This window comes from Protomyctophum bolini (genome assembly GCF_963924005.1).
Source record: "Protomyctophum bolini genome assembly, chromosome: 4".
Lineage (NCBI taxonomy): Eukaryota > Metazoa > Chordata > Actinopteri > Myctophiformes > Myctophidae > Protomyctophum > Protomyctophum bolini.
Window position 1 is genome coordinate 34,475,130 of NC_137865.1, and position 141,450 is coordinate 34,616,579.

Genomic DNA, 141,450 nt, shown 5'->3' on the forward strand with positions numbered 1-141,450 from the left:
ATTATATAAATTAAAAAAATCTAGTGTTGCAAATTGCGGTGAGGACCCTGAGTACATTTACTCAACCACTATCCAAATGCACATTATTTTGGAATTCACGTCAAAACAAGATCATGTATTTAATTGATGTGATACTAGCCTAAAGTCACAACACAGCTGTATTGTTTTATTTATTTTAACATCTAAAGTGTGAATACATTAATACAAATTAACATAATGATGGTCTTGTCAAAGAATTACAGCACAGTTCACTTCTCTGGATACTTTTGACTGACACAACCTAACATACCACTAGGTATCAGTGCTGTACAACAAATAAAGTTCTCTTGAAACAGACATGGTCATGATGGGTTTGACAAATGTGCCTATTTGTTTTGTTCTTACTTAACAGTAATGTATCCTTGTGCTACAGTAATGTACTGTAACAACATGTATTATGCATGTTATATAGGACATAATCAATAATGATTAATCAATCATGCAACTATGTAAGGCAGTGGTTTTCAGCCCTTTTCAAATCAAGGATCATTATTTATTCAGCATTTGAGCCACGTACGGGTCACCATTTGATGAGATTTATCCCTCTCAGTCCCATGCAACATCATTTTGTTATCATTGGATAAGATTTCGTCCACAATTCCATGCTGTATTGATGTGGTACCATTAGGAGAGATAACAGGCAAATGTCGATCAAAATAACTAATTTGTGTAGACTTCTTGTAAATAATGCAGATGTTTAACAAGAATTTGTTAATGGTTAATTTGGTTACCAACTCTCCATCAATTAGCTGGGGACCACCTGGAAACCACTCAAACAGATGAAATCCACTGAAGCATTGCTACTTAGAGATTAATAAACACCAAACAACAGTTTGTCAATAGCAAAGTTTTGGTTTAATGCATTTCTTTGGGTTCTAATACATGTTTTCATTTAATCTGCTAGTCATTCATTTCATCGCTGATATCATTCTGCAGTTCATTAAAAAGAATAATATGTGCAGCCATGATGGAACCGTAAGCTCAACAAATGGCATATTATAAACGAACAAAAACTATTAGAATTAATAATGAAAATAAAAACGGATAGCTCGATTGGTAGAACATTTTCTCTGTTTAGCATATTAGAGCTACGAAATGGTTGATTACCAATACCGGTTGGATGCTTTGAAACATGTACTCACTCTCACTGTCATTTATAATGAAAACCTCCATAGTTAGGCGGGACATTGACGTGATATTTCAGTTGGTGATAAAAAGCATTTGGCACAGATGACCTTCATGTGACTCTAATTGAAAATCAACCTCGGGCCACGCAGAATTTGTCCATTTTCACGATGGTTTGCAGTTAATTGGACCTATACATTTTGTATCACTGTATATATCACTTTGCTAGGACTGTATATTTAATATTTTAGACTTCCCCCTCATTTTGATATAAGAGAATGTGTTCTGGAATGTTTTCCAATATGGCTGCCGATGCTCATGGTTAATCTTGGTGATACAAACTTGACATTTGGCACAGATCACCTTTATACACCCTAATTGATAATCAACCACGGACCACGCAGAATTCCTCAATTTTTCAAGATAGCCGCAAGTTTTCAAAATGGCTGCAACTGGGCCTATGTTTTGGACTATATCACTTTGCTGGGGCTGTACATTTTAGATTTCCCCCTCATTTTGATTACCTTAGAGTACGTACTGGAGGCCTTTCTACCAAGTAAGATCAAAAATATCAATTCAATATGGCAGCATATTGTCCAATATGGCTTCCTTCCGGGTGTTGAATGACACAACATTAATAAGCTAAATATGAGTGAGCCATCTAAAACGCTTTGCGCCAACCCGTAACGTCACTTATGTACATTTTATTTTTGGCGAAATGCTAAACACCTGATTATAGTGTGGGAGGGAGGAAAAGTATACCTTTTTACTGGTCCCACACCAAACGCATCGGAACCTCCTCTCGGAGTCTTAGCTTGCTTAGGATCCTTGGTGAATATAGTTTTCTGAAAAACCAGTTTCTATGTCAGTGGTGCTCAACCTTTTTCATGTCAAGGACCCCCAGAATTATCTGTATTTGGCCGCGGACCCCCATCTGAAAATATGTAGTTCCAGGGACCCCCAGAAGCAACAATTTGAGTTAAAAACTTTAGCTCTGAAAGAATATATATTCAAAGATTTGCACCACGTTTTCACGATAAACAAAATTAAGAAAAGCAAATCAATAGCTACAGTTAACATAATGCTTAAAACACCAAAAGGGTTCCCGTCCTGAATGGGTTAAGTGCCTAAATTGTAAATTGTGGAGCTAATAGCGGAAAGGGAGGTTCCAAACGGAGCTACTCCAGCCGAAAATAGTCACGCCAGGCTGACATATAGGTTAGAAATCCTACGTGACATATTGATATATTTGACATGAATAACCGACGTCAAACAATGTCCCGATAGATCGGCCAGGGCCGATACATCGTTCGGGCTCTATATAGTCCAAGACAGACACAGTATAGCCTATGTTAAACTATAGACAAATCCGCTATAGAGCAGCAGATGATCTTTCTAACGTCCATGTCTTCTCTAAGTCTCGTCGTTTTACTTCTTGCTGCGGTAGTTTGCAGTCACCACCAGGTAGCTGTCTCGGGTGAGGTCCTTGATGTTCGGGGTCTTGCCCCCAGCACAGGCGGGGGAGGAGGGGTTCTTGCCCCCAGCACAGGCGGGGGAGGAGGGGTTCTTGCCCCCAGCACAGGCGGGGGAGGAGGGGTTCTTGCCCCCAACACAGGCGGGGGAGGAGGGGTTCTTGCCCCCAACACAGGCGGGGGAGGAGGGGTTCTTGCCCCCAACACAGGAGGGGGAGGAGGGGGTCTTGCCCCCAACACAGGCGGGGGAGGAGGGTGTCTTGCCTACAGCACAGGCGGGGGAGGAGGGGGTTTTGCCCCCAGCACAGGCGGGGGAGGAGGTCGTCTTGCCCCCAACACAGGCGGGGGAGGAGGGGGTTTTGCCCCCAGCACAGGCGGGGGAGGAGGTCGTCTTGCCCCCAACACAGGCGGGGGAGGAGGGGGTTTTGCCCCCAGCACAGGCGGGGGAGGAGGGGGTTTTGCCCCCAGCACAGGTGGGGGAGGAGGGGGTCTTGCCCCCAACACAGACAGGGGAGGAGAAGGTGGTCTTGGAGATCTGTAGCATGCGACACGGGTCGTGTTTCAGCAGGTAGCTCTCGAACGTCTCCCATCCCCCACCCACACGCACCATCACGTGTTTGTTGTGCAACATCTGAATGGAAGACACAACGGACATGTGTTAAGACAATGAAATTCAACGCAACATGAACTATTACAATTTATCATTTATCAGTTTAGGCATTTGTCAAACACTCATCCAGAGTTACCTATAGATTATCACATCAGAGCTCTCCCCAGGTTGGCGGAGGGAGTGTAGAGCCCAGGATTACATTAGATAATTGACACTTGGTGAAAAAATGGGTTAAAAAATTGTGTAATTTTTTTTAAGTTAACAGTCCAAAGCCAAACAATAAAGTGAAGAAACCGTGAGATGTGAAAAAACTGTATACAAGATATATTTTAATTATGATCAGAGCTTCCGTTGCTCCAGACTGTGTGACAGAAGCATTTGTATTTTACTCATGATCAGAGCTTCCGTTGCTCCAGACTGCATGACGGAAGTATTTATATTTTACTCATGATCAGAGCTTCCGTTGCTCCAGACTGTATGACGGAAGCATTTATATTTTACTCATGATCAGAGCTTCCATTGCTCCAGACTGTATGATGGAAACATTTCTATTTTACTCATGATCAGAGACTGTATGACGGAAGCATTTATATTTTACTCATGATCAGAGCTTCCGTTGCTCCAGACTGTATGACGGAAGTATTTATATTTTACTCATGATCAGAGCTTCCGTTGCTCCAGACTGTATGAAAGAAGCAATTATATTTTACTCATGATCAGAGCTTCCGCTGCTCCAGAATGTATGAAAGAAGAAATTATATTTTACTCATGATCAGAGCTTCCATTGCTCCAGACTGTATGTAAGAAGCATATATATATTTTACTCAATCAGAGCTTCTGTTTCTCCAGACTGTATGACGGAAGCATTTTGAACATTGTAACAAACAGCCTCGCAACACGAGGCTATTTGGCTACGATCTACGATCCAAAGAATAGTCCCGCTGGATAAGGAGCGTGTGATAAATGTGAATCCGATTGTGTTGTGATTGTGATTGTGAATGTGATTGTGAATGTGATGTGATGTGATGTGATGTGATGTGATGTGTGATGTGATGTGATTTGATGTGATGTGATGTGATGTGATGTGATGTGATGTGATGTGATGTGATGTGATTGTGAATGTGATGTGATGTGATGTGATGTGATTGTGAATGTGATGTGATGTGATGTGATGTGATTTGATTTGATGTGATGTGATGTGATGTGATGTGATGTGATGTGATGTGATGTGATGTGATGTGATGTGATGTGATGTGATGTGATGTGATGTGAAGTGAATCCAGCATACAGTAATATGAAACATTCAGAAGGAATCAACCTAAAGGCCACAGGCAGGGCAAGGCATCCAATCAGAATCAATCTAGAGGCCACAGGCAGGGCAAGACGTCCAATCATCCGGCCCAGAGCCCCGGGCTCTGTGACTGAGGAACATAATGGCTCTCTGTGTCAGGGGGGAGAGAGAGAGAGAGAGAGAGAGAGAGAGAGAGAGAGGGCCCTGCTGCGCTGCTCCGCAATACATCCAATACAATACCTACTCAGCCAGCAATGCATGAAACATGCTATACAGACTCTATAGTGGGCACCACAGCTGCTCCAAACAAATTAACAGTGAGACTGTTGGACGTTCATAGGTGCGTTCATGCTAATATAATGTGTGAGTAAGGGTGTAACGATACAATTTAACAGCGATACGATACGTATCACGAATTCATGATGACATGGTTGACGGTGCGATACATGGACGATATTGGTTCATTATGGCGATACGACTATGATTCAATGATTTGAAATCGATACAGTATTAGCAGATACATTAAACATGTGTGAAACTTGTGGATAGTGCAGGTTTTTTAAGGGAAAGATTTATCTATTATGGATATAAATAAGTAAACACAGTGATTCTCTGGCAAATAGATGGACATTGTATTTGAACACATATGGACAAACCCACACCTTGACGTGAACAGAGAATACAAGCATTTATCGATGGACCAATTGTAGCTATTTGGAATGGAAAAGTAATCAAACCCATCTTTTTCTTTGTTCTTCTTAAAATTGCTACAATGCACAAATAATACAATAAAGGACCACTTCACCACTTTTCAAGGACACTTTGACACTAACTCAGGGGGAGCCCACAGGGATCTAACTTCGGTTCAAATCCGGCCACTCTACCCCTGATCCACTGCCTGCCTCATGTCTTTATGACAGGACAGTGAGTGGAGAAAGAATTGACCTTGTTCATCAAGCGAGCAGACAGAAATGTGTTCCGCATACGTTGGCTGCAGACGGACGGACATTGTTGGAATAGCATTAACAACAAATGAAAAGCCTCGCCGCGTCTCCACACACACAGAACAATGAAGAACCTCACAGTGTCTCCACAGAACAAAGCAGGACTTTCATCTCCAGCAGATCAGCAGCCAGTCAGCCTCACGCTGCCGAATGAGGCTCTGTGTGTGTGTCTGTGTGTGTGCGTGCGTGCGTGCGTGCGTGTGTGTGTAGGATCCACAGTTTCGACCGAGATGACAGACCTCATTGTTGTTGTTTCAACCCATTCAATGTGAACTGAATATAGAGTCAATAAGACACAGAGTGGGTGGAAGTGGGTCAGGAAAAGCGCACAGTCATCACGTTTCATCACCTGATGAGTCCCTGACTGTGTTGTACAAATTAATCCATGGCTTACATAACAAGAGGCTATTTCTCCTTTTAAATGTAGGGTAGCGTCGCAGTCCCGCTCCCGACCAGCGGCCCGGAAGAGAATTCCCCATACATTTTTCCCATAGACATTTTAGAAAGTATTTATTTAAAGACCCCTAAGCCTCGGACAAAGCCAACTCGGCTTCTTTCTAATTAATTGTTCGGCCCAAAAAAAATGCTTTATTGTCATGAGTTGTCACCATCCAAGTTGGCTTTGTCCGAGGCTTACAGGTCTTCAAATAAATACTTTCTGAAACGTCTATGAGAAAAATGAATGGTAAATTCACTTCTGGTGCCCTCGTGATTCTACACTACATGGCTCTCGAAGCACAGCAGCCACGTTAGAAATGGTAAATGGTGCATTTTAAAAAGCGCCTTTATCCAAGGCACTTTACATAGATTGTGCATTACATTCATCCATTCACACACACATTCCCATAACGATGCCGGAGGAAACCATGCAAGGCACCAACCTGCACATCAGGAGCAATTAGGGGTTCAGAGTCTTGCTCAAGGACACTAACTAACTCTGGGGGAGCCCGGATTCGAACTGGGAATCCGGTCACTCTACCCCTGAGCCACCGCCGCCAGAAAGACATTCACGGGTCCATTCTATGCATGTGTTTCCCTTTGCTTATTGTAAGTCACTCTGGATATATAGAGAGTGTCTGATGAATGTCTCCACTGTAGAATGTAATGAAGACATTCCCCACTGACCCTGATGAACAGCATCTTCTCTCCGACTCGATATCGACCTTGAGAATGTCTCTCCACGCAGAACCTGCTGGGACACCTGCACGGAGGCTCCTCAGTGATGTATCTCACCTGAAACACAAACACACACACACACACACACACACACACACACACACGCACACACACACACACACACACACACACACACACACACACACACACACACACACACACACACACACACACACACACACATGCATTTGTTGTATTACCATGTGTTGTTCTTGCATACTGTAAATCACTCTGAATTAAGAGGCATCTGCTAAATGCCTAAATTGTAAACTGTAAACACATTACACATCCATCTTCATCTTATAAACATATATAGATCCATTTATAGATCCATCTTATAGGATGTTGTTTCATTGACAAGGCCACAGCCAAGCTTGATATATACCTAAGTTGTGTGCCGCTGTTGTGGTATGATACTGTACATGTGAGCTTGTAGATCTGGTATTTATGATACATTGTGAGCTTGTAGATCTGTATATAAATATATCAAACATCAGTGTGTGTGTGACTCGGATGCCTATATTCGCCTATACAACTACAATTTAGAAACCCCACCTAGGGTACGGGCGCTGATGACACAGAGGAGAGAACCCGGGACCTTCTAGCTGTGAGGCGACATCGCTACCGTTGCATGTTGGAATTGTAACAGCTGAAATCAATACTATATCAGTATTACCATATTAACCATTAAGTGATGTATGCCCTAGGGCAGGTGTTCCCAAACTTTTTTGGACCAGGTACCCCTTTTGGGGTAGATATTTTTCCAGGTACCCCTGTATCACATATACAGACGTCTAAATGTAGACGTCTAAATGTAGGCGTCTAAATGTATACAGACGTCTAAATGTAGACGTCTAAATGTATACGTCTAAATGTAGACGTCTAAATGTAGGCGTCTGAATGTATACAGACGTCTAAATGAATGTGTACGTCTAAGTGTAGACGTCTAAATGTGTACGTCTTCTCTTATGGGGGTCCCTGGCATATCTTTTCAAATGGGGGTCCACGGGCTAAGTAGTGTCAATTTGGGGGTCCTTGACATGAAAAAGTTTGGGAACCACTGCTTTAAACACTTTAGCACTTTATGAACATGAACAAAATAGATGGGTCCCCCCTGGAACTCCCTCAGGTACCCCTGGGGGTCCCCGGACCCCACTTTGGGAACCACTGCCCTAGGGGGCACCACCACGCCCTCAACAAACAACAAGCGTAAAGGTTTGGTGAGACTCACGGCGTCGTCCAGAACGTTGCCGCTGGTCTTCTTGCTACATTTGGTCGGAGAGGGAGAGGAGGATGAGGAGGAGGACGATGAAGGTGGGGTTGGTGTAGAAACGGGGGAGGAGGAAGGTTTAGTGGGGGAAACAGCAGGAAGTGGGGAGGAGGAAGGTGGAGTGGGGGACACGGCAGGAAGTGGAGCTTTCTCCTCTTCCTGTTCGATCTCTTTCTCCAGTTGGATCAACCCTGGAGCCTCCACTCTGTACCTATAAACATACAACACAAATATACATCCGTCTTATAAACATTATAACGGTATGATACATTGTGAGCTTGTAGATCTGGTATTTTTATGATCTTTTGATCAACCCTGGAGGCTCCACTCCACTCACGCCGACCGCTCGGTGGGACGGTTCTTGTATTCTTGTATTTGTTTCACTGAGGATAATGTTAGAAATAAGTTTAGGGACAGGCATAGTTTTACTGAGGTTTAATATAAGTTTAGTTTTTTTTACATTTTGAGTGCACAGCACTTTGGTTCAACACTGGGGTTTTCATTAAACTTTATAAATAAAGTGGATTGATTGTCCTTAATCAAGTTTTGATTGGTTATAGAAAGGAAGGTATATAGATGAATTTATGTAATAAACACATCAACTGTAGCAGAATGCATATACATAATAAATGTAAAATATGAACGTAATAAACAGATCTTACTGAGACGCTATCCTCCCCAGCTGTAGCAGACACAGACACACCTCTCTGGGCTGTCTGTGGAGAACTGCACGGAGAGAAGAGACATACTGTACATGTTAATATACATCACAGAACATAATGTTCTACAATCTACATAATTGAGACAGAACATACATGTTCCATATGGCAGCTTCTACATGTCAACGTTTGTGATCAAAGACCACCATCATACATCACCACACATCACCACACATCACTGTACATCACCACACATCACCACACATCACTATACATCACCACACATCACCACACATCACCACACATCACCACACATCACTATACATCACCACACATCACCACACATCACTATACATCACCACACATCACCACACATCACTATACATCACCAGACATCACTATACATCACCACACATCACTATACATCACCACACATCACCACACATCACCACACATCACTATACATCACCAGACATCACTATACATCACCACACATCACTATACATCACCACACATCACCACACATCACCACACATCACCACACATCACTATACATCACCACACATCACCACACATCACTATACATCACCACACATCACCACACATCACTATACATCACCAGACATCACTATACATCACCACACATCACTATACATCACCACACATCACCACACATCACTATACATCACCAGACATCACTATACATCACCACACATCACTATACATCACCACACATCACTATACATCACCAGACATCACTATACATCACCACACATCACTATACATCACCACACATCACCACACATCACCACACATAACTATACATCACCACACATCACTATACATCACCACACATCACCACACATAACTATACATCACCACACATCACCACACATAACTATACATCACCACACATCACCACACATAACTATACATCACCACACATCACCACACATCACCACACATCACTATACATCACCACAGATCACCACACATCACCACACATAACTATACATCACCACACATCACTATACATCACCACACATCACCACACATCACCACACATAACTATACATCACCACACATCACTATACATCACCACACATCAGCACACATCACCACACATCAGCACACATCACCACACTTCACCACAGCACAGAATGAAGTGGGAATGACACATGTTGAACATTAAAACTGATGTGATTATATTAAGAGCCTAGTTAGTGAGTGAGTGAGTGAGTGAGTGAGTGAGTGATAGAGTTGTCAACAAGCCTGAAAATTAAGGCCCGGCCCCGCCCCTAACTGGGGCCTAATGGGCCAGCCCACCGCTCACGCATCCAACAAGCTTTGAACTGAGCAGATTGGACCTTCTGTTCAAGAGATAATGGCCAGAACATCTTGTAAAATGGCCACTTTCGCCGATTTTCAATCAACGTTTTTCTACTGAGTTTTGGCCATTGTCGGGTCAGGTAGGGTCGGGTTCGGGCAGAATTTGAGAATGAGGGAGTGAGTGATGGAGGTTATACAACACATAATAGAACTACATAACATCTACAGAACTCCACAGTGAGTGATGTATGTTACAACAACAGATCTCAAACATCTACATAACTCCACAGTGAATGATGTAGGTTCCAACATTACAACAACACATAATATATACATAACATAACGTCTACGTCACAACAACACACATGATGTGCATGAGAACCAACCTGCTGATGTGTATCTGCTGCTGACGTCCACACAGAGACACAAAGACAAAAAAGCAAAGTTTCTGTCACTGGGCTTATGTTCTGGTCAGTGGTGGGATGGGGACAACCCTATAGGCTATACTCTAACACACAGTGGTGGGATGGGGACAACCCTATAGGCTATACTCTAACACACAGTGGTGGGACGGGGACAACTAGGCTATACTCTAACACATAGTGGTACAAGCTCAAAACGTGTCGCAGTGCGACGCCTTTTGAGCTTGTAGTTTCGCTATTTTTCGTGTAAGGAGGTAAAAAGGGAAAAGAAACATTCAGCCTACAGTAAGGGGGAAAGGGGGTGGGGGGGATTCAGATTTTAAGGGGGCCAGTTTCGAATTACAGCCGTCCGTAGGTGCCCTTTGAAACTATACATCGGTGAGTGATGTAATGTTGTAGCTTACAAACCTTTATAAAACTACACTGTGGTGATAAGCTAACACCTCAAACTGGAGTACGAATAGGCCTTAACACTCACCTAAATCCTCTGACTCAAACAGGCAGGTTTCTCCAACGCCGACCTCTCGACACCAGCTCAGGAAGTTGGCCGTGTTGTCTCTGGCGAAGAACGACCCAGAGGGGGCGCTCTTTCTGCAGGGTATCCTACGATGGGGCAGGAGCTGCGCGTGCACACACACACACACACACACACACACACACACACACACACACACACACACACACACACACACGTTTGACACAGTGACACTGTGTCAAACGTAATAATACTGTGCCAAATGCCTTTCAAGAGATCTCTCGAGGTCACCTGAGAAAAATTTGATTTTAATATTGAATATTGTTTATGCCGTTTGCTTTGATTGAATAATTGATTGAACATATACTGTACGCCGAAATATAATTTCAATAGGGCGTGTTCTAAATAAAGTGTTGAAACATTATTGTAGTCTTATCCCTTGAGCTTTATCCTTTTTAGTATAATAGTATTAGTTTACTATAATTATATTAATACACGATAATCAACACAAACACTTTTTCAATCAAAGCGAACGGAATAAACAATATTAGTTTGCAATATAAGTTACAAGGCTGCATTCTGGAGCGTCATCTGTCGTGTGTGTGTGTGTGTGTGTGTGTGTGGTTTTATCATTGTACACTGTACAGAGACACCAAAACTGGTGAGCAGAAGAGAATTTGAGACGGTAGACAGCTTGACGGAGTGATGTTCCTTGGTGTTTAGTGCAGCACAGCACAGGTTTAAGGCTCACGCCAGCCAGCAGGCCGACGTACTCCACACACAAGGCTTACGCCCCAACTGAACAACCTTCATTCAATCCCAACTGGTTATAAAGAATCAGAATAAACATTTGCTCCAGACAGTGGCCTGCCACCCCCCTGGAGGGTATAATTTCCCCCAGATAGGTACGGGTAGACCCTTTGAACCACTGTTTATCTCTTAGCATGTAAATGTCCTTTGGGTGTGTCACTCAGGAACTGAACTCAAGACAAAAGGCACAGTATAAACAAGCCTTGCACCCTAGGGGTTCCGGCCAAGAACTTGAAGTGAAACAAGGTCTCAGGCAGACACCCCCAGATGACAGGATGCAGGATGAGCACATATTACTTATGAAATATGTAGAATTATGGAATTCCAGCCAAGCTGTCATTCTCTTGTATTATACCGTATTTGCACAATTATTTCCCACCACGGAGTAACCTCGCGTCAGACTATCCACCATCCACCTTGGAGGAAAGTCTGGTAAGATGGGCAGTGTCGGTAGGCCAATCAGAGGCAGGCGGGCGTTACCGTGTCTAGAAACGGACATAGATTGCAATCATGCACGCGCAGCACAGTGTTATTTAAGTTCAGAATGACATAAGATGCCATGTTTATAGCCTATTAATCCATTAATCCGCGCCGCGCTGATTATGATTGTGTTGTCGCCGCCTCGCCCCGCCCCGACTCTAGCTTTACACAACATTTTACAGGACTAATAACTTCCGGCATGGGCGGAAGTGACCTGTCTGCTATGCTTATTCAGCAGATTTATCTAGCACTACTGCCACGCTCTAGCCTGGAGGCCTGGGAGGGATTGTGTTCAAAGTAATAATATATAAATATTGTCGTGCTTAGGGCCTGAAGGCAGAGAAGCTGAGCCTCGGTGCCAAAATATTTTATTGCTTATAGAAATTCATGCTCGATAAATATTTAGATTTATGGGTAAAGACAAGTACAGCGGCAGACCAATCAGAGCTTCACGTGAACATGAAGCTCGACCAATCACAGAGCTTTGTGTGAATATATGTGTTCACCATCTGCTCAGGCTCGGGTTTCAGTTCACAATATTTCACACGTGCACAACTGCACACACACACAAACGCACACACACACACTGTTCTATGAGATTTATGTGTGTTGCTGAGGTGGTTTCATGCATACAGGATGTGTGTGTGTGTGCGTGCGTGCGTGTGTGCGTGTCTCTATGTCTATCTGTCTATGTCTTTCTCTCCCGCAGACATGGATGTATAAATCTAAATGTAATTGAAAGAATTTAGTGTGTAGGTACTGCGTGCGTGCGTGCGTGCATGCAACCTTCCTCCTCCGCTGAGAGGAGGAGGAAGGTACAGTGAGGTCATGGTGGAAGAATGCATGCAGTGTTTTTTGTGTTTTTTGGGGGATTTCTTCTCTTTCTGTCCAAAATGGAATGGAATGCTTTTCTACTGTGTGATCACCTGTCTACTGCCAGCATGTGTGTGTGTGTGTGTGTGTGTGTGTGTGTGTGTGTGTGTGTGTGTGTGTGTGTGTGTGTGTGGCTTCCATAACACCTCAACAGTGACAAAGGCTGATCACCTCCATGCCTCGCCCCATTGATTCAATAATTTGTTCAAAATTATATTAGGGAAAGCTGTATATATTGTATCATCCGGCAATATTGCAATTTATTGAATATCGTGATATCATATTGATTATAGTTAGTACTAGTAGTAGTACCCATTGTTGTGGACAGACAAGTTGTGGACAAGTTGCAAAGTTGCAGTCAGTGTTTTATTGTTTGGAGGAGGCTCCAGGTTCATTTTACTGGCCAGTTTGTGACACAAAAACCTCAACACAAAACACAAAAATACATATAATTCCAGTTTTTGCCTTTTATGGTTCTTTTTTTCATTTTCAGTTACAGATATCGTGATATATTGTTGATGAAATCTCTTGCAATATGTTGAATATCGCAATATATCGAATATCATGATATTATCATTATCGAGGGCCTAATGTCGCCACAGATATCGGGCAGTGGGCCAGTGATGTTTAGTCACTATTACAGTGCAGTGGGACAGTTCTATTAGCAGGAGTTGTATTCATCTGTCGGGGACTAGCATGCACGACACTAATTCATCTTTCACACTTGGTTTAGTGTGGAAATGCTTTAGTTAGTGGAACGGCTGCACCAGAAACACTGCATGACATTCATAACTAAAACACATCAACTATAATGTAATAAGTATATGGTAATCCATCTGTCTGTTGTCATTAGACCAGTTTAAATTAGATTAAAGATAGATTAAAGTTAGATTAAATATTATCTCTCTGCTTCCAAACCAACAGAACGAACAAAAAACATCAATCCATTTCCTGTGGGCTACTCTCTCTGCTTGAGTTATGTATGCTGTCTCTCTCTCTCTCTCTCTCTCTCTCTCTCTCTCTCTCTCTCTCTCTCTCCCTCTCTCTCGGGACGTCCACAATCAATAGGCCCCTTGTGTTAGAGCTGCTCTGTCCCACAGACAGACAGACAGACAGACAGACAGACAGACAGACAGACAGACAGACAGACAGACAGACAGAGTTTTACTCTTATTATGTACCCATCCTGTCACAGTCTCTGTCAGTGTGTGTGTGTGTGTGTTTGTCTATGTGTGTGTGTGTGTGTGTGTGTGTGTGTGTGTGTGTGTGTGTGTGTGTGTGTGTGTGTGTGTGTGTGTCTTTGTGAGTGGGCGTGTGTTTTGGGCGTTGGCTTGGCTCCAGCTCCCAGCTTGGCACACCTGGTTCCATTTCCCTAATCTCCCTCACCTGCCTGGCATCAGCTAATCATCCTCCAATCTATAAATGTTTGGTCTTCTCAACGCGCCTAAGCCAGATCGTTTCACAACCTCATGATATTCTGACCAGCTTCTTTGCCTTGCCTGCCTGCCACCAGCCTCAGCCTGCTCGACCACACCGAATATAGCAGATCTGACTACAAGCTCCTTTTTTTTCAATAAACACCCTTGGACTTTGACTTTGTTGTGTTCTGCTTTTGGGTCTGCCAGTTTTTACATATCGTGACAGTAACAATAAAGTATGAGTAATGTTCTCACAGTCACAGCCTAGGGTTGTCTCAGTCCCATTTAGGACTGAGACCAGATTCTAAAAATGTCCTCCAAATCATGTAGGCTAGTCTGGTAGCCAACAGGCTTCTTTTGTTTAAAGTGGGACATTTAAGATATAGTCTTTTTATTGTCCTAAAATATTGTCATACATTCATGAATCCACTTGCTGACCGCCGGCTGTCGGTATTGAGCAATTTGTTTTAAAATGGGTTTATATGTGATCCTACCTTAACATCCTATATGAGGCAAGATTTTCACATTTTCGCCTTTATATAGCATTGCCCAAATGTGCCCAAAATGTGATGACATTTAATCACATTAATTTTGTGATGACGGCTATGGCTGTTTTTAGCCCAAGGAGTGTTTTTGTGCAAAACTAATGCTTGGAATGGATTCAGAATCATGAAAACCCCCTAGTTTGACATGTCACATGCTACTTAAAGCATAATGAAATGTTGAAATGTTTTATTTCCCCCTGCACTTGCCTTGCTGCCCACCTGCAAATAGGTGTATCTCCTCCTGTCCTGTCTGTCTCTATCACTGTGGTCCGTCCATGACGCCGTGTCCATGCACGTTTATGACAGTCTATTTAGATTGCCTCGCTAGTCGCTGCAGTGGCTGGGCTGTCAACTGTCAATTATATGAATGTGCAGCCTAAACCTTAACGTAGCCTCATGTGGCACTGGCACTGGTGGTGGTCTGGCCGAGTTAGCCTACCTATCTCTAATGCAGTCCCCACTTGCGCTGGCACGGCACATTTGGCATTTGAGCGACGCGGCGGGTTTACGAGGAGGAGATTGCACATACCGTAACTCCATAAAGACATCGGCCTGCTGTAGATTAGGCTACAGTAGGCTACCCACGTTGGGAGACTTGACTCTCTGCAGCTGCAGCAGTTCACTCTGCAGTCTGCACTACTCTCCAACATCCCGTTATGAAAATATTCCAGGCAGCACAGGCAGCGCAAATCCTCACATGTATGCGCTCATGCAAAACACATTTGTTTAAATGGCTTAAGCTATCTAACTTGCAACATTGTTTTTTATTGCGCGATTTTAATTGCTTGTACACTTGTAACACTTATATCCTACCAATATCCTACCAATTTCATATGACATGCCTTTACAAAAAAAGATTTTTTCACATATAATATATATTAGTTTTATTTATTAGTTTTATATATATTTTAGGAGTGAATACATACACTATATGTTTAGATGCCTGTGACAGCCTGTCAGCTGGTCAGTCAATGCTGCTCCGCTTTTCTACGACAGAAAAACAGGTGAGGACAAAGCCCAACCTGATGTGATTTTTGTCCGGGCGCACGTTGAAGTTCAAGGTTTTGCGGAAATGATAAATGCCGAAAATTGCTGTAATTCCGGCGTGCACCCATTTTTGGCATACACCGCATTGATAAATGAGGGCCTAGGCTGAGTGTCTGTGACTGTGACCAGCTGATGGTCGTTGACGCTTAATTCATGCATCAAGGAAGGCAATTATGTTTCTGCACTGTCAACACAAACCACCTGGTAATAATAGTACGGTTTACATCTGATTAACACAATTCAATTCAATTTCAATTCAAAGGGCTTTATTGGCATGAGAAAACATACGTTTACATTGCCAAAGCAGAAAGAACAATACAACAATACAGCAATACAATCAAAACAAAAATTATGTACTTTGAAGGTCAGAATCTTCAATAGATCAACTTCTGTGTACCAAGATAACTCGATGCAGGTATAGTGCAGGAATATACACAATTATTAGTCTTTAGGGTGGTTGTGTTCCATTTGATATCCTTCTCCTATCACAGCAACTCACAAATCTTGCTGCTGTGTTTGCACATTGTTGTACTTCGCCCAGCAGATATGGGAGTTTTTTGTCATTGGTCATGTTTTCAAAATCTCCGTGTGTGGTTGTAATCTGTGGGAAGTATGTGTCTCTGATGTCTTGGTACAATGGGCAGATGGTTAGGAAGTGTAGCTCGGTTTCCACTTCGTTTAGTGTGCAGTGGGTGCATAGTCTGTCTTCTCTCGGGATACAGGTCTGCCTATGACGGCCTTTCTCGATCGCGAGACTGTGCTCACTGAGTCTGTACCTAGTTAAGATTTTTCTTTGTTTTGGGTCGGTCACGGTGCTCAGGTATTCTGCCACTGTGTATTCTCTGTTTAGGGCCAGATAGCATTCTAGTTTACTCTGCTTTTGTGTTGCTTCTTTCCAATGTGTCAGATAGTTTTCCCTTTGCTGTTTTATAATTTGGTTTAGTCCAATGGGTTTTCTATCTCGTGGCTCGGTTTGTGTTTGTGCCCGGAGTTCCAGGGCTAGCTGGCTGAGGGGGCATCTCTCTAGAGTTTCACTGTGTGTGAGTGCCTTGTTATGGAGTGCATCTAGGTCACTTTCTTTTAGGTGGTTGTAGAACTTAAGTGCTCTCTTTTTTATTTTGATTATGAGTGGGTATCGTCCTAATTCTGCCCTGCATGCATTATTTGGTGTTTTTCGCTGGGTACGGAGAATGGATTTGCAGAATTCTGTGTGTAGGGTCTCGGTTTGGTGTTTATCCCATTTTTCCAGGTCATGGTTTGCTAATGGTCCCCAGATCTCGCAACCATAGAGGGAAATTGGTTCTATCACCGAGTCCAGTATTTTAAGCCAGGTTTTAATTGGGATGTCTATTTTGATGTTTCTTTTGATGGCATAGAATGCCCTTCTTGCCTTGTCTCTCAGGTCCTTTACAGCTTGGTTGTAGTTCCCTGTGCTGCTGATGTTTAGGCCAAGGTAGGTATAGTTTTTAGTTTGTTCTAGTGGGATTGTATTTAGGAAAAATTGGTGGTTTTGGCGGCTGGGCCTTTTTTGAAATATCATGATTTTAGTCTTGGTTAGGTTCACTGTCAGGGCCCATGTCTGGGAGAATTTGTGTAGGAGATCAAGTTGCTGCTGTAGTCCTTCCTTGGTTGGGGACAGCAGCAGCAGGTCATCTGCGTAAAGTAAGCATTTGATTTCTGTGTTTGCCAAGGGGATGCCTGGAGCTGTAGACTGTTCTAACGTTTTTGCTAATTCGTTGATATATATGTTGAAGAGTGTTGGACTCAGGCTGCATCCCTGTCTAACACCACGGCTCTGGGGGAAAAAGTCTGTGTGCTTTTCGCCTATTCTAACTGCGCATTTGTTGTTGGTGTACATTGATTTTATGATGTCATAGGTTTTTCCCCCAATGCCACTTTCCAACAGTTTGTACATCAGACCCTCATGCCAAATTGAATCGAATGCTTTTTTGAAGTCGACAAAGCAGGAGAAAATTTTGCTTTTGTTTTTGTTTATTTGGTTGTCAATTAGGGTGTTGAGAGTGTAAATGTGGTCTGTTGTGCGATATTTTGGTAGAAAGCCAATTTGTGATTTGCTCAGGACGTTGCTTTCTGTGAGGAAATTTAGAATTCTGTGGTTGAGGATCATGCAGAGGATCTTTCCGAGGTTGCTGTTTACACAAATCCCGCGGTAGTTATTTGGGTCATATTTGTCTCCAGTTTTGTGGAGTGGCGTTATCAGCCCTTGATTCCATGTGCTGGGGAAAATCCCAGAACTGAGCACAATATTTAGGAGTTTTAATATGGCCAGTTGGAATTTGAGGTCGGTGAATTTTATCATTTCATTTAGAATTCCGTCTGCCCCACAGGCCTTCTTGGTTTTAAGTGTTTTTATTTTGTCTTGTAGTTCTTTTAGGTTGATTTGGGAATCTAGTGGATTCTGGTAGTCTTTTATGGCTGACTCTAGGTTTTGTAGTTTATCTTTTATTTGTTTTTGTTCTTTGTTCTTCTCGATTGGGCCGAAGAGGCTCGAAAAATGATTTACCCATACATCTCCATTTTGGATGGGTAATTCGTCCTGTTTTAGCTTATTAAGTCTGTTCCAGTTTTCCCAGAAGCTGTTTGTCTGTATGGAGTCCTCAATGTCTTGCAATTGGTTTCTAACGTGTTGGTCTCTTTTTTCTCTTACTGTGTTCTTGTATTGTTTCAGTGTTTCCCCATATTGGATACGTGTGTTGTGGTTGTCTGGGTCTCTGTGTTTTTGGTTTGATAGTTTCCTTAATTTTTTCCTGAGATTCTTGCAGTCATTATCGTACCATTTGTCATTCTCAACATTTTTTCTGGCTTTCTTGTTTGATACTTTTAGGTTTGCTAGTGAGGCTGTAAGTTCGAATATATAATTGAGGCCTTCTACTGCCCTGTTTACACTTTCACTGTTTTCTTCAAAGGTTTTTTCTAGGAACTGGTCCAGTTGTGATTGGACTTGTTTTTGTCTAATAGCATTTTGGAAGGCTTCTGCGCTATGTTCCTTCCATTTGTAACGTTTTCTTATATTGTGTAGTTTGTTTGGCGTTTGTTCTTTGTGTCTGTGTGTTGATCTGTTTAGATAGGCTGTGGTTCTGTTGTGGTCTGACAGGGGTGTTTGCGGGCTGACTGTGAAAGCTCTGAAAGATGCCAGGTTCATGTCAGTGATAAAGTAATCTACCGTGCTGTTTCCCAGGGATGAGCTGCATGTATATCTACCGAATGAGTCCCCTCGGAGTCTACCGTTAACGATGTACAGACCCAGTGAGCGACAGAGCTGTAGTAGTTGTGACCCATGTTTGTTTGTAGTTTTGTCGTGGTTGAATCTTGGGGGACATGTTGGGGAGCTGATGTTTTCCCCTCCTGGTAAGTGTTTGTTTCCCTGTGTGTTGAGGGTGTCAGGCCCATGTCCTGTTCTGGCATTTAGGTCTCCACAAACTACAATGTGACCTTGTGCCTGGAACACAAACACAAACCTGTTCCAATGTGTTTTGTTGTTGTTGTTGTTGCTGTTGTTCAAACCAATCTGATTCCAAATAGAATTAGGCCAAAACACTAATGAGATTTGTTCTCTTCCAGTGAACACAGCCTCTCAGTAAACAGAGCAGCACGCTCTCTGCTGAGTCAACTAATTACATCTCAGACATGAAAGGTCCGTTATTATCATGTTAGGGTCATGGCAAGGTCATGATTATCATGATTCTGCAGCAGAATCTGCCAGCAGCAGCTCCGATTAGCCTACTACCTGAAAACGAAGTGTGTGCCCGTTAGTGGACACACTAACACATCCACTCTCTACTAGAGTTAACAGACCACATCCACTCTCTACTAGAGTTAACAGACCACATCCACTCTCTACTAAGAGTTAACAGACCACATCCACTCTGGGTTAGAGTAGAATAGAGTATTGCCGTTTTGGCGTGCCTCTGGAGCCTCCTGGCTGTTATATATATGTATATTTAGGGTATAACTGTAGGGTACCTTGCCGTTGCAGCGTTATAAACAGGGTAACAGCGTATAACCAAGGTATAATTCGGGTATAGGGTACCTTGCCATTTGGGCGTGCCTCTGGCGCTTCCTGGCTGTTTTGTCGGAACTTGTCCTGCAGAGTCTCCGCCAGACGACACAACAGGAAGCCGTTGTCCAATTGGTCCATGAAGCTGTCAGCTGTGATGTCACTCAGCCCTGATTGGACAAAACATGAAGCTGTCAGCGGTGATGTCACTCAGTCCTGACTGGACAGATCAGCAACTTATTTCTTCTGTGCAACAGTATAAAAGTATTCAATCAATCAATCAATTAATCAATCATAGAGGGCACGGTGGCACAGTTGGTAGTGCTGTCGCCTCACAGCTAGAAGGACCTGGGTTCGATTCCCGCTCGGGACGCTATGGGTGCTGGCGGCGTGTTTCCTCCTCCGTGTCATCAGTGCCCGTACCCGAAGGCGGGGTTGGTGAAAGGGCCTTTCTGTGTGGAGTTTGCATGTTCTCCTCGTGTCCCCTAGGGTAGGTACCCTCACAAAAAACATGCAGTAATCCTGGTCACTAAACTGCCTCCCCCTGGCCAGCCGGGGCGCCTGATGGAGGGGAAAGGAACTGGTTGGAATAACGTGTTCCTTCCACGCGCTACGTCCAACCAGGGAAACTCCCCCCTGCAGTGTAAAGGAGCAACTTGGACACTCAGGCATGAAGGAAGCATGAGTTCAAGTCCGTTGCTCTCCCCTTGTCCCCCATATATGGGGACTAGGTTGGTGGAGGGTGTGTAGAGCCCAGGATCACATTAGATGATTGACACAGGGGTGAAAATGGGTTACAAAATCGTGGGATAAAAAAAATATATATATTAAAAAAAAACAATCATAGTTATCGTTGTTGTTTTCCAATTCAAATTGGACAAATTTGTTCTCAATCTGTATATTTTCAATCAATCAATCAATCAATCAATCAATCAATAATAAATAATAAATCAATCAATCATCAATCAATCAGTCAATATCGTTACAGTTATTATAGTTGTAGAGCATCTGTATTGTCGGGAAGGACAAGCTCACACGTTGTGAGCTTGTAGATCTGATATTGTTGTTCTATTTTATAGAGCACCTAAGTCTGACATCACTTTCAGTATAGAGGGTGCCAATACACAGGTTCATTTTATTTGCATTGTAATCCCCATAGGGCGATTTTAAGTCGCTTCATATAAGAACTGTGTTTGAAAAATAAACCGACCACCCCGGTCTTTCTGTCAGGGGAGTGGCTGTGTGTCGTTAATGATGTCCATTCATATTTGATACAGCCATGTTTCTGGAGAAAATTGAATTAATGTGGCCGCAAAAGCCTTGAAACTACATATGAAGGCAATGTCGCTGCTAATATACGTCACGCCCAGCTGTCAACACATTGCGTTCCTGAGATTCCTTGTTGACGTAAGCTCAGCTGGTGGTGACTCGACTCGTACTAACCACGAAACATTAAATATCAATAAAATAAAAATATTAAAATTAACGTAATTAACATTCAGTTTCTGTTGTGCGACGGGCAGATGCAGCAACCCCGCCTACCCGGAAAAGTAGTCTCTGGGTTGTTTGACTCGTTTATAACGCTTATTTTGTTACTCTTTGGGTATATTTGTACATTTCCACCTTCAGTCGATGCTTCATATCCATATGAGTGAAAAGGCCGGGGTGATCGGTTTATTTTTCAAACACAGTTCTTATATGAGGCGATCTAAAATCCCCCTACGGAGATTACAATGCAAATAAATGTACATGAACCTGGGGACTGACGCCCTCTACTGACAGTGACGTCAGGACTTCGGTGCTCTATAGGGAACTAGGCCAATACAGCTGGACACCAATACACGTGGCAAGTGGAGATCAGGGGGTCCTAAAGTTGTTGTCGGTGTTGTCGGTACAAACGTAACACTCAAACAGAAGTGAAGATAGTGAAGTGCTCACCCAGCAAGCTGTTGAGCCACTGCGCCAGGTCTTCCTTCATGGGCAGCAGACTGGCCTCGTGCCTGCTGGTCAGCCACTGGCTGTACTGCTGCATGTCAGTCAGTCCGGGAGAAGAGCTGCATTTCTGCTGCAGCATGTCTGGTTGACCTGGAGAGGGGCAGCATGTCTGCTGCTGCACGTCTCCTCCAGCACCAGGACACATGTGCTGTTCCATGTCCTCTCCAGCACCAGGACCCATGTCCTCTCCAGCACCAGGACACATGGGCTGTTGCATGTCTTCTCCAGCAGCAGGACTCATGGGCTGCTGTGTGTCCTCTCCAGCACAAGGACTGATGTGCTGCTGCATGTCCTCTCCAGCACCAGGACTCATGTCTCCTCCAGCACCAGGATCCATGTGCCGCTGTGTGTCCTCTCCAGCACCAGGACTCATGTCTCCTCCAGCACCCGGATCCATGTGCCGCTGTGTGTCCTTTCCAGCACCAGGACTCATGTCTCCTCCAGTACCAGGATCCATGTGCCGCTGTGTGTACTCTCCAGCACCAGGACTCATGTCTCCTCCAGCACCAGGATCCATGTGCCGCTGTGTGTACTCTCCAGCACCAGGACTCATGTCTCCTCCAGCACCAGGATCCATGTGCCGCTGTGTGTACTCTCCAGCACCAGGACTCATGTCTCCTCCAGCACCAGGATCCATGTGCCGCTGTGTGGGACTGGGAGAGCTGCACATGGTTCTGGTCCTGCTGCTGCCGGTCTCACTCTGTGTGGAGAGAGAAGAACAGAATGTCATAATAACATTTTAAAAAATGACAGTTTGACATGCATGCATTAGGCCCAACATACTGTCACACCCAACACAACATGCATGCATTAGGCCCAGCCGCCCAACATGCTACTGTCACTCCCAACACAACAGCCTACAGGGGTGCATGTGTTTGGTCCGACCTACTAACAGTTCCGACAGGCATTAGTCCGACACCCTAAACCCAACCCTAAACCTAACCTCACAGGAAGCCACAGGTTAGTTGTAAGTTGTAACCTGCCACAGGTTAGTTGTAACCAGAGTGTTGAGTATAGGAGAGTAGCGACACGCTTTGATCTCGCCGCAAAGCGGGCGCCTAATGGACATTTCTCCTATGGCTGGAACTATCCCATTGAGATGAGAATGAGCACTTCCGCATTCCATTGTTACAATGGGAGTCAACTCTTAGTGTCACCACTCTCTTACTATAACTGTAACTCTCACATGTCAGGAGCCACGGATTAGTTTTAACCTGCCACAGGTTAGTTATAACCGGCCACAGGTTAGTTTTAACCTGCCACACATGTCAGGAAGCCTTTGTAGGTTTTGTGACAATATATAATAGTTTAGTCTCATTTTGTTATAGCCCAATATCGCAAACAATGTGCCAATAAAGGCCTGTGCATAAAACACGACAATATTGAAGGAAGCATATCTGAAACCAAGGAGTGCAGTTCAAGTATATAACAGCACATGAGTTAAGTTAAAGTAAGTAAACGGTACGTATATGCATACATAAATGAGAATGTACTGTATGTGAGATTGTGAGAGTGCCAGAATGAATTATGTCCGTACGGCTCCTCATAAGCATGAATAAACATATTATCAATGGATGTATGAATGCATATTATTGTACAGTACAGTACAGACTAACACTTGTGATACCTAAGACGTCCACACACGTCCTATCAAATAAAACCGCACAGGGTGCCTGGGACGAAAACGGGATCACTAAAATCCATTTTTGACAGCGGCCGTTGCTAGGCAACACCTTAATGGCTGGTGTTGCAACTCTAGATTCAACCCCATTATAAAAAAATCTAGTGTTGCAAATTGTGGCTATGGGTATAGCCACAATTTGCCTTTGCCAATTTCCCTGATTACCAACTCCAATAAGCACCCTGCAAAACCTTCTTGATTCTTCTTTGGGTCTGTAACTCCGAGATTGTACATAATGTGGTTCCATTTGTACACTCTCTGAGTTAAATTATACACTGAGGAGTTCAAAACAGTGTTGACGGGGTCCCAGATTGATAATCAGAGTGGTAGACAGAGTATATAAAGGTCAGAGACAGAATGGTAAATGGTGCATTCGTGTCCGGGTAGCTCAGTCGATAGAGCTCTTGCCTTTGAACCTGCACAACTTCCTGGGTTCGATCCCGGGCACCGACGCTAACTCTGAGGGAGCCCACAGGGATCGAACTGGGAACCTCACGATTCCCATTCTCTCTACCGGCCACTCTATACTCCCAGATCCACTGCCTCCCGAGTCCCTAGAATGTCAGAGGAATCTGGAGGAACAGATTCACAGCGGTGTGGGTTACAGGCCAGTTCCTCCTGCCAACACTCATACAGTAGGACTATAGTCTGATTAAAGGACTGGAAGCCTGATCTGGATCAGCATTCTGTCACTCAGCCAGCACCCACTTAGCACGCTGCAACCAGCACCCACTCAGCAACCCTGCAGCCAGCACCCACTCAACACCCTGCAGCCAGCACCCACTCAGCACCCACTCAGCACCCTGCAGCCAGCACCCACTCAGCACCCTGCAGCCAGCACCCACTCAGCACCCTGCAGCCAGCACCCGCTCAGCACCCACTCAGCACCCACTCAGCACCCACTCAGCGCCCTGCAGCCAGCACCCGCTCAGCACCCACTCAGCACACACTCAGCACCCTGCAGCCAGCACCCGCTCAGCACCCACTCAGCACCCACTCAGCACCCTGCAGCCAGCACCCGCTCAGCACCCACTCAGCACCCTGCAGCCAGCACCCGCTCAGCACCCACTCAGCACCCTGCAGCCAGCACCCACTCAACACCCTGCAGCCAGCAGCCAGCCAGCACCCATACTCAGCACCCTGCAGCCATCACCCACTCAGCACCCTGCAGCCATCACCCAGCCAGCACCCACCAAGCACCCAGCCAGCACCAACCCTGCAGCCATCACCCACTCAGCACCCACCCAGCACCCAGCCAGCACCAACCCTGCAGCCATCACCCAGCCAGCACCCACTCAGCACCCACCCAGCACCCAGCCAGCACCAACCCTGCAGCCGTCACCCAGCCAGCACCCAGCCAGCACCCACCCAGCACCAACCCTGCAGCCACCAAGCACCCAGCCAGCACTCACCCAGCACCCACCCAGCACCCACCCAGCACCCAGCCAGCACTCACCCAGCACCCACCCAGCATCCAGCCAGAAACCAGCCAGAACCCACCCAGCACCCTGGCCTGCAACCAGCACCCAGCCAGTGTCAAAATGGAACTGTGTTCTGTGTTAAATCATCTGAGGATCAAGGATGCTCTTCACAGGCTTGAGGAGGTTCCAGGGGGTCCCACCCAGTCCCAGCACTATGAGCCCTATCTTTTCCCCCGGCTTATGCCTAAACATTTGTTAGTGCACAAGATAGGACTATTGTGAAATTGCTGATCTACTAGCTTGATCTGCTGGGAACTGTGAAACAGATTTGAATCATTCTTATGGGCGTCCCGGCTGGCATAAACATCTTTTCAGAAGGCTAGCTGGTCCGTGGCCAATAACAGATGTTGTGGGATTCCTTTACATGAAGAGGTTTGAGAGAACACAGCCTTATAGGTGAAAACAACATGTCCTGTGCGTGCGTGTGTGTGTGTGTGTGTGTGTGTGTGTGTGTGTGTGTGTGCGTGCGTGCGTGCGTGCGTGCGTGCGTGCGTGCGTGCGTGCGTGCATGCGTGTGTGCGTATTTGTATATACTTGGTCCACAGTGACACACAGGTGCTACATTCCCACATACAGAGTCCAGACAGGACAAACCTCTCTCTCTCTCTCTCAGACCAGAGGCCCATTCTGCCAAATTTCTTCTAACAGTTATCATAAGATGTATGTTTTTAAAAGACGTATGTTTCTGTGTCAGTGGTTAAAAGACATATGGTTCTGTGTCAGTGGTTAAAAGACATATGGCTCTGTGTCAGTGGTTCTCAAGCTATTTCATGTCAACGACCCCAGGAATTATGTATTTGGTCGCCGACTAAAAAAGAAATTCTGCCAGGCACCCCCCACTGCCCCAGAAGCAAATATTTGAGTTTAGAATGTTCGTTTAAAAAAAACATGTATGGATTTTGTAACAATGATGGTTAAAATGGATTTGTATTTTTCACTCATTCTGTTGAATTCTATTCAGCTGGGTAAAATATTTTTGATGATCCAAAATAATTCTGCGACCCCACCGTCAGTGTCCCACGACCCCATGTGGGAACCCCTTAAGTAAGTGTTAATTTTGTCGACAGAAAATATGACGAGAAATAGCTAACATTGGCTAACATTTATCACTGACTTAATCTAAACAAAAAATAAGTGAAAGTGTTAGGGAGGGACTAGTGGAGAAGAGATCCAGTAGAACTAAATGTTAGGGGGGGACTAGTGGAGAAGAGATCCAGTAGAACTAAATGTTAGGGAGGGACTAGTGGAGAAGAGATCCAGTAGAACTAAATGTTAGGGAGGGACTATAGTGGAGAAGAGATCCAGTAGAACTAAATGTTAGGGGGGACTAGTGGAGAAGAGATCCAGTAGAACTAAATGTTAGGGGGGACTAGTGGAGAAGTATTTCTATATTGCAGTATTGATACTTACTTAAGGTGAGACATGGTAGGTGAATAGGGAAAGAAGGTTAACTAATAGCTATCACAATGAAACTTCTCCAGTTGATTACTCATATTAAAACTAAGATTTTTTGTATTACAAGTTTTCTGAAATGATATGTTTAAATATGAAAATTAGGCATTATATGCGCTAATTTGCTTACATTTCGGGACGATAAATCTGAAGATCGGATATAGCCATGCAGGTTTATTTTGTTGACATGTTTTTAGGTATAAAATGTTATGTAAATCAGGCTGTGAATGATATATCAACAAACCCCTCTGTAAATTCCTGCAGAATATAGTTATGAATAAGACTGGAAAGTTTGGTGTATGTGAGTGCAACTGAAGTGGAGATTCTTTGTCCCAGGTATGAGGAAAATTCATTTTGAGAAAACAGCCTTTGATTTCTATTGGAAAATTCCAAAACGTTTTATTTGAAGACACTATTTTGAGACAAAGAATCTCATCCAAACCTTGGGAACAACATATAATGCCATATATCATTGGAAAGGTCTGGACCTCGAGCTGACTGTGGTTTGATCCAAATATGGTCACTTCCTTGTACCAACAACCAATCATGAAAATAGAGAGGGTGGTCATTGGCTAAAATAAACTACTAAAATAAACATCTAAATCTGTATTTTGAATGTTTATTTTGCTTTAGTTTGAAAGAAAACATAGCAAAATAGCAAAACGTTTTTATTTTTGAAAAATCATGATTTCACCTGCCATACTTTTCCCACCACTGCATACTGGACAAAATGTCAGGTCCAAATGTTCACAAAGGGATCTTCCATATCAGATATCAAAGAAGGTTTGTCTCGATGAAGGTCTAACGACTGAAATGTCAGTGTGGTTTATTTTCATTCTCTTTCATTGTTAACCGCTGCCTCCGACGCCTCCTAGGAGTCATGCATGATGTATATTGCATGACATCCCACAGTATTGGATTTTGCGTGTCTTAAGTACCAGGTCTTATTACTTAACTTAAGACCTGGAGGCGTGATCAATGCCATTTGGCTATTCTGAGTGTCCAAAGAGCATTGACCACGCCTCCAGGTCTTAAGTTAAGTAATAAGACCTGGTACTTAAGACACGCAAAATCCAATACTGTGGGACCTCACTACACAAGACACAATAGAAACACTGATCAGGAGGAGGAAATGGACATGGATAGGACACACACTGAGAAGACACATTAGATCAATCACAAAACATGCATTAACATGTATCACTGCCTTTGGTGCAAGAATGACACAGCTTGTCCCGTGTACTGGTGGCTTTATTTGCGCTCTCATTTGCAAACAATCTCCAACGTAAAACTGTATGAAATTAAGCATAAATACATGCACATAAACAAATTGAACAAAAAGCATAAACATTGTACAACATGACATAAACTTATAAAGGAATCATAAACAAAACACACCTCGCTGGCTGCACTTAACCAAAGGGAATGAGGAAGTCCATATTGGCCGACAAACAGAACACAACTGAAATAGAATCAAGACATCAGTCAACATATAAACCTGAAGAAGACATGAAACTTGAAGTAACGTATTCACATATTACATTAGTTAAACAACAAGTACCTTGTTCCATCCCGCCACACGCTCAAACAGTACGCTCCTTAGTGAGCGGAAGTGTATCAGTGTAACACGCTTGTGGCTTGCTGTGAAACGACACCTTATAAAGCATTCCGGCTTGACCAATTAGACCTTCCGGTACAGTACATATACATGACTAACTCAAGTTCATAAAAAGAGGGCACAAGACCGAAGGGGATGGAGGAACCTCATCAATGGCCTATGTTCCTCAGGGAACTTAAAGGCCTAAGTAAGTAAGTATTTCATTGATAACAATAAAGGTTCCGTTGTGTACCATCTCTACACCGAGAACATCCACAAGCTCTGAACATGTGACGCTTAATAGATATAACACACTGTAGGCTATAGCTATTAATGTTCATACAACATTTTGCATACAGTTCATACAGCATCTGCCTGCTAAGTGGTTGAACTGAAGTGATAGTCTAGAGGGGTCTAAGAAGTGGTTGAACTGAAGTGACATAGATAAATTCAAAATATTATCAAAGTATTCTGACTCTGAGGCAAAGCTGGACTTGTGTCATCCACTTTGAGAAACCCTGGAATAGAGCAGTATATTATGCCTAAATATAAATATAATTATGTGTGCAGGTCCTAGTAGTACAGCGGTGTGTCGATGGGAACTGTGCAGAGCTCCGTCACGTCAATTAGCGAACAACAAGGACCTCTCTGTGTGTGTATACCTTTCATTACACTGTAGCGCACACTGTACCAATCCTCAGTGAGAGACTACACATTAATGAACCCTAGCCTTAATTCCGGGTCTGTTTGTACACTCTTAGAGTTAAAAGAACACTCAGGGCTTGTTCTGTGTACGTAATGTGATCTGAGGAGCTGACGTGACTTGGCCTGAAATCCAACATGTTCCTACTGTTCATATAGCTCTGGTCCATAGCCGTAATGCTAATTCTGCCCTGCATTAAGGCTATGGGAACTATCGCGTCTAGCTCTCGCATGAAATGCAGACCAGCCTCTCTTCTGTAACGGGAATATAAAGAACGTTTTACCTACTCACCAATACAAAGACGGGTTGTCTAATTAGAAAGCCTACTTTCCTTAGTGGACGCACTCTGAGCCCCCCATGCCAAAGTGCCAGCGCTCGCCCAGCAGTCTGCCGTCAACGAGGCAGATGCGTGCACGCGACCTCGCCCTTTACTTAGTACAATATTATTTGCCTCTGTGATGTACCGTAGTGGAGTAGAAGTAAAAGCATTCATTGACATAATGGAAATACTCCAGTAAAGTAGAATGCCTCAAACTCGAAACTTGAGTTCATGTACTTAATTTAAACCACTGCATATACTGTATATGAATAGAGAGAAGTGTTCCAGAAGCTATGAAATGAAAGCTATAGCGTTCCTCCAATATGGAACTGATTCACAGCAGTTAGAAACTATGCAAGGTCTCCTATTACATTCCAATAACAATGAAAACAGCAGACAGAGAGTAGAATGATCTCATTGCATGGTGTGTGGAAGCGGTTGGACTGACTGGGGGAGCTTTCTCTATAAACCTTCTGTTACAATGTAGGCATTTAGCAGACGCTCTTTATGCAGAGTGACTTACAGTACCTAAGCAAGGTAAACAGCATCCGTCTAAATCTGTGGTTTTCAACCGTTGTCATATCAAGGTCCATTATTCATTTGGCATTTGAGCCACGGACCACGATTTGATGACATTTAGCCTCTCAGACCTAAGACTTGGAATATGTTGTTATCCATAATATTTTGTCCACAATTCCATGCTGTATTGATGTTGGTAGTGGTACCATAGGAGAGATAACAGGCAAACATTGATCAAAAAAAACAATTCTTCTACATTCTCAAATGTGTTCTTCTAAATTAAGTAATACAGATGTTTAACAATAATTGAACTCTTGACGTTACGCTCTCAAAAGTTAACGGTCTACAAGGGTCCATTGGGTTACCCTTACTTGGGTCCCCAGCCAATAATGTTGAGAACCCCTGGTCTAAATAACATACTAAATCTAAATTGTAACATTTAAACATTTAACATTTAACGCGATCGATTGATTGTCAAAGACATTATTTGACACTTTCATGATGAGGACCACCCAAATTGGTATGTATCAAGGCTGTTTATACGTAGACCCCAGAATTTGAAAGGTTTATGCACCCCCACATAAGAGAAGATTTGTGTTTTAAATTTCATTAGATTTATTTAGTACATAATTGTACAATTATCTAGTAGGCTGCTATAGGTAACAGAGCAGAGAGAAACATTCTTAAACATTCCCTCGGTGGGTAGCCTCGGTCCCAGCCTTACTCATCTGCGAAGACAAAAGCCTGCTCACAACCTAAGACAGAGAGAAAAGCCTGCTCACAACCTAAGACAGAGAGAAAAGCCTGCTCACAACCTAAGACAGAGAGAAAAGCCTGCTCACAACCTAAGACAGAGAGAAAAGCCTGTTTTCTGTGGTGGTACTTGGTATAGAAGGATTGAAAACCCCTGCTCTACTAAGTAGGTATTTCCCAGCGTGCTCAGTGGGTTATAACTTAATAGCTGGTGAAATAACAGGTGAAGTAACAGGAAGGAACTAATGTTAATTACGGTTGATTGATGTTTCTTTCTTCTTCTTTTTTCAATTCAGTGACCCCTGTGCAGGGAACCCCTTCAATTCAATGACCCCTGGGCAGGGAACCCCTTCAATTCAAGGACCCCTGGGCAGGGAATCCCTTCAATTCAAGGACCCCTGGGCAGGGAACCCCTTCAATTCAATGACCCCTGTCCCTGGGCAGGGAACCCCTTCAATTCAATGACCCCTGTCCCTGGGCCGGGAACCCCTTCAATTCAAGGACCCCGGACCCTACTTTGACAACCACAGCTCAAAACCAGAACTGCACTCTGTCGAGTGCAGTTCTGGTCGACTTGTTGTACTACTAGTGCTCAAGCAGAGCGTGCAAGTACTGTCGACCGCTACAAACTGTCAAATCTCAGCTTCACTGTGAAAGAAAGTTTGAAATATTGAATTATTAGGTTTATTACTTGGGCGCTCTGCTTGCGCAAGTAATGACCAACATGTGGAATATGCTGTCAGTCACATGTGTATAATTAATATGGTGATATGTCTTGACTTGTGTGAATATTATGGTAGATGATAATCTTTCATAATATATAAAGGTTTACATGTATAGGCCGTATATGCATGCGTTGTGCCAGCCTGATGGTTGTGCACTGACATCTGCAACAACAATTCACAAGTCAAAAATACAAAAACAGACTTCAAAACAAAGATCAAAGTTATTGGTCAAAGTTAGGACAATATAGTCACCACCCATGCATCCATTCCACACACACATGTACACACACACCCACCCACACACACACACACACACACACACACACACACACATACACACACCAGTGAACTGTGAACACCACCACAAGCTGCCATTTTAACGTCATTAAAGTCCAAATTCCTTCATATGAATTCAATTAACGTCTCGTTGAATGACTTTCAGCTGATATAAAACAGACCAGAACAGAAACAGTGGGTTTATTATAGACTCTGTGTCACACACACACACACACACACACACACACACACACACACACACACACACACATAATGGAGTATAAGTGTTGCGCACGGGTGTCGGAGGGTATAAAGCCAAGCCAAGCGCTCAAATCAAAACTCCACAATATTGTTGCTCGGCTGTTATGACAATAAAAACGCTCTCGATATCTGATAGCCTACACTAAATGCTGAGGTTCTGCAAGTGCAAAGCAATGCAAAGCAATAACAGCGCTTCTTTCTTCAAGTCAATAATCAATATAGGCTATACGATCAGCGATCAATCGATCAATCAGCTTAATCTACATGTGCAGACTCGGAGTCGGAGTGTCAATTAAAAACTATTTCCCCTTTCCAAAATGCAGTCTGATATCTGGTATAACGCTATAGCCCAAGATTTACACTCTCGTATAGATGTATTGCAACGTATTTTATTCTGACATTTGAAAATTTCAGAATCGATCGAATACACGGGAGTCTAAATCTATACAACATGCTTGATCGATTGACCTGATCGATCCACTTTAATTAATATCAGCCGCAATAATAAAGTGATCAGCTTTGTCTACTCACCCTGTTTAGTTGGAGCCGAGGCTGTTTTGGTTAAAGAGTTTGAAACTTTGATCCGGTGGTCAGGTCATGCTTTTCTCACAGCGGGGAGCATCTGGTCTGTCCGCCTGTCTGCACTCTCTCCTGGTGGCTGTGTGTGTGTGTGTGTGTGTGTGTGTGTGTGTGTTTGTGTGTGTGCATGCGCGCGCGCGAGTGCGTGTGTGCATGCGACTGTGGGAGGAGGGGTGGGATTTCTCATTTTTTCTTCTTTTGTTGTTTTAGCCTTTTAACTTTTTTCCCATATAAAAGTTGTTTTTATTTGTTTTGTTATGGAAAAGCGCCGAGTAGGCTATTTCTAAAATAAGTAGTATTAGTAGGAGGAGGAGGAATTGGCCTAGTAGTAGTAGGCTAATACTACAATACTACTACTACCTACTATACTATAGTATAATAGTATAGTAGTAGTACTATATCAAAATAAAAACACAACACACGTTTCCACAACTTCAGTTGAGTTCATAGACTCTGAGTTCATAGCTCTCAAGCTCTCAACGAGCTTGTAGATCTAGATTGTTATCCAGCACGCGCCGCCCTCTCACGGCGCATGCTCGCACCGGCAGAGGAGAGAAGGGAAAACAGTTCATAGACTTTGAGTTGTATATTAGAAAAGCTCTTATTTTGAAGGAAACCGGTCAAAAAGAAAAGCTACGCAAAAACAGATCTACAAGCTCTCAAGCTCTCAACGAGCTTGTAGATCTAGATTGTTATCCAGCACGCGCCGCCCTCTCACGGCGCATGCTCGCACCGGCAGAGGAGAGAAGGGAAAACAGTTCATAGACTTTGAGTTGTATATTAGAAAAGCTCTTATTTTGAAGGAAACCGGTCAAAAAGAAAAGCTACGCAAAAACAGATCTACAAGCTCTCAAGCTCTCAACGAGCTTGTAGATCTAGATTGTTATCCAGCACGCGCCGCCCTCTCACGGCGCATGCTCGCACCGGCAGAGGAGAGAAGGGAAAACAACAGCATGTTTTTTTTCTTCTGCTGCACAGCGACGAAAATAAAAACTAAAACCAGTTATAGTTCAATCATTATTAGCTACCTTATTCTACAAGTTATAGTATATTAATTATGAACTTATCTATATTCTACAGAATGTGAAAAATAATGTAAAAGCGTAAAACTTTATTAAAGCGTACTTTCAGACAGTCGTATGTATAGTACAGCGCCGCATGGAGGCGCTGCTGGCCAACGTCCGCCGCTCCGTGGAGCTGCTCGCCGTGTCCGGCACGGCTTCTGTGGCCGACTGGAGAGAGCCCGAGGCCCGCAGAGCTCTGAGCTGGAGCCGCTACTGTCACCACATCCACCACAGGTTAGTGGCCGAGTGGAGAGAGCCTGAGGCGGGCAGAGCTGTGAGCTGGACCCGCTACTGTCAACCAGGGTTAGGTTAGTGGAGTGGAGGAGAGCGCTTGTTTAATAGAACCTATAAACACCCAAATAAAAGAAGAAATAAATAATAAAAGAATACGAGGACGCAGGGGATGTCCCATCACGCACGGCGTTCTATTAAACAACTGTCCCACACGACTTGACGGTCACAAATACAAGTCATATGGAATCAGATTCCCCCCCCCCCAATGTGACTTAATTGAGCCACATTCAGAGGTGGTTTCAAATCTGATTCAAATCAAATCTAATTTGAGGCGATCTGTCAGTGTCTCAGTCTGAACTCTGAATGCAACCTGATCTAAATCAGATCTGCATTTAGATTTAAACAAACTCCTTTCACACCGTCACAAATCGCACATTAGGACACACTTCAGTCGTTAGATTTCATTTTGCTTTAATCCGTGCACCCAGGCAGCCATCTGCTACTGCTAGTTACTACAAGTCCATTGTTATGTCCTTCTGCCCCACTTCTCTTTCCCTCTCCACAAGTTCCACTCCCACCCGGCCATCTCATGGTCTTCTCTTTCCCTCTCCACAGGTTCCACTCCCACCCGGCCATCTGCAGCGTCCTGGAGGAGACGCTCCGGGACTCCAACCGGTGTCTACGGGACAACTTTGAGGGGTACGAGGATCTGACCCTGTTGGACCTCGCCCGCTGTCAGGACCTGTTGGTTGGGAGGCTGCTGCACAACCCCGCCACGCCTGCACGCATCCTGAGGATGCTGTTTGAACCTCCCCCTCCCCTTCAGGGTTAGTACAGGTTTGAATTTGTACATTCTTTTTGAGGGGCACTAGCCCCTCCTATATTCAGCTATAGTGTAGATTTTTGTCCTACACAAATTAAATTCCCATTGACAATGAATGGATGATGTACGATGATAAGAGCGCCCCTCACTTCCCACGGGTGTGATTTTCTTTTTTTTTCATTTTGTTTTCAATTTCAGTTTTCAGGTTTTAAAAGCTCCCCCAAATGATTACCGGTAGCTCAATGATGTGCGACATTGTTTTCTCAGTGACTCAACAGTCCGACAGTCATTAGACCGACAACCTACCTCAAACCCTAACCTAACCATAACCACAAGCACGGGAGCAGCGCATGTCCGAGCGCTAGTCCGACCGGTGTTCCTGCATATCGGAGTCGGACTAATTACCATCGGATCCCCAGTAAACAAGCCAATGCACGTATACGTGTATACAGACCCATGCAGACACATCTGCACACTTTTTTTTAATAGATCTCAAATTAAATGAATAAATAAATAAGACCATTATACTGTGTCAAATGTAATCAACAAACTATACTATGAAAAATGGCCAAACAATGGCCAAATTGTCAAATATGAGTATATGACCTAAGAAAGAGGGCATTTTGAAATAGCAGATCTACAAGTTCAAAATGCCTCGCAACGCCACATCAATTTATATACAGTAGGTTAAAGCACAGTTACAGTAGCACTTGCCCTAGCCTTGACGACCTTGCAGACGAATGCAAAGGCTCAATTTATATAATTTAGATCTATTATGTAGACATAGCACTCTATAGTAGTGTATACTCATAGTTTCATTGTACAGATATTCTACTGTTAGACGGATATGTTAGGTTCTTAGTTTACTTATGATCCTAGTTGACTATTTCTATGTATTCGTGCATGTGGTGTTCTTGATTACTGTAAATCGCTCTGGATTAAAAGCGTCTGATAAATGCCAGGTAAAATCCAGGGCCAAATTAGCCATTGCGGCCGTGGTCCAGAGGCCCTTGGCTTTCGGGGGTTATCAACCCGTGGGTCGCAACCCCTAAGGGGGGTCGACAAATAATTTGAGGGGGTCCCCAATTCATATACAGTATATACTGTATATATTATTTTTCTTTTTGCAACTGAATGGCTGGGAAATGGAAATGAAGAGTTTACATAGTACACATACTGTAGTGTATACATAAACTTTCCTTAATGATTATATCCAGTTTCATTTCAGTTTTCATTTATGATATATTTTCTCTAATAAGGTTATTTTTGCAGTCAGTTTGTATTGGGGGTGGGGAGGGAGTGCTGGGCAGGGGTCGCGAGACATGGCTAAAGCATTTCCGGGGTTCCCGGGCCAAAAAACTTTGAGAACCCCTGATCTAAATGTAGAAAGGTTGCCTAGCACAAGTAATGCATGAGGGAATTATTCCATATGCAGGCCAGGTTGGCGACAGGCATTTTTTCTTCTTTTTCCCCCAATTTTAGTTTTGTGTTTTGTTATTATGATAGTTTTAGTGAATCTATTATAGCCTAAAGCCTCCTCCTCCTCTACCCGTCAGGTGATTTGGACACTACCGAGGAGGACGCTAGCGGTCACTGCCTGCGTGTCCTCCAGTACAAATCGGCGTGCAAAGTCCTGAGCGCCGTGGTAAGCAGCGGAACACCTAGTCCGGTCTCTGCGCTGTGGTCCTCTGGTGGTGCCGAGGTCCAGGGTGGTGGACTCTCTGCGTGGTGGTCCTCTGGTGGTGCCGTGGTCCAGGGTGGTGGTCTCTCTGCGCGGTGGTTCTCCGGTGTTGCTGAGGTCCAGGTCCAGGGGGAGATGCTGATGGAGAGGCTGGAGACTCTCCTCCCCCACGGGGCAGAGCAGTCCGGCTGCCCAGCGGGCATGAAGGCACAGCGGTTCCTGGACTCCATACTGGCAGCGCCGCCACCAACATGCCATGTCTGTCTGGTCGTCACTGCAGCTCTGCTCCAGACCAGGAGAAAGGACGCGGCAGGTTGGGACATTTCCTCTGTTCAATTTTCATGTGGTTTTAAGCCCAAACGACCAAACCAAGCGGTTGCGAGTCGACCCATGTAGACGCATGTAGTTGCAAGCAACCATTGAATTGAACTAATTAAATCAATTGGTTGACAACTTGACATGCGTCGACATGCGTCTGCATGGGTCTACTCACAACAGGACATCATCACACCGCTGGGACGAACGCTAAAACCGTTTTGTTGCGACCCAAGTTGGTGTGGTTTGGGCTTTACGCTTTAGTCGTAGTCTTTTGAATAAAATTCCATTTTAGTCGTATTTTAGCACGGAGCCCGCCAGAACCGTAGTAACCGTAGGATTAAATTAATCGTGTAGCCCGCCAGAACCGTAGCCTATGTTTTCCAGGTTTTATATTCTTTAATCCATGTTTTGATCAGATCGAAACGTTAGCTGCCGCTCGTTAGCATAACAGTCAAAGTGGGACAGTGGCCCATTTTGAAGATGCGCGCACATCCACTTGCACTCTATGTGCTGCTTTCAATGGCCTGTATCTCCAAATCGGCGCAATGAATGTCGTTTCTGGTGAAAACTACGTTTTTCCAACGGCCGACAGCAGGCACTGTGATACTCACGATCGGGTTTTTTCAGCACCGACCGAGAGAACAACAACCGGTCAAGAGTCAAGACACCACACACAGCATTTTGTCATTGTAACATCCGGTTATGGATATTTGGCTCTTCAAAATAAGGGTTACACGCGATAACATATTGTCAATGCGCGATAGATAGATTAATAATTAATCCTGACGGTCAAACGGTTAGTTAATAGGAAATGTTTTAGTTAAGTAAATTGAAGAGAGGAGAGTCCGCACACAGGTTTGCTCCAAGGTGTTTGCTTTTTATTCAATACACCATAAATAAGACACAACGTTTCGGCCGTGAACGGCCTTCATCAGGTGAGCACAGCACAGAGGAAGCCTATGAGGAACAGTGTCAACGTATGTCAGTAAGGTTCACACAGAGAGGATACCCAGACCAATGGACCCAGGAGGCTAAAGACAAGGTTAATCATATCTCTCAGACAGAGTGTCTCAGTACAAAAAACAAAAACAAATCACAAAAGAAAAGACCCATGTGCTTCTTGACTTACTCACCACAGGGAAAAGAAATTGATAACATCCTAAACAAACACTGCCACATTATCCAATCTGACAACGCCTTTAAATCAGCGTACGAAGGACCACCACAGATAGTATACAAAAGGGCACCAAACATCAGATCGATGTTGGTGAGATCTGATCATAACCCCCAAACACCTCGTACGTTCCTTCCATGTCCGTACAGGCAATTTCAAATGTGGATCCTGTGCACAGTGTAACTTCACCACAAGATGTGACACATTTAACCATCCACACACAGGCAAGGCCAACAAAATCAGAGGAACAATCACGTGCTCAACCACAAACGTTATATACATGTTGATGTGCCCGTGTGGCCTCTCATATGTGGGACAAACCAGTAGAGCCCTAAAGACACGTATTAGTGAACATAGATCCAACATCAGAAACACCAATCCCAAAAGCCCAGTAGCCCAACACTTTAATAAAATGGGCCATGCCGTGGCATCGCTCCGATATGTGAGCATAGAGAGGGTGCAGCTACCCCGGAGAGGTGGAGATATCCATAACCTCCTCCTAAGAAGGGAGGCATATTGGACCTACACCCTCCGTGTAGCAAGGACTTAACAATCAGATTCCCCTGTGTGAACTGAACTGCATGTTGACTCTTTTTGATATTTAAACTTATTTTGCATTTGTGAAGTATACTTCTCGGTATTTGTCTTTTATCTGGGTTCGTCCACTTTAAATGAAATTAATGTTGATGGCTTTACTGCCTAATGTCCAGAGAACCACTGATTGATCTTGAATGTTAGGCTTCATGTATCTCGTACCTGTTCCCTTTGATCATCAGTCACGTGATGTGACGACTGGGTTTAAAAGGGAGTTGTCACATATACTGCCGATTATCACCTGATGAAGGCCGTTCACGGCCGAAACGTTGTCTTATTTATGGTGTATTGAATAAAAAGCAAACACCTTGGAGCAAACCTGTGTGCGGACTCTCCTCTCTTCACTGTACTTACCTTAGTCCAGCACCAGACAGGAACTGGATGTGCGCTAGCCACCTACCTTTTTATATTAGTTAAGTAAATATCATAAGGGTTTCGTCGACTAAATCTACAGTTGAATTTAGTTTAATTGTCAATGTATTCAGTCAGCGTTTTAGACATATCTCAGTTTACGTCAGTGAAATAAAGGTAACATTTTTGTCATAGTTTTAGTTGACGGAATGAACACAGGATATGTTTTCTTCTTCTCCGTCAGAGGAGTTTCTGTTGAAGTGGTTGCGGTGTAACGAGGACGTGATGCAGCAGGTGTGTTCGACGCTGTCGAGCGGATGCCTGGCCGCGCTGCTCCGACGACACCAGGAGAACTTCGGCGTTCCTTACGTCGACCTTCTGAAGAAACGGGCTTCACGCATGACCTACGACCTCCACCAGGCCCGGTGGGTCCCCGAGAGCTTCCAGACGGACCTCGGGGGGGTGAGCTTTCAGACGCTGACCCAGAGCTTCCGGGTCTTGTTGTTGGAGGCTGGTCCTTCAGTCAGAGCCTCTGTGCTGGAAGACCTGAACCATCTGAAGGTTTCTGATGGAGACTTTGATGTCAAAGGTCTGAGTGTCTGGAGCGACCTCCTGATGGAGCTGAAAGCATGACTCTAAATGTTTCATAATGCCCCTAAAAATATATAATTGAAATATATAAAAAAAAAAAAAGATATATACAGCACCACTTGATTGATTTACATCAAAACGAGCCTGTCAACGCAAACCAACAATGCAATACTTAGTTGTCAAGAGTGTTGCCGCACAAACATCAGTAGCATTACAACGTTATACAAAACACTACCAATTCTATTCCCCCCTCGATTTCCCATTCCACATGCGTTTGGCTTATATGTAATGCCAGGCAGCGCTGCCATTCATTCCAAAGGTACATTTTAAACTATTTTCAGCAACAGGATAATAATGGTTTTCCTGGGTAGATCTTGTTGAGCTGGTCATTGTGAAAGTAGCTCTCACGTAAAAAAAAGGTGTGGGCACCCCTGTTACACAATTTGGGTTTGATATCACACTTCTGTGAGTAGGCTACTAGTCAAATTGAACACCCTTTTTACATCACACACAAACTATAAACCAAAGCAGTGGTTTTCAACCCTTTTCATATCAAGGTCCATTATTTATTCGGCATTTGAGCCACAGACCACCATTTGATGAGATTTAGCCTCTCAGACCTAAGACTTAGAATATTTTGTTTTAGTTGAATATGATTTTTCAATGCTGTATTGATGTTGATACCATTAGGAGAGATAACAGGCAAACGTTGATCAAAATAACAATTCTTCTACATTCTCTAATTGTGTAGACTTGTTCTTGTAAATTATAGTAATGCAGATAATTTGGTTAATTTTACCCTCTCAAGAGTTAAATATCTATAAGGGTCGATTTGGTTACCAACTCTCCATTATTTAAGTTTAGCTGCATGGGGACCACCTGGAACCTGGAAGACCACTGGTTGAAAACCACTGAACTAAAGTGTTCTGTTTCTCATTGCATCAGTTCTACATTTGTTTGTAGAATAGAGGGTAAATAAAACTGGGATAATGTCGCCCTCTTGCGGAGCCCCAGTATAAATAGTAATAGAAGAGTGAGAACAACAGAGGTTTCATTGTGTTCATTGTGTGCAGGTGCTTGCTGTTGGGGGGGGAGACAGCTAATAGAGTAGTCGTTCTCACAAATTATATATATAATATTACTATTATCTCCCCCATCACCTGCACACAGAGAGCATCATCTAGGCTTATACAACAAATGGATCCGAGCACAGTGATAGTTCAGGTAGGCACGGCAGGCAGGTGCACACCAAAGATTGTTAATCCATTTTGGGCAGGAACCCCTTTTGGTGTTTTAAACATTATGTTATAATTTAGCTATTGAAAAACAGCAGATCTACAAGCTCACAAGCGTGTAGGTCTGCTATTTTTGAAAAATCGTGAAAATATTTATTTCAGAAATCTGGAGGATTTAGAAGATTTTTTCTAAATTTCGAGGTCAGGCCTAAATGGGTTAATTTAGGAAGACTACAACAATGCCCGTTGGGGTGTGATCAATTGGCTAATAAAGGGCGAGGTCGAGCATCATTGGTGGTGTGGAATGCGTGGATCAAATGCATTGTCAGAATCAGAATATATTTTTTTGTCATTGTACGAGACAACGAAATTGATTTGCAATCCAGCTCAGTGCATTTAAAACAAAAGACATAATACAAACATTTAACGCATATTGCACACTAAGTCCTTTTAGTCCATAAAGTGTCGAGTGTCAGAGTTCAAGTGTCAGTGTTTAGAGCTATGACTGCTCTGGGGTAGAAACTGTCCTTCAGTCTGTTAGTCCTTGTCTTGATGACCCTATAGCGCCTCCCTGAGGGCATGAGCTGCAGCAGGTGTTGACCTGGGTGGGATGGGTCCTTGAGGATACTGTTGGCTCTCCTGCTACAGTGTCTCTTGTAGAGGTCCTCCAGAGATGGAAGGGGACAAGCCATGATCCTCTGGGCAGTGTTTATGACTCCCTGAAGGGACTTTCTTTCTGCCGCCGTGCAGCTGCAAAACCACAGTGAGATGCCGTAGATCAGTACTGACTCAATGGCACATCGGTAGAAGGACAGGAGCACACTCTCCATTAGGTCCATTTTCCTCAGCACTCTGAGAAAGTACAGTCGCTGTTGACCTTTTTTCTGGAGCGCAGTGGTGTTAATTTTCCAGGTCATGTTGTCCGAGATGTTCATGCCCAGGAACTTGAAGTCTGAGACCCTTTCCACCTCCTCAACATTGATCTGGATAGGCTGAATATTCTTCCTCCTGAAGTCCACTATCAGCTCCTTGGTCTTGGAGGTGTTGAGAATGAGGTTCTTCTCACACCATTCTGACAGCACTTTCACCTCTTCCCTGTACGCAGTCTCATCCCCTTCTGTAATGAGTCCCACCACTGTGGTGTCATCCGCAAATTTAATGATGGCATTACTAGGATGGATGGGAGTACAGTCGTGGGTGTAGAGAGTGTAGAGTAAGGGGCTCAGCACACAGCCCTGTGGAGCACCAGTGCTGACGCTGAGTGCTGAGGATAGATGGGGTCCTACTCTAACTCTTTGAGGGCGGTCTGTCAGAAAGTTTCTAATCCAGAGGCAGATGTGCTGAGAGAGTCCCAACTCCAGTAACTTGGGGATTAGTCTGCCCGGCACGATGGTATTAAACGCAGAGCTGAAGTCTATGAAGAGTAGCCTGGTGTAGCTCCTTGGCTTTTCCAGATGAGAGTGTGAATGTGAATCTGTTTTTAGGGAGGATAATCCTCTCCAGGGCTGTCCTATCAGTGTTGAATGCTGTTCCATGTGAGTGCAACAAACCCTGTGCTCTCCCTCCCTCCCTCCCTGATGCATGTGCTTGTTTGTGTTAATGTTTCACTATGTGCAGCTATGGTTGCATAATCTGCCTACTCATCTCTTTATCGCTCTTTTGCTCTCCCCCTCTATTTGTATACCATTTTCACTCGCCCTTCCTACTTAATAGTTCTTGTCATCCACCTCCATTATATGCAGAGCAATTTCCGTCTTCTCCCTTTCTCTCCCTCCCCCCTTTCCCTCCTCCCAGGATTCAAACTGGTGCTCCTTTATATTCATGAATTATGAGTCACTGTCTCAAGAGCTTCAAGCGGCATATGGGAGGTGCCTCAGGGAGAGAGAGAGAGGGAGGGGGGAGAGGGAGGGAGAGATAGAAGGAGAGAGAGAGGGAGGGAGGGAAGGGGATAGAGAGAGAGAGAGAGAGAGAGTCTCGCCATCACACACCTGTTTGTTCAGGTGGAGCATGTGACTGCTAGATACAGTACATTATTTGGACCTGGACTTCTTCCCTGGAGGACAGCTACTTTCTAACAACATTGAACTGTATACTGTAAGTTTGATATATACTTCACCAGGTTCCCAGGAAATTATTGCGCTTTGGGAATTAGTCTTGTTGTTTTCTTCCATCTCAGGACTTCATTTGGTTACATCAAGGAATTCCAACGATTTAAAAAATAATAATAAGCGAGCTTCACAGAGGGAGCACACGTACAGTGCACTTGACTATAAGCGCTGTGTCAGCTTCTTTTTGAGGACAGAAAGACAGCCAGCCCTCTGCCAGTTTCAACACATATATACTGTAAGTCTGACGGTTCTGTCCTTGACTTAATTGGACCAAGCCCACTATACAACCAGAAGGGGTTTGCCTTCCTTCGGTGGGTCTTGTCCAGGAGAAACGTACACCATGGCAGACTTCCCAGACAAGGTGACCACAGAGACCAGCTCCCCCCAGTCCCAGGGCTCTCAGGTGGGGAACCGCCTCAGAGGGATGGCCTCCAGCGTTGGCTCCATGGTGGACATGCCTTTCGTCAAGAGTATACCAAGCATTCTGATGATGGGTGAAATAGTGAGTGGCCTTTACTGGAGATTATTTCTGTTCTGCTGTGTACTGTTCAATTTCAAGATGACAATTTAAATATACTGTATACCGGTAGATATATATTCCATAGTTATAACTGCACAATAGGGCAACAACTAATGGTGACAAAATAAATGTCACTATTACAAACATCTGTATTCACGTGCACACGCTCGCACACACACACACACACACACACACACACTAGATTGCTCTAGTCTCTGAAGTATTTTGAGTATAAACTTCCACACCATAAATGCCACTGGCTATCTATGACCAAAATATATAGAATTGCCATTGGTCAAGGCCTTTTTCTTTGTCAGTGCAGCATGTCTACACAACAAGCCTGTTAGACTTTCACCTGAGTGTTCTTCACAGTCACGTGAAGAACTGGGAGCTGGCATGTCATGACAATTATAAAGATTTCAGTTGAATTGGTCCCGATCTCATTAACTCCCACATATAGTGAGGCTTTCCGCCTGGTTATCTACTCTGTTCACACAGAGGACAGCATGTGACTATAGCTGGTTAACTGATAGATCTTTGTCCCCTAGAGGCCCTCCATCAGCTCCTACTGCCTCTCGCACCCCTCTTGCTCATGCCATGTACCTTTATTGACCTGTTGACAGGAAGGCTGTTAAATGATCTGGTCCATGAATATTTCTCTTTTGAATTTATGGCACACACAGAGCGTTGATAATTAGTGTTATTAGTTCATGATTTTATGGCTACCACACCGCTGCACCTTCATCAATATCTAAATTGGACCTCCTAAATGCATATTTTACTACCAGGAGTTTCTTGTGGAGGTGTTCCTCAAGGCTACCTGCAATGTCTTGCAGGTAGCCTTGAGCCTTGACGTGTGGTGAGCTTGAATGCACATTGGCCATTTTGACTATTGTTGAGGGGCACTAGCCCCTCCTATATTCAGCTATTAGTGTAGATTCCCGTGCTACACAAACACTACATTTCACGTCATGATGATGTACTGTACGATGATAAGAGCAGAGCACCCCTCACTTCACACGGTTGTGATTGTTTATTAATAGGGCATAGATGGTTTCATGATGTATGATGTATTCTTGTGTTTGGGTCCTGGCTGAGGAGACACCGAATGTCTCTTTTGGGTATCAAACTGAAAGGTATGGGAACTCCTGGCCTGCTGTTCTGCTTCCGGTAACCCCACGACGTCACTATGTCATTGAACATGGCCGTTACATTACATAAACCCGTTGATCAAATAGCTTCAATTTGATTTGCACATAAGTGAGAGGAGTAAGGTGTAGCCGTGTGTTTACAGCGTGGCTGTCTATGACATGGTTGTTCTGGATGTACGTGACCTCATTCAAAAATAGAATAAAATGTAGGCTACTACTATCATAGTGCAAAATTGGACAGGGAAGCAAGGATTTAAAATTCACACCGAGCGCTATAACTATATAAATGTAGTTTTAAAAGTAGATCATGGCAGTTATCAACAAATACAATGATGGACAATATAGTTATCTGTATAGTTATAGTGCTCAGTGTGTGACACTATAATATATCACAATATATGTCAAGCCCTTACAGGCTTGATACTATGCACTATGATATACCAATTTTCGATCGGTCCTCACTAATCTCATTATAACATGGCATCATTTCTGTCTCAGAGGTGGGCTGTGGACAGTTCAGGAACCTGCCTACCACTACCAGTGACATCATTGGTTAGGATTCCAAGCTAATGGAAAACACCATAAGTCACCAGTGCTCACCACCATCGACATAGACAGGTAGACGCCTCCTTCGGCTTTGGGACGTACAGTATGCTCTCAACACAAACATGAAATTAGTATAAAATGAAACAGATATGATTTTGGGAACTTATAATAACTGTATATAAGTAAATCCATATACAGAATCCTTAGTATTTATCTGTGTTGTGGTCAAACTTATGAGGCATGGGACGAGACATAAAAATGGCTGTGACAGAGGTCTGATAAAATAACGGGCTCCTCATGCCAAGTGAAATTCTAGCCAAGGCCATGTTCTCGCTATCAAATATTAATATAAAAGCATGGATCCTGCAGACCGTGTTAAAAATGCATCCAGAGATGGGTCCTTAATATTGAAGCTACCCGGGTGTGCCCTAGCTGGCTGGTGGCAACATGAAAGAGCCAGAACATATCATGGACACATTTACAGAAAGTATATTTGAAAGAACACAAAGCATGCTAGATTCATGCCTCACTGGCATGAATCTAGCATTCTTTGTGTTCTTTCAAATATACTTTCTGTCCTCACTGACAAAAACATATGTTTCAGCTTTCTAATACAGTATATCCCAACATTCATGTAATACTAAACATCCTTTAAGGATTATAGCCACCTAGGAGAATTGCACCCCAGGAAATACTTGGGATAGTCAACAAAGACTCCCTGATTACAATTGTGACTCTTCACTCACACAAGTTCATTGTACAAAACAAAGGCAGAACCCAGGGTAGTAGCACGGTAGCACCCCAGTTCACAGCAAACCAAAGCCTGAGCCAGGCTAAATTCGGCCATAGGCACTTGCCCAAATGTGCCCAAATGTGATGACCTCATCACATTTGTGATGACGGCTATAGCCGTTTTTAGCCGAAGGAGTGTTTTTCGTGCAAAACTAATGCTTGCAATGGATTCAGAATCATGAAAACCCCCTAGTTTGACACGTCATAGGCCTGAGGCCGATTCTAAAAATGACCTAAGTTTTCTGAAAAACTTCAAATATTCATAGCATCAGAGCATCAATTTTGTTTTTACATTTTTGAATACTGTACATGTACATACTGTAGCTGTACAGAACCCAAAAATGGGTTCCCGGCCTGAGGGGGTAAAACACCAAAAGGGGTTCCCGTCCAGAATGGGTTAAAGCATAGTGAAATTTAGAAAATGTTGCCTGCTATAGGATGTTAATGGTTTGGCCGCTGTGGCGACCCCAAAGGTCGCCGGCTCAGGCGCCCTAGCTTTAATAATTAGAGCAGGCCCTGGGCTACAGTACATCTGTGCAACATTTGGCACTTTTAGACGAATTAGCACGAAATATCCCTAGGCTCCTCCACTAAAAGGCAGGAGAAGAAAACAGCAGACACAGACACAAGTGTATGCCTGAATGGCACATAACATTAACAGTTAATGGTTTACCACCTCGGCCTGTAAAAGCAGGGTTATTAGGCTTCTCAGTGTCACTCTTGTTCAGAGCGGCCTCCATTGTTAAAGGGATGGTCATGGACAATTAGGTCAACCTTTGAGCCGCTCCCTACTCTGTGTGTAGGCTGTATGTGTGTGCCTAAACTTCCTCACTTCCCATGTGTATGGGGTGTGAATAGACATTCAACCTCCAATTACACAATAATAATCTGTAATTTCTGTGAAGAGTGATGCATGGTCTTGGGATGCTCGCTTAGATACAGTTGACTTAATGGCCAATAGGCTATAAATATAACCTTCTCTCCTCTATCAAGGTGATTCCTACATAGAATTTTGATGCTGAATTCCCTCTCTCTCTCTCTCTCTCTCTCTCTCTCTCTCTCTCTCTCCCCCCATTAGGTTGTAGGTCTGCTACAGTGGTCGTTGATAGCCGGAGTTAATCATAAGTTAGTTCCTGCATATGGCTGGGTTCTGTTTGTCACGGTGACTCTGTGGATCCTCACCATCATTCTGTTCTTCATGATTCTCTGTGGCGTTCATCATAAACTCACCATGGTTCCCTGGAGCCTGACGGTAAGAAGAGGGACAATGAAAGTCTTATTTATTTATGCTTTTTCGCATCATGGCCGCGCATGTCGCTCGTAGAAAATAAAGGTTTAGTTAATTCACCCTTTGTCAAGTCCCGCCCGTAGTTGTGCCCCTCTTCACACTCATTGGTTGCCGTTTCGTGGTTGGACAAAAATCTTCTCTCTCCATCCACTACCATTGAAATAACGTGTTTTTCAGTTGCTTCGTATTGATATTCTGTGCATTCAATTCTTATTTTAAACTTGGTGTCAGTAAAAAGGAACATCACAGGTGCAGCATGGTGACTGGGTTTGTTTTTAGTTATTTTTTCTCCAGAAATTATATTTTTCCAAATTCAACATAAACAAGGTTGAACCAGGGCGGAACAAGGAAGAAAGAGCCTGCTGCATTAGCCAGTCAGGGACGAATCAGAAGGCTGACAAATAGTGAATTTGGTTGTTCTTGTTGACACGTGAGTGACGCGGTTGTACGACGATGATTGGCCACCATGGGGGACAAGAGGGGCATTGATGTGGAAAGAGGAAGGACGAAGGTTAGGAATGAAAGTTATGTCTCTAGTCCTATGATGAGCACAGGCGCCATAGGCCATACGCCATTTCTTGTCATGTATTTTCTACTTTTGTACAACAAATTTGATCCTTTCTCCGAGGCAGTGGTGGAAAGTAACCAATCACTTCACCCATTTTCAACATTATATTCATATAATTGGTCCTCACTAATGCTCAGTGTAATATGGAACCATTTTGTCTACTCGGTCTGTTTCTCAGAGTAGGGCTGCCTGAAACCTGCCTGCCAGTGACATCATCAATGGGGAATCCAAGATAATATAAACTGCAGGTCTTCTATTTCCGTAAAATCAGCATATGCTGAAATGGAAGCTATATTGTTCTTGCATTGGTAAATGGTGCATTTATATAGCGCTTTTATCCAATGCGCTTTACATAGATTGTGCATTACATTCACCCGTTCACACAGTATGGCGGCAGAAACCATGCAAGGCACAGTACACCAACCTGCACATCGAGATTAGCCTGGCTAATAAGCCAAACTCATAATTGTTTTTGCCAACGGCAGATTCGCGTCTGGCTTATTAGCCAGGCTACAGAGTCTTGTTCAAGGACACTTCGACACGGTTCTGTGTTTCATCTGTGATTAAATGGCTGCCACAATGCAATTCCAATGGGAGTCACATCGTTTGACCAAACATTTGTGTTTGATGGGGCAGCAATCAGCAATCGCAGCATTAATCACAGACGGAAGACAGAACATTCGTTTGACACGTGCGTATGAGGCCTGGGGGAGCCCAGGTTTTATCTGGCCTCTCTACCCCTGAGCCACTGCCGCCCGTTTAATCGTGCATTAATACAAATCTAAATGAAGACATTTTAAATCTCGTTAAATCTGCCTAACGATGATATCATTGGTAGGCGGGTTTTTGAAGTGTCTATAACTCCTATACTACATGAGACACAGACAGAGTAGATATATTGTTTTACCATTTTATCATGAACATAATGAAGGTTGAGGATGGGTGATGTCGTCCTTTAAGTACATTTGCATGGTGCATTGTGCCTTTTACCCAAACTAAATTGTTTTATTGACGGCTTTAGTTACTGCAGATTTAGATTATTATTCTAAAACATGCATTATTAAACCAATTAAGCACTTTTTGGGCATTTTGCTATTTCAAAATAGCCAAGCTCACTATGCATAGCATCGTGATGCGTTGTTGTGAGCGTGTAGATCGGCTATTTTCAAAAGATTTAGTGAAATAAAAATATCTGCAGAATGAGTACTGTAAGCATATTTTGTTGCCAATACTTTAGTATTTTTGAGTACAAATATGAGTCAGGGGTCCTTGCCATTCTGGCTTGTAGTGGACATTTAGGGCTATATCTTGCGCCACCCCTTCTTAACCCTTATCCCTAAACAAATTTGCCATTTTTTACTATTTAAAAAAACCTTTTAAAATAGTTCAAATAGCTGATCTACAAGCTCACAATGTCTCGATGTAGATCGGCTAGTTGAAGTATTTTTAAATGTTTTTCTAAATAGTAAAACATGGCATACGTTTAGGGATAAGGGATAAGGGTGGCGTAAGATGGAGCCCTGTCAAAATTCTGTCTTTGCCATGGACATACAAAATGAGACAAACAAAGCCCTATAGCCCTAAATGACCATTACATGTCTGTAACTATCTGTGAGAGCACAAATGTATCCATTCCAGTTCATGTGGTTACATCTATACACACAGTTATGGGGGTCGTGCGAAATAAAACTATGACAACCACTGTACCAGTGGACTCCTATATTGTGAAGAAACTAACATTCAAATCTAAAGTTTTCCACGGACAATGACAAGCCTTGCCACGGACACACTTGTCTGTGTACGGGCATATTGATGAGCCCTGATCTGAGTAGCTCTGCTCCTACAGGTGATGGTGTACCATGGCGTAGCGGCTGTCCTCTACCTCACAGCCTTCCTGGCCAATGCTGCGTCTGTCACCTACGGCTGGTTCTATGGACATTTTGCAGCTGCTGCTGTAAGACTGCAACACACACACATGCACGTCGAACACACACGATATTCAAACTCAGGTCTCCCACGTGAAAGTCCAACATCTTAACCACTAGACCAAAGGGATATCCCTATGGACTGGGGGAGATATTAGAATTTTGAGGCCATCAGGCTGAGGCTCTGAGACACTGCTATAAAAGCACAGTAAAGAATACTACGGTTGTAATGAGTGAAAGATTAGCTTTCTGCTGATGAGTTTAATGGACATGGAGAGAAATTAACAGTACAGTTTCAATAGCATTGCATTTAACTAAATGCCTAGTTTCCACGGAGACTAAAAAAAGAAACTATATGTATCTACCTTTGTCCACAAGTCACCTGCTTTTTAAACTGCTTTTTAAAGCTATTCAAATCGCGTTGATAGTGTGCCACTGTGCCCTTCATGCATTCACAAAAACATTTGTATTGTGGTTGTCGTGCCGAAAATAACCTGTCTACAAGCTGACAACGCTGCAACATAGTACAGGCAATCTAGGGTTTAATCTAGGGGAACATATTGAAAAATGCCAAGATAGGTTTACCCCGTTGACGCCCATGTTTTTTTTTAATACTGTTTTTATTAGGCATTTTTGTAAGACAATTTCAGATTTAGACAATGATAAGTAATTCAGTTAAATAAAAATGAAAAAAATAACAGGCAATGTAAATGTTCCACATACAGTATAATAAAAAAGACATAAGTGTAAAACAAAAAAACAGTTAAACAATGACAAGTGTGAACAGACAAACAAAACAGACAACAGGACAGACACTCTTGCTCTCAAACTTCCAACGTGAATTAAGTAAGTTAGACATTCTTTTTTAAATAATAAAAAATAAAATAAAGAAAAAACACTCAGTTCCTTTTCTTTCTTTCCAATTTTCTATTGTGCTATCTATTGTGTAGGAGGGGTTAGCGTGCACCTATTAAAATATTCAATGAAGGGTTGCCATGTCTGGTAGAACCTATCTTCACTCCCTCTCAATTCAAATTTAATCTTTTCCAATTGTAAGTAATGCATAACATCCTTCATAAGTGAAGTGTGAGTTGGAACCTGTGCTTGTTTCCAATTCAACAGTATCAGTCTGCGAGCCAGTAGAGTCACATATTTTACCATGTTATATTGGAAAGTAGACAGTTTGACCCCGGGCCCTGTGACTCCCATAATTTTGACGCCCATGTTAAACAGTGGTTTAAACATGTTAAACATGTTTTCTTGTCTAAGCTACAGATGCAACCTCCGGATGTAGGATACCACCTTCAATAATAATTAAACCTGTTAGATCCCGTGGGATAAAGTCAGTTTTCAATGAGGTGTTTTGCATAGGGAGTGGGACCCCTCACAAATTAACCAGGGCTGGGAATCTAACCTGGGACCTTCTGCCTCCGAGGCAAGCTCTCTGCCCATTCAGCTACGGCCACCCTGTTGTCTTTGCTTCCATGTTGGTCATCGCAGCATGATGACCAACCGTCCACGAAACCATGTTGTAGATGTTGTTTATATGGTATAGGTTATGTAGATGTTAAACAGATCATTGGGGAGAGAAGGGAACAGACCCTTAGGGGACACCATTCTACAGACTTCTGAGCCTGCTCTGCTGGCCATCACTGATCTGTAGAGTTTGACAGCATCTCCATGATGAAGATCAGCATAATGCAGATCAGGGATTGTCATCAGTAACTTAAATCCCATGCTGCCAGACGGTGTTGTAGTCCAATATCAACTTGGATGATTTCCACAATATTTTTTTTACTTGACAGTTAATTAATAATTTGTGTTGGGAAAATTATGCGTCAGTACATGTAACCGAGCTACGTAGCTGAGCTACATTTTAGCTGTAACTTGTTAGCTACTTTTGGGTATTTTTGTAACTTGTAGCTACACAAACAAGCTACAATTATTATTATTATTATTATATTATTATTATTATTATTATTATTATTATTATTATTATTATTATTTTAAGATATGTTTGGGGGCTTTTTTGCCTTTATTGATAGATCACAGTATAGGTAGACAGGAAACGAGATGGGGGGAAGACACACAGCAAATATCGTCGGGCTCGGGACTCGAACCCAAAAGTCTGCGACACACTGTCACACTGGATTACCAGCCAAGCTAGGGGAGAAAATGTTTTATTTTTTCCTTTTCCTTTTATTTTGTTTAGGAGGGAAATGGGTTGCTCAGCAGAATAGCCTTCATTATTCGCTTGCCCTGATATTTTGTCATTGAAACAAAATAATAATATAATAATAATATTAATAATAATAGAAATTATCTTAGGACTTTTTGTTTGTGTTGCAATTTTTTGAGGTTTTTTTCTTAGATTGCCTGTACTCATGTTGCAGCGAGCTTTTAGATCGGCTATTTTCAGTGTGTGACGCTAAATTTAAATCAGGCTTCATCCTGTTGCCATTACTTTCCTTTAAGGTGTACATGGTACATTTGTGCCTTCATGACTGTTTGCCCAAGGCATACCTCGATTACACTGTTTGCCAATCCAGATGTAGTAGCAGTCACATGTTACATGTGCTGTACTTGATAAATTAAACAAGAGAGTAGAAGTCTGGAGCTCTCTGCTGGAACTGTTGCCCCCGTGACCTGACACCGGATAAGCGGTTGAAGATGGATGGATGGATGGAGAAGAATGAAGCGAAAGATGTTCACATAATATATTCATGTGTCTAGATATTCATACTAGCTGTGACGACGTGACCAGACGTTGCCATGCTAGATTGCTGCTGAGTCACCGACTCACCGTTGAAGTGTTGCTCAATCTGCACTGCATGCATGAAAAGGGCGGAACTGGTTTAGAGTAAGAATGAATGTGGGAATGTTGAAACAAAAATATGATTGAGTGACAATTTACTGCGTCATTGGAGCGCTGACAAAAGTTGAAGCCAGCACACATGTATGGTGTCATGCCCTTAGCGCTGTGAAAAGTGTCCCCTCCCTACATTTGACCCCTTCTACGCTCCCTGGCCTTGTGGCTTAGAGTGTCAGCCCTGAAACTGAGAGGTCGAGGTTCAATCCCCGTCATACCAAAAATGGGACCGAATGCCTCCCTGCTTGGCACTCAGCATCGGTTTGGGGGGTCAAATCAACTAATCGAATGATTCCCGAGCGTGGCACGGTAATTTAGTAGACAATGTTATTTAGATACTGTAGTACTGTATATTGTTTAGACAGATGCTAGGTTTGATGTTTACCTGGTCTTAGTTACTTTGTAGCGCTCTATTTACATGACCATTTTTACCCTAGCTGCCATTTATTTACTTTGATCTTGCACTTTGTAAGTCACTCTAGAGTCTAGATAAGAGCGTCCGTTGAATTAAATTGTAGAGGTCATATCTAGTACTCTCTCTGTCTCTCTCCTATCTTTCTCTCTCACACTCTTTTCTCTCCCTCTCACACACAAACACATTAACACACACACACACACACACACACACACACACACACACACACACACACACACACACACACACAGCGCATTGCAGGACATTCCAGTTATTTTAAAAATGTCTGTCTTTCTGTCCCCCTTCTGTCTGTCTGTGTCTCTGTATGTCCTCCTTGCAGTTCTTTGGGGCTGTGGTGACAGTAGCATACGGTGCCAGTGCTTTCTTCTCCTATCTGACCTGGAGGGGAGACGGAGGGGATGCAACCACCAACACAGCTCCTGCATAGGATTTAAATAACATAATAATAATAATCTTTATTGTCCCGAAGGATATTCATTTACATGCCAAATTGCCTCTCCTGGTGATATTCGCTATCTGGAGAGTTTGTAAAGGCTGGGCCTACTCAGCGACACGCTAAAGAGATAATATTTTGTGGCAGAAATCTAATCTGTTCAGTGTTCACAGCACTCTACAAAGGGAGTAACCACACCTGAAATATTCGTCCCTGCACATTTACCTGTGTAAAGATCAGCTCTGTTCCCCAAAATGTTTAAAAGATCTGATTTTATATTTTTTTGTACGACTGTTTATATGGGTGAAACCTGAGGAAAACCTATGGAAAACATCCAGCAGAATTTAACCATGGGGAATGAGAAAGTAGTTTACTTCAAACTCTGACCAAAGACTTTACTCTTTGCGAGATAGTGTATTATATTCAGTCGTAGCGAACCCCAACCCAGCTGACAGAGAAAATACTAGTAATAGTGTTTATTGTTGCTATGGTGATGAGGTGAATTAAGCTATAAATTATAAATGATCAATTGCAAAAACAAACACCCGATTGCATATAGCCATTTCTCCTATAAATATTAATTGTCACCCAATGATTCTGTTGTGCTTTTGCAAGCTGACACCTTCTTTGACATGAATCGTCAACCAGCTTCATTTAAAAAGTTGACTTTGTACAGTTGTGGTTTCTACAGAACACTTGATGACAGTATTTCCTTATAGTCGTGAAATATCACTTTTATGTCGTTTTTGTTGTCATTTTGTTTACATTTTCTTTAACTTAAAGGCAGCCTATGCATTTCTTTGCAGCACCCTATGGAAGTAAACGAGTAACTTTCACCCAAAAATGTACGGTCCAGGAGGGATTTCCAGGGGGTCCACAACTCCACACACAGCTAAATGATACACACACGCACCAAATAGACCCTAACAGGTCCATTTACACTCTCAGAGTTAAAATTAACATTGATTTTACAATATAAATTGGGGTCCTAGAGATAGAAATGCCACTAAATGGGGGTCCGTAGCCTAATGCATGTCAAACTGTGGGTCCTCGAAATCAAACGGGTTGAGAATCACTGCTAGAGCCGTAAAAATCTTCTCTTATGGAGGTCCCTGGCATATCTCTTCAGATGGGGTTCCGCGGGCATGATATACAGTAGCCTAAGTGTCAATTTGGGGGTCCTTGACATGAAAAAGTTTGCGAACCACTGAATTTCACACTCACCATGAAGCCTTGAATTGAATGGGTGATTTTTAACTGAGTGAATACTTTGATGAACGGGACATTTTTGCCACAGACGTACAAAATGACTGGACAATAATAATATAATGAGCACATTATCGATCAGGCTTATCAAGCCCACTATCGTGCATTTTCTATTATTTTGTGGAAAGACGACAAATTCTGAACAGAACAAGTATATTTTACTATGGCTGTCAAATACATTACTTTTACAAATGCAGACAGAAGGCAATTGACCTTTTTACTTTTGGAAAATAATATTGAACCAGTTAAAATAATATTGAACAAAATTACGCTTTAAAGGGACGGTACACACACAAACCAGTTAACTGGTTTGTGTGTGTACCGGTTTGTGTGTGTACCGTCACTTTAAAGCGTAATTTGTTTACCCGAGCAGCGCTGGTTGGCAGGTATCAATACACTTTTAGACTGACATGTTTATGCCAGCATGGACGATTAGATTTTATTTATTGATCGCCTCTTGTCTTGATTGTTTAAACATGTAGTCATGGGCCGCTATGCTCCATAACAGGCTTGATAAGCCCAAAGCTTACTGATATCGGGTGCTCAATAAGCTTGTTATCGGGTTTCTTTCGGGTATCGAGCTCCATCCTTACTTAGGAATGTGACAAAACAAATCTCCATCAATTCAATGGGGTGTGTAAAGTGTTTATTTGGCTTATCTACTCCTTTAACCAATTTATATAATCTCACTTTCTTGCACATGTTTTATGAAATAACCTTTTGTACCAGGAGTGTGATTAGTATAATCTTGAGTATATGTGGCTCAATCTTGTACTTTCTTTTTTCAAATAAACTTTTACAAAGATTTTACCAATATTCAACATCTTTATTGTATATAAACATATGTATTTACAACCATGAGGATTTACAATACAAACTGGTACCATAAATACATTGTATTAGCAATTACAACAATGTGATGGTGGGTGTGTGTACTCGGTTGTGCACTGTGTAGCGTACTTAAAATAGCAGATCTACAAGTTCACATTGCATCACTTTGTGAGCTTATACCATGGCTTGTACCTAGCCAGATACAGTACGTATACCTTATATAAAACGAATTATACCAAAGTTCAACATCACGGTTACATCCACACAAACATTAAATCTATGAATGCAAACATATCCCACACAGACTCTGTTTAAATAACAATCACAGGCACGAAACACAACCCATTAAAAAAATTAAAAGAAAGTGGATCAAATATTTTTCAAGATTTAGTTTCATTAAAGCGTTTTGGGCAGCACAGCCAGCATAATACTATAAAGCTGGAGGTTGGTCTGTGCTGCAACTATGCAGGCCACCAATCATGTTGTTTTGTATCCTGTATCCGGTTGCAGTACCGCTGGTTTCAACATAGTCATATTGGCTGATGGATTCTTCCCGTGGACTAAAACACAGATGTATGTTGAGGGTCACTGTGGTCCAGTGAAGCCGATGTGTTTGTTGTTAGTGGAGCTAAGAGGTGTGACCACCAGTCCCTGGCTCAGGTCCAGTCCTCTGCCCTCCTTCTGCTGCAAATACATTGGGATTAATGCTGGCCGCTTATTGTAAACATCTGCTAACATCAGTGTCGATTTTGTCGACTAATACTGTCTATAACAGGGAAAACAATTGTCGACAACATTTTTTCACTGACAAAAACTAATTGGAAACTAAATGAAAACTAGGATAAATATATTGACAATTTCGTCAATAAAAACTAGACTAAAATGTTAGGAAGGGACTAGTGGACAAGTGATCCAGTATAAGAAAAAGACATGTCAGTTTACACTTGGTTGCATGCTGAAAATAGCAGATCTACAAGCTCACTGCGACACATTGTGAGCTTGTAGATCGGCTATTTCAGCAAGTGTAAAATCAGCCATTAAGGCCAGCCAAAATACATTTTAGTCGACTAAATCAACTATAGATTTAGTTGTCTAATATCTTATGGAATTTAGTCAACTAAAACTAGACCAAGAGTAAAACATTCCAGGTGACTAAAATGTGACTGAAACTAAAATCTAAATTTGCTCTCAAAAACAACATTGGCTAAAGTCATGTTTAGGTGTTGAGTTTGTAGCTAAATTAGAAACAAACACAGCCAGGCATGCAGCATGAATGCAATCACTGTGAAATTAATTGTCATCTGGTATTCTGACGCTGAACCGATCACATCAGTTCACATGTCTCTGTTCCATAGATTTTAAAAGTCCCTTCCAAATTATATATGAAAAAACGAAGAGGTTTCTTTAGAAACCAAGGTTTTGTAAGTAGAGTGAGCGAAATACTTCACTCTATGGGATGTTTCCCTTGCGGAGCAAAGGGCAGAAACTTCAGTCATGAACTCCCACAGCACATATAGCTCCTAAATATGTACTGTGGGTTTAAGAGCGATGACGTAGACGCCCTGCTTCTCGAAGCGTCTAGTCTGCGTCTACGTCATGTGCGCTCATTCGTACACCTTTCTTCTGCCGGGCCAAGACAGAAGGGTGTTTCGAGTGAAGTATTTCGCTCACTCTACTTACAAAACCTTGGTTTCTAAAGAAACCTCTTCGTTTTGTTAAGTATTCGTTCACGAAATACTTCACTCTATGGGACCTTATGAACTCCCGTGTCTTGAATTTAGTCAAGTGTGTTCAGGGCTATATGGTAACCTAAAAGAGGGCTGGAGAACCTCTGGTTGATAGCCCGGTCCCGGTGGAGAATGGTAGTAGCCTCGGGCTGACCTATACATTCCCAGTGTAGATGCTTAATGTAGGCCTGGTATATCCAGGGCATCTAGACTTATGTGATTACACATGGTTTAATGGCCTAATAGGTCCATTATGGAGCGGCAGCTCCCAACACTGCGTGCGCCACAGAGGGCGCTGCCACGTCTAGGTTATAGTATGTGGCAAATGTTGAGGGAGAGGACCAGCTCGCTGCGGTACAGACCTCTTGGATTGGGACTCCCTTGCAGAGTGCCCATGATGCTGCCATGCCTCTTGTGGAGTGAGCTCTCAGCGCTTGTGGGGGCTCCACTCCCTGACTAGTATAAGCCAGGCGGATGGTTTGCACTATCCAATTGGAGATACTGACCGTTGTGACGGGCTTTCCTTTGGTCCTGGTACCCCAGGATACGCTAGAGATAGCGACTTTGGTGACAGGTTTTCCCCTGGTTCTTTCACCCCAGGATATGAACAGTTGATGACCTATCCTGTAGGGGCCTGTCCTGTCCATGTAGGTGCGGAGCGCTCTCACTGGACAAAGGCGGTTCAGCCTCCTGTCCTCTTCCGTGGCGAAGGGGGGAGGGTGGAAAAACTGTAGGTCCACCGGTACGCAGACCGAGAAAGCGTTCTTTGGTAAGAAGGCTGGGTTTGCTTTGATGGTGACCTTGGTTGACCTGTCGTCGAATCTCATGCACTCTGGAGTGGTCGAAAGTGCATGTAGATCGCTGACCCTCTTAGCGGTCGTCAGAGCGACTAGGAGGGCTGTCTTAAGAGTAAGAAACTTTAGGTCAGCCGTCTGCAGTGGCTTGAAGGGCTCATTGGTTAGAGCCCTGAGTACTATAGGGACAGATCCCAGGAGGGGACCAGGGGCCTGTTGACCCTACAGTCCCTGCGTACGCCTTTCACAAACTGTCTTACTAGCGGAGAATGACTGGTGGTGAAGTTGCATTACCTGATGAAAAGGTTACATATCATTGTGAAGTCATTGTGAAGTCAAATGCCCATATAATAATGTGGGCATTTGTCACTTTACTCTTGCAAATCGAAGAGGTTTCTTTAGAAACCAAGGTTTTGTAAGTAGAGTGAGCGAAATACTTCACTCTATGATACCGTCTGGTTGTCAATGCCCACGTGGCAAGCCGAGATGGCTGACAGGTGGGTTTTCACTGAGGAGATGCCTAGACCTCTGTCCGGGAACTCCTGCAGGAATGTCAGAATGTCGACTATTGAAGCTTGGAAAGGGATAACCTGGTTAGGTCGTTCTAAGCACCACTGCTCGAACACACTCCAGGCTGTGTCGTAGTGTAACGCTGTTGACTGGGCTCTGGCCCTCTGAATTGTTGCAACAACATTCAGAGGGAGGCCGGTTTCAGTCAGCATTGCCCTCTCACAGGCCAGACCCATAGGTCTAGGTCCTTGGGGAAAGGGTGGAAGATCTCTCCTCTTGCTTGCGTGAGGGGGTCCGCTCGTAGAGGGAGCTGCCATGGTTGTCTGTAGAGGAGGGGAGCTATCTCCGACCTCCAGACGCCCCAGGCTGGTGCTACTAGGAGTAGCGTCAGACCCTGAGTACTCACTCTGTCCAGAGTGTGAAGAATGAGACTCAGTGGAGGGAAGGCGTAGAGAAGGGACCTGGGCCATTGGTGAGCTAGAGCGTCTAGTCCCAATGTTGATGGTCCTCTCATGGCGAAGAAGAGGACACTTCGTGTCCTGCTCTGAGGCGAACAGGTCTACCTCGGGTGCTCCGAACCTGCACCAGATCTGGTTCGCTACCTGGGGGTGTATAGTGACCAGTCTGCGTATCAGAGGTCTCCCCTGGACAGCAGGTCCGCCCCTGTGTTTAGAACACCCGGGACGTGGCACGCTGTAATGGACAAGAGACGAGTGTTGCACCACAACGTGCGTTTCTGAGCCAGTTGGTGCAAGCGGGGGAACCTGAGTCCCCCTTGCTTGTTGATGTAGCACATCGTTGTCATGTTGTCTGTCCTGACCAGGACGTGACAACCTTGGGCGCGCGGTTCGAAGCTCCTCAGTGCGAGGAACACCGCCATCAGCTCCAGATAATTGATGTGGCAGGACCGTAGTTGTCCTGTCCACAGCCCTCTGGCTGTAGCGCCCTCCAATGTGGCTCCCCAGCCAGACATGCTGGCGTCTGTGGTGACGACTTTCCTGGTCAGAGGTCTGCCCATAGGGACGCCCTCTGAGAGGGCTCGTCTGTCCGCCCACCATTTCAGTGCTAGCACGCATTGTGACGTCACTGTTACCCTCTAGCGGCGACGGTGCATGGGTATGCATAAAGCATTCATCCACCGTTGAAAAGGTTTCACATTTAGCCTGGCTAGGCAGACTATGTGAACCCCTGGGGCCATAAGCCCCGCCCTCCGGAGGCATGCATGAAAAAGAATCGAACGATCCCTCTTGAATGATGCCGTGGACTTTATTATCAACGGTTCATGGGTATGCGTACAGCATTTACCCACCGTTGAAAAGGTCTCATATTCAGCCTGTTTAGGCGGAATATGTGAGCCACTGAGGCTAAAAGCCTCGCCATCCGGAGGCGTGCATGAAGAGTAATCGTGCGATACCTCTTGAATGATGCCTCGGACTGTATTATCGCCTCTATCCCCTCTTGGCTCGGGTGAGTCGTGGGAGAGATTGAGTCTGGCGTTATACCGATGGAGTCTATAGACTTTTCTTTCGGGCTATAGACTGTTTCGGAGTTAGCACGCTCTTCTCCTGGTTTACTTGAAACCTGAGAGTGGAGGTGGTTGAGCACTCCTGTTGAGTGTGCAGTGGCGCCTCCTGTGGCGAGTCTGCTCACAGGGGCCATTCGTCTAATGTTGCTAGGCGAATGTCCTGTTGTCATAGTGGAGCTTATAGCCATGGCTGTAACCTTCACAGAGACTCTCGGACTCAGGGACAGTCCGAACGTGCGCCAGTCCCCTTCGCGGAGTAAGCTTAGTAGGACTGGCGGTGTCAGCATTTTGGAGCCAAAGTCATCAAAATCGATTCGGGGCTCTGAGGTTTGAATGGGCGAAGCCCGCCCCCTGTCTTTTCACCAGAAAATAGCGGGGAACCCGTTGAGAGACTGGTTGACAGGGACCTCTCTGAGATGGCATCTTTCTGCAGGAAGGAATTGATTTCCTCCATTAGAATGTGCCTCGCCTCTCCGTCTGCTCTCGAGAAGATGATTCCTTCGAGAGTGGGCGGTTTTATTTAGGCGAATTGGAGCCTTTAGCCCTCTGCTATAGTGCGCATGATCATGGGGAGTTCCCAGTATCTAGCACTGAGCTTGATGACGTAACAGGGAGCCCCTTCTGTTCCAGGGGATTCTGTCCGTGAGGCTTTGGTGCCCTCTAGCGATTTGAGCGCATGGGGACAAGTGTTTCTCTTCCTTTAGATGAGAAAATGAGAGATAGTTGCTTTAAACAGTGCTGTCTGTGGCGACTATCTCTGAGGCATTGTGGTGCACTCTAGTGGCCTAGGCGCGTAGAGGCATTACCTGCTAGAGACAAGCGCCGTTATTCTTTCATTGTAGGTGAGAAAATAATTGGGCGTAGAGTACGCGGCCTGTGACAGTGAGCGTGGTTATTCCCCACGTATGGCCCACGTATGGTCTTCAGGTCGTTTCAAGTCGTATTAGTGTTTTTTGTTTCATTGTATAATTTTATTTTATAAAAAAAAATACAGAGAATACACATTAACAACAAATGCAGAAAAGGGTACAGAGGCTAGTAGCATGCACCATTTTCGGCTTTGAAACGTCTTTTAGAGTCTGTGGTTTGAGGGTGAGGTCCGTGACCACTACCCTCTAACTCGGACCCCTGAAGGGAGGAGAGAAGAGAAGCCCACGTTCTAGGGGAAGGTTCTGTCTGTGAGGCTCTGGTGCACTCTAGTGGCCTAGGCGTGTAGAGGCATTAGATATCATTGACAGCCCGTTCATTTTTCAATCAATTGAAAAAATAATTGGGCGTGACCTCCCGGGCCTGGGACAGTAAAATACTGTCCCAGAGGCGGGTTATAGTCCCCACAATGGGCTTGTGCCCTTCTTCAGGTCGTCAAGTTTCAAGTTGTTCCTGTGTTTTTGTTTTTGTGTTACTCTTTGAAGTAAAAAACATACACATTGTGACATAATTATGCACATTCTAACAACATTTGAGGGTTTTGTACAGTGGCAGCACTGCATGTACATTCCCTCTGAAACGTTTGTAGGGCGGAGAGCAGCGGCCAGCGGTCCCGGGGCGTCCTCTGTGTCCGTCGTCCACCCTGAAAGCAGCCTAACTAGAATGCTAAACAAGCTAGGATGGCAGCGACCATCCAACGAGGTTGTTAATCCCGACCTCTTTTAATTGTTAGCTAAACAGCTAAACAAACCTAGCTTCACAATGTACATACCTTGTAATGTTGGGGGAAGCAGTGGGTAGAGTGAGATTTTCGTGTTACTTTTTTATTGAGGTAAAAAACATACACATTTGTGACATAATCATGCACATTCACCATGTTTGAGGGGTTTGTACAGGGGCAGAAGTGCTTGTACATTCCCACTGAAACGTTTGGCTTGTGGTTCGAGACCACTACTCTCGGGGAGTGGGTTGACCCGTTTCTTTGTTAGCAACGTTAGCTATAAGCTAGTAGAGCCGTGGGTGTTAGGTCCGTTGACTCTACGCAGCGAAAGCTAGTTAGCTCCCCGCTAGCGCGCGGCACAGGCCTCTCATGGTTTAGCCGAGCTAGCACGCGGCACCTTATGGGGTGGTACGTGTTAGCTACGGCCAGTGTTGTTGCCGCATCCCGCCACGGCGCACCACTTCTGAGGCTTTTCTTTCTCTTTTCTGGGGTAGAGAAGCCTCTTCGGCGGCGTCTCGCTGCTGCTGCGGTCTCCTTCCCCGGGGAATTTCCGTGGAGAAGGGGACCGCGAGTTAGCTGGCTTCGTGTGAGGGCTAATAGCCGGAACGTGAAGGAAGCTGGAATTAGCTGACTCTGTGAAAAGGCCTACTAGCCGCGAACGTAGAGAAAGCTAATTTACTAGTTGGCTTATTGGCCGCGTAGTTTTAGTTGAAGCTGAACTAGCGAAAACTGGCTTAGAGGCCTAGTCAACACCAGCTAGCTAACGTGAAGGTAGACTAGCGAACAAAGGGCTGTATGGGCCTCGGTGAACACTAGCTAACTTCTGAGGCTTTTCTTTCTCCTTTTCTGGGGTAGAGAGGCCTCTTCAGCGGCGTATCGCTGCTGCCTCCTTCCCCGGGGAATTTCCGTGGAGAAGGGGACCGCGAGTTAGCTGGCTTCGTGTGAGGGCTAATAGCCGGAACGTGAAGGAAGCTGGAATTAGCTGACTCTGTGAAAGGGCCTACTAGCCGCGAACGTAGAGAAAGCTAATTTACTAGTTGGCTTATTGGCCGTGTAGTTTTAGTTGAAGCTGAACTAGCGAAAACTGGCTTACAGGCCTAGTCAACACCAACTAGCTAACGTGAAGGTAGACTAGCGAACAAAGGGCTGTATGGGCCTCGGTGAACACTAGCTAACTTGACGTGGAGTCTCTATGTGAAAACTAGGCTGGCGAAAACGGGCTTAGGGGCCCCGTAAAACACCGCCTAGTTTTAACGCTGAAGGTGCTATGCTAGCGCTGGCTAGTAAACCGAGCGAGCTAGGAAGATAGCACCTTAGTGAGACTCGAGCTATGCTAACTGTAGATAGCTATCAATAGGAAGTTAGTGCCTTGCTAAGCTAATGCTAAGCGGCGCTAGCTGTAAGCTAACGCCAACGGCGCTAGCTGTAGTTGATGTTAGCTTCCTATTCTGAAAAGGGCGGTCTTTTCGAATTGTTTTATTTTAGAACTTAGGTTTTAACCGTTCTAGGAGCTTTGTTTCTGCAGAGTTTCTTTGCGAAGAATTCTGTCTGAAGAAAGTTCAAGTATCAGGGAACCTCACGGTACTCGAGTTGCACTCTTGTCCGATTTTCAAGGTATAAATTGCCCTAAACACTTGACTCTATTAACAGAAGTCTGTCCTTACAGCTCGGCAGAAGAAAGCGAATGAGCGCACATGACGTAGACGCAGACTAGACGCTTCGAGAAGCAGGGCGTCTACGTCATCGCTCTTAAACCCACAGTACATATTTAGGAGCTATATGTGCTGTGGGAGTTCATGACTGAAGTTTCTGCCCTTTGCTCCGCAAGGGAAACATCCCATAGAGTGAAGTATTTCGTGAACGAATACTTAACAAAACTACAGGATACAGGTTAAACAAATGAGTGAGGGGCGCTCTGATGATCGTACATCATCATAATTTGCTCAGGTGCATATGACGTAAATTCTACATTCATTGTCAATAGGAATTTCATCTTTGTGGAAGATGAAATGTTTGTGTAAGACAAAAATCTACACTAATAGCTGAATATAGGAACAGATTGAAATAAATGTATTATATAGTAATAATAATGGCAATTAAAGCAAATTAAGCTTTAAGTTTATATTTGGTTAATTCTGTATAATAAATTGAACTTCATGTAATTCTTGGCAACTCTTGGCAACTGGTCTCTAATCTTATGGATGTAGGCAATAACAAGGACATCCATGTTCTCTCAGCTGTCAAACCTAAAACAATATGAGAACCAGAGCCAGAATCTGGCCAGGTAGTTTCAGAGCCTAACCCTAATTGTTTGTAAATCTGCATGAAAACCACTCACTGCTCTGTAGTCCACAAACATCTCCTTGAAGGCTATGAAATCAGTGAATGTCAGCAGCAAGTCAAATATGTCACCCGGTACTTCCTCTTTATGGTGTCTGCATGGGAGAAATGGAAATCAGAGTTAGAGACAGAGACAGACAGAAAGATGATATGACGGCACACAGTCATGTTTTTACATCTATATGCGATGGCATGATGGCATCTACATGCGATCAGCCGAGACTCCAGTGAGTCAAAGACAGCTATACCATCATGGGCCCCACCTAAAGAATACTGCCCCAAAAAAACAATCTGATGGTGGCGTATATCTCGTTTGTGTCCGAGCATAGGCATGGTAACGCCCCGCCTGCCTCTGATTGGCCTATACCGACACTGCCCGTCTTGACTGTCCTCCGAGTTGCAAGGCAAATAATACAAGAGAATGAAAGCTTGGCAAGCGTGACAGAATGCAGCCATGTAACTAACTTGTATGTTTTTTTGTAGAAGAGGCAAACTAATATTGTTTACTTTGATTGAATAATTGATTGAACATAAATAAATAAAGTGTTAGTGTTGATTATCGTGTGTTAATATAATTATAGTAAACTAATACTATTATACTAAAGAGGATAAAGATGAGAAGGGAAAAGAGACCTTTTTTTACAGTACAATAATGTTTAAAGTTTTCACTGTATACAAATAAATTACACAATAATCAACACACATGTTCAATCAATTATTCCATCAAAGCAAACGGCATAAACAATATTAGTTTGTCTCTTCTACTTGTATCATACCGTACTTGTATTATTAATTTATTTCCCACCACGGAGTAACCTCGTATCAGACCATCCAGCATAGCTATATCCACCTCGGAGGACAGTCAAGGAGGATCTTTGTGTTACTGGACATTCTATAATTTCATTCAAACAAAGCAAGCGTCTTTAGTGTTTCAGTCTGCCCATGAAGAGGCTCACACAAAGGGAGAAAAGTGGTCACTACAACAATTAGATAGGACTTTTCTGTTTGGAGAATGGGCTGTGAAGGGGAAGTTGCACCTAGTTAGCCAGATCTGAATATTATGAATATGCTCCATCAAGGAGCCTACAGAAATAAGTCAAGTAAGTGTGCCATCTAGTGGCCGGCTGGGTGAAGTACATTTCTTAAAAGGATATTTCACTTTAAAAAATAAATTAAATTTATCATCTACTCAGGCTTATGTGAACACCCCAGACAGTTTTTAAGTTGTTCGATTCAGTATTTAGATATTTGATATTCATTTTAGCTGCCCCGACCCCTTCCTATACAAACCCCTTATAACTTCAAACTCCATTTTAACCATGATAGATTCATCGAAAACAACCCGTCCTTTTTTCTGGTGCCTGATGTTGTCCTTCTAATACGTGAGGGGCCGTGGTTTTTCATTTACCGTTTTAAATTATTTTTAATAATTGTTTTTGTTTTCTTTGGTCTCCGCTGGCTCCTCCCACTCCTTATTCGTTAACAAAAATTATTATTATAAATAAATGAAAACAGTAAAAGCCACAGCCCCCTCACGGACAATATCAGTCACCAGAAAAAAAGGAGTTTGAAGTTGTATAAGAAGGGGGCGGCAGCTAAAAGTAATATCTAAATACTGAATCGAGCAACTTAAAAACTGTCTGGGGTGTTCACATAAGCGAGTAGAAGATAAAATGACCAAAACCTTTTTCGAAAGTGAAATATCCCTTTAAGTAACAGGTGCATCAATAGGTTTCCGGGAACAGTGAGTCATTTTTTTCAATACAATTGCAGTGTTTTGATCTCGGGCAGGCCGTTGCACATTGGCCACATAAAACAAATTACTTGCTGGTGCATTTTAGGCCCAAAATGAACTCCTTTTCTGTCAATTAAAACGCTCTGCATTATAATAGACATAGGTATACTTGAGCGGTCAGGAGAACATCGAAAAGATTTCAACAGGTGCTCGAACAAAAAGAGATACGCTGGAGAGTAGAAGTCTGTAGTATAGCTGACGAAGGCCCGAGCATCTATGATTTGGTAATACATTATTTTGGGGGCATTCAGAACGTTTATGTGACGTTTATATACAACATGTGTGTAATCAAAGACACAAGGAAACAGTTACCTTACCCCTAATCAAAACAGCCTATTATTCAGTTTTGGTTATTAAAGCTAAGATACCCAAAAAGCATGGAGTGAGAGCAAAAGCATGGTCTTACATTAGCAGGTCTATGAAGGTGGTCATGTTGAAGCCAGGGGTCCTCTCTATCAGCTTTTGCTCAAGGTATTTCTCCAGCAGATCACCCTACAGGAGAGACAAAAACACAGATCCTACTTAGAAATACGAGCAGAAGCAATGTGTCATAAATGTTGAATAACAAGATATTATCATTGCCTACATCAGTGGTTCTCAAGGTGGGGTCCCAGCTAAATGATAGTTTGAAACAAAATGGGCCCTTATAATAATAATAATCTTTATTGTCCCGAAGGATATTTGTCTTCACAATCTGTTCAACACCCACATAAAAAACAACACAGAGCACATGACACCAAGACAATACAAAAACAAAACATGAGGTCGCCACTGTTTTTGTATTGTCTTGGTGTTATGGCACTCTTAGAGTTAAATTAACATTGATTTTACAATATAAATTAGGGTCCCAGAGATAGAAATAGCTTAGTCTGTAGCCTAATGCATGTCAAACTGAGGGTCCTTGGTTGACAATCACTGCTAGAGCCGTAAAAAATCTTCTCTTATGGGGGGTCCCTGGCATATATTTTCAAATGGGGGTCCGCGGGCTAATAAGTGTCAATTTGGAGAACCACTGACCTACATGTACATGGTTGACTGTTACACATCCCTCAGATTATCGACATGGCAGTTAGCTATTAATTGGTGAAATCAGTGAAGGGTGTAAAGCTGAGTAAAGATGTAGGCGGGAGAGCATGATATCAACTTACATATTCGTTGAAGATCGGTGTGTAGCTGAGCTTGTTCTCCTCGGAACTGTCAAACTCCAGGAAGTGTTTGTCCATGAAGCTCTGCTGCAGCTGTTGGAACTCTTCATCTATGGAAGGAGACGGTAGAAAACAAGCACTAAGAACTCTTCATCTATGGAAGGAGACGGTAGAAAACAAGCACTAAGAACTCTTCATCTATGGAAGGAGACGGTAGAAAACAAGCACTAAGAACTCTTCATCTATGGAAGGAGACGGTAGAGAACAAGCACTAAGAACTCTTCATCTATGGAAGGAGACGGTAGAGAACAAGCACTAAGAACTCTTCATCTATGGAAGGAGACGGTAGAAAACAAGCACTAAGAACTCTTCATCTATGGAAGGAGATGGTAGAGAACAAGCACTAAGAACTCTTCATCTATGGAAGGAGACGGTAGAAAACAAGCACTAAGGGCTTATCCCTAAAATTTCTTCTTTTTTTTTTTTTTTACTATTTTTTATAGTTCAACTAGCCGATCTACAAGCTCACAACTTGTTGATGTAGATCGGCTAGTTAGTTGAACTATTCAATTTTTATAAATAGTCAAAAAAAGACAGACGTTTAGGGATAAGGGGTTTAGCATGGACGGAAATAGAGCCCTCTATCTGTTTTAACTAATCTTACCCATGATTATATCTTCTATGTTTCCAATAACAGCATCGAAAGTAGCATCTGCAGGTGATGAACTGAAATGAGAAGACAAAGAGCGTGTGTGACTTCGAGGTCTAATGTGATCACTGAAGCTGTGGAGGAAAAAGTAGTCAAATATTGTACGTAAAGGGATAGTTCAGATTTTTTAACTTAAGCTGTATATTTTTTACCCCTCTATCACACGGAACTATGTTTTTTGTGTCCTATCACTATGCCCAAAAAATAGTTCCATGTGATAGAGGGGTCAAAGTTGAACTAAAGTTGCGCTAATATTTTAGAAATAGGTCAACAATACAAATGATGTTGAATTTGTGAATTAATTTACTTTTACTGCGTGGCCCCAGTGTCCCCCACAAAATGACCGAGAGTACTTAATATTGACCAAAACCAGAGCAGAACTCCCACCCATGGGACTTGGGAAATCAATTAATACAATTAATACAATGCCACTGTGGCAAGCTTTTCCAGGAATCTGGTCGACCAGATTCCCGAGAAAAGCTTGCCACAGCCAATCTGCCGCGTGGGTGGAGCTTCATTTCCATCCACCAGCTGTCTAAAAACCCGGAAGAGACGCTGGCAGACAGCGGCTTTTGGCCGCGCATGGAATCCTAGGTGTGCTTACACCCGTGTGAACCCGGCCGTCATGCTAAATGCAAAACACACACACACACACACCAAGAAGAAGAACATACTTAGAAACAGCAATGTTGTCCTCGTCTAATGTTATGTCAACCATCTCAACGATGTTGTCTCCATGGCCCACAATGTCTGGCAGAACAGGATGAGAAAAACATATAGCATTGGTGGTCCCCAGCTAAATGATGGAGAGTTGGTAAACAAATGGACCGTCCCTTATTAAATAAATGGTAAATGGTAAATGGTGCATTTATATAGCGCCTTTATCCAAGGCGCTTTACATAGATTGTGCATTACATTCACCCATTCACACACCGATGGCAGCGGAAACCATGCAAGGCACCAACTAGCACATCGGGAGCAATTAGGGGTTCAGTGTCTTGCTCAAGGACACTTCGACAGTAACTCTGGGGGAGCCCGGGTTCGAACTGGCAACCTTGCGGTTTCCATCCAGGCACTCTACCCCTGAGCCACCGCCACCCTTCTTTAACTCTTGAGAGCGTAAAATGAAACTTCCTTTTACGCTCTCAATTGTTACATTATTGTTAAACATCCTGCTACCCTAATAGACAGGGGTACATGAGCACCTGGCCGTTCATTCGTGCTCTATCTCCGACCAAGCCACACTTCCACCACACATCTCTCTATGCAAAATAAAACCTGCACACTCCCACAAAAGACATAGACTACATTGCATTCGCCAGAAATGTCTTATTTACTGTTTAAATATTACTTTTCTGAAACACGCTATTCTTGCTCAACCTCAACAGCCTACGTCAGAATCGTCATGTTGGCGTCTACTACGCCAACTACGTTCACTTAATGGGGCCAGTCCTTCACAGTGACACACGCGTTAGATGAACCACGCGACCGGGATGGTTTCTACCCCTCAATGTCGTGCCTACTCTACACTGCCATCCCAAGTCCCCTCCCCCTTTCACTGCTCCTGTGTGTGACCTGTGAACTACTCTCTGACTGCACTGTGGCTTGATTTATATGTGCGAGGTTGAAATGTAATGCACATAAATTAATTATAGGTCCAGCAAGCAAATCATGATTGTCTGTTTGTGCTCAATAGGTCACCATCACATTCCGATTTTAGGTGTTGTGTTTTCTATGACATTTATTTGGGCCAGTAGTTTCATATCTATCCTTTTTCCGACCAACACAGAACATGCTAACGGTGTTAGCGCGTTAGCATCCATCTTGCTTTTGATTTATATGTGCGAGGTGGAAATGTAATGCACATAAATTAATTATAGGTCCAGCAAGCAAATCATGATTGTCTGTTTGTGCTCAATAGGTCACCATCACATTCCGATTTTAGGTGTTGTGTTTTGTATGACACTTTGGCCAGTAGTTTCATATCTATCCTTTTTCCTTTGACCAACACAGACCATGCTAACGGTGTTAGCGCGTTAGCATCACACAGCTTACAGCGTCAGTGTTGCATGAATACTTTCAACCATGACAATGCCGACTACTTTTGCTACACACACTTCCCAAGGATTATGGAGATGTCTTTATTTTTTTTTTAAGGTTGAGAAATGAAATAATTATGGTCGTTTCTAATCTCAGCATTTCACAAGAGAAAGACGTGGATGCCTTTCGCTGCGCTGTTGGCGTTGCCATGTCTCATAGAAACAAGTAAATAGGTCTTTAAAAAGAATCCCAAAACAAGCGCATATAACAGGGGTCTGTAACCTATTTTAAATGAAGTGCCATGTTTTTATTTTCTAGATAGTGAGTCAGCCACAAGCTCACATCACAACAATAATCCATGTAATAATCACAATAACAATACTAATAATAATAATCATAATAATCCTGCTACCCTAATAGACAGGGGTACATAAGCACATGGCCGTTTATCCAACAGCTTTCTCCGACCCAACCACACTTTCACCACACATCTCTATATGCAAAATAAATTCGGCACACTCCCAGAATACATATAGGCTACATTTCATTGAAAGAAATGTCTTAATTACTGAATAAATATTACTTTTGTCAACCACGCCATTGTTGCTCAACATCACCAGCCTACGTCAGAATCGTCATGTTGGCGTCTACTACGCCAACTACGTTCACTTATTGGGGCCAGTCCTTCACAGTGACACACGCGTTAGATGAACCACGCGACCGGGATGCTTTCTACCCCTCAATGTCGTGCATTTGCTGCGCCCTTCTAATGCTGCGCCACGCCTACTCTATACTGCTCCATGCGACTTGAACAGCGTCAGCAGCAGCAGCTCCGAGCCTCCGTCAGAAAGGCTGCCCACAGCACTGCACAGCCCCACACCCAAATGAATCGAATGAATGAATAAGGCGCTTATATCGCTATTGCTCAGTGGATGGGACATTTACATTAAAAGCAATCGGATGGACGCGTGGATAACGGCATGGTTGTGTGCAATCGGAGGGAAAGCTTCCATAATCCATATAGCTTCCATGCTAGCTGCTTCAGACACAGGGGAGGGGAGGGAGAAATAGTGCGAAATAGCGCTTATGCAACAATTACCCTAAAACACAAACACCTCAACTCGATGTCATTGTGAATAAGAATTTCGAGCGAAATAATAATTTTTGGAAGGACACTTTCACCCAGTATGAAGCTAAATGTGGAAGCCGTGTGTGTCACACCAAAACGGCTGACCTATAGAATCCTGTAACCAGCCTCTCGCACTGCCTGCGAGTTGGCTCCGTCTAAGGCTCCGTCTTATGAGCAAATTTAGAACTTCCGGTCTGACAGCTAGCAGATTTAAGACATCCGGTTGCTTTCAGAATAAAATAAGATTATTTAATTCGTTAATTAAATAATTTTTACATTACATTATTAGTATTATTATTACATTACAGTTATTGTAAAGACACACATTATGTTTCTGTGTAAAAATAAGTAATTAAATAACATAAAAAAGTTATCTAAATGGATAAATGCTATTCACTGGAGTGCATGGACTTTATAAAGTGGACACTGGACAAAAGACGGCTCCGCCAGGCAACTATCTGGACATACCCACGCGTTTGGGAAGATGTCCTCTACCACCCCACAGTCTCCGCTAAGCGGGAGAGGTGTAAAATTCACAGCAGCAGAGCTTCTACTGGGGTCAATGCAAAAAAATGTACCGTTTCCGGACCCAGAATGGACACTGGACAAAGAGGCCTCCGCGAGGCAACTATCTGGACTTACCCACGCGTCCGGGGAGATGTCCTCTACCACCCCACAGTCTCCGCTAAGCGGGAGAGGTGTAAAATTCAGAGCAGCAGACCTTCTATTGGGGTCAACACTCAAAAAAGTGCCGTTTCCAGACCCAGAATGGACACTGGACAAAGAGGCCTCCGCGAGGCAACTATCTGGACATACCCACGCGTCCGGGGAGATGTCCTCTACCACCCCACAGTCTCCGCTAAGCGAGAGAGGTGTAAAATTCAGAGCAGCAGAGCTTCTACTGGGGTCAATGCAAAATAAATTACCGTTTCCGGACCCAGACTGGACACTGGACAAAGAGGCCTCCGCGAGGCAACTATCTGGACATACCCACGCGTCCGGGGAGATGTCCTCTACCACCCCACAGTCTCCGCTAAGCGGGAGAGGTGTAAAATTCAGAGCAGCAGACCTTCTATTGGGGTCAACACTCAAAAAAGTGCCGTTTCCAGACCCAGAATGGACACTGGACAAAGAGGCCTCCGCGAGGCAACTATCTGGACATACCCACGCGTCCGGGGAGATGTCCTCTACCACCCCACAGTCTCCGCTAAGCGGGAGAGGTGTAAAATTCAGAGCAGCAGACCTTCTATTGGGGTCAACACTCAAAAAAGTGCCGTTTCCAGACCCAGAATGGACACTGGACAAAGAGGCCTCCGCGAGGCAACTATCTGGACATACCCACGCGTCCGGGGAGATGTCCTCTACCACCCCACAGTCTCCGCTAAGCGAGAGAGGTGTAAAATTCAGAGCAGCAGAGCTTCTACTGGGGTCAATGCAAAATAAATTACCGTTTCCGGACCCAGACTGGACACTGGACAAAGAGGCCTCCGCGAGGCAACTATCTGGACATACCCACGCGTCCGGGGAGATGTCCTCTACCACCCCACAGTCTCCGCTAAGCGGGAGAGGTGTAAAATTCAGAGCAGCAGACCTTCTATTGGGGTCAACACTCAAAAAAGTGCCGTTTCCAGACCCAGAATGGACACTGGACAAAGAGGCCTCCGCGAGGCAACTATCTGGACATACCCACGCGTCCGGGGAGATGTCCTCTACCACCCCACAGTCTCCGCTAAGCGGGAGAGGTGTAAAATTCAGAGCAGCAGACCTTCTATTGGGGTCAACACTCAAAAAAGTGCCGTTTCCAGACCCAGAATGGACACTGGACAAAGAGGCCTCCGCGAGGCAACTATCTGGACATACCCACGCGTCCGGGGAGATGTCCTCTACCACCCCACAGTCTCCGCTAAGCGAGTAAATGGGTGCTTATATTTCTATGTGAAATGTGGTGATGCTGGCATCACAATAGATGCCAGCATCACGCTGCCTCCGTCTAATAAGCACATTTACAACTTCCTGTTTGGAAACCGAAACAGATGCTTCTGACATTTGCCTGTGCGTGCTTAATCGTTGTACTTCTGAACACATTTCCCAAATCTCAGTGATTTATCCACACATCGCTCTGTGTGTGTGTGTTTGTGTGTGTGTGTGTGTGTGTGTGTGTGTGTGTGTGTGTGTGTGTCGCGTCGCCCTCCAGCTGCAATTGCGAGTGTGCGCTGTGTGCAGGGCACACTACTGAGTTTAAAACCACAGCTGAAACATGAAGTGGAGTCTGTCAATTCCCGCAATTTCCTTCTTCCCATATTGCGCTGCAACGACACTAGGATTGAGCCCCCCGAAGGGGGGCGAAATTCTAGTCTACTTAATTTACAAGAAGTCTACACAATTAGAGAAAGTAGAAGAATTGTTATTTTTGATCGTTTGCCTGTCATCTCTCCTAATGGTACTGATTGATTGATTGATTGATTGATTGATTGATTGATTGGTTGATTGATTGATTGAACGGTTTGCAGAATTACAGTACAATTCAAGCACAACTCAAAGTCTGTTAATTCAATTGTGAGTGGACGACCCAATAAAGCATTACACTTGTTTACAAGAGGGTCCACCTTGTTCAATTCATCAAAACATTTAGAGACGTACAAATATACACTTCTATATAGCCAAACAACAGAACTGGACAAAACTCTTACGGTATCCAACGACAACAAAATATTATTTAGTTTCGGCTCTGAGAGGCTAAATGTCATTAAATGGTGGTCCGTGGCTCAAATGCAGAATAAATAATGGACCTTGACATGAAAACCACTGGTTTAGCTAAATGGCTATGTCTGTCTGCTAAACTAACACATTTCCAGTATAGTAGACTGCATATTTTACAGGTTTCCTAAAGACCAAGGTTGTTTCTAACGCCGTATTAAATCACACCCTTACGTCGCTCAGTGATATCCATTTGTTTCATTCGCTTGAATTATTCTCTAGCTCCGAAAGTGTTTGGTAAATAAATATAATGAACGGAATAATAATAACCGTGTTTCCAAGGAGACGGAGAAAGCACGTCCTTCCCTTGGTGTCGTCCGGGTAAATCAAAGTCAGTTCTTTGGTTCCTACCAATTGTTACAGTCAGTGGTTTTCGTTTTCAATAAGTGGTCCGCTAAATGATGGAGAGTTGGTAACCACTAACCAAATTAACCCTTATTAGATATTTAACACTTATATATGTGTAAGAACTAAGTATGTGTAAGAATTGTTATTTTGATGAACGTTTGCCTGTCTATCTCTACTAGCTGTCTCTCTCCTGATTGGATTTGGTATCCTGACATTATTATTTTCTGTTTAATAGTTTAATACTAAATAGTAAATAGCTGGAGGAGAGATGAGAAGAGAAGACGAGAAGCCTAGATAGTATGCGCGCGTGTGTGTGTGCGTGTGTGTGTGCGTGTGTGTGTGCGTGTGTGTTTGTGTGTGTGTGTGTGTGTGTGTGTGTGTGTGTGTGTGTGTGTGTGTGTGTGTGTGTGTGTGTGTGTGTGTGTGTGTGTGTGTGTGTGTGTGTGTGTGTGTGTGTGTGCGTGTGCGTGGGGGGGGGGGGGGGGGGGGACGGACGGGACTATGCTCCTCCTCCAGCCTCCATCGACATTCGACAGCTGATGACGAGACGCTACGGAACTTAGCTAGCACCTGATGCTGTGTGTGTTTAAGCACACATCAGAACATGTTTACAGGGCGTTAGCCACTATTACATGGACCTATTACAACATTACAACCAATAACAGCAGCATTAAGGCTACAGTAAGGAACCTACACGATGATGGTAGCCTCGGGATGAACGCGGTCCCGTCGCAGAATGATTTATTTTAGAGAACAACAAACATTAAGCTACAGACGTTAAGCTAATAATATGTTGGGTTACTGCTGTTGAGTCCATCTAGAGAACAGCTAGCCTGTGTGCTAACTAACCGACACTGATCATGTCACTGTATGGACACTACTCGGACTGTTCAACTGATTCATTGCAATAATAAGGTAAGAACGGATGAAAAAAGAAACGTGTTGCTATGTGTTGGTTAAACTAAACAGTCCGTGGGTGATTAATTATTACACATTATTATTAGCTGTGAAATTGTGACTGATAAGGTAGCAGTATTGGGAAATGCCTAAACCTGGGTAGGTATTTTACAGGCAACGTTTGCAGCACTGGTGGTGTGAGTGACGATTTTGTCAACAAATATATGCTGGAAATCCTGGAATGTATGCTAAATAAATGCTATTATGCTACACAATGGAAATACAAAACCCGTCACTGAGAGAATTAAAAATGATCGTGTGAATTGAATTGCCAACAACTGTGGTCTTGCTTGTTATTTTATCGACAGCATTTTGTTTTTAAACCTAATAACGTGTGGAGAAATGACAGTATTATTGTACTAAATTAATTGACATTAGTACAGTAGGTAGTTTTGTGCAGGAGTGACAGACAGTTGATTTGATATCTAACTCTGTTTGTGTTCCACCCTCAGGTGTGTGAGCTGAAAGAGAAAGCTGGATAATGTTTCCACCATTTATGATGGTCAATGACTTTTTTTGATTTCACCATCTTGAGCCTTTCCCACTCCATTTAACCAGCCAGATATCGTTTTGCAAGCCCCACAACAAACAATCCCACATCCCACTGCTCGCCTCGGCATCAGTATGATAACCGACAGCGACTCCACTCTGCCGGTAAGGATGAGACCCTCCGAAGACAAAGTCGTGCTACAAATGATATGATAGTGGCCGCCTGGATCGCATTCTGTGCCTGCAGGAGCCTTGCACGGGTTCTGCTTTCCCTGTCCTCCTCCTCCTCCTCCTCAAAGCCCCCTCCTCCATTCTGGGAGACCCTTATCGGCGTGGTCTCCAGCACCGTAACCACCATGGGTAACAGCTGTGTGTGCCGGGAGGAGAGTGACCTGGAAGACCCCCACCACCGCCACGGGTCGACCAGGGCGACCCGAGGCCAGGCCAGGCAACGGGTTGATCATCATGGTACAGGTGGTGTTGGTGTCGATGCTAGTGGAGAGGCTCGGAGTAGTCGCCCCAGGGACCCCGTTAGGCCACCACGCAGGGGCCGTGGGCCCCACGAACCACGACGGAAGAAACAGAACGTGGATGGTCTGGTGCTGGACACGCTCGCTGTCATCAGGACGCTAGTGGATAAGTGAGTGTAATAATATATACCAGTGATAAGATAATAGTTATGTTATTAATAATGGATAGAAACTTAGTTTATTATCACTAACTAATAATGAAATAGCCTAATGTGAATGAGCAATCATTATATCTATGACAATATATCTAAAAAACGTGATATAAATCTAGTCTACTAATTCATTCATACTAATCACTAACTTCATAACCACTAACCACCCTGCTGTCAAGTATATTTTAATTTAAACAATGTTGATAGTTTAGATCAGCGGTCCCCAAACTTTTTATACTAAAGTACCACCTCCAAATACCACCATACTAACTGTTAAACTGTTAAAATACAGGAGCTTATACCTGCCGTTTTTGTTCCATTCCTATGCCAATATTTCTGCTCTGACACTAATCAGCACAACTGATATTTCTAATGTGATTAATCCGTTCTCAAATCTTCTATTAGTAATATACATATTTCATTCCACTTTTGTCTTTTTTCTACGTTTTTGGGCGACTCCTCTGTGTAGATCTGCTATTTTCAGCATGCAACCAAGTATAAAATGTCTTTTATTTATACTGGATCTCTTCTCCACTAGTCCTTTCCTAACATTTTAGTCTAGTTTTTATTTGTTGACGAAATTGTCAATATATTTAGTCTTAGTTTTAGTCATCATAGCATTTCGTATTTATTTGGTTTGCATTTAGCTTTCGTCAGTGAAAAAAGTATAGTGGACGAACATTTTTTGTCATAGTATTAGTCGACGAACTCAACACTGACACACTATACAAACTCAATACTGACACACTGACACACTGAACAGTGAACACACACACACACACACACACACACACACACACACACACACAAATGATGATGATGTTGTTATCTGACGTTTATGATGGTGGTCACAGGGACAGAGTAAACACAAATGACGATGTTATCTGACGTTTATTATGGTGTTCAAAGGGACAGAGTAAAACAATGTTTTCTCTCAACTTAGATAATAGAATACTGAATGAAAAGTGATAGAAATGTAAATTGCTGTGCACCGCGCAGTAATATCACCGCAATGATACTAAGATGTGGTTGATCTAAAATGGTAACAAACTGGACTTGAAAGTAAAGGTTTGGTTACATTACATAAACACTCTACTTTTACAGGGTAATGTTACATTGTTTCTGGCTTGTTTTTCAGTGACCAAGAGCCTCCGTACTCCATGATTACATTGCATGAGATGGCAGAGACAGGTGAGATACACTGTGGCGATCAGCCAAAATAGTAATAATTTAATTCACTGACAGCACGCAAGTCCCCTCTCACATATAGATGAGAATCCCTTTATTTTAGATCGTTTTTCAGTAATGGTACTAAACATAAATATTACGGAGACTTTAGTTGTCACTGTACAATACTTTAAAACAGTTGTCATGTTGCACACATGCCTAAAATTGCTGATATTTGCACCGTCCTCGTTGAAAACAATGTATTTCAAACTCCAGCTTGTCACACTCCAGTGCTGCATGAGCAGCGCTCGAGCGCAGTTTTGTGCCCCCTCAATGGCACAACTCTCCTTCAATGGCTCTGACCCACATATACTCAGTTAAGTCGCCAGGTTGGCGCTGGTTGGCTGCTCCATGGAAGCCCCAGCCTCTGGCAAATAGGGAGACCTTCAGTATGAAATTAGTTGCGGGAGTGATAGCAGGTGTTGTGTGCAGACCGGTGTGAAGACAGCAGTTTTGTCCTTTATACCCACACGACTATGTTGAAATTTGACGAGCTGAGCTGAGGGTTACTGTGGGTGAGCTAAAAAGGTACAGACTAAAAGAAGATTGAAGAAATATTTTTTTTGTCAAAACAAAGTTGTTGATAAGGTGGTGGGCGTAGCTTAATGTGAACGTTTTCTTTTTTCAATGGTTATATAGGGGTTTATTGGGGTATGATGAAGTCGGTTGAAATAAAAGGCTGAGTTCTATTACATTACATTTCTGTACAGATACTGAACGTGGTGCATCCAATTCCAATATCTGTGGAATTTAGTTGCTGTTTCACACAATGTGTTATGGTAGTAGGCGGAAGGCTGAAGTTATTGCTATTGACGGAACAGTTTAGGTAACAAACATAAACTCCCCTAAACACACCTGTATTTCAGCTTGATCATTCAGTAAAGCAACTTGAAATATTCAGTTTAGATTGGATGAGTCGTCAAAGGATTTTCTATAATTTCATACACACAAAAGTAAATGAGTACTACAAATAGAAAATCTACAAGCTGACAGTGTGCATTCATGTTACACGTGAGCTTTTGTTATAGGGGTGCACAATTATGAAATTATGACCGATATCCGAGCTCTGATTATTTACAGGGTCATATCTGCCGATACCGATTATACAGAGGACCACAATGGAAACAAACCTAGGCTTTAGGCGGGGCTTGGCCCAAAGCCTGTTAATAAAGTATGCAATCAATAAATAGCCTATACTCTTTTCCAAGTGTCTGTTTTCACAACTGAATGACGAGTACACAACTTAAATGTAGACATTATTTTTATCTTCATATATCATTTTTGCTGGTGAAAAAAACCGATTAAATAATCTGTATTGAGATTATTCTGTATTGAGACCATTCCGATACCGATATGGCATTTTTTTATGGACGATTCCGATTATGCTACCGATTAATCGATGCATCCCTACTGTTGGGACTTATTAGTGGTTAATTAATAATGTGTTTTTTTGTAAGTTTAGTTATTGGGGATACACCCAAAATCACTGGCCATACCAGTTTCTTCATGCATTTAGACAGTATCATTAGAATATCCTTTTAAGTGCTAGTTTCTCTTTCATATGAGCATTGTTGCATATTTATTTCATTGATACCCTACCATGTGTTCCTCTGCTTTCGCTCTTTGTGTCTATAATCATTTTTTATTAATCTCCGCTCTTCTTACTCCTTTCCGTTCTTTGACCTTTGCCCCCTTAGATGATGGTTGGTTAGAGGTGGTCCAATCTCTGGTCCGAGTGATTCCCCTGGACGATCCGCTGGGCCCTGCTGTGATCACCCTGCTGCTGGATGAGTGTCCCCTGCCCACAAAGGTCAGTACCTGTACCCTGTAACTATGCAAAAAATGTTCATCGACTACCTTTTAAATGGAAAGTTGGAAAATAAATAAACTAAGCTATAATGACTAAAACGAAGACTAAATAGATTTGACAATTTGGTCAACCAATTAAAAACTAGACTAGAGTGTTAGGAAGGGACTAGTGGACTAGAGATCCAGTATGTCATTTTACACTTGGTTGCATGCTGAAAATAGCAGATCTATAGGCTCACACGGCGTCGTAGCACGACAATTTTAGTCATTTCAGTTGACAAAAATCTTATGACATTTAGTGAACTAAAACTAGACTAACGAAGACATTCCAGGTGACTAAAATGTGCATAAAACTAAGTGAAAACTATTCAAGAGACTATGACTAAAACTAAAATCATCAAATGCTGTCAAAATCAACACTGCCTGTACCCCTTCTACTGGATGAGTGTCCCCTGCCCACAAAGGTCAGTAACGTGTGTGTGTGTACTTAACCGTAGTGGTCAGGAGAAGCACGCACATCCAAACTATTTCGACGGGTGCTTGAACGAAAGAGATAGCTGAAGAGAAGTAGGAAGTCTGCACGCCGTTTTAAATGCTCCAGAAATAATTTATTACCAAATAGCGATAAAAACCCCCACAAAGTTTCGGCCTATGTGGCCTTATGGGTGCAGGCTTTAGTTCCGACATACTATTGATCCGAAACCTCAATCCTAACCTAACCCTAACCGCAAGCACGGGAGCAGCGCATGTCGGACCATCGCTTTTTCGCATCGCATGTCCCCCCGCTTCGGATCTTCGGTGTGTCGGAAAAGCGTGCGCACCCCTGGCCTTATAGGGTAACCTACTTTATAGGCTCACAACACGTTGCGGTGCGTTTTGAGATCGTAAATAACCAACTAATTTCCTCTATTCTTGTTTTTTTTTTTTTTTTTTTTTAAACATTGAAAAGGTTTGCCCAAAACAGGGTTAATGTGGTTTAGCCTACACGTACATAATGCATTCTCGTTTGAAGAGTGGACAGCAAGTTAAACACAGTGCGCAACTGCGCATCCATTAAGCTGCTTAAGATACTCTGACTGAAATTTGTAACTAGTAAAACCAGTCTCTCTTCCCTTCTATCCCTGGGGTCTTTCAGTTTTTTTCAGAAGCTGTGTGGTGTTTTTACATGTACGTGCTAACATACTGTATGCCTTGACTTGTTGCCATAGTGTCCTTTTGTGTATATTGGCAGCCAGTTTGCATCGTCTCCAATAACCTTTTGGTATCATGGAAAATATTAAATAACTAAATGACACATCCTCCCATGTGTCCAGCATACACTACAGAAGCTGTGCTATCAGTGTGGGTGGGTGTTTTTATTTGAGTGTACATGCAAGTGTATGTGTCACGGTGCACTGTTGATGCATTCCAGAACAGTGAGTTTAAATCTCTCTCTCTCCTAGACCCTTTTGATTTATATTGAACACATTGATGAATGTTTACATTTTTATTTTTATTTTATTTTTGCTCGTGAAAACCAATTAAATAATCTGGATTATTTTGAGACCGTTCCGATACCGATATGGCATTTTTATGACCGATATGACAGTTTCTGATTATGCCACAGATTATATTGTGCATCCCTACTTCTGTGTGAATATCTTCTACATACATGCACTATAACAGTTGTTCCCTTCTCCCGTCTCCAGGATGCTCTGCAGAAGCTCTCTGAGATGTTGAGTCTAAGTGCTGCTGTAGCGCGCCAGGATGCTCTCATCCCAGCTAAACACAGAAACACCACTGCTGTCTTGGGCTGCCTGGCAGAGAAACTGGCAGGTACAGTATAGACAGTCTTTTGAGACCATTATGTATACATTCCTAATGCAACACAACACTATTCCATTTACTTAATTGCTTGTTGAATCTCTTCTGTAATCAGACTATTTGACACAATCGTCAAGATGCCCAAAGCTTGAAATGCTACCTGTCCTGACAGCATTATTTGTCATCAAGTTATATACTTCATTGACCAAAATTCACCAGGGTTCTATACTTTGCCTATACCTTTTTCCCACTACACAGATTTGCCAAGTTCACAATGTATAGTGCTGTGAGCTTCTAGATCTTCTATTTTTATTGAATGTGTGCAGATTAGGAGATGTCCAGAATAGGGATGCTAGGGTTATGTAGTTAAAAATTGCATGGTAACAAATACTTTACAGCCAAAAAGCAAGAGTTACTTACTGTATAGGTCTTGATGGAAATCGTTACCGATATTCATTGATTGCCACAGATATATCCAAGACATCGATGTCGTTGTCAAGGGCCTACTTTGTTTTTGGAAGTTCATCTTAAATGTTTGTCATTCTTAGGTCCTGCCAGTATTGGGCTGTTGAATCCTGGAACCCTGGAATACCTTCTAGAGAGCCTGGTGAGCAAACACACATACACCTATACAGTATACAAATACACCTATACAAATACACACAGGGCTCCTACGGACGGCTGCAATTCGAAAAACTGGCCCCCGTAAATAAAGTCTGAGTCTGATATTTTTGTAACCAACCCACAGACAAAGGGTGTTCAATAGCATTGATTTATGCAAAAAAAAAAAAGAATAAATCCAAAACCTCAAAAATGGAGTTGGGTATAACGATATTATTTGCTTATATGTGTTGACAAATGTAAAGCATTCTAAATAGATTATGCAAACTTTAATCCCTGATTAATCGGCCTCGGAGCTGACTTGAGAATGAACGGATTTTGCACACCCAAATTCATGGTAAAAATTAAAAAAAAGGAATCCCACACCTAACGGATCGGAAATCCCGGTATGCCCAATATATGAGCGTAAATTGCTTAGTGAATCGTGCTTAGTGAACCGTAGTGGTCAGGAGGTGCACGCACATCCAAACCATTTCAACGGGTGCTCAAACAAAAGAGATAAGCTAAAAAGGAGGTCTGCACACCTCTTTAAATGATCCCGAAACTGCTATTACCAAATAGCAGTAAAAAAATAACCAAATAATGTTTCTGCCTATGTGACCTTTTGTCAGGTATACTCAGTCCAAAAGAAACTACAGTCTATAACTATAATCGTTGTTTGTTTTTTGGTTTCTTCTGCATGTCATAAGTTTCTGAACCATAACATTTAATTTCAATGATTGTGTGAATGACCCTTTCATGTTGTGCCAGAGTCCGTCCTACATCCCTTCAAGTATAAATGTGTTGATAAAATTGCTGAATAAGAACTGTGGGAAATATTATGGCACCAAATTCCTAAATGGGACATCTTAGCAGCAACCTCTTTAGACTATTGCAGTTGCACGTATGTGTATGCATACAGTATCTTTTCTGTCTTGTTCCAGAGCTCAGAGTCACACCCAACGGTCATGCTGTTTGCTCTCATTGCCTTGGAGAAGTTTTCCCAGACAAGTACGTTCAATTGTTGCATCCCAGAATTTAGGGAACTCTATGAACAATTTAAATGTTTTAGACATTTCGCAGACTTATCCAGAGTGACTTACAGGTAATCACATGCATAGAATGCAGAGAGACAGTGTAGTGCATCAAGAAACTACAATAGGTAAACTTAAGAAGAACCTAGCATCAGTCAAACAATGGTCGGAAAACTGTGAAAATGCTGTTTTTTTATTTATTTCAAATGCATCATGTATGTAAATGTTACACAGTGAAGCTCAGAAGATACATGCTCTTTATGCCTTCTTCTAATCAGTCATTAATCTCCCGTCCCCCCTCAGGTGAGAACAAGCTAACTGTGTGCGAGTCGTGTATCAGCGACCGACTTTCTGTCCTGGAGACCTGGGCAGAGCAGTCTGACTACCTCAAGAGGCAGGTTGGATTCTGTTCCCAGTGGAGCCTCGACAATCTCTGTGAGTAGCTGCGTCGCTGTACGTCACGTTGTAGAAATCGAACACGCGTGTAGCTAATATGTAATGAGCGGTGCCAACTATTTATTTTACACCCAGAAACCTGGAAACACGCATAAATAGCTACAGAAACAGCAGAATGCTCTGAAACCAGAAGCCTATGAGGCAGTTGTACTAATAAACTATATTGCTCCCTATGACAAAGGACACAATTCGTTTTGTTAAAATCTAAGAAAAGGTTATTTTGGGTGTCCTCACTGTCCTGTCCCTTTAAGCCATTTAGAAAATCTAGACCTGAGAACAGATTCTACAAAATGTCATCTAAATCCTGTATCAGTTTTCTGAAAAACCTATGTTTCTACTTTCTACAATCAGTGGTGCTCAAACTATTTCATGTCAAGGACCCCAAAAATTATATGTAATTAAATTGTCCGCCGGACCCCCATCTGAAAATATTTTGTTCCAGGCACAGATTCCAGCAAAGATACGAGTTAAAATATTTGCTGTGAATAAATGAAAAGAATGGCACACATTTTAACGACTTTTCAAAAATAGCGTAGAATAACGGTGATATCACTGTCCAATCCTTCTATCTTTACCGTTCATGTGTGCTCAGCGAGCAGCAGCAGCAGCGGACAACAACAGCTGCAGCCTATTTTAACACGCTCGCGCTAATGAAACAAAACGCTACACGGTGACGGTACAGGATTATTACTAAATGTTAAAACATTCAAGTATCAGAAGATGATGTTACCCAGGTAAAGTAAACACTGCATGTTTAAAGTTTTCCACATGTCCAAAGTAATTTCTGAAAAAGACATAAGCCTAATCTTGTTTTTTTTAAATCATACTATCATTGTTGATATACCGTAATGCCATTTAGGTCAATGATATAACATTATGTTGTGATATATTAATAATATAGCAGCGGCTGGGTAGCCTATTTAACCCATTTTAGGCGGGAACCCCTTTTGGTGTTAGCATTACGTTATGCTTTAGCTATTTAAAAATAACAGATCTACAAGCTCATAGAGCTACGAGCTTGTAGGTCTGCTATTTTTGAAAAATCGAAGAACGACTGACAGCTTTTTCAGAAAACTGTCATTTTCAAACAAACATTTTTAGAATCTGATCTCAGGTCAGAATGGGTTAAGGACTAGTCAACTGTCTTCCGTTAGGGTTTTCCTAGGTTCCCCCGCTCCCTTCGGTGCCGGTCCGTGAACGTTTTATGAACTGTCAGCCGGTCCGTGACAATAGAAAGGTTGGGAACCCCTGGGTTAAGGGATATCCTGTATTAACACGTTGTTCTCCCAACAGTCCTGAAGGAGGATATACTGCATTAATACTGTATTAACCCCTTGTTCTCTGAACAGACCCGAAGGAGAATATACTGTATTTATACTTTAACCCCTTTTTCTCCGAACAGTCCTGAAGGAGGGTATACTGTATTAACCCCTTGTTCTCTGAACAGTCCTGAAGGAGGGCCGTCAGTTCACGTATGAGAAGGTCAACCTCGGAAACATCAACGCCATGCTCAACAGCAATGATGTCAGCGAGTACCTCAAGATCTCCCCCACTGGACTAGAGGTGTGTGTGTGTGTGTGTGTGTGTGTGTGTGTGTGTGTGTGTGTGTGACTGTGTGTGTCTGTAACAACAATAAAATAAGATTTATAGACTGCCAGTTTAGTTAAAAGTTTTTCTTTCTGTCTTTCTTGTGCCATTCTTCCTTTAGGCCCGATGCGACGCGTCGTCGTTTGAGAGCGTGCGCTGCACGTTCTGCGTGGACTCTGGGGTGTGGTACTACGAGGTGACGGTTGTCACGTCAGGGGTGATGCAGATCGGATGGGCCACCAAGGACAGCAAGTTCCTCAATCACGTACGCTTCTCTTAATCTGTTTTTCTCTTCAACCCATTTAGACCTGAGGCCAATTCTACAAAATATCGGAAAAATCATGGCACTCATCTTTAAATCATTTTGAAAAATGGTGTGTGTGTGTCTGTGTTGCAGGAGGGCTATGGTATAGGGGATGATGAGTATTCGTGTGCGTATGATGGCTGCAGGCAGCTCATCTGGTACAATGCTCGCAGTAAACCACACTCTCACCCCTGCTGGAAGGAAGGTATGTTTTTCATATATTAAGTAGTTACAGAACAGACAATAATACAAAGTACCTAGAAAATTATACAACAAATCTCCAAAATGGTACACTATTAGTAACCGGGCGCAGAAAAAAAATAAATAGGCCTATACAAAGGCTAGTACACATCCGAACATGTGCAGGTGTTGGACTGTAGTGTACATCTAAGATGCTCCTTTCTCAATGGAATTTTCAAGGCAAAACTTTTGAAGGGCGCCAGCCCCTCTTATATTCAGCTATTAGTGTAGATTTCCGTCCTACACAAACACTAAATTCCCATTGACAATGAAAGGAGAATTTTACGTTAGTGTCTGAGCAAATAGGCGTTACGTCATGATGATGTACGATGATAAGAGCGCCCCTCACACAACGAAAAATGTTCGTCGACTACCTTTTTTCACTGACGAAAACTAAATGGAAACTAAATGAAAACTAAGCCATGATAACTAAAACTAAGACTAAATATATTGGCAATTTCGTCAACAAAAAAAATAGACTAATATGTTAGGAAGGGACTAGTTTTACACTTGGTTGCAATGCGTCGCAGCGCGACGCGTTGTGAGCTTGTATTTTCAGCAAGTGTAAAATCAGCCATTACACCATGGCCCGCCAAAACACATTTTAGTCGACTAACTCAACTGTAGATTTCTAACTAAAACTTATGATATTTAGTCAGCTAAAACTAGACTAACACTAACACATTCCAGGTGACTAAAATGTGACTAAAACTAAATGAAAACTATTCTAAACTATGACTAAAATAAAAATGTGCTGTCAATTCACTGATCTGTGTCCTGATTAGGAGATGCCATAGGCTTTCTACTGGACCTCAGTAAGAAACAGATGATCTTCTATCTGAACGGACACCAGCTGCCGCCAGAGAAACAGGTCTTCTCCTCAGCCACGTAAGTTTACACACACACACACACACACACACACACACTCTTTACCATTTACTTATGTCCACATAAAGGAGAAACATACAGGGACACAAAGACTGCCGTCAGACTAGACACACAAAAGGCTCTCTGCCTCTGGTCTGTTTACTCATAAGCCTCTCATGCAGATTAGTACTTTAGTTCTTCATTTTATTTTCCATAGATATAGTAGCTAGATTCACAAACCTTTTTTTCCCACCTCTTCTCCCTTATATTCTCCTTTAACCATTATAAGACCTGAGGCCAGACAGTTTTCTGAAAAACTGAAAAAAAAGTTTCGGCATCAGTGATTCGCAAACGTTTCCATATCAAGGACCCCCAGCCCCCCATCTGACAATATGTTGTTCCAGGGGCCGCACAGAAGCAAATATGAAATAATCTTTGTTAAAGAATATTCAAAAATGTGTACACATTTTCACGATTTTTCCAAAATGTGCAGATCTACAAGCTTGTGGCACCACACTGAGCTTGTAGATCTGCTATTTTTCAACAGCTAAAGTTTAAAGGGATATTTAGTGATTTAATTTCACCAAGGAGTTCCTACCTGTCCCCAGTTAACCCCTGGGGTTGCCTAGGTGGCCCAGCCGTCATCCAATCAGGATAGAGAGGGCCTTCTGCCAATCATGATCGAGCAGGGGCGGACCTTGGTGTGCGTGCTGTTGACCTGTTGCGTGCCCCCCCCCCCACTGTAGTGTGTGCATGTGCACATCTTGTTACCGGGGCGGATCAGGGTTTTTTCCAAATCACTGAATGCTCCTTTAAAATAACGGTTAAAATAGGTGGTTCAAAGAAGGTGACACAGATGCGTTCTCAGGTCTAAATGGGTTAACCTCCCTACATCTTATCTTTGTTCTAATGGTCTTGTTTCACCTCTCTGTGTTGTCCAGCTCTGGGTTCTTCGCGGCGGCCAGCTTCATGTCGTACCAGCAGTGTGAGTTTAACTTCGGGGCCAAGCCTTTCCGCCACCCGCCCTCCATCAAGTTCAGCACATTTAACGACTTTGCCTCTCTGCTACCCAACGAAAAGATCATTCTGCCCAGGTATAACTCATTATGTCCATTTGGTTTATGTACTAGTCTATTAGGCAGCACTTACCTGCTTGCCACTGGCAAAGAAACCCTAAAACGATATAATTTGATTTATTCGACTACGGTAAATGTATTTTGCCGGGCCTTGATGCTGTCATAATGGCTGATTTTCCATAATGGCTGATTTTCCAGCGATCTACATGCTGTCTACAAGTTTCGCACTACAACGTGTAGTTTGACAATTGTCAATATATTTAGTCTTTAGTTTTACTCATCATAGCTTAGTTTTCATTTTGTTTCCATTTCGGTTTCCTCAGTGAAAAAAGGTAGTCGACGAACATTTTTTGCCATAGTTTTAGTCGATGAAAATCAACACTGGTGTCCAGTATAGATAATACCTCAACCAAATAATAACATCACTTGAGTTGATTTCATGAAGTTTTGGTTCATCATGGTCATTAGACAGTCGCACTGAGGAAAAGACAGTTAGTAAAGCTGTTCTCTCTGGGAGTAACAAGGATGGATAGGATCAGGAACGAGTACATCAGAGGGACAGCAAATGTCAGATGTTTCGGAGATAATTTAAAGCCAGAGAGGCCAGACTGAGATGGTTTGGACACGTACAGAGGCGGGATATTGAGCATATCGGTAGAAAGATGCTGAGTTTTGAACTGCCAGGCAGGAGGCCTAGAGGAAGACTTATGAAAGAGGACATGAAGTTACTTGGTGTGATAGAAGAGGGGACGGATGTAATGTTCATCAATATACACTGTCCCGAGCAAATAAACTAATAAAGTAAATAAAGAAAATAAGGTCAGAGGTTTGAAAGATTACAGGCCTAAGAACAAGATTCCTTTACATGATCTCCTCACTGGTCAACAAAAACACCTTGAAGACCTTAACAGGAGCCCTCGTACAAGGTTTCTTTGACTATGCATCCACCTCTTGGTACCACAGCACCTCAAAGGCCCTTAAAACAAGTCTCCAGACCTCCCAAAACAAACTGGTCAGGCTCCTACTTGGCCTCACCCCCCGAACCCACCTCACCCCTGGCCACTTTGACAGGCTGGGATGGCTTAGGGCCGACGACAGAGTACAGCATCTTGCAATGGGTCTGGTCCACAAGATTCGATACACCACCAAGATACCCATGTACCTGTCTAAATACTTCCTTAATGTAAACGAAGTCCACACCCACAACACCAGAGGGAGTGCAACAAACCATGTACAACCCAGATTCGGCACAAACAAGGGACTAAATTATTTTCGCTCCTATGCCACCAAAATGTGGAACGCCCTACCAACAGTCATTAAGACATGTGAATCCCTTGACTCCTTCAAAACCACTCTCAAAGGGCACCTACGGATGGCTGCAATTCGAAACTGGCCTCTGTAAAATCTGAATCCGCCCCCCCCCATTTCCCCTCACTGTATATGTATCTTTTCCCTTTTTGCTTCCTATATGATGAATTCCTGTTCTGTTCTTTAGCTACATAGAAGTGTCTATTTGTATGTCTCTAAATGTTTTGATGAATTGAACAATGTCGACCCTGTTGTAAACAAGTGTAATGCTTGGGGGCGGCGGTGGGGCAGCGGTGGCAGCGGTGGCGGCGGCGGTGGCTCAGGGGTAGAGTGCCTGGATGGGAACCGCAAGGTTGCCAGTTCGAACCCGGGCTCCCCCAGAGTTACTGTCGAAGTGTCCTTGAGCAAGACACTGAACCCCTAATTGCTCCCGATGTGCTAGTTGGTGCCTTGCATGGTTTCCGCTGCCATCGGTGTGTGAATGGGTGAATGTAATGCACAATCTATGTAAAGCGCCTTGGATAAAGGCGCTATATAAATGCACAATTTTTTTAATGCTTAATTGGGTCGTCCACTCACAGTTAACAGTCTTTGTATTGAGTTTGTGCTTGAAATGTACTGTAATTCTGCAAACTGTTAATAGATATTTCAATCAATCAATCAATCAATGGCAATAGGAGAGTCCCTTGTTGTGCTGTCACTTTGTGCTGTCACTTTCCTAACGGTTGTTTGTGTACAGACACCGGCGCCTGGCCTTGCTGAAGCAGGTGAGCATCCGGGACAACTGCTGCACATTGTGCTGCGACATCATGGCTGACACCGAACTGCGACCCTGTGGACATGGGTATGTACAGTGTGTGTGGAATAGAAAAAATCATATTAAAAATATTCATATTATTGAAATGCATGATGTTTTGGTTCAAAGATCAAAGATGTTTGTATTAGTGTTAAGATGTGGTTCAAGCAAGGTAGAGTTACATGAATCCCCAATCTCCACTCTATATCCATTCGTTCAATACAGATTCACACTATGGTCCCCACACAGGACCACTTTGCAGATGTTGTGGTAGTGTGAATGATGCGTACTGTTCAGATGTTGTGGTAGTGTGAATGATGCGTACCGTTCCCGGGAACGGATTGCCCAACCGTACCCGGGATCGCAATCAATCAAGTCTTGGATACGGATCGCTGCAATGTGAAAGCCATCCATACTAAAAGGAGGAAATGGACTATAATCATAATTTATATATTTTTATAATTATTTTACTGGGTTGTACTTCTGGTAGTTCTACTTGAATGTTGACAAAGAATGGTTGATAATCCGCTAATGTTTCAGTAGCACAGCACGAGCCATGGGAAAAAAACACGCTGTTTTTATTCGTGTTCCTGTTTGAATGAATGAATGGTTTATTTCGGTCCTTGTTTACGAATCAAAATAATAAATTAAAAAAAAAGAACACTTGTGTGGACTTACAACAAGAACATTATTATCAGAAATGTAAATGTCCATCCAAATCACACACAAATTCATGACCGAATAGGCATAGTAGCTTTAACTTTAATATAAAAAAAACAATACATTTTAATATAAAAAAAGAAAAAAAATGTTTTACTCAAAACTGTACTCCTGAATAATTTTTCTTTTTAATGCTTTAAAAAATCTCCCCTGAGATGTACACAATTTTAACCCATCACTAAGACTCCCAAACTCCCAAAACTGAAACACATCTGGCTTTAATATTAGTTCTTGCTTTTGTACGTGTTTCAAAAAACAACCCTCTTAAATTATACTTTCCTTCTCTTGATTTTAAAAAGACACACAAGACATACAAGTTGGACAGCTTTTACTATTGGCAAGAAAACGTGATTTCCAAGGTTTTTTAAGCGCACCATATCTACAAATTTGAATGTGCAGGTTTGTTATGAATAATGTTCCTGTTTCTCTCCCTGCAGTGGTATATGTATGGAGTGTGCCTTACAATTAGAGACATGCCCGTTGTGTCGCCAGGACATCCAGACCCGTGTCAGACTCATTGCACACGTCTCCTGACACACTTCCTGCTTCACCTCCAGTCAGGACATGGATCAATCGTTCCTTCCTCTCTCTCTCTTCCAATACCCTCTTGCCCCATACCGTAATCAATGCGACCAATAGGACTGTGAGGGTGTTGCCATGACATTGTGATGACTTATATAATGGAACCCTGGGGTCTGGGCTGGCAAGAGAGAGGGATGGACAGAGGAGATGCATTATAAGAATTTCCTTTCTGATAAATAAAATAAAAAACGAAAAGAAGAGGGAGAGAGGAGGGCCATGGTTGGATCGTGGAATCCTTTCCTCATATTTCCTTTATCTTCTGTCTGATGAAGACCATAGCGTTATAAAGGATAGAGAGCGGACTGCCTCGCCCCCTCCCCCTGCTATTCATCTCAATGGAAGTTTCTCAGTGGTGTTTTGAAGCACCCGGAAGAACGGTCTACTTCCTTCTTGATTTGGACACCATAATTTGGTATCCAAAATGCGGAGGTGCTCAATGTTAAACCCCAGATGCTGCACGGGAGTTTCCTCGTGCTAAATGCACGGGCTGCAGTCCCAGCTTTGACCAGTAGGGCCGAGCGCTTCCAAAGTTGGCCAGCCATTCTGGAGGCTTGGTTGAAGCCCCTCACAACTCATTGACAAGAGAAGCAAGAGTGGAGTGGAGGAGCAGTGTGTTATCCAGACAAAGGAAGAGGAGCCCATACAGTCTGCAACTTCTGCGCTGAGCTATCTGACATCACGGTGGTCACTCAGAGGCCCCCTTTACACAGGAACAGTGTTCATAGAAAACGGTAAAATAAAGTATCGTTTGCGGGGGTCCCTTTAGACGAGAACGCCGTTTTCGGGAGGTGAAAATGTAACAAAGTGAAAACACCTTCCAGAGTGGCAATCTTTGAAAACGCTGTTTCCTCCCGTCTCCATGTGAACGGGCAAAACGGTGAATCTGCAAAACTTGTGACATCATGGCTCACGTGGGCTCACAACGCAAAATGAGCAAGCACTCCCTCGCCCCACTTATCCTACAAATACAATTGTAGCGACTAGCGATGGTGAATGTTAACCATGATGTATGATAGGAAGGAGGCACGTGGCTGGTCTATATGGCAGTCCGTCACTGCCACCTAGTGACGTGGCATGCACACTACAGCGTGTTCATCAATGTTGCATTTCCATGTAAAAGGAGAATGCAACAGGACTTTACCGTTTTCTCTGGCGATTCTTCTCGTGTAAAGGTGGCCTCAAACCCACATTGTAATTCAGCTCGGTCACCCGTCGCCGCCATTACCAACACATCTGGCAAAGGCACAGTCTGATAAGGTTGGATAGGCATAAAGCACAGGATGCAAGAACATTTTTTGGAACACAATCTAAGAAACAAGATATATTTTCTCTTTACAGTTTGGTGTGAAGATAATGCCATTGGCGAGGGCCTCTGCCTGGCATTGTCATTTTATTTGCTTCAAAGTATGAAGTATGTTTTCCAAATGTTAGGAATTCTCAATATATTCTCTTTACCAACACCTGTCCCAATTTCCTTCAGCAGTCAGTTCCAGTGTGCACACACTCAAGGTAGCTTATGTTTGAGGGCTGGGTGGTGTATTGGTAGCCTGGTTTGGCCCGCCTCATAGCATCGATTCACTGAAGATATATTCCGGCGGGGAGGAATCTTCAGTGAATCTATTATGAGGCTGGCCAAGCCAGGCTAGTGTATTGGACATTTATACCTTTTGGAATAAGATGCCAGTCTTTGGTGTATACCAGGTTTAAATCAATTGAACATTGTCTGACTCTATACAAGTAGATTACATTTACAAATGGGTCAATAGAAAGTGTATCATTTCAGAAACTGGTACAGTATAACCTGTATTGGCCACATGTTGACCAGTGGTACCTAGCACTAACTCCTGGTGCTTCCTCTTTTTTGTTTTTGCCCAGATGTGCTTTACCCACAATTTCATTTTTTATATCAATATTTAACAAGAGGCTGACAGGCAGGGAGAAGCTAATCTATAAACATGTTCTCGGTACGGTGCTGCCCTAGTCAAATTGTGTGTAACAAGGTTTTTGGAGAAAAAGGCTCCAGGGAGAAACCTTGGTATTGGAATTTCACCCTGATTTTCAACATGTCTGTAGGATGTCTTAACCCATTTAGGACTGAGACCAGATTCTACAAAATGTCTTAATCTAAATCATGACAGAAAAACCTTAGGTTTCTGAGTCAGTGGTTCTCAAACTATTTCATGTCAAGGACCCCTAGAATGATATGTATTTGGCTACAGACCCCCATCTGAAATGTTGTTCCAGGGATTTTCACAATAAAAAAAAAAATAGCAGATCTACAAGCTCATAGTGCCGCGCTATGAGCTTGTCGAAAAATCTCCAGTCCAACCTTAGTTACCTGTGCTGTGGTTTTCCTGGTGAGTTTATTTTTCTGTAAGTATCTGCAGTATGTTATTTTGGCAGTACATATAAAACCTTGTTTTGAATGTGTGGTGAATGTTCATGGATGTTCAGTGAGCGAGTAAGACAGTTTAAGAAACCCACGTTGAACCCATTTAGACCCGAGGCCCATTCTAAAAAAAATCCTAATGTTAAAAATCTATATCCTAAGAGTTTTCAACATTTCTGTGGGATGTCTTTAAAAATGACCTAATCTACTGTGTACCGTGACTTGACGGTCAAATGAACCAATGATAGAAAACAAAGTGACTAAACATGTCAGTAGCATCATGGTTAGTACACGTGTGTGTGTGTGTGTGTGTGTGTGTGTGTGTGTGTGTGTGTGTGTGTTGAACACATTTTGGATGAAGCAAGTCAATCTGAAACTGAAAGGCAGTGTAATTTCCAGGTTTGTGACAACATATAGGGTTGAACTGAAGGCTGAGCGACAGCTCTGCTATTCTGAGTGGATCAGAGCAAGCCCCCTGCGAGGAGCTTACAGACGGGGAGAGAAGAGACATTTGTTGCTAATCTCTGGCACATTGTATAATATATATCTACACTTGGGGTAAGAAATGGGCCATTAGTAGTTGCTACACACCACCTTTCGTTTGTGTCGATTGTACATGCCTGCCCCGTGGTCCTCTGATTAGTTGGTGGTCCTGTGTCAAAGTTGGAACTTTTTCTCAAGTTTTATACTTGGCTTGTTGTTGACTCGACCTCCTCCCCGACTCAGTGGGTAAAATTGTCCTCTCCATAGACTTTGCATTGAACCTCAGACAGTGCATTCTCAGAGCATGGCAGCGAAGCAACGCTGTTGCTGTGATTCTCAATTCACAGTTGTGGAGTTATACAGTGATGCAAATAGCCTGCATCCTTTAGACTCACTAAATTGAGGACGCAATCATGTCACCCTCCGGGGGTCCTGGGATGTAATACTGTACTCGGTACTGTACTTTAACGTTGTTGAAGTAGGACTCATAAAATGTCCCTGGGACCCATCTAAAAGACCACCCCTGGGTCCCATTTATAAGACCACCCCTGGGTCCCGGGACCCATTACATTGAAAACCTATTTTACATCACTTACCAAAACAAGCTGCCAGAGTCGCACATTATCAGATATGTCTTCTATGTGTCTGTGAGCTCCCCAGCTGGGTACAGCTGCTTGTTTTGGACCACCGGAGCTGTTGCCAGAGCACAACTCACTTATTTACAAGGCTGTCATTCATAACCTCAGACACATTTTGAAAATGTTTGCATTTCTGTAAGCATTCTGCTGGTGTGAATTCTGCGAGCATACGGTTCCTTGTTCATGTCTTAAGCAGCAATTAAGCACATCTCTACTCTTCTCTTTCTGATATCTCCATATTTCTCTCATTCTGTCCCTCCCTCTCTCTTCAACTTTATTGCCGTCCTTTAGGCCTATACTTGAAGCATTTCTGGGTTGACAGAATTAACAGTTGTATTTTGAAAATGGGGTGAATTTAGCATAATGATGCAAACAATCATTTGAGATGAATAATGCTTAAAATGTCTTAATTAATCTGGAATGATTTTTACTCCAACAAATTGCATGAAATCAATGTTTTAAATTTAAATGATTCCAACAATACAAGAATGATCTCTGATTTCATCCCAGTATCGAAGAGATGTCTGCTTGTCATTGGCTCCTTGAAGAGATGTCTGCTTGTCATTGGCTCCTTGAAGAGATGTCTGCTTGTCATTGGCTCCTTGCAGAGATGTCTGCTTGTCATTGGCTCCTTGCAGAGATGTCTGCTTGTCATTGGCTCCTTGCACAACGTGACAATTTGACAGTTCTCCTACTGCAAATAAAGTTCAAGACTGGAGAGAAGAAAAAAAAAAGGAACAGGCCGCATTGTATTTAAACATCTATAAAGGCGTTTTGGACCAGGGTTCCCAAAGATGTGATTTACTGAGGAATTGTTGTTTCCTGGATTGTGATATTTGTAATAAATGTATGTGAGTTCAGTACGTGTCACTTGGTTTATTTTATATCACACACACACACACTTTCACCAAAATCCAAAACACATACTATCTAGTCTTCTCTTCTCATCTCTCCTCCAGCTATTTAGTATTAAACTATTAAACAGAAAATACTAATTTCAGGATACCAAATCCAATCAGGAGAGAGACAGACAAATAATGAAGCTGATAAATGGTTTCTCTCTATACATTTATTTTGTGTAGTTTTAATTGAAAAAAAGACAGAAGGCTCAATAAAAAAAGTCTGTTAACATTGGACACGGGCAGGAAGTATTTAATATTTTGTATTTATTTATTTATTCAGCACAGTATAAAAACAACACAGTGAACATATAAATATGAGAAGGGTAAGGTGCTAGGCTGAGGCAATGTGACTGCAGTGATGGCTGGGCAGAAACATCTGTCAGATATATGCCTATATGCTTGAGGTTTATTTCAACAGTTGTACCAGCTAAAGGGCAAATTAAACTTGAGTGTTGGTATACCCACACAGCAGAGCAGAGCTGTGTACACTTAAGACTTCAACTCTTTATCATTTACAATTTAGGCATTTGCCAGAGTCAGACGCTCTTAAATTAATCCAGAACAATTTACAGTAAACAAGAACGAAAACATGGTAATACATCAATATACTCATCATGAACCATACATAAACTAAGAACAGTGGAATATAACTACGGTAATCTGAAGCCTGTTTATTTCGATCATCAACAGTAAATGGTGCATTTATATAGCGCCTTTATCCAAGGCGCTTTACATAGATTGTGCATTACATTCACCCATTCACACAAACATTCATACGTGGTACATCTTTACATTGACCTTTACATCCATACACCGATGGCAGAGGAAACCATGCAAAGCACCAACCTGCACATCGGGACATTATTACAATATATTGTATAAAATAATGTACATTTTATTATTTTTATAGCACTAATGTAAGAAACAATGAACACATATTGAACAAATCTGTGTTCAAATCTACTACTAGAACTGTTGCAGTGTCACTCATTGTAATGGGCATAATTGTGTCTCGACTTCTAACTTTCTTGTCAACTTGACTTGCATGTAACTTTTGCCATAACATTATTTTAACACCATAAAATTAAGCTCACAGAACAGAGATGATGTTGAATAAACATAATTAGCATTTTATTATTTTTTTCATTTCATTGTTTTATTTCAACTGGAAATAGCAATTATCTAAAAAGAAAAGGCTTTAAAAAAAACTGTCCATGTGTAAAATTGTGCTTTAAATTAGGGCCAATCGTACACCCTGCTTTTGTCAAGAGACGTGTTGAATGAGTTGTCATGATACATGCCACTCTTCCCCAGATCTTGTGTAAATCTTTGTGACCGAGGATGGTAAGTACAGGGTGAACTCTCAAACGTTGGCGGGCGTCTACCGTAGTCACTCGAGGAGGTCTTGTACAGGAGATTCTGGGGTTTTGTCCATGGCACTGGTGATGATAACGCTTTAACCGATGGGGTCATCGTGCAAGAGAAGACTGGGTTGCCAGGGTTGACACATGTTGTTTTTTCCGGATTATTTTGTTCCTCCTGCTCTTGGAAGGCTGCTGCCATCATTGTGGTACTGCTGGTACCTTTAATATTGCAAATACAGGAATTGACTTCGATAGGCAGATATGGAAAAACACACTATAGTGGCCAAATGTAAATTGATACTGAAATACCAAGTAGTCATCTATTAATGTATGGTGTCTGCACTGAAGAGACACTTAGCACAGGCTTTTTGTTCTCACTCACGAAAGCATCCATGGGTCTCTCTGTATAAGTTATATATACATATATATATATATATATACATTTTGACCCAGTGAGAATTAGATCTGCTCAGAGTTTGGAAATCTATTAATTGTTGTTGAGCATTAGTTCATTGACTGGAGTAGCATAGTAGTCTATAGCCTATATTTGCTACCAATTTATCTCTGAAAACATACTGTGATTAAACGACTGTAGTGAAACTACCAAAAAAAAAGTTATTAGTTAACATACCTTATCTGTAGATGAACCTTTACAGAATGTGTTGATTTGGCTGCCTTGGTCGTGACGGTCGTCAGTGTTTGAAGTGCACTTAGCAACAAGCCTATCATTGTATGTAACAGAAGCAGGGGCGTGCATACGTAGACGCCAAGGGGTGCTTGAGCACCCCTTAGTGGCCCTCTCTGGACCAACATGCCCTTTTGAACGTCAATGTTTTTACACTTTTTTATTGTTTTGTATAATTTATTTGTACGTGTATAGCATGTGGCCCATGGTGACATCGATCAATTCTGGATTAAAAGCTTATAATATATTTATTTATACATTTGTACACATGATGTATGTGTCCGCAGTTTACATCCAAAAGAATGTGTCACTCTCGGTTCTGCACTGCTGTACTGGAGAAGTATATCACTGAGGGCAGGCAAATTTGCTTTTTGTAAGCGACTTCGTCATTCTGGGCTTGTGTTGTCTGTATCGCTTGGGCTTGTTTTTCCATACCTGGTTGCTGGTTTCTCTCTCGAGTGTGTGTGTGTACTACACGTGGTAACGTGCAAGTTTGTTTACTGTGTGACTAGTGTCATGGCGGAGCCCGCGTTTCAAATGGATATATATTCCTCGTTATTTCCTTCAACTGCTCCAATCCAGCACAAAGAATAGTCAGAGTAAGTTGTTGAGTCCAATGCATATTATGATCCCATTCCCACCGCCGCCACGAACGTACGCTTAGCTTGATGCTAACGCGACCCCCCCCCCTCTCTCTCTCTCTTTTTAATGCGCGATAGAGACGCGTCTCTCTCTCTCTCTCTCTTTAACATGCGATAGAGAGATGCGTCTCTCTCTCTCTCTCTCTCTCTCTCTCTCTCTCTCTCTCTCTCTCTCTCTCTCTCAGCAGGGAATGCTTCAAATTGACATTGGTTGTTCAAGTTAAATTGATGTGTTGATAATATTATGATATTTACCATAGGCAATATGCCAATATTGAAAAAAGTTAAAATGACCAGAGAGCAGGCTCATCAAAAATGTAGGTTAGGCTGTTTCTGCTGTGCAGACCTGTTTTTGACCCGAAAATAATGACTTTATAATCGAAAAAAATCGGTTATTTCTGGAACTGGAACTTATTTCATGTTGGCAATTGGACCCCTCCATCTGTGAAGTACTGGATACGGGCCGGCTGTGTGTGTGTGTGCAGGCCCGGAGTGGGACTCCAAATCAGGCCGGGAGTTATATGCCCTGGCAGGCCACTTTCGGCGCGCTGTGTGCGCCGAAAGTTTGGGGGCCTTTACAGCAATTTCACAAAGTAATCACCGAAGCTTGTTATTCCATATAGATTGACAGTCACACAACAACACTGTATTAAACACAACAACCATGACGATTGACAACAAAGTCCTCCATTCTAGTACTTTTCTGTTCTCTAATCTCTACTGTCACCATGTGTCCCGTTGTCCTATATTGTATTTTATCAATTCAATAGTATTGTCTTTTCCAGTCTTCATACTGTAATAATGATCAAATGAAACAGACAAGGCTGGTCAAAATCACACAAACTTTAGTGAATCTTAAAACTGAAGCCCCAGCTCTGGTATGTATTAACAGTTTGCAGAATTACAGTACATTTCAAGCACAAACTCAATACAAAGACTGTTAACTGTGAGTGGATGACCCAAATAAGCATTACACTTGTTTACAACAGGGTCCACCATGTTCAATTCATCAAAACATTTAGAGACGTACAAATAGACACTTCTGTTAAAGAACAGAACAGGAATTCATCGTAAAGGAAGCAAAAAGGGAAAAGAAACATACTGCAAGTCACAAACATACCGGGTATTGCAAGTCACACACACACACACACACACACACACACACACACAATCAAAATTGTGAGCAAAAACAACAAGCATATAAACAGCTGCAACCACATACAGCACAACCACACTGACAATGACAAACTGACTGTATAAGTCAAAAAGTGTATATGACCAGACCAGTGAACTGTGAATGATGTTGTTGATAGTTGATAGTGATACCAATACTTTTGTATTTTTACTAGTACATTTTTAATGGGACTTTTGGGACTTTTACTTGTAGAGTACTTCCACCACTGAGAAGAACCACCAGTGTTTACTGTTTATAAACTTACTTGTTGTTGCTGGAGCATCATCATTGTCACTAGTAGACTGCATGCTGGGGACTCTGAACATTTCTGTCAATTTGCGACATTTTGCACCCTCCTCCTCACGGGCTCTTTGTTTTTTTACCCTCTCCCTTTCAGCTCCACCTGGCCTCCTTTTATTTCCCTTTGGATCCATATTAAAACGTTAAAATTAAATTTTGTCGACGTGACGTTGAATAATAACCAGCGGCTGTTCTTTCTTTCTCCGCCTCTCCTTTCTCACAGTCGGGCCATGCTGCATGGTGTAGAGGGCGGGCCAAAAAGCCAAACTAAACCAATCACGTATCGATTCTTCTAAAAAAACGTTCAGTAACGTCATTTTGACCAATCCCTACCCCTCTGATCACAGAGCAGTGTGTGAGAGCACGTTGCCTTTCTGTTTACGACGGGGTCGGGGGGAGAGAGGGGCAGTGCACTGCATTGAATTGAAATTGACTGTGGCTGGCCTGCCTCAGTTTAGGAGAGATTTGTTTTGCTGCGCACTTAATCGCTGCGCTGCGCTGGTTCTGGCTGGCTGGCCTGACCGGCTGATGCAAAATAAATTAAATAATAATAATATATATTCTTGTTTTTTTTGTTTTTTTGGACAGCCAGGCTAGGCAGGCCAGCTAGGACGGCAGGCCACCGGGAATAGTCCCGGTGCTCCCGATGGCCAAACCGGGCCTGTGTGTGTGTGTTAGAGAAATGTTTTGTTGCAGCTGGTGGTTCCACGCGCCAGATAAGGTGCCCTTTTGTTTCACTTGAGCACCTGCCCCTCAAAGTGTCTGTGCACGCCACTGAACAGAAGTCTCGGTTACTATGGTTACTAGTGTAGTGACTACTGCTAACCACTGCTGCTTTCGAGTCAGTGGAACTTTGGGCATTCCTTTATTTCAGTGGTTCTCAATTAGTGGTCCGGGGACCATCAGTGGTCCTTGAGGGGGTTCCAGGTGGTCCCAAGCCTGTCTCTCCACCATGGGCTCAAGAGCCTTCAGCCGCTCTGCCCCTCACCTCTGGAACATCAGAAACTGACATCAGAAACATGGACTCTATCACTATATTTCAAACTCACCTCAAAGCCCACCTGTTTAGGCAGGCCTTTGACTCTGTGTGACCTCTGTGTCTTCTGCTGCAAGCTGTGCCCTAGTTTTGTTCTGCTTTTAACTATTATTAAAATTACAATTATACATTTCTATATAAATGATTGAATGTAATAATGTCAGGTATATCAAGTAAGTTTCAGCCTTCTAGTGGAATCTGATATTTCCTCTTGTACTGTGTCTTATCAAGAATTGCATAATTATGTACCATAATATGACATAAGATTCAGGAATACCCCAAAGATGTATAAGCTTGTAGTATAAGGATATAATGTAAGAGGCAGCAGGCATTTCTCTGGCAGAGGATGGGGGTTGACAGTTGACACACTTTATGGTATTTATTAGCCGTATTATCAATTGCTATCATGGGGCCTCGTAATTGTATTATATTCCATATGTTCGAAATAGTATACACTATTATAACATGTAATCTGATTACATCTGCAACTAATGCAATGCTGCAAGCATTAATGAATGAATATTATTCTGGTAGCTAGAATTTTACTAGAATTTAGAAGTCACAAGTCAGTTTGTGTTCTTGAGGAGGTGCCCCGAATGGACCAATCATTTATAAGGACGCCACGTGGTATGACAGCTTCAGAAGGAGGTGAGACCTTATGGACCAGTCAGCTGTCAAAACGTCATGCTGTCAGTGTGCTGTCAGTGTGTTGCCATGTCCGCTTATTATAAGCCACTTTGGGCTTCTTATTATAAGCCACTTTGGGCTTCTTCTGCAAAGTTGCTTTGCAGAGTAGAGTAGACTACCTTTTTTCACTGAAACAAAACTAAGCTATGATGACTATTGACAATTTCGTCAACAAATAAAAACTACACTAAAATGTTAGGAAGGGACTATAGTGGACAAGAGATCCAGTAGGTTGCATGCTGAACTATCAAGGCTCGCCAAAATACATTTTAATTGTATTTAAAAAAAGTAAAAAACACTTTTACGCTTATTTCTCTCACACAATAAATCTGGCAACCCTGGGGGTAGTAGGCTACTTGTTGCGTGGCGCGGGCCATGCATGCATGTATGCATGCTAGCGGTTTATAGCAGCCATTGCACCTCTTTGACCGTGTTGTCCAGCTATGCAGCGCCTCCTCATCCTAACCACCTCATTACACCGAACAGTCCCGTCGAAAGCTTTCTCTCTCCGCTCCGCAGCCATGTCCACGCTTCTTATCAACCAGCCGAAGTACGCCTGGCTCAAAGAGCTGGGCCTGGCCGAGGAAAACCACGGTGTTTACAACGGGACGTGGGGAGGACAGGGAGAGGTGAGCACCTTAAACCAACAAGATTAGCTTTTAGCTTTGACTTGAGTCCCAACTTTCCAAATATAGCTACGGCTAAATGTGGCGGAGCAAGGGTGGTTGCAAAGACACATTCTGCAAATGCCACCACATCATGCATGCAATCTGCACTGTACAATGCATTTGTGAAACAACAGCTTGTATTTGATTGTTTGAGTCGGTCGGTGTATTTGTGGCAGTGGCAATCATTAATTTTAACGGCTAGCTTCACTGCTAACGCATGGCTATTCATTGCCGTCAAGCCGATCAAATCAATGAACGACGTGGCTAATCAATTCTGTTCTCATCAGTTCATAAATAGGCAGCATACTCTCCAACCCATTTAGGCCTAAAGCCGATTCTAAAAACGCCTTCTAAAGCCTGACCTAAGTTTTCTGAAAAACTTCAAATATTTATATAGCAGCATACATTTTTGGAATACTGTACATACTGTACAGAACCCAAAAATGGGTTCCTGGCCTGAGGGGGTAAAACACCAAAAGGGGTTCCCGCCCAGAATGACGACCAGTGATTAACCATTATTTATTCTAAAATGCATTATGGGTATTACAAGATTCTATATAGTTGTATAACTTTTAATACCCATAATGGTTTTCATTTTGTCCAATAAATAAACATGGCTCTGACTGGTAAAATGATAAATGCATGCACTTCTATATCCATGGTAAACAAAACACTTAAACATAAACACATTGTTACCATCAAGTTACACTGTAATCTGCATAACACAATGTTTTGTGATTGTCATATTATGATCCACTGAATTCTACACTCCATGTTATAAAGTTTGTTAATAAACATTCTAGGGGTAGAATATTGTTTATTAACTGGTGTTTTGTCTTCAAGGTCATCACGTCATACTGCCCAGCCAACAATGAGCCCATTGCCAGAGTACGCCAGGCAACCATGGCAGAATATGAAGAAACCATACTGAAATCGAGGGAAGCCTGGAAAGTGTGGGCTGATATTCCAGCGCCCAAAAGAGGGGAGATCGTGAGACAGATCGGCGACGCGTTGAGGAGCAAGATCAAAGTTCTCGGAAGCTTGGTGTCGCTGGAAATGGGCAAGATCTATGTGGAGGGTGTGGGAGAAGTGCAAGAATATGTTGACGTCTGCGACTATGCCGTCGGCCTATCCAGGATGATCGGCGGGCCCATTCTCCCGTCAGAAAGGCCGGGCCATGCCCTCATTGAGCAGTGGAACCCAGTGGGCCTGGTGGGGATTATCACAGCCTTCAACTTTCCTGTCGCTGTGTATGGCTGGAACAATGCGATCGCTCTCATCTGCGGTAATGTCTGCCTGTGGAAAGGAGCCCCCACCACCCCTCTCACAACTGTCGCCGTAACCAAAATTGTAGCCGAGGTGCTGGAGCAGAACAAGCTGCCCGGTGCCATCTGCTCCATGGCGTGCGGAGGCGCCGATATCGGCACCGCCATGGCAAAGGACGAGCGTGTGGATCTGGTGTCGTTCACCGGCAGCACTCACGTGGGAAAAATGGTGGCCATGGCGGTGCAAGAACGATTTGGTCGTCAGCTGCTTGAACTTGGCGGGAACAACGCCATCATTGTCTTTGAGGATGCCGATCTGAATCTGGTGGTGCCAGGGACTGTCTTTGCCTCCGTGGGAACAGCTGGCCAGCGCTGCACAACCACCAGGAGGCTAATGCTACACGAGAGCCTTCACGATGCAGTGGTAGAGAGGATCGCTAAGGCCTACAAACAAATTCGCATCGGCGACCCTTGGGACCCCACCACCCTCTATGGGCCTCTTCACACCAAGCATGCCATAGAGCAGTACCTGGCTGCTATTGAGCAGGCTAAGCAACAGGGTGGTACGGTGGTGTGCGGAGGCAAGGTGATAGATCGCCCTGGAAACTATGTTGAGCCCACCATCATCACAGGACTGGCTCATGATGCTCCCATCGTCCACACCGAGACCTTCGTTCCCATCCTTTACGTTCTCAAGTTCAACACGGAAGAGGAGGCCTTTGCCTGGAACAACGAGGTCAAACAGGGCCTGTCGAGCAGCATCTTCACCAAAGATATGGGTCGGGTTTTCCGCTGGTTGGGCCCAAAAGGGTCAGACTGCGGCATTGTAAACGTCAACATTCCTACTGCCGGTGCTGAAATCGGAGGGGCCTTCGGTGGGGAGAAACACACAGGAGGTGGAAGGGAGTCCGGGAGTGACTCTTGGAAACAATACATGAGGAGGTCAACTTGTACAATCAACTACAGCAAGGACCTTCCGCTGGCCCAGGGCATCAAGTTTGAGTGAATGATTTGAACTATCTGGTACCAAGAGTTCAATAACACTGGACACTTTCCACCTTCAATAAAATGCTTTATAAAATGATTTGTGCACCACCGCATAATTCACCACCGCTTTTTAGATCCCAACCATGATTATATGGCTCTGGAATAGAAAAATGGTTATTTTCTCTGAACTGTTTTGTTGAAATGGAACCAGCCTCTATACGTGTATACTTCTGAAGCACTTATAATATGGTAGCAGATGCTTTGCTACAAATGATGCCTTATTTAGAGAATATATATACTGTATATATATTCTACACTACTAGCTAACTAACGTTTTGATGTCAATTTCTACCAGTAGCATCAGTATGCAATTGTTGTTGAGGTTTTTCAGACTAAAAATAGTTATATTTTCCTTGTTGAATAAACTTTATATGTTTGGAATTCAATTAAGTGGTTGTTTTTATTTTTGTTAAACTGTATGTTTTGAGGTGAGCAATCCAAGTAGGAGTCTAATATGAGCCATGGTGATGCATTCACCCATCTATAAAATGTATGGATATGGAATCCATCCAACAATTTGGATATATATATAATGAATCAGAGCTGTCAATGCTTCCACTGGAGTTGTGCATATGCTGTAATTGGATCAGATGAACCTTGAATATTAATAAATATTGAACCACCAGTAGAGTTCAAAGAAAAGATTTTTTGCTACAAATGTGGATGATACATCTAGCTAGTCAACCTTCTTACGTTTTGAGTACAATAGCCAAACAATGAATGGCAAATGTGACAATTGAGGTAAGGCTTCTGGTCTGAGTGAGGATAGTTCTGTAAAAGTATCAAGGATTCACTCAAGTTACTTGTCTGTCTGTCATCTTTATTACATGAAATCCATTCCAAACAGGTCTGTCCACGTGAAATATAGGCCTACTTGCTGAGAGTTGCAGATCTTGCCAAATTGATGTTGGTACCATATAACAGGCAAATGTTTGATAACGATTCTCTTCTACATTCTCTAATTGTGTCTTGAGAGAGTTAATTAAAATTAAACCAAATGTACCTACAGGAGTTAAAGATCTATAGTAAAGGGTCCATTTGGTTACCAGCTCTCCATCATTTAGCTTAATAATAATATAAGTCTCTAAATGTTCTGATGAATTGAAAATGGTAGGCCTTATTGTAAACAAGTCTAATGCTTCATGTGCAAACACAGCAGCAAGATTTGTGAGTTGCTGTGATAGGAGAAGGTTCTCAAATGGAACACAACCACCCTAAAGACTAATCATTGTGTATATTCCTGCACTATACTTGCATCGAGTGATCTTGGTACATAGAATGCACCACATGCTGCTGCATGCATGCTTTCTGTTTTCCCAGTGAAACAATACTAGACAGACAAAGTCACCACTAGTCAGATAAAGTTGATAGTCGAAGTTACTTTAAGCAACTCAACTCATATAAACCACTGTCTCCCAAACCATTTGCCTGCATACTGTTTATAAATCAATACATTGAAACTGGGACTCAACTGATGCAAATTACAGCAATGTCGTTATTCAATTGAACCATTTACATGTCACATCTATGATAAAATACCACTGTAAAATTACTACCAGGATACTACACACTCTGTTCAGTAGGGGCACTATGGACCAATTTACGTGTTGCTTTGCCGCAGAAGAAGGACGCAGAAGAAGACGGAAGCGGAGATGATGTTCCGTTTCACACTAGCCAATTAAAACGTTGGAACCATTGTTGCCATGTCCGCTTATTATAAACTAATTTGGGCTTGTTTCTTTTAATGTAAAGTAAAGTTTCTTGTAAATATTTGTACCGTAGTTGTTGCGGGTTGCGGTTGTGAAAGTTGTTTAAACCCCCCCCCCATACCAGATTTGTTTCGTCAGTTAAAATGTTAAAATACTAGCACTACCGTTTTCAGTAGCTTGTTTTCATAGACTTATTTCTCTCACACAATCTGGCAACACTGATTGGAACCACATCTTTGTTGCTTGCGTCAATGCTTCACAAAACAAAACAATGTACAAAAACCTTGTATAAAACACAGAAACAAACGGCTTTAGGGTCACCTTTCATCCATGCAGAGTTGCAGACAGTTATATTAGTCTGAGTGGGACATACCACCACAAAAAGAACGAATAAGTGCCTACCTGACCTACCGTTTGTTTTTACACTGCTGGAGCTTGTTGAGTGAGTTAAAAATTATATACATATTAAATTAAATATATGTATTTAATATGTATACTATACTATAATGTATTATGTATTGTAGAGTTGGTATTAAATATATGTATTTAATATGTATAATGTGTACTGTAACTGTAGAGTTGGTATTAATGTATTTGATATGTTAGCCCCTCTCGGAACCCCGTGGGTCAGCCCAATCGATTCGTGCCAAAATGTCAGAAACTTCAGTACCATTGAGTTCTGCTTGTGGGGCTATTGATATCTATGTATGTTGTATGCACTGTAGATTTGGAGAAGATGGACAGTGAATTTCAGCGCGATGGAAGAGTCCTTGATCTTACTGATGACGCTTGGAGAGAAGACCGACTGCCTTATGAAGATGTCACCATACCCTTGGTTGGTTGATTGATTGCTTTTAACTGTGTTTTGTGTCAACTGTTTTTAACTTGTTGTACGGTGACCTTGAGTGCCCTGAAAGGCGCCTTATAAATAAAATGTATTATTATTGATTCATTTATCACAGTATGTATGCAGAATGGGTACAACTACATTTCAAACGAAACTTACGAAAGCACAAGTCAATACAAAATCTGTGACTTTGTGGGAATACCAGACGAGTTGCCCCTAAACCAACTCGCCCCGGGCGTACAGCCGGCGGTACTGCACGGTTGGTATTACTAAAGTAACTAATGCTTAAACGGTTAAACCTAACCTTATTCCTAACCTTAACATCAGTAAAACTATGCCTAACCCTATACCTAAACTTAAACCCAGTAAAACTATGCATAACCCTAAACTTATTTCTAACCTTATTCTCAGTAAAACAAAATAAAGAATACAAGAACCGTGGCAAAGAGATTCTATGAGCTGAATCTGGGTTGGACATGGTTAACCAAAGTGAGATAAAGCACAATGACAGACAGCATGGTCAAAATCACACCCGTGTGAAGTGAGGGGCGCCCACTGTAGTTATATCGGCCACATGACAGTTATTTAGTGCCTTAGCCTTAACCAGTGGTTTTCAACCAGTGGTCCGGGAGGGGGTTCCAGGTGGTCCCCAGCTAAATGATGGAGAGTTGGTAACCAAATGTACCCTTATAGAGCTTTAAAGGAGAATTCAAAGCTAGAATGCTTTCTTACCTTTCTTTGTAGTTGTTACGTCCCCAACAAAGAGGTCCAGGTGTTTTTTTTTGTGCAAAAACTCCTTATTGGCTATTTCCCCTACCATAAGCCCTCAATGAATTGCATTGCATTGAATGGGAATTGAACGGGGCTATGGGGTGTTATGCTAATTCGCTTATTTCCATCGAAATAAGTAGTAAAGTGTGCCGCTTGGGATATTATTTATATTATGAAGAGAGGATATATACAAAATAAGTGAATTAGCACAACACCCCATAGCCCCATTCAATTCATTTAGGGCTTATTAACTTGTGCTCCCGCTGAACTAATGGCATTCTCTCTTATTTTTTTTCAGAGCGAGCTTCCTGAAGCTGAGCAGGATAATGGTGGATCCACAGAGTCCGTAAAAGAACAAGAGATGAAGTGGACTGACCTGGCCTTGCAAAGTCTTCATGAAAACACGCCAAACACAGGAAGCTAAATGCTCTGCTGTAGTAATGACTGTGGTACCTACGACTATTCTACACCTCCTCTGAACCCCACTCACTTTAAAGGCTGTACTGTAGTAATGACTGTGGTACCTACCACTAGTATACACCTCCTCTGAACCCCACTCACTTTAAAGGCTGTGCTGTAGTAATGACTTCACTGTGGTACCTACCACTATTCTACACCTCCTCTGCGGCCTGACCCCACTCACTCACTGGCTTATAAAGCTACAAGTTCACAATGCATCGCAGATGCAACACGTGAGCTTGTAGATCGGCTATTTCCGGCACACGATACACCTTCGTAGAAAAGTAGAAATCGGGCTTAATTTAACTTGCGGGTGGACAGAGCTCTTGATAAATAATAAGTAGTAGGTTACAGCAAAATACGAAGGTGGTAAATGCATCTTGGCGTTAGAGAGGTCTTTGTTTTGTACACTACATCATTTTTATATTTGAGTCATGGCTGCATTTCTTTTTACATTGGTTATTTCCAAAATAATCAATACAATTAGTAAATAACCATAATTTATGTAATCAATATATTAACTATGCTTTGAATTGGGGATTTAACAAGCCATCATTTGAGAGACTGATAGACAGAACTTGAAAGCTGCATTTTGTATACACGGTTTTTATTTTGTTACGATTTTTGGTTCTACTCACCAATATAAGACAAAATAGAAGGTGTTTCTCAGAGTTTTGTTACTTGAAAAGTGAGACCACCCATGACGACTATCACCTGGGTGTCGAACATGAATGTGTGGCTATAGAGATGAATATGTAATTTACCAAATTGACCCCGTTGAGCATGACAAAATAAATGATAACATTTATGACGAAGAGACATTCCAACTGTGTGGTTATTGTACTTTGCAGGCACGTGGATTAAAATGTTGACTGGGCAAATTCGCATCGCCAGTGCGCGTGGGGGACGGACGTGCAACTGAACCCGGTTTTTCCGGCTTGCTAATGGAGCACCTATTTAAATCAAAGGCGGCTTGCTGTAGTTGGTGTGATTTGGGGTCTGCCGATCGGGTCACTCCGAGGTGAAGTAGAAAGTCTGGTTGTTTTTCTTGTTTTTTCGCCCCAGTATTTCAGAAGCTAGACTGGGACAATATCTCAATTGACTGGGCCTGTTGCCCGAGTGGCCCAATGGACACTTTTGGCACTTTGCATCCATGTTCTTGGAGTTTTCTTTTCTTCTTTCTTTTCACTGTGACTGCAACTTCCCCTCTGCCATGAGCTTGGAGATGTGGTCACGTGGTCCCTTCCCCAGGAGGACAGAGGGATGACGGTACGAGCCTGCTAGACGGTCCCACATTGTGAAGTATTGGCCATAATTGTAGTTGAAGTATAGATGATGGTCCACGTGGTGGGCAGCGCCGTTGATGACCTCTATGAGAGGACCAGGGAGGCAGTAGTCGCCGTCATGTATGGAAACGGTCCAGATATTGACGAACACAAAGAGGGAAAGATAAACCACCTTTGTGGAGTAGGAGGAAGCCATTGGTTCAGAATATGAAGAAAAGAATATGCTCAGAATATCCAAATGAGAAATAATGTGTTGGACACTTGTACTTTTAGCTACAGCTTATGGATTTGAATGCCACAGACTTGGTTCAAATATTAATTGCAACAAAGAACAAGAGGCAGAGTACCTTGTGAAGTGGGAAGAGGAAAGGGTAAACATGGTAGGGTAGGCTTTGCAGGAAACCATCGACTGGATGGAAGGCGTGGCTGGCAAATGGTGTGGGGATCTTGAATATATGGTGCTGTTTATGTAAGTGCTGTGGGGGTGGTACAAGAGATGCTCACGTGAAATGCAAACACATACTGAAACGTTTAAACCAATTAATACCTCAGTTGAAAACCAACCAAATTGTATATTCAATTCTGATGATCAGTGATTATGATGATGATGATGGATCAGTCAACTGACATGACTCAGGTAGGGATTTGTGTTGATAACGAGCACCTTATCGAGCCCACTATCGAGCATCTTCTGTTTTGTGGAATGACGGGAGACATTTTTGTGCCAGTGTGGGTGATTAGATTTAATTCTTGATCGCCTCTTGTCTTGATTGTTTAAACATGACGTCATGGTCCGCTATGCTCGATAACAGGCTTGATAAGACCAAAGCTCATTGACACCGGGTACTCAATAAGCTTGTTATCAGGTTTTTTCGGGTATCGGGTTTGGAGCTCCATCCCTACTCGTAAGACAAGACCATAGGAGCAGCAAGCAGGCAGCACTGGAAGCAGCAACATTTAGGGCCGATTCATACTCCTATTTTACCGCTTTTTCGGCGCTGTAGTGCCGAAATGATTTCGGCTCGTCAGAAATTTTCAGTAGCACCGAAGAGTCGACTTTAGGACGGTACCCGCCCCCTCGAACCTCAAATGACGTCACATTGTAGGCTCTACAGCGCCGAACCGACTTTTATTCAGCTCTAAAATAGGAGTATGAATCGGCTCTTAGTCTGTTTTATTTTTACTCCCACCACTAGTCACTATGGCTTATTTACAAAGATGATTGTTTACTGTAGTGCCAAACTGATGAAGACCTCCTTAGATTGTGATTAAACCCACCTTATAAATGCTCTTATGATGCATGCACCGGTGTATCCAGTAAATACACATGTCAGTGAAAAACAGGAAGCCAGCAATGCTTAGGAGCACCCCATGCCAGCCTGAAACAACAACAAACAATAAAATAAATTAACTTTTTATTAACAAGTAAATGTATTTCTTCCAAAGTAACACACTAAGAAACTTTGCTCATGACAAACGTATCTACATTATCATAAGCATCTCATCATGCATGCATTTTCTTCTGAATTGATTTATGGTATTTGAGAGCTGTTGAAGGTAGTGGGCAACTGGCGGCCTGAGGGCCACACCTTAACTTAATGTGGCCTGCAGGTTAATATCAGAATACTGATATATTATTGATTTCAGCTGTTACAGTTCCAAACATGCAAACATGACCCGCTTTAATTACTTAGTCTAATTTAGTAGCGTAATGAGTAGTATTAAAACTCATGTTGATTAGGTGATGTAATGGTGATATAAAACAAATGGTGCCAACACAAACATTAAATGCCATTAACAATATGACGTAAATGTTCCCTTCATTGTCAATAGTGTTTTTAAAAGAAACAAACCTGTATATATCTGTATATAAAATAGCCAATTTGCTCATCTACATATGACGTAAATTCTCCATTCATTGTGAATGGCATTTAATGTTTGTAAAAATTAGCTGACCTACAAGCATGTACATTGGCTATTTTTGCGTTTTGTGTGGAACTATAGTGGCCCTCTCCATCATCAAAGTTGCCCATCTCTGATGTACTCTTACCCATAGGCGCGTCGCTGACATTGTTATAAAGTTTGCTGTATCCTCGGATCTCAGCGAAGAATAAAGCCACGGTCGGTAAGCTCATCCAGAAGAGGGAGGCTGTGGCTAACGTGATCTCCCTTCGTACTTGGTTCTGTCATTGTCACAGTAAAGAGAGTTTAGAGCTGGTTCTGTCATTGTCACAGTAAAGAGAGTTTAGAGCTGGTTCTGTCATTGTCACAGTAAAGAAAGTTTAGAGCTCCTAATTGTGCAAGCTGACAACCCAGCAAGTCAAATGACGTCATGACATTATAATGATGACGTCCTCCGGTGACTCCGGTGACGTTCAGGACTAGCACATATGGGGATGATCTTTACGTCATCTCCAGGACGTCTTCACCAGTTGAAATAATACAGCTTAATTATTCTGGGCCAGATCTGACTAGTTATAATATGACTTAAGTTGATATGGCCTCGATCGGACTCTGATTCATCCAGGGACATCCGTCTTAGTGGGCAGAATTTATGTTGGTTCAAATCTGGTGATATTCTGGGCCATATACTGTGTATGTGTGTGTGTGTGTGTGTGTGTGTATATATATATATATATATACATGTATGCAAAGCACCTAAATAAACCAAATGGCGAAACGTGTATTTAAAAAAAAAAGATTAAGCATAAATAATCTCTGGAGTGTGCAGTCCCTTCCTTTCACTGGGGAAGTTCTCTTTGGCCTGTATATATATATATATATATACACACAATATATATATACACACACACACACACACACACACACACACACACACACACACACACACACACACACACACACACACACACACACAGAGATGAATAGTTATTAGGCTACTACTGATTCTGGATCCGTATGACTACTAAAGTTAATATAATGTATTGTGTTATCATTATCATTGATACTTACCTCAACAAACTGTGGATGTTTCATGAGTTTATGGTCAAAAATGAAGTAAAAACTGAGGTAAGCAAAGCCAAGGTAAAGGAGTTCTGCTCCCAGGTTGGTGACAACCAGCAGGCTGATGATTTGACGTAGTGCTCCATTTTCAGGCCATGAGGCTGGATACACATATGGGGTGAGGACATAATTGTCGGCAACTTTAAGTACATGATCCATGTTTTAATCTGTAAAATGGACAATGAAGAGACCCATTATGCTTTTACCCAATCTGTATGCACACCCAAAATATATGTGATAGCCAGTTTGTGCACAAAATACATAAAAAGACTTAAACAACGTAGGATACATCATATCTAGAAACTGCAAAACTAAACATGCAAATGGACACTTTCACAAATAGATATTTAGATATAGATAGATATAGATAATAGATATTTCACAAAAAGAAGCAGTATGAGATGAGATTGAAAGTTCAAACGGGTTTGATGAATGAATATCAAATATCGAATATCAAATATCTAAACTGTCTGTGTTCACAAAAGCCTGAGTAGGACCATAAAATGACACCACAAAATGTGGAAAGTGAAATATCCCTTTAATATTTTTAATTCAGAAGCAGTTAAGATTAATATAATGGCGCTTATGATGAAAGAACATTATAAAAAACATGGTCAAGCAGCAACAGTCGAAGGTGAATATTCTCTTGTACAACACAACAAAAAATACACATCCCAGAAAATGTTTTTCACGTGTATGTATCAATCAATCATCTTGGTTTTAGTATCTTAGATTAAACTATTATTATTTCACATGCAATCATTATGATATTGTTATATAGGGAGTAGGGACATACTGAAAACAAGTCGTGCTAAACTTGCCTGTGCAATGACCAATGCCAGATTTCTGGGAAGCTGATGCAGGCTCTCCTGGAACATGCATTCCCGGTTTGGTCCATACTGACTACACTGACCATGATTTGTGGGGAGAAAAACACGTGGCTCGTCATTTAACCAGTCACATCCAAATGACCCTCCATAGTTGCTTTGTGGTGGTGTCTATGTGCAAATGTATGAGGGTCTCATACATTTCAAATTAATTTGCTATCATGGTATGGTATTTGTGTATTGCATGTGTGTATCGTTCCTGAGTTTAGTAATAATAATAATGTATTATTACATTCATTTGTAAAGAATTGAATATATATTATGTATTCGAATGAAAGTCTTTGCTGTTATTGCGACTTACAGAAAAAGAACAATAACAGGACAAAAGAAAGTTGAAGACACTGGATGTTTTTGGTGGAATTAAACTAAAGTGATGTCAGCAAGAGTACATGAGACAACAAGACACAATCTTAGCAAATGTTTTTTTTTTTAAATCATACACAGACCTCCATAGCCAAGCTCATAGCCAGATTGTGTGTCATGTATGTAATTCATGATCCACACACTTAGTATTGATCTGCAGCCTCATTTGCAGACAAACTATTTTTAAGTCCCAAGTCTGGACATACCGTAGGATTCAGTTGCTAAGTTATTTTTTGCTATAGCTTCTACTGTGTTGGCCTAGTTCTCTGGCTGGCCTAGGATCGAATGGTGTGGTCAATGCTGTTTGGACACTCAGAATAGCCAAATGGCATTGATCACGCATCCAGGTCTTAAGTTAAGTAATAAGACTTATTACTTATTGACACGCAAAATACAGCCCATGATCTCTTATTCCTAAATCTAGAAAATATCTAATTATGCTAATCTAAGACCCATAAATTTGCAAATTAAAAACGGGTATTAGTCAAATACACTTAGACACACCATGGGGATTTATAGGCCATCATTCACAAGAACATATAATACTTGATTTATAGTTATTTAATTCAGGATGAGAACTTAATTTATTTTATAAGCAGTTGACATGATAGAGCAGTGGTTTTCAACCATTTTGATACCAGGGTCCATTATTTATTCAACAGTTGAGCCATGGACTACCATGTGATGACATTTAGCCGCTCAGACTCAAAACTAAATAATATTTTGTCGATTTTGTCCACAGTTCCATGCTGTATTGATGTTGGTACCATTAGGAGAGAACAGGCAAACGTTGATCAAAATATCAATTATTCTACATTCTCTAATTGTGTAGACTTCTTTTAAATTAAAATAATTCAGATGTTTAACAATAACATTTCATTTTACGTCATTCATTGTTAAATATCTAATAAGGGTCCAAAAAGATAGCTAATGCTTTGATGTTTCATACAATATAATTAGTATTGGATTTGGGAAAGACAAGATGCTTTTAATTGTAATTATAACCTGATTTTGAATACAGCCAGCCATCAACCAATTGGCTGATGACAAAAAGAATATTCATGAAAAAAGAACAGATCAATTACCCTTTAATCAAAGCTGTAGGGTTGAAATAAAAGCTAAAAGACTGCCCTCTTGTGGCAGCTCATAAAATCGTCTTCAATCTGTAGAGAAATACCAGGTTTTTGATTTGTCAGCAATTGGAATAAAATAATCTACTAAACAAATCATGTAAAATGTCTAGATCTGTGGTTTTCAACCCTTTTCATGTCAAAATCCATTATTTATTCTGCATCTGAGCCACGGACCACCAATTGATGACATCACCTCTCAGAACCAAAACTTGTCTTGGAATATTTTGTTGTCATTGAATAATAATGTTGTCCACAATTCCATGGTGTATTGATGTTTTTTGTTGTTACCATTAGGAGAGATAACAGGCAAACGTTGATCAAATTCTTCTACATTCTCTAATTGTGTAGACTTCCTTAAATGAAGTAGGCCTAATGCAGATGTTTTAACAATAATTTAAGTATTGAACTCTGAAAGGTTATAAAATTAAACCAAATTTGGTTGCAATTTACACTCTCAAGAGTCAAGAGTCTCAAGAACCCCCCCCCCACACACACACCCCCCCCCCACACACACACACACACGCACGCACGCACGCACACACACACACACACACACACACACACACACACACACACACACACACACACACACAAACAATTCAATTCAAAGGGCTTTATTGGCATGAGAAAACATACGTTTACATTGCCAAAGCAGAAAGAACAATACAACAATACAGCAATACAATCAAAACAAAAATTATGTACATTTGAAGGTCAGAATCTTCAATACACACACACGCACACCCACACTTTATATATACTCTAAGAGTCCACACGCACACACACACACACACACACACACACACACACACACACACACACACACACACACACACACACACACACACACACACACACACACACACACACACACACACACACGCACACACACAGTTTCCGTATCCGGAACCAGACCGGATCAGCAACCAACCTGAGCAGCAACTTGCAACGTCATTTCCCACGCAAGCGCAGAAGACCCCTTTCCGTCGCGTGCTGCGGCCTCTCTTCCTCTACCGCCATCATGGGTCGCATGCACGCTCCCGGGTATGCTCTCTGTTTTATCACATAAAGGTTATATTTCACTGGTTAACTTGGGTTTTGGTGAGAGATAATACACTGTAAATCCGTCGAGAACGTTCGGCGACCAATTCCAGCTCTTCAATTCGACTTAAAAGCAGGAATATTATTGTTTTTCCCGACGTGAACACTAAATCCGGGCTTGCCATCCTCGCTTGCATGGCTGGCTGACTCGTCTACTCGTCGATGTTAGCTTAGAGATGCTAACTGTGCTTTTCTCTCCCCAAAGTGACATCCAGCTGTCTTATTAAACAATGTCCAAAAACTCAGTTATTTTGTCATTCCCACACGTGTTTTATTGTGTCCATTGTAAAGTGGTCACATGGTGAGCAACTTGTGCTTAAACGACGAATAGCGTAGTTTTATAATAATGGCAGCATCAGCTGGCTAGCTAGTAGTGTCCCACGACACATCCCCATGCATTCAGCTTGCCCAGCTTCAACCCTTTTCATATCTATATCCATTATTTATTCAGCATTATGAGCCACGGACCACCATTTGATGACATTTAGCCTCTCGGACCCAAAACAATTTTGTTGTTGGATAAGATTGTGTCCACAATTCCATGCTGTTGGTACCATTAGGAGAGAGAACAAGCAAACGTTGTTCTAAATAACAATTTTCCAGCATTCTCTAATGTAGACAGATTCATTTTGTATAAAATGCAGCATAGCAGAAGTCAATGTCTTGCTCTTTCAGTGTAAGCTGTGATATTTCTGTTGTGCCAGAGAAACATTGAAGGTTAATTAGCAGAGTGGCGACCTGGTGCCACATTTGCCAGTCACCTTCACACAAAATCAAATGTAACATTTATAAGTTGATAAACTTTACAAATGTAGATTTCACTGATGTCACAGTGGGAACAAAATGAAAGCTAGGTTCACTAAAATATTCTGCTCACTTGCTTTTTTTGAGTGGTGCAACCACTCCAAGGAACGAGAGAGACAACCATTAATCATATCTACAAAAGCCTTTTAACTTTAATATTGTAATATTGTTTAAATGTGACTACAGCCAAGCATCTAACTAAAGCTTATATATTGCTTGTTTTACAGAAAGGGCTTGTCCCAGTCGGCTCTGCCTTACAGGCGCAGTGTTCCTACTGTGAGTATACCACACTGAATCCATTAAGACCCGAGGTCAAAATAAAAAGAAATGTTTTCTAAATCATGAGTTTTCTGAAAAATCTGTATCGGTGGTTCTCAAACCATTTCATGTGTAGGAACCCCAAACATATATGCCCCCAAGGAAGCAAAGATTTGAGTTAAAAACATAAGCTCTGGAAGAATATATATTCAAAGACTTGTGCCTAATTTTCCCTTGGTGCTGTGAGCTTGTAGATCTGCTATTTTCCAATAGTTAAAGTGTAACATAATGCTTAAAACACAGGTTCCCGTCCTGAATGGGCTAACGTATGGAAGAACATTAAATAAAAGTAAATGTACTCGTTTGGTCGGTGGTTAAATCTTGAAACATACTTTTCTTTCCCCCCCAGTGGCTGAAACTGACATCCGATGATGTCAAAGAGCAGATCTTCAAACTGGCCAAGAAAGGCCTGACCCCCTCTCAGATCGGTATGTGTTCTCGAAATTCTACTTGTCTCGTGTAGTACAGTAATGTACAGTTTACCTTAAACTAGAGTGTTGCCATATTGCTGCGCTGGGTGTTTCCAGCTTATTAAAAAAAACAAGCTAATTTCAGTTTAGATTTACACAGACAAGGGAACGGAAAAGCTCTTAATTGCATTAAATTATCACAATTCTATAATTGGTTTAAATTGAAGTGTCATTCATTGTTTTTGATTTACCTAAGGTATGTGGTGAATTTGCGTATTTGGCTATTTTCCATAGACTTGACTACAAACTATTTGACTGTTATTTTCTAGCTCTAGCATTTATTTTCATTATGTATAAAATGCAGCATAGCAGAAGTCATTGTCTTGCTTTCAGTGTAAGCTGTGATATTTCTGTTGTGCCAGAGAAACATTGAAGGTTAATTAGCAGAGTGGCGACCTGGTGCCACATTTGCCAGTCACCTTCACACAAAATCAAATAACATTTATAAGTTGATAAACTTTACAAATGTAGCTTTCACTGATGTCACAGTGGAGACAAAATGAAAGCTTTTTATGTCCCTAGCAGTGAATTCTCAACCTGTTTAATTTCCAGGACCCCCAGTTTGATAAGGCTACGGAACCCCTTTAATGTAACTTCCATCTCTGGGACCCCAATTTATATTGTAAAATCACTGTTCGTTTAACAGATCCATGGGTCCATTTGGTTCCATTTGTACACTATCAGTTACAGATCCATAGGTCTAACTATCCATCATAGCTGGGGACCCCCTGGAACTCCCTTAAGGACCCCTGGGGGTCCCCGGCACCTCTGCTCTAGAATAGATATCCCTAAACTCGTGTAGATGTTTCATTTACCATATTCAACCTCTCTTCTCTGTAGGTGTGATTCTGAGGGATTCTCATGGTGTCGCCCAGGTGCGTTTTGTCACTGGCAACAAGATCCTGAGGATCCTCAAGGGCAAGGGCCTGGCTCCAGACCTGCCCGAGGATCTCTACCACCTTATCAAGAAAGCTGTGGCTATCAGGAAGCACCTGGAGAGAAACCGAAAGGTACACACTGATTAAAGTTCTGTTGCCATGACTGATTTCAATCATTTGGATTCCATACACGTCGCGTCAAGTTGTTTCCGTCATTTGTTACATTAAGACGGAGCATTTGAAGTGCTCAAACTAGCAATGGAATGTAGTTTAGAAGCATCTTCCAAAATCATGAATGGTCTCAGTAATGCCATGATTTATTCAGCTGGTCGGCCTAAAACATAATTACATTTTCAGTCTTGGCTTGAAGTTGAGATTTTATTTTGCTTTATTCCATGGGTACAACATCAGCATAATGATGTTGGTTACCATCTGTATATTTACACAACACGGAAGTAAAAATGTTTTTTGTTTTGTAAATGCCCAGACCCATAAACAATTATGAATAATGGAGATGAGCACAGCATTGGCTATCTATGACCTTAGTTTGCACGGGCCCACTGGGTTTGCTTCATATTTCTCAACTGGAATGAAGCTTGAATAAGATGCGGATGTGATGCCGTGTCCAACTGCAGTTTGAATTCTAGCAATTTGTTTCAACTAAAGTATTTGGCGGTTCATTAACTCATTTAGACCTGAGGCCGATTCTAAAAATGACTTCTATATCCTGACCTATGTTTTCTGAAAAACATGTTGCTATATACTGTACATGGCAACAACTGCCCCAAAAGGGGTTCCCGTCTTGAAAAGTAAAATTATTGTTCACACTTCATCACTGTGATAGATGTACTTGTGTAAATCATTGCACTATACAGCACAGCAGAATTCATTGTCTTGCTCTTTCTATGTAAGAGCTGTGATATTTCTGTTGTGCCAGAGAACCATTGGAGGTTAATTAGCAGAGTGGCGACCTGGTGCCACATTTGCCAGTCACCTTCACACAAAATCAAATCTACATTTATAATTTTATATAAACTTAACATGTAGTTTTCACTAACTGTGGGGAATTAATATTTAAGTGTGTGTGTTCCTGTTTTTTCACAGGATAAAGATGCCAAGTTCCGTCTGATTCTCACAGAGAGCAGAATCCACAGGTTGGCTCGTTACTACAAGACCAAGCGAGTGCTGGCTCCTAACTGGAAGTAGTAAGTATTCGATCCTTCATGTTATATTGGTGTATTTCTGAAGATTTTTTGGAGGTTGATGGTATACATGGTATCTTAGTTTCTTGAGGCACTACATTGTTCTCTGCAGTAGGACTTTAAGCAACTATTCGACTAATAAATCCACTAGTCGACCTTGTTGGTACTAGTTAAGGGAAAAAAAGTCCCCCCTCCCCACCACTAGTAAACTCCCAGTCGCAGGGCTGACACACTGCGACTGGGAGGTCGGGGTTCAATCCCCGGCCGGGTCATACAAGACTCTAAAAATAAGACCCAGTGCCTCCCTGCTTGACACTCTGCATCAAGGGTTGGATTGGGGGTAAGTCCCTGCAACATACTAGCATCATGTCCAGGGGGTGTACATGTACATCAAGCTGCCTCACGCTACAGAAACAGGAGATAGGCTCCTGCCCCTATGGGCCTCATGGCTCGGCAAGGCTACTTACTTACTAGTCAACTAGTAAAAATCACTAGAAGTGAAAACTCCACTGCATTCTATTTGTTAGTGTATATTGTAATTCTTATTGTATAAGGGGATCTGCAAATGCATAAATACAATTTATCATGTGACGTTTTGGGGGTAAAACATAAGCTGCATGCATACTATACAGCACAACGATTTAGTTGTTTTGCTCTTTGAATGTAAGAGCTGTGATATTTCTGTTGTGCCAGAGAAACTGGAGGTTAATTAGCAGGGTGGCTACCTGGTGCCACATCTTTGCCAGTCACCTTCACACAAAATCAAATGTACATTTTATACAATCGCAAACATTAGTGCTCTTATTCATTTGACTATTTTGCTCAGTTGCTGTCACTACATGGTGTAATTGTTTAGGTCGGATATAATCTGTAAGGGGCTTACAAATGGGTGTGTTCATAATATTTGCTTTGGAAATTGAAATGCAAAGTGATTTCCAGGCCTTGTGCTGTAACTGAGGTGGTGTTCTTGTTACATTAACTGTTTGTTTGTGTTTTTCCCCTCTTTTACAGCGAGTCCTCTACAGCCTCTGCTCTGGTGGCATAAACTGACTGCTCTTTGGTTTAATAATAAAAAAGAAATTCAGATTGGAAAATGTTGTCATGTCTTCAATTTGTTGAAATGTTTATGTTCAAGCTGTATGTTCTGTATGTAGCACGAGACAAGACCATTGACCATATATCTGAAAAGGGTCAACCTCATATTACTGCATATTTTCAGGGTACATTTTAAAAATGCATCTTCAATTGTTTGTCATGGTCTTATTGCAAAAGTTTAATTTTAAGGGACATTTTACATTTTCGTTTTCAATTATTTGTCATGGTATTACAGAATTTTGAAAGGGTTGTCGTGTTTGTGTAAACAACCTGCCAGAAACCACTGAAGTGGAAACTTGGTAGGATTGGAACACTACTTTAAGTTGAAAGAATGGTTTGTTTTTTAAAACGATACTGATAGTAGGCCTGCTATGTTTACCATTTCTATGATGGCCTCGGTACCCAGGCTTTCATTTTTGTTCGCATTACTAGTCTATTGTTTCATATCTACATCTGGTTCTCAACCCTTTTTTTATATATCAAGGTCCATTATTCTGCATTGTTTTGAGCCAAGGACCACCATTTGACATTTAGCCCCTCAGACCCAAAACTAGATTTATCGTAGGATAAGATTTTGTCCACAATTTGTATGCTGTATTGATGTTTACCATTGGAGAAATAACAGGCAAATGTTGATCAAAATAATTCATTCTGTAATTGTGTAGACTTCTTGTAAATTAAAGTAATGCAGATGTTTGACAATGGACCTCAGCTGCTCTCAAGAGTTAAAGATCTACATCTACAGTATTATTCTAAGGTAGCTCTGGTCCATAGCCCTAATGCCCTTTGCTGCCGTCATCGATTCGCTTTCTAGTTGGACCTCTTAATGGTATACGGTAGTCTAATAGGGCATCCCCACAGCCCAAACGTCACGTGGGTATGTCTGGGAAATTACGGGCACTTTCCTTGCGTCACAAGATGACGTCACCCGGGAGGTTAATATTTATTTTCTTCTAAATATGGGCCGTCCTTCTGGTGATTGACACTCAACTCGGCCAATCAGGGCGCTTCGTGAGTCATCGTGACGTCGTCGAAGCCTTGTTTATTTTAGGAGGGTGTTGCAATCCGCTTACATTACTCCTACATCTACCAAAGAGACAACACAGAAAACATGGACAACGCACAGCGAAACCTTTGACGAGCGATTTGTAATAAATCAACAAAAACCACCAACTAACTAAAGCTGAAAAAATGAAGCGACCACGCTTGATTAAAAACCTGGCACTACCGACGACGCAGAGGAGAAGAAATCCGTTTGTTTTTGACGAGGAATACCAGAATACGTGATTGAAGAGGCAGTTTTGTCTTGTCGGATTTATTTATCGCCAGAAGATTAAGAAGAAAACACAAGAAAATGGCAACGAGTGTTACTCATCATCAGTCCAAGGTGAATTCCGACCACCGGACCGCCACCACCATGGAGCATTTCGGGACCGGAGGAGGCATGACTCTGTTACCCTGGACCAAACACCTCCTGTGCGGGCTGTGGGAACAGCTGTGCCTGTTGGTGCAGGTTATCTACTACAGCTTCATGTCAGGTAGGTTATATTTGAGCTTGAGCCGATTTTATTCTTACTTATGCCAGCAGGGCTTAATTGATTGATTGATTTAAGTTTTTATTTCACAGTATGTAACTGAATACATTTCAAAACGAGTCAATACAAAAACTGTTACTTTGTGGACGGTCCATGATTAAGCATTACATGTTTACATGATCAGGGATTCAGGACATCATCATATAAATAAAGACAAAAAGGGGGAAAAACAGAGTGATTGACAAGTGTCAAATTATACCGTAATAAAATGATAATTACAAAATATGTGCTGGTTCAACTCAAGTGCTCCGAAAGCGTTGTCAAGAAGTAGGACAAGAGCTTGAATATGATTAGAAGTAGTTTGATCACCGAAGATGATGTAATCATGTGTGCACTTGAAGAACACAATATGAAATACAACAATACAAGGAAATGCAGAATTACACTAGAGGGAGTGCTGTTGCTGTATCGGCACCAGATCAACTGTGATATACTACAACTACACTTACAAACGACATTCATAACAGCATGATACAACAGACAACATGTTTGTTTTTGTACTTATTACATTTAGCTGCGCCAATAAAACAGTCACGCAAGTTCGCAACTATAACTGTCTGGGACTGGACTGTTGTTGCCAAGCAAGTGCAACACAAACATGTCTGTGTACGTGACCGCGGGCCAGGCTACCTTAGTTTACATGTTCAATGTAGCTGCTGTTTACGTTTATTGTGCAACAAGTGACATTTTGGTGTGATACTGATATGAGTTCCTCCTATGCCACTAAAATGTGGAACGCCCTACCAACAGCCATTAAGACATGTGAATCCCTTGACTCCTTCGAAAACCGCTCTAAAAAAGCACCTATGGACTGCTGCAATTCGAAACTGGCCTCTAAATAAAGTCTGAGTTCCCCCCCCCCCCCCCCACCCCTTTCTCCCCATACTGTACATGTGTTTCCCTTTTTTACTTATCTGATGATTTTCTGTTTTGTTTTTATAGAAGTGTATATTTGTACATCTCTAAATGTTCTGATGAATTGAAAACGGTGGACCCTGTTGTAAACGAATGCATGGATCGTCCACAAAGTAACAGTTTTTGTATTGACTTGTGCTTTCGTTTGGAATGTACCCATTCTGCATACATACTGTGAAATAAATGTTTGAATCAATCAACCAACCAAGGGTAGCGTCATCAGTGAAATCAAGGACTCTTCCATCGCGCTGAAATTCACTGTCCATCTTCTCCAACTGTAGGCTACTCTTGAAATGTACTCATTCTGCATACTGAGAAATAAAATCAATCAAAGTTAACGAGTCAAAAGTTCCTGACCCCCAGACGTCGTGTCATACATACAGTATATACTACCAGTGATTCTCAATGTGTGGTGGCTGGAGAAGGAGAACCCAAGTGGTCCTTGAGGGGGTTCCCGGGGGTCCCCAGCACAATGAGGAACAGTTTAACCAATTTAGAACTGAGGATGCATCTGTGTCACCGAATAGCTTTTAAACCACTTGAACCATTATTTAAAAACCGTGAAAACGTATGCAAATCTTTGAATATATATTCTTTCACAGTAAATGTTTTTAACTCAAATATTTGCTTCTGGGGGGTTCCCTAGAACAACATATTTTCACTTCAGATGAGTGTTGCGGCCAAATACATATAATTCTGGGGGTCCTTGACATGAAAAAGTTTGAGAACCACTGATATAGAACCATAGGGATTTTAAGAAAACTGTCTCAAATGGGTTAATGCCCAGCCCTATGAATTATATTATTATTATTATAAGCATGAATTCAGATCATAGGTTTCACTCTCTCCACTGTTATCTCTCTATACCTCCAGTTATATACAGTTGGAGAATTATGTAACAAATCTAAAATTAAAAAAGGCTTATGGGGGTTGTGTGTAGGCTACACATTAGCAAATGGAGGTCAGAACATTCCTAATGTTGAGTGACAATTACATTGACTTGACATTATTCGCATTTCCTTTAAAGTCCACAGCCTGTAGTGGTTTTCAACCCTTTTCATAACCATTAACCAGGCCCATTATGTCTTGGCTGGGCATTTGAGCCACGGACCACCATTTGATAACATTTAGACCCAACATTTTGAAAGTGTTGTTGCGAACGCAGTGAGCACTTACTATGAGACCTAGCAGATCATGTCTGTCTGTCTGTGTGTCTGTCTGTCTGTCCGTGTGTCTGTCCCGCTATCCAAATATGGAGTGTGTTACATCAGCAATCACTCAGCTCCATATATGGGCACAAAAGGGGCCAGGTCCACTCAGCTCCATATATGGGCACAAAAGGGGCCAGGTCCACATATACAGTAACAGCGGGACAGACACACAGACAGACATGATCTGCAGGGTCTCAGCTGCGTTCGCTTCCCGCGTTTGCGCGTCTTACTGGTTGGATAAGATTTTGTCCACAATTCCATGCTGTATTGATGTTGGTACCATTAGGAGAGATAAACAGGCAAACGTTGATAAAAATAACAATTATTCTACAATTGTGTAGACTTATAAATTAAGTATAATGCAGATGTCTAACAATAAGTTTAGAGCGTAAACACTCTCAAGAGTTAAAGATCTCTAGTGGTCCATATGGTTGCCAACTCTCCATTTAGCTGGGGACCACCTGGAACCGCCTCAAGGACCAAAGGTGGTCCCCGGACCACTGGTTTAAAAACCACTGCATTATACCGTATGAACTCACAGGATGCCTCTTGTCCACTCAAATTACTACTATTATTATTCATGAGGTATAATAAGTATTCTTTAACTGTTTTTTTTTTATGACATCGATTCTCACGTCACAACAAATTCTTTTCCAGTTTTCCAGATGTTCCGTTTCGAGGTCCATCTGAGGATCACAGACGAGGCGGGCCGAGGCGTCCAACACGACCCCACAGAGTCTTTCCTGTTCTCCTCCCTGTTCGACGGCGACAGTGGAGTAATGGTCGGCGCTTCTTCCAATCCCCTCTCCGATTTCTGCGCCGAGGTCGGCGACCCGTTGTTCTCCGGTGGCTCCACGGCGGCGGAGGCACTGCTGTCCAGTTTGCGCGCCGACGATCTCTGCTGCGAGCTGGTGGACGACTTTGTGAGAAGCACGGCTAATGAAGACGGCCTTTTCATCGGGAACCACCCCGGCTGGAAGATGGGCTTCCCGGGCGACTGGAACGTCTTTGTTTCGGGTCGTGAAGGCACTTCCGTGGAAGACGCCTGTCGTAAAAATGCCCAAACGCAATCTCGTTTCAAACGGGACACCTCAGAAGAGGAGGAGAAGTCGAGTAGTACACATTGGAGCAGCGAGGAGGACCAAGCCTTAGTTGAGTTTGACAGTGCGCTTTGGGAGTCCCTCTCCAGATCCAGTGACCCGTACAACCCCTTATTCTTCTCTGCCTGCACGTCCACAAACACCACCGACATGGGGAGAGCTATGAAGGAAACGAGGGACAGCAGCAGTGACCCAGAAGGTGTCCTGCCCAGTGATGAGGCACAGGGTCCCCCCCACCATGGCCTGAAGTTCTGGTGCAGTCGATCGGACAGTGAGAGCAGCTGGGGCAGCTCGGATGGGTCCCAGTGCGCCGAACTGGACCGCGAAGAGAGCGAGAACCTCTGGGAGTTTTTCAGTAGCCCTGCGGACCCATACAACCCCATGTGCTTCACCGCCTGTAAAGTCACCACCAACACAGAGCCCCAAACTGCTAAAGAGCCCCCACTCTCTCCCCCCAGGGGAACCCGATTCGCCTCAATCCCCTCTATACCTTCCTCCAAGTCGGTTGCTACAGAGGAGAGAAGGAGCAGCTTGGCTCCTCCTTCGTCGTCAGAAGATGAAGAGGAGCAACTGTGGATGTCCCTCAGCCAAAACAATGACCCTTATCACCCCCTAAACTTCCAGGCCTGCCTCGACACCTCACCTGCCAACATACTCTCTCCTGAGCTCTACCTCGGAGGACACCCAGACAAACGTCCCACACAAAGTGCGTGTTCCCTAGATGAGCAGTGTAAAGAAGAGAGAGCTAGGCCCACAAAATCAACAGCTGCCAAGCCCATCCCGCTAGAGAGACAGAAGAAGCCCCACCAACACAGAGACACCACTCTGGTGCCCTGGAGGAGACCTGGGCAAACATCTGGATCTTCTGCAGCGGAGAGGCAGGACAACAAGTCCAGGAAAACTCAGAAAAAGGTTATTATACGCATGCACACGCACACACACACACACACACACACACACACACACACACACACACACACACACACACACACACACCAGCTATTGTAAGTGCTGGGTGCGGTCAGGTCGGGATATCTCTCGCCTTAGAAAGCATGTATTTATACACGCAGTGTATACTCAGTGCCAAACCCTTGTTTAGCGTCGGGTAGCAACACAGCGGTCTCCATGACTAAGCTCAGGGTCACATGACGGCAGAGAGTCAACAGAGAGCAGAGTTCCAGGAGGACTTTACATTAGTGACTTGCAGCATACTGTACTGTGCCTATGTAGTTTTACCCTATCTGTGCCAAAACGAGATAATCTCATGAATAGCTATTTAATCCTCCTGTGCCAAAACGAGATTTGATTAAATAGCATTAATCCAGCTATAAAATAATATATTTTTTAATTTATTTATTTTATTCACATGCTAGAAACAGCCTACATCCGAATCTGACGCGTGTCTGCTCAAAATGGGACAAAGTACAATGTTTGGGAGCTTAAAAAAACAGTAATCCAAGTTTGCACCGATCAAAACAATCCCCTGGGCGAACATCCACAGCCTAGAGCGAGGCTACACTACAGCTGTGGAGGACTACACTTCCTGGTTGGTCAGGGGTCCCTTCTTCTTCTTTGGTTTTTCGCGCATTTCACCGGCACTGGCCTCACGATCCCACCTAGGGTAACGGGAATTAAAGGGAATGTGTTAACAACCTAGTTGCTTCATACTGCCAAATATGATTAATTCAATTGTACTTTGTGCATTTCTGGATCACATTCTAACATCTGTGCTGACTTGTCCTCTCTGCATTTCAGGTGTGTTTCTCCAATGTCGTCGAGGTGCACGTGATGCGAACATGGCCATTCGCCCGACAGGCGTCTCGCAAAGGACACTGGGAGGAAATGGCTCGCGACCGTGACCGCTTCTTGAGGAGAATCCAGGAGACGGAGCAGGCCATTGGTTACTGCTTCAGCCAATCACACAGGGAGAAGATCCGCTCCAGCCTGGACAGCGCCACAAAATGAATAGACTCCGCCCATCCTTCCCCTGATATCCAATCAAAACTATTTATTTAAATGAATAGACTCTGCCATCCTTACCCTGATGTCCACAAGCATCAAAACTATTTATTTCTACATTGTTGTTTTTTTAAGAGAACTTTCAATTGGTTGCAATGCAACACAGACATTGTTTTTATACGCTGAATGGTTGATTGATTGGTTGTTTCGTGTAAACAACTTTGTACCTCAACACGTGGCTATAAATATGGACTGAATATGCGCTTCCAAGCCAAACAGCAGTAACTGTGTACGTAGTATAAATCAGTGGTTCCCAAACCTTTTCATGTCAAGGACCCCCAAATTCACACTAATTAGCCAGTGGACCCCCCATTTGAAAAGATATGCTGGCCCAGGGACCCCCATAAGAGAAGATTTTTATGACTAGCAGACATTTTCGGTCCACTAGCAGTAGACTAGTAGACTAATTATATTAATTGTTTTTTTACGCCTTTTATTGGTTTTTTGAAGGGACAGACAGTAGGCTGACAGGAAACGGGAGAGAGATGGGGGAAGACATGCAGTAAAGGCCGTGTCGGGCTCGGGAGTCGAACCCGCGGCACACTGCGACTGGATTACCAGTCAGGTGCCCAGACGGTTACGCCACCGCCTGGGCAATAGAATGGATTCTTATGGTGCCGATGATCTAAGATGGGCGACGGAGTCTTGTGACAACAACAGCTAGCTACCCGATGCTAACGTAAGTAGCATTATGGCTCGATCGGAAAAACCCATAGTTCCTGCTGTTTGTCTTTGTAATAGCACTGATGCACTGATGTCGACACTTTTGTAATTCTATTAACCTCATCATATGGAATGTTTTTGTATGCCTTATATATACTGACCCAGTAATGTAATTGCTGTTTTTCACATTGATGGTTTAATTACTGTTTGAATTGTATATATTTTCTACGTGTGAACGAGTGGTGTGACGGCTTCTATGGGTTTCCTGCAGACCTTTTTTGCCCTGGCGCCGCACCATGCCTAAAATCTCTGCCACCGTGCCAAGACAAGCCAAGGACAAAAATATTGAATATTATACTACAGGCAATTTGTTGAAATAAGCTCTCCAAGCTGTGCTGAAATGAGCATGACGGCACACCTAGACCTTAATAGTCTAGAAGATTTGGGAATGGATTAATTTAAAAAAAAAGTGTGTTAAGAAACTTCTCTTCTCTAACTTCTCTTCTATTTTGAGGGCAATAATACTAATAATTAAATCAAATTAATTAAACAAAGAATGTCGGCGAGCGCGCTTCGGGTGCACACCAGAGATTCTCCCCCCGGCCAGCACCAGGGCAAAGCTTTTTCCTGCAGGAAACACTCCACCAGAGCTATTATGACAGGCTGGGAATTGGAGAAGAACAAAGTGTTAAATGTTTTTTTGTTTTACATTTGACAATTTAAACACTTATGCTGAGAAATATTTGAAAATATTTTAGGGGTAATTAATTCACTTTCACCATTGATTCTTTTTAGATTGTCTCTCTGCACTGTGAATAAGGCATATTTCTGTCATTATTGAGAGACGTCTCAAACTAGACCTCCAGCCTCATAGCTACATGTCATGTAGCTGAATTAATCTACCTGTAAAACGCTCCATAGCAAATGGCATTCGTTATTAGGTGCTGCTATCAAAAATCAATAAAGTTTTGTATCGCACCATAACCATTAATAGAGTCTGCATGTTTGCCTGCCAATAATTGTGATTGCTGATCTAGTTTGTATTTAGTTTTATCCTGTGATATTCACATGTTTGTGGACTTTCTCTTCCATCTGCTTAGATTAGAACAGGAACAAATACTTCACAGCCAAGTTGGTCCAAGGGAAAGAGACAATCAGATTTTCGTCCCTCCTTTTTTTTTTACCATTTAGAAAAACATTTTTGAATAGTTAAAATAGCCAATCTACAAGCTCACAACGTGTCAATGTAGATTGGCTATTTTTTACTATTCAAAAATGTTTTTCAAAATAGTAAAAAAAAAGAGAAAAAGGCAAAGAAGTTTATTGATAAGGGATTTAGCATGGATGAAAATATAGGGCCCCATGAATGGTTTAGTACTTTAGTCTATGGTTTAGGCCCCACCATTACTTAATGCGACCTGCAGGTTAATATCAGAATACTGATATACTAAATACTACAATTCTAAAATAGCAAAATATTGAATATTATTTAAGATTCCAATTCAAATATAACACAAATAGCTGATCTGCAAGCTCAAAACGCGTTGACACGTTTTGAGCTTGTGGATCGGCTATTTTTGCTATGACAGTAATCTGCATTGGAGTGAAATAAAAATGTTAATCAATCAAAAATGTAACTGATCACTTTTCCACCACTGATCATTAGACCAGCTGCTAGGACCTACAATAGGCCAACGTACTGTAGTCACTCACTACAGCAGTGCTACTCACCCTGCGGCCTATGGCGAATGGGCCGCATGCGGCCCCTGCTTAATGTGTCTGTGGCCTGTCATGGTCATACCAATACAAATATAATTTGTTCATTTGTTTTTATTCATTGAGGTTTGGCCTTATGGAAATGTGGCTTTGTACTGTGTTTCCAACTTTCCTTAATTGATTTTTAGACTAGTTGTGTCTGTTACAAAATACATTTGTAAACCTTTCAAAATTGCCACCATCACATATATACAAAGTAAACAAAATAAAAATGACAGTAAATGTTTGCTGCCTACTGAGTGCTGAAGGTGTGTCAAATGTAGGTGTGTTCTGTGTGGGTGAAAGGTATCAAGGACACCTCCCTCCCTGCATAGCTCTCTTGACTCTTAAAGGACGTCACCACATTTCAACTTATCTTCATATAATTGGTCCTCACTAATGTTCATGATAAAATACCACAATTGTTTTTCTACTCAGTCTGTGTCTCATAGGAGGGCTGTGGGCAGTTCAGAAACCTGTCCACCAGTGACATCATCGATGGGGAATCCAAGCTAATAGAAACTGCAGGCTTTCTTTTCCTTTATCATGAACATTAGTGAGGACCAATTATATGAAGAGATGTTGAAAAGTGGTGAAGTGGTCCTTTAAGTTGCGGTTTATCCCTCCCTCCTTGCTCTCTATATTTCCCTCCCACCCCCCTCCCCTCTCTCTCTGCTCAGCACCCTGGGGAGGCTGTGAACTCCAACTGCTGCAAGGCTGGTGTAAGAGGGGTTAAAAACACACTACTAGTATGATGAAATGACGACCCCAGAGGACGAAATCAATTAGCAATGGCAGGGTATGGTGCAAAGGTGAGCAATGAGTGTCACATCTTACACATTCAACTCTGTGGCTTACACACGTTGGTTGACTTGGTGCCATGTTATGATCATGATGTTCTAACCAAAAACTTTGCTCTTTTGTTTACTGTGAGGTTGTTAATTACTCTTGTATACATGTTATGTTGATCTCTGATGTGACTTAGAGCAATTGTAGAGGTTATTTATGAAGATGTTCACAGCTAGTCTAGATGTGTTAAATAATGAAGTGACATCTCTTATCACTGCTTTCCCATAAAAAATGTATTTATTTATTGGTATTTTCTTGTTGAACTAAACAAAGGGGAAGACATTAGCTATACGATTAGGTAAGAAATAGAGATGTCCCGATGGTATCAGGAAAAGTATCAGATTTGTCAAATCGGGTCATATCGGTATCGGCGAACCACAGATCCGACACAGGGGTAAGGGGTTGACACATTTTCGTTAGATTAGCAATATCGGTTTAACACAGAGACAGAAGTGGGTGACAGTTGCTGTCTAGTAGCTGTATAAAAATAGCTGCCTTTTTTTTTTTTATAGTAGTAGTCTAACCGTTGTTCTATACTATACATTTTTTCTGATAGACCTATCATGATTCATGTTAGGCCTACATGACACAAATAGGCACAGCCTACCTTTTAATAAAATGTGTAGTAGGCTACAAGTTCAAATATGTATTTAAATATATTTTATATTTTCATTTTGCAAATAATCAGATCGGATATCGGTCATAATTTCATAATCGTGCAATATAGCTGCTATAGGCAACACACTATTTGTCCTCGTCCGAGAATTGTTATGCCAGCAAAGTGAACCTGCTTTTTTAGTAATAGCACAACAGAAAAGTGAAGCTTCTGGTCATATGCTTCACACACTGTTGTCATGCTTCACATGATCACAATATAGAATATAAATGCTAATTCAGTTCAGCTAATTCAGTTCCCAGTGGATTCCTCGTAACTTGTGTCAGTCACAGTTATTTATTTTGCATGGTCTTGTCTTGCATGGTATAAAAATCACACCTGTGTGACATTCATTGTCAATGGGACTTTAATGTTTGTGTAGGACAAAAATAGACATTAAGCCGTTTTGCTCGTCTACATATGATGTAAATGCTCCATTCATTGTCAATGGGAATTTAATGTTTGTGCAAGACGAAAATCTACACTAATAGCTGAATATAGGAGGGGCTATAGCGCCCCTCAAACATTATTTAGGAAGCAGATTTGTTTTGATTTCTTTCATCAACTTTAAACCTCCAACATGCTCACCGGCTTCACCCCCACCCTTTTTTCCTGGGGTTCCTTGACTTCACTAGTGGCCAGGCATATGGACCCTGGTCCCTGATTGGCCAGGCATATGGAGCCTGCATGGTCCCTGATCCCTCTCTTCTCCACTCTTTCTCTCTTTCACCAACGGTGTCTCCTTTTGTACCCCCCTCCTCCATTTCAGCTTCCCGCTTCCTAGTTCCTCTAGCCCTTTCTGTCTGCCTTTCTTTGCTTCAGTTCAATGCATTTCAATTTAAATTTGAATGAGATTAGTTTCTTGCATAATATAAATATTAATTTGTTCTAAGGTATTTCATGAGAATGGACATGTAATGTTTTCAGTATAGGTAATTTTGCTTTCCATCAGTTTTTGTCTCTGATGTTTTCCTCTCTTCCCTTTTCTTTCTCACCCCTCCATCCCCCTCTGCATCTTATCCATCTCTCCATCTATCTACTGTACATTCTACCCCTGCCCATCTCTCTCTCTCCTATCATCCTATCATCTCATCCTATCATCTCTCTCTCCTGTACAGTGTATGTAGCATTAGCTTGGTGGCCTAGGTGATCACATCTCTAGGCAACACAGGAGCGATGTGACGGCGAAAGAATTGCAGGTGATTGCAGCAGCAGCAACACACGCACGCACGCGTGCGCGCGCCCACACACACACACACACACACACACACACACACACACACACACACACACGGTTGCCCCTCTTGCTTGCAGAGACTGGTATCTCTAGGGTCACAATTATACCTCTCCTCTATTCTTATATTTTCTTATATCATCTTTTCTGTATGATGATGCAACATACCAGCAGCTGTTGTGTCTGTGTGGTAACATAACAGATAGCTAGTATAGGAAGCTGTGTCTTCCATTTCATTATGCATCTCCTCTTCGTGACCACAGTCAGGATGTAACAGATTAAATCCTTGAAGATAACTAGTAATAATTTACACTCAGGATTCTTGCGATTGTTAGGGTCTCCACCGACCACTGGGCGGGACACAACTACATCATCAACATACACATGTGAAGAATCAAACAAAACTGAAACTGAGAAAAAACTAAAAAAAGATTATAAAGAAAAAGTTTCTCAAACAGACATCTCACTTCATAGTCTTCATTCCACTACACAGTACACGTATTGTGAGGCCTGCCAGGCCCCTGTCCTGTATCTAGTAGTCAGTCCTCCTCAGAATCACTCAACCAACCCAGTGTCTGCCATGGCCACGGCTCAGCAGTACAGGCACTTAAGGCACGGTAATCCAGCCTGATAGTGTGTCGTGGGTTCGAGTCTTGAGCCTGACGACCTTTGCTGCATGTCTTTCCCCCATCTATCACCCCCTTTCCTGTCAAGCTACTGTAACCTATCAAGGCAAAAAAGAGACTGCTCTCCACAGAACTGTGCTGCCATCTTGTGATGGCCCACTGAACAACATCTCTGTTATTCTAACAAACATTATGCATTGGGGGTGTGTGTGTGTGTGTGTGTGTGTGTGTGTGTGTGTGCGCGCGCGCACACGCACATGCATAGATATTGCTTACTCCTACGATTCCAAATGCTTGAATTGTTTGAATTGAATTGTGTGTGTGTGTGTGTGTGTGTGTGTGTGTGTGTGTGTGTGTGTGTGTGTGTGTGCGTGTGCGTGTGTGTGTGTGTGTGTGTGTGTGTGCGCGCGCGCACGCACATGCATAGACATTGTGAAACTTAGACATTGTGAAACTTAACTTAAAAATATGATAATTTTGGGGGTGTCCCCAATTTAAATATGATTATTTAAATTTAAATATGATCATTTAAATTTATATATGATTATTTCAATTTAAATATGATTATTTATTTAAGTGTTTGCACTGTTATCAAAATATATTGAACTATAGCAACTTAAATGAGCTACTCTTCTGTAATATTTCATGATGACTTTTCACAAAAAACCTAAAAAAAAAAGATTTCATGGGGGGGATCTATCATGGGGGGGGGGGGAAATCAGTGAAAAACGTGCATATTATTTTTAAAATATTCATAAAAAAGAGAGAAATTCAATTCCACCTATTCCTAAAACATGTGAGATTGGTCCAGTAAATAAAAAAGTCCATTGTGGGTGTATGGGATTTTTCCTCTATATAACACTATCACTACACGGGTGAAATTCACCCGAACACCTGCCTGTAGAAAAAACTTTATGGTGTCGTCCTGTCCACACTTAACAGTTTTGTATTGAGTTGTGCTTGAAATGTACTGTAATTCTCAACTGTTAATAGATACTTCAATCAATCAGACGATCTCCATATTAAATATTCAAGCTTCTCATGGAGAATTGATGCAGCATTGTATTGTGATCTTTTATATTGGTTACTTTCAGTGCCACGCAGAGGCAAACTATAATCAGGCTTATAACAGCCTCATAGACCGATCTATGAAACAAATAGGGTATATATCAGTAGATGGCAGTAGAGTGTCATAGTAAATGTTCCAGTTGTCTGCTGGTGACTGTTCTTTGGCAGTGGCGTAAGACTTACACCACTGCCACTGCATTTCAGAAACTTTTTTTTTAACTTTCTCCACTATTATTTGAAAAATGTAGGTAGTATTTACTTTTGAATTTTTTTTATTAGAAAACATCTTCAGCCCTATATATATTTTGGCCATTTGAAAATGGCTGATGCAAGCTCACACTGCATCGCAATGTCAAAATATTTCAAAAAGGTTTTGGTACCAATACTTTTGTACTTTTACTCAAGTAAATGTTGAATTCCGGACTTTTACTAACCTAACGAGGTAGGCTACTTCTATATTGCAGTATTGATAGGCTATACTTTTACTTTAGTAAAACACTTGAGTACTTTTTGCAACACTAACGTAAGTATATGGGTCTGGCTAATGACTATTTTTAGATAATGGAAAATATCTAGGATATCTTATTGCTTATTTTTATTCCTACTTTTATCCTGACTGTATAAATATGTATCTTGTACACATTTCACTGTTTGTATTCTGTTGAAAACATTCACCTCAATGAACAGTTTGCAGAAAGCACAACTTAATACAAAGACTGTAACTGTGGACGACACACTGATAAAGCATTTACACTCGGTCAGGGTCCACCCTTTTCAATTCATCAGAACATTTAGAGACGTACAAATATACACAAAAACAGGAAATCATGTAAGGAGGTAAAAATGGAAAAGATTTTATGGGGGCCAGTTTGGAATTGCGGCGGTCCGTAAGTGCCCTTTGAGAGCTGTTTTGAAGGAGTCAAGGGATTTGCATGTCTTAATGGCTGTTGGTGTGTCAGACTGCCACAACAGCTGCGTTCGCTTGTCTTACTTGTGTGTAGCTAGCTATACTATGCAAATAATGTACCCAATGAAAGTATAACTACAGAAGGGAAGAGTGATACAAGTTCAAAGAGCTTTAATATTGGGAGCTACGACTGTGTGCCGACTTACTTCCAAGTGATAAAAGAGTCCAAAGAGTTGGCAGTGTGTTCCCTATAGTGGTTAGAGGCGAGCATAATGCCTTTCATGCGCAAGGTTGTTGGTTCGAACCCTGCCTGGTGTGGACGTCAGTAAGGGCATGCGGTCGCAAAGACGCAATGGGTTCCTAACGCCAAATCAAATTGTCCTGCGGAGGCACGTCTGAAGCCTGTTAAAAACAAATCCAATGGCAGTGTGTACAAATCTGTCGCTGTCACGTCACCCTTCATAAGCCAAATAGCAACAATAGTTGATCTATGAAATCACATGACATTTTGTGAGCTTGTAGATTAGCCTATTTTTGCTATTTTTGCAACGTTTTGACTATAATGACATGCCCAAAATAGGGACCAGGTTGAAAGTGGAGAGTTCTCTCTCTACCAACTTTTTATCTTATCTTCCTCCCTCCCTCATTCTTCTCTTCATAGCACTCTTCTCCACCTCACATTGGGTTTTTCTCTGACACTGACTGGATGCAGCATGGCTTTGAACTGGCGTCAACCTCATGTCCCAATCATTTTGGAATAAGGTGAAAAGGTTCAAAAACATTTAGAAAAGTAGAGGAAATAGCCAGCCTAAAAGATTTCAATGATTCACAATTTCACATGTATGACTTGTCAACTTGTAGAGCTGTTATTTTCACCTTTAAAAATGATTTTAAGTGGCCTACCTACAGGTACAGTATACATGCTATGCCAATTAAGCAATGGCTGACTATTGCATTCATTGCCATTTTTAACCTTATAACACTAAAGCTGAAAGTATTCAGTCTATACATGCTCACTACTTGTGCTCACCGCTTGTAGATCAGCTACGTTCAGTGCATGGTTGACACTTGCATGCAACAAGCAGGGGTCAGCGCCATGTTGGCTTGTGGTGGACATTTTTGTCAACATTCCATTTTTGCCACGGACATACAAAATGAGAGGACAATAATATTACCAGAAACACATAAATACAGTAGATAGCCCTGAATGACCACAATAGGTCTGTAACTCTGAGACTGTTCCTTTTAAGGGGGTCTCTTCAAATTAAAGAAATTGAGAACCACTAGTATTAGTGGACTCTTAATGGGCCATAGTGTCATAGTAAATAATTGTCATACATAAGAGAAACCTGGAGACTTGACATGCAGTAAGTGGGTGTTATGATAAAAAATTGAACATTATAATGGTGAGTAAAACAGAAAATCAATAATTGCCACGGACAACACCAAGTCTTTGCCACAGACACATTGTGAGGCAGTGTGTAGGACCAGGATACATGCATATTTTGTGTGTAATTGTAAGCCTATAACTCACAAAATGGTACTCAGGGACACTTGGACCGGGGCTGGGAACCGACGCTGTGGGACCTTCAGTTTCCCTGGCGACCTCTCTGCCATTTGTCCAGGTGTACCTACACTCCACTTTCACATGACGGATACATGGGGAGAGAATTCTATATTTAAATTCCACTCGCCTCCGGCATACTCTCTGGATTTGATATAAAATTCCATTCAATCTTTTAACACTTTTTTCTCTTAGTCTTTCAGTCTCTCTCAGAGAGAGAGAGAGAGAGAGAGAGAGAGAGAGAGAGAGAGAGAGAGGGGAAGCTACCGGTAGATATATAGATAGACAGACAGACAGACAGACAGACAGACAGACATTAATCCAGTGAATACAAATTGAGAGTCAGTGGGTGTTGCATTACAAAGTGTGACTATATGACTATACTCTCGTTGTATCGCCACACAGCAATACACCATTCAATACAGTCTAAAAATAGCATGTTGTGAGCTGGCAGGAATTGAGAAGGGCGCCTCCTGCTAAAAACTCTCAGATTGGAGAATTTGGTCAAATTCCCGTTTATACTGTATGTGTATGGCACCTGACATGCCTGGATACAGTGAGCAATTCTGTCTCATACCTGCAGGTCCTATATGCTTAATAGGAAACTCGAAACTGTGTGTGTGTGTGTGTGTGTGTGTGTGTGTGTGTGTGTGTGTGTGTGTGTGTACAGTGGGGGGAACAGATGTGACTGTGAGTATCTGAATCCTGAATCCTACACATGGTGTAGATGCACGCACGCACGCACGCACACACACACACACACACACACACACACACACACACACACACACACACACACACACACACACACACACACACACACACACACACACACACACACACACACACACACACACACACACCTAAAAAACTTGAATGACAGACAGATGTCGTAGGAGGTGATTGTGATGATCATGATCATTATCTATTATCTTTAACCACAAGGTGTCAGTGTCTGTATTGTCTGTGTCAGTAGTGAAATCCATATAAGGGCACACAGAGACAGGAAGTTCATGTCAAGGACAAACATTTGTATACCTGTTTGATTGAATAAAGAAGCCTTGGAGTCAAAGTACTTGGTCATCATTGAATCAACAAACAGAACAGTGATGTGGAATATTTGGAACCCATCCATAATTCTACATGGAAGTATAGACCTAATTATACAACCCCCACCATATGCTGTGAGTAAGTCAACCAGTTGGCCATACTTTGTTAATAAATGACCATCTGAGGATCAACTTCTGCTGATTCACTTTCTTCTCCAAGTTAGCTTAAATATCTCTGAGACTCTCTTGAAAATATACCACAGAGGGCCTAATGGAGAAACACACGCATGCCAATCATATGGCTTCGCAATACTTGGCAACAGCTGCCGTAGGTGAGAGATACAGCTGTATTACTATCTATGACTGGTATGCAAAGTAAATCATTTGTGTCTCAACATTCCCGTGGATAGCACAGAGTGAGACCAATCAAAACCCCAGCAGTGATTCTCAAAGTAAGGTCCGGCGGTCCTTGAGGGAGTTCCAGGGTGTCCCCAGCAAAATGAGTCAAACGCAATACAGCACCAACATCCGTTTAACCACTTTAACCCACATCGCCAAATCGAAAATAGCCAAACTACAAGCTCAAATGCGATGCGGTTAACAACGCAAATCTTTTATGGGAGCCCTGGCATACAATGTTTTCAGAAGGGGGTCCGTGGCCAAATACATAATCATTTGGGGGTCCTTGACATGAAAATGGTCTAGAGCTGTGGAAAATGTAAACTGGCATGTTTGTGTGTGTGCGTGTGTGTGTGTGCTTTTTTTCTGCAAACTGTTAATAAAGTATTCAATCAATGGTCAACAAACACTGACACATACACACACGCACGCACACACATACGCAGGTATGCATGCATGCACGCGCGCGCGCACACACACACACACACACACACAAACACACACACACGCACCGTCTAGATAAGAGAAAACACACCTCTCTGGTTCTGTCTTTTTAGCAGTTCTGTGTTTATATCTGCTGACGTTCTTCTATGACCTTCCTCTGACCTCTCCCTGAGTCTGCTGTGTCAGGGAACACACACACACACGCGTGCACATCCATATACAGTGATTGTGTGTGTGTGTGTGTGTGTGTGTGTGTGTGTGTGTGTGTGTGTGTGTGTGTGTGTGTGCAGTATGTATATATGAGAGAGAATAGTGTAATGTTTTGAGGAAGTGTGTGTTTGTGAGTGAGAAAAAGAGAAAACCTAATGCAAAAGAAAGGGAGGAAATCACACACACACACACACACACACACACACGCACGCACGCACACACACACACACACACACGCACACACGCACACACACACACACACACACACACACACACACACACACACACACACACACACACACACACACACACACACACACACACACACACACACACACACACAGATTTCAGAGATCAGTATCAGCCAGATGTTAACAAACAATTCCATTTACCTCTGGGTGTGTTGGATGAGTCTGGAACTACAGCTCCCGATATCCGAGCAAGGAAGCTGCCATTTCCGTTGCTCCAGATTGTATGACGGAAGCATTTATACTTTGCTCATGATCAGAGTATCCGTTGCTCCAGACTGTATGACGGAAGCATTTATATTTTGCTCATGATCAGAGTATCCGTTGCTCCAGACTGTATGACGGAAGCATTTATACTTTGCTCATGATCAGAGTATCCGTTGCTCCAGACTGTATGACGGAAGCATTTATACTTTGCTCATGATCAGAGTATCCGTTGCTCCAGACTGTATGACGGAAGCATTTATATTTTACTCATGATCAGAGCTTCCATTGCTCCAGACTGTATGATGGAAACATTTGAAAATTGCGAGAGGCAACAGTCAGGCAATGCAAGACTGTTTGCAAACTGTTGTTTCTCGTACTGTAGTGCCTACAGTAGTAGTACAGTAGTACAGTAGTACAATAGCATCGTTCAGTGTCCGAAGTTAGTGGGAGGGGCCTGTTTTACAAGAAATCACCAACGGAATGTCGAATCCACTCCAAATTTCATTCACATGTCGGGGGTGGTTTAATCAACGATGACACAAATCACCAACGGAATGTCCAATCCAACCCAAATTTCATTCACATGTCGGGGGTGGTTAAATCAACTGAGAGCCCAAAGCAATTCCATTTTCATCCATAGGGGGCGCCACAACTGCGGAATTCTAAAACATTTATAGCAAAAACATGCTTTTTGGGGGATAAATCCGATTTCGATAGCGAGACATGCAGGACAATTCCCTTCCAATCAGTAATGTGATCTATTACATCGCATTACCCACACTGTACTGTATACTTTGGTGTTCATATATTCAGAACGGGTAAGGTCTATACGGTCTAGTGCACTATAACACACTGCCGGGCCGCCAACACAGCTCAGTATAGTGTCTAGCATCACCTCGGTGTGGAACAGGGATGGGATTGACAACTGCCAGTGATGTTATTGATTGAAACTAGTCGGTATACCGGCGGTAATCAATCATGTTTTTTTGTGTGTTTTTGTTTGACACGACTAGTTAAGATTGGTCTTTTGATATGTATTGTTAATTATGTCGCCATTATGACACGGATATTCTCTAAAACAATAAAAAACATATTTTTCATTCCAGCTGGTGTAATATATTTTTATATAGTAAATAAAGTATATTTATTTGTGTTTTGTATATTCTATATTATACACATTTTGTCTTAGATTTATACGCTATTCTTCTTTGATCAGAGAGCCCCAGGGGTCTATACTTGGTCCCCCTCCTTTTTTTCTCCTCTACACCAAAAATCTTTGCCGATATAAAAGCTCACAACGAACGTGTCGCAATGTTGTGAGCTTAAATCTGCTATTTTCACCAAATGTTCACCCCAAAATAGATATAGGGAGGCCAAGCTTCATGATACCTTCACTTCAATGTCCATGTGACTCTTTTTGTCGTATTTTCTTCAATGTCCTTATCTGCCTTTGGACAGGGGAAATTCCTGGATCTGTGCAAGGTGAAAAACAAGCCACTTAAGTCAAGGAAGTTGAAGGAACTCAAATAATATAGGCCTTGTGAGAGGGGGGTTGGATGGAAAACGTGCTGTGGTGTTGTCATAAGCAAGCTGCAACAAGCCTGCACGATAAGGAGTCTGTTTGGCCCTGTGCCCGTGTGTGTGTGTGTGTGTGTGTGTGTGTGTGTGTGCGTGCGTGTGTTACACATCACCAGTGAGCTCATACTTCCTGAAGTGACTCACAACCAGCTAGGTGTAGAAATGACATGTGTTATAACTAAGGCAGGCAGTGTGGATCTCAACTCCAGACAACGGTATGCATTCTATCACTGAATTCCACTCACTGGTGTCCCTGGTCTAAAATATAAAACAACAGTATTTTTGGTCACAAGGACTGAAGTTGCATGTGAACTGTACTGTTGTAGGCTTTAGTTTAAATTACTTCAACGTTCAGGTTAGGAAACCTGCATGCCAACAACAGCACCATACACCCAACCCAACACCTGGTTCTCTCCAAGCAACAAATGTGTTGGTGGCACGATTTAGTTTACAGTTTACGATGGAAACACAATAAATAGGGATTCTCCGTTTTTTGGGACCGATCCCGATCACTGATTGTTTTTCTCATGACATACATCATGAGATACCATGATCTTGTGAGTAACGGGCAAATTTGAAAATTTCCGAAATTATTAACACTTTTGCACCCTAAACAGACAGACGTATACATATAGGGACAGACATTGCTGTTCCTTGAAGCGGTTGCATCAAATAATGTTTTGTTCCTGCATGGGGCTAGGAATAGCACAGCGTAATGTTTTATTTATTTTTTATATAGAGTAGCCAATTATTTTGTAGGCCTACCCCCTCCCTTTCTCCCCACACACATGTCTGTGTTGTCACCACTGATGTATCTGACTGACACACCTGCCAGTGAGGAACCCTCACCGGGAGGACATACAGTAGAGCCTTCATCCTACTCCTCCCGCCCAACACTCCCCATTGACAGGTGCCACCCCAGCCTTTAGGAGTATACATGCAATGACCACTCTTCCTGCCAGGCTACTCATGCAAGGCTACTTAAACTTGCAGCAAGCTTTTCCAATCATTGTGACACTGATGACACATTAGGGCAGCCGATCTTCACATGAACCACCCATAGATTGGGCTAAATCAGCAGATAAAAGACAAGAAATCGCAATACATACATAACATACATACACAGTTCAGTTACTATATAACTGTGTATGCCCTGCTACTAAAAAATAGGACAGGTGACTTGTTGTATTTATGCATAGGTACTTTAAGGTGTATTATGGATGTTGTATTTGCTGGTTCAAAATGTAACATTGACGATGTGGTATTGAAGTGTAATTTTTATTTCTGCCTCTTGGCCAGTTCCCACTTGTAAAAGAGACACA

General features: G+C 42.4%; 10 protein-coding genes across 11 annotated transcripts; 7 read left to right on the plus strand and 3 right to left on the minus strand.

Annotated features, from left to right (window-relative positions):
- Positions 1–882: 882 nt before the first annotated feature.
- Positions 883–32,477, minus strand: LOC308314389 (uncharacterized protein). 2 transcript variants are annotated; one of them, XM_080762006.1, is made up of 8 exons: positions 32,357–32,477; positions 22,002–22,758; positions 20,097–20,233; positions 10,876–11,017; positions 8,650–8,713; positions 7,949–8,198; positions 6,667–6,774; positions 883–3,267 (listed from the first exon to the last, which is right to left on the minus strand). In XM_080762006.1, the coding sequence occupies exons 2-8, from the start codon at positions 22,726–22,728 to the stop codon at positions 2,593–2,595; spliced, it is 2,103 nt and encodes a 700-aa protein (XP_080618132.1). In that variant the 5' UTR covers positions 22,729–22,758; positions 32,357–32,477; the 3' UTR covers positions 883–2,592. The 2 variants fall into 2 exon arrangements, with proteins under 2 accessions (XP_080618132.1, XP_080618133.1); XM_080762007.1 differs by lacking the exon at positions 32,357–32,477 and adding an exon at positions 28,071–28,104.
- An 871-nt stretch (positions 32,478–33,348) lies between these two features.
- fancf (FA complementation group F) lies at positions 33,349–39,338 on the plus strand. Its single transcript, XM_080761495.1, has 4 exons — positions 33,349–33,702; positions 34,318–34,529; positions 36,082–36,519; positions 38,888–39,338. Exons 1-4 carry the CDS (start codon positions 33,563–33,565, stop codon positions 39,274–39,276), a joined length of 1,179 nt encoding a protein of 392 aa, XP_080617621.1. The 5' UTR covers positions 33,349–33,562; the 3' UTR covers positions 39,277–39,338.
- Positions 39,339–42,917: 3,579 nt separating this feature from the next.
- Positions 42,918–53,099, plus strand: pllp (plasmolipin; the record flags this gene model as incomplete). Its single annotated transcript, XM_080762188.1, has 4 exons — positions 42,918–43,079; positions 46,665–46,838; positions 49,289–49,396; positions 52,992–53,099. The coding sequence occupies 4 exons, from the start codon at positions 42,918–42,920 to the stop codon at positions 53,097–53,099; spliced, it is 552 nt and encodes a 183-aa protein (XP_080618314.1).
- A 2,128-nt stretch (positions 53,100–55,227) lies between these two features.
- arl2bp (ADP-ribosylation factor-like 2 binding protein) lies at positions 55,228–73,618 on the minus strand. Its single transcript, XM_080760967.1, has 7 exons — positions 73,496–73,618; positions 68,070–68,145; positions 67,351–67,412; positions 66,690–66,796; positions 65,948–66,033; positions 63,745–63,841; positions 55,228–55,886 (listed from the first exon to the last, which is right to left on the minus strand). The coding sequence occupies exons 1-7, from the start codon at positions 73,521–73,523 to the stop codon at positions 55,788–55,790; spliced, it is 555 nt and encodes a 184-aa protein (XP_080617093.1). The 5' UTR covers positions 73,524–73,618; the 3' UTR covers positions 55,228–55,787.
- Positions 73,619–74,246: 628 nt separating this feature from the next.
- rspry1 (ring finger and SPRY domain containing 1) lies at positions 74,247–90,721 on the plus strand. Its single transcript, XM_080761651.1, has 15 exons — positions 74,247–74,584; positions 75,079–75,755; positions 76,936–76,988; positions 78,722–78,834; positions 80,522–80,648; positions 81,185–81,243; positions 82,181–82,247; positions 82,574–82,705; positions 84,174–84,289; positions 84,435–84,578; positions 84,711–84,822; positions 85,643–85,745; positions 86,666–86,818; positions 88,848–88,952; positions 90,062–90,721. Exons 2-15 carry the CDS (start codon positions 75,325–75,327, stop codon positions 90,156–90,158), a joined length of 1,812 nt encoding a protein of 603 aa, XP_080617777.1. The 5' UTR covers positions 74,247–74,584; positions 75,079–75,324; the 3' UTR covers positions 90,159–90,721.
- Positions 90,722–100,879: 10,158 nt separating this feature from the next.
- aldh7a1 (aldehyde dehydrogenase 7 family, member A1) lies at positions 100,880–103,871 on the plus strand. The gene is made up of 2 exons (XM_080761499.1): positions 100,880–101,134; positions 102,017–103,871. Exons 1-2 carry the CDS (start codon positions 100,949–100,951, stop codon positions 103,442–103,444), a joined length of 1,614 nt encoding a protein of 537 aa, XP_080617625.1. The 5' UTR covers positions 100,880–100,948; the 3' UTR covers positions 103,445–103,871.
- A 1,546-nt stretch (positions 103,872–105,417) lies between these two features.
- Positions 105,418–108,085, plus strand: anapc13 (anaphase promoting complex subunit 13). Its single transcript, XM_080761501.1, has 3 exons — positions 105,418–105,636; positions 105,920–106,029; positions 107,111–108,085. The coding sequence occupies exons 2-3, from the start codon at positions 105,931–105,933 to the stop codon at positions 107,234–107,236; spliced, it is 225 nt and encodes a 74-aa protein (XP_080617627.1). The 5' UTR covers positions 105,418–105,636; positions 105,920–105,930; the 3' UTR covers positions 107,237–108,085.
- Positions 108,086–108,429: 344 nt separating this feature from the next.
- LOC308314092 (lathosterol oxidase-like) lies at positions 108,430–111,740 on the minus strand (the record flags this gene model as incomplete). Its single annotated transcript, XM_080761500.1, has 5 exons — positions 108,430–108,729; positions 108,905–109,033; positions 109,836–109,936; positions 110,608–110,740; positions 111,531–111,740. 5 exons carry the CDS (start codon positions 111,738–111,740, stop codon positions 108,457–108,459), a joined length of 846 nt encoding a protein of 281 aa, XP_080617626.1. The 3' UTR covers positions 108,430–108,456.
- A 3,208-nt stretch (positions 111,741–114,948) lies between these two features.
- Positions 114,949–119,831, plus strand: LOC308314759 (small ribosomal subunit protein uS15). The gene is made up of 6 exons (XM_080762432.1): positions 114,949–115,008; positions 116,097–116,145; positions 116,537–116,615; positions 117,498–117,667; positions 118,640–118,740; positions 119,749–119,831. The coding sequence occupies exons 1-6, from the start codon at positions 114,986–114,988 to the stop codon at positions 119,780–119,782; spliced, it is 456 nt and encodes a 151-aa protein (XP_080618558.1). The 5' UTR covers positions 114,949–114,985; the 3' UTR covers positions 119,783–119,831.
- Positions 119,832–120,928: 1,097 nt separating this feature from the next.
- LOC308313962 (uncharacterized protein) lies at positions 120,929–128,319 on the plus strand. The gene is made up of 3 exons (XM_080761307.1): positions 120,929–121,370; positions 124,211–125,565; positions 126,409–128,319. Exons 1-3 carry the CDS (start codon positions 121,187–121,189, stop codon positions 126,616–126,618), a joined length of 1,749 nt encoding a protein of 582 aa, XP_080617433.1. The 5' UTR covers positions 120,929–121,186; the 3' UTR covers positions 126,619–128,319.
- The last annotated feature ends 13,131 nt before the right edge of the window (positions 128,320–141,450 follow it).

What these genes read in the sequence shown, in the direction of transcription:
- LOC308314389 (XM_080762006.1), bottom strand. Translation starts at nt 22,728, where the DNA reads ATGTGCAGCTCTCCCAGTCCCACACAGCGGCACATGGATCCTGGTGCT. An exon ending in GTTTGAGTCAGAGGATTTAG is followed by an intron (nt 8,714 to 10,875) that starts GTGAGTGTTAAG and finishes CTCTCCGTGCAG; the next exon opens with TTCTCCACAGACAGCCCAGA. An exon ending in CTGGGGAGGATAGCGTCTCA is followed by an intron (nt 8,199 to 8,649) that starts GTAAGATCTGTT and finishes GTATGTTTATAG; the next exon opens with GTACAGAGTGGAGGCTCCAG.
- fancf (XM_080761495.1), top strand. Translation starts at nt 33,563, where the DNA reads ATGGAGGCGCTGCTGGCCAACGTCCGCCGCTCCGTGGAGCTGCTCGCC. An exon ending in ACCTCCCCCTCCCCTTCAGG is followed by an intron (nt 34,530 to 36,081) that starts GTTAGTACAGGT and finishes TCTACCCGTCAG; the next exon opens with GTGATTTGGACACTACCGAG. An exon ending in CAGGAGAAAGGACGCGGCAG is followed by an intron (nt 36,520 to 38,887) that starts GTTGGGACATTT and finishes CTTCTCCGTCAG; the next exon opens with AGGAGTTTCTGTTGAAGTGG.
- arl2bp (XM_080760967.1), bottom strand. Translation starts at nt 73,523, where the DNA reads ATGAAACAAATGGATATCACTGAGCGAC. An exon ending in GACAACATTGCTGTTTCTAA is followed by an intron (nt 67,413 to 68,069) that starts GTATGTTCTTCT and finishes TTCTCATTTCAG; the next exon opens with TTCATCACCTGCAGATGCTA. An exon ending in CATAGAAGATATAATCATGG is followed by an intron (nt 66,797 to 67,350) that starts GTAAGATTAGTT and finishes CTCCTTCCATAG; the next exon opens with ATGAAGAGTTCCAACAGCTG.
- rspry1 (XM_080761651.1), top strand. Translation starts at nt 75,325, where the DNA reads ATGATAGTGGCCGCCTGGATCGCATTCTGTGCCTGCAGGAGCCTTGCA. An exon ending in AATACCTTCTAGAGAGCCTG is followed by an intron (nt 81,244 to 82,180) that starts GTGAGCAAACAC and finishes GTCTTGTTCCAG; the next exon opens with AGCTCAGAGTCACACCCAAC. An exon ending in CTGCGACCCTGTGGACATGG is followed by an intron (nt 88,953 to 90,061) that starts GTATGTACAGTG and finishes CTCTCCCTGCAG; the next exon opens with TGGTATATGTATGGAGTGTG.
- aldh7a1 (XM_080761499.1), top strand. Translation starts at nt 100,949, where the DNA reads ATGCAGCGCCTCCTCATCCTAACCACCTCATTACACCGAACAGTCCCG. An exon ending in CGTGGGGAGGACAGGGAGAG is followed by an intron (nt 101,135 to 102,016) that starts GTGAGCACCTTA and finishes TTTGTCTTCAAG; the next exon opens with GTCATCACGTCATACTGCCC.
- anapc13 (XM_080761501.1), top strand. Translation starts at nt 105,931, where the DNA reads ATGGACAGTGAATTTCAGCGCGATGGAAGAGTCCTTGATCTTACTGAT. An exon ending in AAGATGTCACCATACCCTTG is followed by an intron (nt 106,030 to 107,110) that starts GTTGGTTGATTG and finishes ATTTTTTTTCAG; the next exon opens with AGCGAGCTTCCTGAAGCTGA.
- LOC308314759 (XM_080762432.1), top strand. Translation starts at nt 114,986, where the DNA reads ATGGGTCGCATGCACGCTCCCGG. An exon ending in GGTCGCATGCACGCTCCCGG is followed by an intron (nt 115,009 to 116,096) that starts GTATGCTCTCTG and finishes CTTGTTTTACAG; the next exon opens with AAAGGGCTTGTCCCAGTCGG. An exon ending in ACAGGCGCAGTGTTCCTACT is followed by an intron (nt 116,146 to 116,536) that starts GTGAGTATACCA and finishes TTTCCCCCCCAG; the next exon opens with TGGCTGAAACTGACATCCGA.
- LOC308313962 (XM_080761307.1), top strand. Translation starts at nt 121,187, where the DNA reads ATGGCAACGAGTGTTACTCATCATCAGTCCAAGGTGAATTCCGACCAC. An exon ending in CTACTACAGCTTCATGTCAG is followed by an intron (nt 121,371 to 124,210) that starts GTAGGTTATATT and finishes ATTCTTTTCCAG; the next exon opens with TTTTCCAGATGTTCCGTTTC. An exon ending in CCAGGAAAACTCAGAAAAAG is followed by an intron (nt 125,566 to 126,408) that starts GTTATTATACGC and finishes TCTGCATTTCAG; the next exon opens with GTGTGTTTCTCCAATGTCGT.